Source organism: Meles meles, chromosome X, assembly GCF_922984935.1.
Source record: "Meles meles chromosome X, mMelMel3.1 paternal haplotype, whole genome shotgun sequence".
In the NCBI taxonomy this organism is placed as follows: Eukaryota; Metazoa; Chordata; class Mammalia; order Carnivora; family Mustelidae; genus Meles; species Meles meles.
This window is the reverse complement of record NC_060087.1, coordinates 57,516,175-57,660,353: the sequence shown is the minus strand read 5'-3', so window position 1 is coordinate 57,660,353 and position 144,179 is coordinate 57,516,175. Positions and strand designations below refer to the sequence as shown.

Sequence of the window (144,179 nt, the reverse complement as noted above, 5' to 3'; positions counted from 1 at the left end):
TGCTTTCCTTTGCCTTTGCCCTTACCCCAGGCCAACAAAATCCTGGGGGCCATTGAGTTTTCACCAGCTGAGCTGCTGATCTTCAAGCACTGGTTACTGTCAATCAGAAACAAGTTTAGGGCATAGTCATCAGGATTGTGAGAAATCATTTTAGGAGTTGGAGCTATTTACTAAGGGGAAAGACAGATTCAGGGGAAGATGTTATAGATAAGTGGGAATGAGTTATAGATGAATGGGAATGGGAACTTGGCTTCTAGTCTCAGTTTTACCACTGATGAGTTGTCTGTTGTCATGCAAATCCCCGCCTTCTCTAGGCTTTGAGCTCCCCAACCACAGTGAAGACACGGACTATATGAAATACAAAGTCACTTCCATCTTAGACTTTGAGAAATTCTATGCCAGTAGATTGGTCATAGGGAAGAAGAAACAACTTCTATGAGACTCCAAGGGGTGAAAATGGGACAGCTGGGTGAAAGTTGTAAGGCAGATTCTGGTTCTACATAAATAAGAACTTTCCACTAAGTACAAAACAAAAAGGCATACTTGGCCATAGCTGGAGAGTTTGGACCAAGCCCAAGTGGATGCATAGCAGGAATGGTATAAAAGGGAGGCTATTAGCAGTTAAGCACTGGGCTAGAGCAGTGGTCTCCAACATCTACTTTTATGTGGTCAACTCGTCTCCAAATGAAATCCTCATGAAATCCCCAAAAGGTAAAATATATTTGGTCAAATGAATTACCCTCAACTCTGTCCTCCTTTAACATACCCCACTGACTCTCTGGGAACTCTAGAGTTCCTCAGTATTTGGTTTGAAACAACTGGTTAATAAGGTCCTTAAGTGCCCTTCCTGCCTTGATATTTAAGGCAACGTCAAAGTTTCCAGGTTTGGGTAGAAATGTGTTTTACATGAATCTGCACCATTAGCTGGAACTACAGGAACTTCAGGGCCTCATCTCCAGACAATTTGCCATCTGGAGACAGCAGGGTCGGTGTGTCAATTTATAATATCTAATGCAGAGCTGAAATGACAGAGAAGAAAATCTGCTGAGAAGTCACTAGCCTGATTACCAGCAGTTCTTTTGCTATGCCATCAAAAATAAAAGTCAGTCCTTGCCAGATTCATTGCTTGTGTTAAGCCCCATGCTCAGTTCTGGGACTACAGGGGTCAGTCAGATATACCTCTCATACACTCAAGGTCTGTAGGAGGTATAGGAAAGAAAGGAGTCAAACGAGGAACAATATAAGGTGTTATAATAGAGATGTAGAACTGATGGAAAGGGAGTCTAGAGGATGGCTTAACAGGCCAAGTGTTTTTGTGTGTTTGTGTGTGGGGGTGCTATCAAAGACACTTCCAGTGAATAGTCCAATATGAGAGTTCATTGTATGTATAGGAAATAAGGATTTGCCCCATGGAGCTCAGAAATGTGAGGATGTGGCAGGAGATGAAAGAAAGATAGGTTGTTTAAGTTGTGAAAGATCTTGAATGCCACTGCAAAGAATTTGGACTTTGACCAAGGGTAAGGAACAATCAAAAGTTTTTGAGCATAAACAAATTGTTCTCTTAAAGAGTGAACGCTGGCAGCAGTATGGGAAATGGACTGGAAAGGGAAAGCATGGTGGCTGGGAGACCAGTTAAGAAGCCATAGCAACCTTGCATGCCAGAGGTACTAAGGGCTGAGATGGAGGGCTATCCTATTGTGGGTGGAAGAAAAGAGGCAGGAAGTAGGAAACATCACAAAGAAGTGGATGACAGCAAATGAGAGAGATGGAGGAGTCCAGATGATTTCCATGATTCTTGCTTGACTGGGTGGATGATGATGGTGCCTTAACCAAGAAAGGGAGTACTGTAGGAGAAGGTTTCCAGGAGAATGATGTTGATTGTTGAGTTTGAAGGATTTATGGGATGTTCTGGTGGAAGTGTCCGATAACACTTCCCAGGTCTTTTCCAGACCTATCATTCCTCCTGCAATTCTCATTCCCTTCCTAGCCCCTGGGTATTTATCCCATGCCATCCAGCCCTTGCTCTGATATTCCGGATTGGTCCAGGCTATAAAAATGTCCCACTAGGCTGTGCTTCAGGACATTTGCCTGACCTATGTCTGTAAGTCTTGGCCTGACTTTCTGTTTTGCACTTCTGAAAACAAGTGCTGGGAACCTGGGCTTCCCAGCCCCTTTTGACCCAGGAGGAAGCTGTTACACTCCTCCACAGGTCTGGAAATCCTTCTCCAATCTCAAAGAACATCTTGAAATTGCCCTTTCTACTGACCCTATCTCCACCTCTCCCTCCTTTCACTCTGACTCTGGCAGGGGTCAAGGATGACACAGAATCAGAGTACAAAGGACTTTGGGACCTTCTATTTCAACCTTTTTATTTTTTAGACAAGAAAATTGAGGCCCAGGGAAAAGAAACAACTAAGTCAAAGTCACAGAGAGAGTTAATGTCAGACCTGGGACTAGATCTTAGAATTCTCAACTCACAGTCCAGTATTTTTGCATTGGCTGAATTCATTGTAGGTCATGGTTGTAAGGTTTCCTGTCTCAAATGATAATCAATTCCAGATATCCCCTAAGTAGATCTTTATACTATTCAAAGTTGCTGGATAAGCAGTTTGTCAAATGCTAAATAAGTTTAACTTGCAATTATTCTTCATGAAATAGCAAATGTCAAATGGCCAAGTCTGTCAAGAATTCGTTACAAGAATGATTTGGTCATTTTCAAAAGAAAGAAAGTTAATTGAATCATTATTATTGATTTTCGTTGGCTCAGTATTTCAGTCTCCTGCCCCCCTGAGCTTTGGAAGTGATACCCAACAACAGCTTAAATAAATGCACTTAAATTAATGTATCTGTTTATATTTTTTCCCCTTGAAACCGGTTTCCCTGACCCCTCAGAGCCCGAGGGAGGGGTCTGGGGCAACTGATACACAGAATCTGGTGCTAAGGCCAAGCTTGCAGCCAGGCCAGAGCCAATTGGATTGGGGAATCAGGGTCTTGTTACAGGCCAACTATTAACCACCAGGTCACCTCAGCCACTTCTGCAGGAGCCTGGAGAGAAGCCCTGAATGGCTTCAGGCAACAAAAGGGGCTTTGTTCACTGGGAGCAAGGGGCCTAAGGGAGGATTTGGCACAGAGGTAGTAGAAGCTTAGCTCAGCAGATTCTCACCTCTGCAAGCTGTTGGGAGTTGATGGGTTAAGCAGAAGTGTGGGGTACAAGTGAAAAAGTCATTGAATTTCAGAGCAGCAAGATACCTTGAGGTCATTAGACCAAATTATTCATTTTATAGTTGGGGACACTAAGGCCCAGAGAGGGAATGGGACAGGCCCAAGGTCGTGCAGCTAACAAACAGCAGAGTCAAAACTGGACCTAGAGCTCCTAGTTCCCTAATCAAGTGTCCTCACTTCAGCACCTGTGAGGCCATTTAGAATTGTAGATTTTGTTTGGAAGGAGGGAGCTCCTTTGGGGCTCCAGAACCTATTTCTAGCTCAGGAGTAATTCATGCGTGCATAACATGATACAAGGACTTGGAAGGAGTATGAAGTGTTTTAGGAAGCCCAAGAGCACTTAGTGAGTTTTGGAGTGGGCCCTGAAGGCCTGAACCTCCTTCTGACCTGCTGGTTTGTGTTATGGCTACCTCTGTGTTTTCCAATGCACAGGATGATTTGGAGTGATACATTTTGAATCACGATAGATATAGACTGAATTCAACATTTATTAAGAAATATGTAACTAGGGGCGCCTGGGTGGCTCAGTGGGTTAAGCCGCTGCCTTCGGCTCAGGTCATGATCTCGGGGTCCTGGGATCGAGTCCCACATCGGGCTCTCTGCTCAGCAGGGAGCCTGCTTACCTCTCTCTCTCTCTCTCTGCCTGCCTCTCTATCTACTTGTGATCTCTCTCTGTCAAATAAATAAAAAATAAAAAATAAAAATCTAAAAAAAAAAAAGAAATATGTAACTAGTACTGCAAACACTGATTTCATAGATATTATGGCTTTGAGTAAGGTTATTGTTTAAAATCTGATTGATATAAAGAAAAAATTAAGTATGACTGGCACAGGATGAAGTGAGGGGGAAAAATTGTGAAGTTGATTCACAAATACGTAAAATCTGGGAAACACTATGCTGGTGGATTCTTTGACAGCTATCAAAGGTCCTTCAGCCCATCCTCTTGGGCTTGGGCAGTACTACATAAGTTGAAGCAAGTTGAACATTCCTAATATTCTCCTGTGAAGACAGTACCAAAGGTTTCCTCTGTCAGTGAGACCACCAGGACAAAAGCAATAGCATGTCAGAGAAACCTTCAATTGGCTGATCTTGATATGAAGATGACATATGTAAATCATATTCAATTGTCAACTTTGAGTCAATTTCTTGGCTTTTTCTTTTCCACAATGTCCCTGGTTGGTCCTCTCTTCCATCATATCTGTTCAACTCTGGTGGAACTCGTCAGAATGGCATATGAGAACACAATAGTTTTCATGTGCAGATGGAACATTGAGGGTCAGAGAGGGGAAGGTTCTTAAGATAATTCAGCCATGAGTGGAACAGTCAAGACTGGATCCCAGACCTCCTGACATCCAAATTCGTGCTTCTTCCACTACTGCCCCATATTTCCCTTCCACAGTTCCTTCTCCACTGCATCAGGAACCGCCCCCCACCCCCGACACCGGCTGCCTGACTCCAAATCAGGCAGCCACCTCTGCTGACGTCCTGTCTAGCAAACTCACTTTAGACCTTTAAACTCATCAAGGGCCCAAGAAGCTGGTAACGTTGGCCACCTCCAAGAAGATTGGTTGGGGGACAAGGGTAGAGAGAATTTTTATTTTCCTATCTCTTGAATAAAAATCCCAAGAGTTCTGTTCCTTCCCTGAGCCAGATCTCAGAAATAATAACATTTGTTCAGCATTTTGACCTCTTAACGTACTATCTTGCATTATGCATACAAGAGCTCCATGCAATAAGTTCCATTTTATAGATGGAACTATAAAATGGACACTGGTCCAGAGATAGGGAGCTCCTTATTTGGGCTCACACAGTGAACTGGTAATGAAATTTGGACTAAAATCTAGGTCCTTTGTTTCCCAGTGCCTTGTTGCTTCTGTTGCCACATCCACATAAAGTCATAATTTGTGCCAGATGGTCCTTGGATTGACTTGAGACAGTGTGTTAAGTTTGCCCTTAAATAGTCATTTTCAAGCTTTAACCTAAAGAAATAGGACAAAAACTAGTACTAGCTAAGCTTTGCAGGTGGCAAGTTCTTCTGCCTGGGCCCACCGGCTCTCAGCCACCTGGTGCCCACCCTTCCAGGATTCAGCCCGGTTGACTGAGCTTGGCACAGACATTCTAATGAGGCAACGTGGCAGCAGCAAGTGCATTCATCTGAGGGGGTCACTATTTCAGGGTCTGAGGGGCTTCCTTTTAGCCTCTGCAGCTGGTGTCTCTGAAATGGAGAAGTTTATTCTTCTCCCAGGATGGACAGCTCACAGATCTTGTGTACCCAGAAGTCGCTTTTGCAAAGTAGAAACTGTGCTCTGCAAGAAATGCTGGAATGTTGATGGGGGAGGAGGTGGGGAGTGGAAGAGCAGATGTAGGCTGTATGCTGATCACGGCAGGGTTCCTACTTCAAAATAGGTCCTCTCTCATCTGCTGTCATGGCAATGCAAACAAACACCTCGCCCTGACAACTCTTCTTTTTTTCTAGCAGCCACTACCCAAGAACTCAAGATCTTAAGGTGGGAAGATATTTGGGAAGTCACCAGATCCCCTTTCTGCTTTCAGGTAAAACTGTGCCCAGACTGGCTCCAACTGCTTGAGGAGGTCTTCAGGAGCAAGAGATCAGGTCGCTTCTAAAGTCTCCCTAAGGCGCCTCACACAGGCCCTAAGCATGCCACTTGTTCATTGATGCCTTTCTGTTTCTGTGACCCTCAGCCCTAAATTCCACCTAGAAACCATGCTCAGTAGAGTCCTGAGCTCATCTTGAAAAACTGTACGCAGTGGGAATGGCTGAGGTCAGGCTAGAGCCAGGAGGATGGCCTAAATGACCTCAGCAAAGCTCAGCCAATACCCAGAGTTCAGACTCTGGCAGCAAATTCATTCCTGGCCAGGATCCTTCTTTCTTTTCCTCCCCAAACCATGTATCCCCTCCAGACAACTGTGTCCTCCTCAATGAAAGGGAGTTGCCCAGAACGCCACTAACTTGCCCACACCCAAGTAGGACACCAGCGACAGAAGGCAAATATGTAGTTAGGCTCGAAGAAACTTGTTAGAAAAAGGCTACATAGGGCCACCTGGGTGGCTCAGCGGGTTAAAGCCTCTGCCTTTGGCTCAGGTCATGATCTCAGGGTCCTGAGACCGAGCCCCACATCGGGTTCTCTGCTCAGCGGGGAGCCTGCTTCCCTTCCTCTCTCTGCCTACTTGTGATCTCTGTCAAACAAATAAAATCTTAAAAAAAAGAAAAAGACTATGTATATTCCCTCCATCCTAACTAATCCTCCTAGAAGCCTTTTAGATAAAGCAAGTATTGGGAATATCACAGACATTGAATCTTAAATGACATGTTTCTTTCCTTTATCTTCCACTTACTTATTCCTTTTCCCAACACACCTCCTCTCTCTAATATACATCCTGGTCAAAAGTAGGCACCTGGGAATAAGGGAAGCATATGGATGGGTATACTTGGTGATAGCTCTTTAGGAAAGTCCTCCCTGGCTCCCTGACTAGAGAAAACTCTCCATCTGAGAAATAAAGAAGTTCTGCAAGCTCACTCCCTTCCAAAAGGAAAAACTGGAAGAGGTCAGAAAATGCCCACTGGAGGGAGGCAGAGGATGTATCCAGATTTTTGCATCTAGGCCATTGTTCAGGAACGAGATCAGCCAGGCCATGAGTACCGCTGAGAAGCTCTGCCCCATCGCACGACACTTGTGACCTCCACCTCACACACTTACCGGTATTCTTCCTCCTCTGCAGCAATGGGAAGCACTGCAAAGGAAACAGAGAAGAAGTCAATACGTTGCAGAGACCCATTCAATGTCAGAACTGGAAGGAATCTTTGAAGTCAGCAAGTGCAATCTACTCATTTTACAGAAAGACACACTGAGTCTTACAGAAAAGGAAAATGAAGTACAATGGGAAGCCAAGTAGAGCCTAAAAGCCCAAACTCTTGACTGCCTGATCCATAATACTTTCTTCCACTCCACTGACTCCCCTGGTTCACTTCACTCTCATGGACTGGGGAGTTTGCCTAAGTCAGGAGAGTGGAGACAGTCTGCACAGCTCACAAGGCTGGTCCAAGAACCAACAGTAAGGATTATCAAAGAAATCAGTTAACAGTTGCTTTGCACATACCATCCTTGGTTAGAAACATGGTATGTTGGTGGGAAGAGCAGTATTTAGAATTAGAAAGCTCAAGTTCAGGCCTACCTTATTATGTAACATTGGACATACCTTCTTGAATCTCAGTTTCTGCATCCCTGAGACTACAATGGTAATAATCCCAACCTCATAGGCTTTGTGAGAAATTAGTTTACATGAAAGCACTTTATAAAATAAAACACATTTTAAAGTCATTCATTCAATAAATATTTATAGAGCACCAGTACCCTATAGAGCACTACCCACTATGCTAAAGCTGTAGCAATCATCCAAACAGATAAGGTCCCTGTTCTCATAGAGCAGGGACAAACAATGAATAGGCAAACAAATAAATAAATAAGGAATTTTCAGACATCACTTAGAACCAAGAAGTGAAACTAAAAAAGCAGGATGAGGTAGGAAGTGATAGGGTAAAAAAAGGAGGGGGTGGGTAATAGGAATAATTGCTTTAGAAAAGGTGGACAGAGAGGGTGTGTCAGAAGAGCTGAAAATTTTTTTGTTTTTAGTTTCATCCCAGTTAGTTAACATATTAGTTTTATGTGTACAATACAGTGATTCAACAATGCCATATATCACCTGTGCTCATCTCCACAAGTGCTCTCTTTCATCCCCATCATCACCCCTATCTGCCTCCCCTCTGGTAAGCATCAGTGTGTTCTCTATCTATAAAGAGTCTCTTGGTCTCTCTTTTTTCCCCCTTCACTTATTGTTTTGTCTCTTAAATTCCACATATGAGTAAAATCACATGGTATTTGTCCTTCTCTAACTGACTTATTTCGTTTAGTGTAATACTCTCTGGCTTCATCCATGTCATTGCAAATGACAAAATTTCATTCTTATTTATGGCTAAGTAATATTCGTGTGTGTGTGTGTGTGTGTATACACACACCATATATTCCTTATCCATTCATAAGTCAATAGATACTTGGTCTGCTTTCATAATTTGGCTACTGTTAATAATATTGCTATAAACATAGTGGTGCATGTATCCCTTTGAATTAGTATTTTTGTATTCTTTGGGTAAATACTGAGCAATGTAATTGTTAGATCATAGGGTTATTCTGTTTTTGCTTTTATTGAAACCTCCTTACTGGCTTCCAGAGTGGCTACACCAGTTCACATTCCCACCAACAGTGTGTGAAGTTTCCTTCTTCTCCACATCCTCGCCAACACCTTTTTCTCCACATCCTCTCCAACACCTGTGGTTTCTTGTGTTGTTCATTTGAGCCATTCTGTCAGGTGCGAGGTGATATCTCAGTGTAGTTTTGATTAGCATTTCCCTGATGATAAGTGATGATGAACATCTTTTCATGTGTCTGTTGGCTGTCTGTATGCCTTCTTTGGAGAAATGGCTGTTCATGCCTTCTGCCCATATTTTAATTAGATTATATGTTTTTTGGTTGTTGAGTTTCATAAATACTTTATATCTTTTTGGATACTAACCCTTTATCAGATACATCATTTGCAAATATCTTCTCCCATTCTGTAGGTTGCCTTTTAGTTTTTTTTTTTAAGATTTTATTTATTTATTTGACAGGCAGAGATCACAAGCAGACAGAGAGGCAGGCGGTGGGATGGGGTGGGGGGGAGCAGGCTCACCGCCAAGCAGAGAGCCCAGTGCAGGGCTCCATCCCAGGACCCTGGGATCATGACCTGAGCCGAAGGCAGAGGCTTTAACCCACTGAGCCACCCAGGCACCCCTGCCTTTTAGTTTTGTTGATTGTTTCCTTTGCTGTGCAGAAATGTTTTTTCTTGATGATGTCCCAATAGTTTATTTTTGCTTTTGTTTCTCTTGCCTCAGGAGACATCTACAAAGTTCCTTTGGTCAGTATCAAAGAGGCTACTTCCTGTGCTCTCTTCTAGGATTTTGACAGTTTCAGGTCTCACATTTAGGTCTTTAATCCATTCTGAATTTATTTTTGTATATGGTGTAAGAATGTGGTCCAGTTTCATTCTTTTGCATATTGGTGTGCTGTTCTCCCAAAACCATTTGTTGAAGAGACTGTCTTTTTCCCATTGGATATTCTTTCCTGTTTTGTCAAAGATTAATTGATCATATAGTGGTGGGTTTATTTCTGTGTTTTCTATTTTGTTCTATTGATCTATGTGTCTATTTTTGTGACTATATCGTAATGTTTTGGTTACTGCAGCTTTGTAATATAACTTGAAGTCTGGACTTTTGATGCCTCCAACCGGGCTTTTCTTTTTGAAGATTACTTTGGCTATTTGGGGTCTTTGTGGTTCTATACAAATTTTAGGATTGTTTGTTCTAGTTACATGAAAAATGCTGGTGGTTTTTTGATAGAGATTGCATTAAATGTGTAGACTGCTCTGGGTAGTTTGGACATTTTAACAATATTTGTTCTTCTAATCCATAAGCACAAGATGTCTTTCTATGTCCTTGTGTCATCTTCCATTTCTTTCATCAATGTTTTGTAGTTGTCAGAGTACAGTTATTTACCCCTTTAGTTAGGTTTATTTCTAGGTATCTCATTATGTTGGGTACAACTGTACAAGGGATTTTTTTTTCTTAATTTCTTCCTCTGCTGCCTCATTATTGTTGTATAGAAAGACAACGGATTTCTGTACATTGACTTTATATCCTGTGACTTTACCAAATTCATGTATCAGCTCCTGCAGTTTTTGGGTGGAATCTTTTAGATTTTCTATATAGAGTATCATGCCATGTGCAAATAGTGAAAGTTTTACTTGTTCCTTACTGATATGGATGACTTTCATTTCTTTTTGTTGTCTGACTGCTGTGGTTAGGGCTTCCAGTATTATGTTGAATACGTGTGGGAATGGACATCCTTGTCTTGTTCCGGACCTTAGGGAGAGAACTCTTAGTTTTTGCCCATTAAGGGTGCTGTTAACTGTGGGTTTTTCATAGGTGGCCTTTATTATGTTGAGGTCTGTTCCCTCTAGCCCTAGTTTGTTGAAGGTTTTTATCATGAATGGTTGTTATACTTTGTCAAATGCTTTTCCTGCATCTATTAAAATGACCACATGGTTTTATCCCTTATTTTATTGATGTGATTTGTCACAGTGATTGATTTGCAAATATTGAACCACCCTTGCAACCCAAGGAATAAATCCCACTTAATTGTGATGAATGATTTTTTAAAAATATATTGTTGGGTTTGGTTTGGTAGTATTTTGTTGAGAATTTTTGCAGCCATGTTCATCAGGGATATTGGCCTGTAGTTCTCTTTTTTTAGTGGCGTCTTTATCTGTTTTTAGTATCTTGGTATCAAGGTAATGCTGGCCTCATAGAATGAATTTGGAAATTTTCCTTTTTTTAATTTTCTGGAATAGGTTAAGAAGAATAGGTATTAACACTTCTTTAAATGTTGGTAGAATTGTCCTGTGAAGCTATCTGGTCCTGGACTTTGGTTTCTTGACAGTTTTTTGATGACTTATTCAATTTCTTTGCTGGTTATTGGTCTGCTCAAATTTTCTATTTTTTCCTGTTCCAGTTTTTGTAGTTTATGTTTCCAGGAATTTATCCATTTCTTCTAGTTTTTCCAATTTGTTGGCATGTAGTTTTTCAATAATATTCTCTTAGAAATATTTGTATTTCCATGGTTTTGCTTATTATTTCTTCTCTCTCATTTGTGATTTTATTTATTTGAATCTTTTCTCCTTTTTTTCTTTATAAGTCTGGATAGGCATTTATCAATTTTATTGTTTTTTTTTTCAAAGAACTGACTTCTGTTTTCATTGATCTGTTCTACTGTGGTTTTTTGTTGTTGCTGTTTTTTAGTTTCTGTATCATTTATTTCTGCTGTAGTCTTTTTTATTTCCTTTCTTATGCTGATTTTAGGTTTTGTTTGTTGTTCTTTTTCCAGCTTCTTTAGAAGTATGGTTAGGTTATTTATTTGGGTTTTTTTCTTGCTTCTTGAAGTAGGCCCATATTGCTATATACTTCCCTCTCAGAACTACTTTTGATGCATCCCAAAAGATTTGGACCTTTGTGTTTTCAATTCCATTTTTTCCATATACTTCTATTTCTTCCTTTATTGTTTAGTAGCATGTTATTTAATCTGCATGTATTTGTGGTGTTTCCAGAGATTTTCTTGTCATTGACTTCGAGTTTCATAGCTTTATGGTCAGAAAAGATGTATGGCATGACTTTGATCTTCTTGAACTTTTTGATGATTGTTTTGTGGCCTAATGTGTGATTTGTTTTGGAGAATGATCCATGTGCATTTGTAAAGGATATGCATTCTGTTGTTTTAGGATGGAAAGTTCTGCATATATCTGTTAAATCCATCGGTTCCAGTGTGTCATTCATAGCCATTGTTTTCTTGTTCATTTTCTGTTCAGGTGATCTGTCCATTGATATAAGTGGGGTGTTCAAGGCCCCTATTATTATTGTATTATTACTGATAAGTTCCCTTATGTTTGTTTTTAACTGTTTTATGTATTTTGGTGGTCCTATGGTGGGTGCATAAATGTTTACAATTGTTACAGCTTCTTTTTTTTTAATTTTTTTTTTAAGATTTTTATTTATTTATTTGACAGCGAGAGAGAGAGAGATCACAGGTAGGCAGAGAGGCAGGCAGAGACAGAGGGAAGCAGGCTCCCCGCCGAGCAGAGAGCCCGATGTGGGACTCGATCCCAGGACCCTGAGATCTTGTCAGATTGTCCCCTTTATTATTATACTGAGGATCTGAAATTTGAACGGAGGCTTTCATGATAAGACAAAGCCAGTCATGTGACAATCTTGGTGCAGAATATTCCAGGCAGAGGTTGAAGAGAGAGGCAAGGGATTTTGAGGGGCAGGGTGATAACTGGGACTTTGATTTAAATTGCATTATGAAGCCATTGGAGGGTGTAGAGGAGAATGACAATATCTGATTTTAACTTTAAAAAGATAATTATCTGGCTGCTATGTGGGGAATGCATTGTGGAGCTAGAGTGGAAGCAGGGAGAACTTTTAGGAGGATTTTGCAGTAGTTCAGGAAATGTTGGGATGTTAATTTGAAAGAAGAGATGCAGCCAATCAAAAGCTTATCAGGAAAGGAGTTGTCATAGTTATTTGTCATCTCTCCTATACCCTGAACAATGATTGCCACACCAGGTGCAGACACTTGACTACAATGATTGCTAGTCTTAGGAGATTAGTCTCAGCCCTAGATCACTTTAAAATGGATAAAGTTCAGCTCCACCTTGGTAGACCACAGTATGGTGAATCTTCAACATACAATTGCCACAGAGGACGGGAGGGATGGATGGTGTTCCCCAGTGTTAATTGGCAAGGACCTTGAGGGATGCTAGTATGAGCAAGATAACAAATTATAGAATGAGATAGGTGGAGAAAGAGGGGAAAGACCAATCAAGAGGGACATATACGGAATTCCCCTACAAGCTATGAGACCTATGATTAAGCAAGTCAATATAATTCTCAGTGGTGGACAAAAGGGGAGTAAAAGAAAAGGATAAAGGAGTGGGAGAGAAGGAGGAAGCCGTCCCCTGTGAGGTCCTAAATGTGACCATTCTGAGAAATTAGGAGATGAACTCATAGGTGGAGCAGACTGTTACTCTGCAGTCCTGTTCTATTCACTTTCAATTCCCTCTTCTCCCACCCTATCTCCTAAACCATCATGGGTGTGACAGAATTAAAGATAGTTCAGGTGCTAATTAGGCTTTAATTTTACACAGGAATTTACAGGTTACAAATAAGTGACTTGGTTGTCACACACATTCCACAAGGTAAGTTTTTTTTTATTCTCATGTAACACATGAGGAAAATGAGTCCAGAGAAGTGAAATGACTTATCCACATGTCAGAACCAAGTTTATATTTTAGGCCTATGGAGCTCCCAATTTTATTGTATCCTATTTTTCTCTCCGTGGGGTCCCAGATAACCTAGACTGGACCAGAACTATGAGTTCCACTCTCCTTTGGATCCTGATCTTAGTGGCTGAGAATCTTACAGGGAAAGGTGAGGCATAAACTTCTACATCAGAGTGTTCTGCTACAGAGTGGAGGCTCTTTTTGTTTCCTGTTGTAGAACATATTCCCCGTACTTGGGGCTGTTCTGAACCCGGGAACCTAGCAGTTACAGAGATAGCCACTATGGAAAAGGACCAGGATTAATAGTGACAGTGTTCCAATCACTCACTCATTCATTCATTCATTCCCCACAGGCTTTGTCAGGGCCAGCCCCTATGCTAGGTATTCAGGTATTCAGACAAATTGGGCACATTCCCTGCCCTTGAGCAAATCACAACCAAGTGGGTGGGAGGGGAAGCCACATGCACAAATCATCACAGTTCCATGTAAATGCTATTGGAAAGTATGAAACCTTGTGAATATCAGCAAACGGAGTTCTGGGAATGCAGACGCATTGTCAAGAGGGCCTTCATGAAGGAAGCAACATTTGGAACAGGTGTTAAAAGATGAATAGTTGGGATACCTGTGTGGCTTAGTTGGTTGGGGTTCTGCCTTCGGCTCAGGTCATGATCCCGGGGTCCTGGGATCGAGTCCCATGTGGGGCTCCCTGCTCTGCGGGAAACCTGCTTCTCCCTCTCCCACTCCCCCTGCCTGTGTTCCCTCTCACCGTCTCTGTCAAATAAATTAATAATATCTTTTTTTTAAAAAAAGGTGAATAGTTGTTTATGAGGCAGACAAGAGGGCAAAGAGCACGGCAGGTAGAAAGAAGAGCATAGAAAAGGGCAAGGAGGTATAAAATCATGTGATTTGTGCAAGTGTATAGTCTTGCTGGAGAGCAGAGTAAGAAATGAGTCTGGAACAGTGGGTAGGGACCAGATTATGGACCTTGTAGGTCATGTGAAGGAGCTTGAACCTTATCCAGAGCCCACTGGGGAGCCATTGAAGGGGCTTAAAGAGAAGGGTACCATAGTCAGATTTATATTTCAAAATGTTATTTTATCTGTTGGGTGAAAAATAGATTGGGAATGGGACTGGGGGAGGTTAGACAAAACTAGAGACAGAGAGGCCAGAGCAGATTGCAGCAATGCCTTTGGGATAGAAAAGGAGAGAACCAATATATGAACTATTTACATGGTAAAACCAAGGTCAATGACAGGATATGGAAACACAAAAAAGGAGTCGAAGGTGAATCCAAAGTTTCTGACCTATGCAACTGTGTGAATAACAGGGCTATTAACTGAGGTCAGGAAGGGAGGAAAAGGCATGGTTGGGAGTAGGGGGAAGGGGAATCTTCCTTTTGTAATGAATCACGGTTTTGAAGTTGTTGGATTTGAGGGGTCTGTGGAGAATCTGCCAGAGCTGTCCAGAAGGCACTGTGGTAGACCCACAGATGCAAAGTCCAACAGAAGCAGATGTAGTCTCTGCCCTTCAAGGAGCTTGCAGTCTAGTGGGTAATAAAAAGACAAATCAGGAGTTTTTGAGAGAAACAGGGAATCATGTTGAAAGCGTTAAAAAGAGAGAACACGAGCTAAAAGGGGGATGGGAACAGAAAGCTTGCTGCTGGGTGAGAAGGTGGGAGGTCTGAGTAGGGTGGTTTGGAGAGAAGTTGCAAAGGCAGACCTTGTCCAAACCCAAGGAGTCCTCAGCCATAAGTGGCAGGGATGGACCACACTCTCTCCAGCAACTTCTCTGCTGGGCCTGCAAGTCCTGTAACCAGCCCTTGCCCTGCTATCTGAGGGCAAGCCTGGAGACTATTCAAACCTTATTTGCCTGGTTTCTCTGCTCCCCCTCATCCCCTGGCCAGCCCTTGCCTCAGGCTCAAGCTTGGGGCCAGTCATGAGAGCACATTCTTCACATTCCAGCCTCCCCCAGCCCTATCAGCTAGGTCACACAGAACCCTATTCACAGCCTGCCCCTCCTGGCCTCCAGAGTAGGCCCTCACCACCTCCGCCCAGCCCCAGCTGGTGTTTTGCCAACACAGACTGTGGCCACTGTGGGAAGCAGGGCTTTCTGATTCCTCAAGAGCTGATGTCTCTGCATCTTAAGGTTTCTCTGCTGGGATGGGGTGCAGTGGGTCTGCCCAGTGGTATGTGTCTGAGTATGTATGTATGTCCTATACACTCAGCCAAGTCCCTCTAGGCTAGGGCCAGAATAGGGGATGTGTGGAGCTGGACACGGGGGTGGGTAAGACAAAGGCTGGGTCCTTAGAGGAGCTCAGAGTCCAATATGGAGATATCTGGGTAATGAAGGGCGTTGTGTGGGCAGAGTCTGGAATCATCCTGGCTCCAGGTCCTAAATTGGAGCATTGGTGTCATGATGCCACTTTTAAACCCCATCCTGGAGGCCTGGGGACATGTGCTCCTGTTCAGGGTGTGATGTCTGTTGAGAGAGGGTGCTACAGCCCTCAGGGATGCCAACCTCTTTCCTGGAAAGAGGAAAGGAGACCTAATTTAGAGTAAGACTGACCTACACAGGCATTCTGGGCCTGACCATGTGCCTTTGACCAATTCTTTGCTGGTCCTCCAATTCTTTGTTGCCTATAATGATAGATGAGTCCTTCATAATTCTCATCCTCCCATCACAGGGAGGAGGGCAAGGGACAATCCCAGCTGGGAAAGGGCAATAGAAGACATGATTTCTAGATCTTTGTAGAAGAGAGTCTGGGACAGCCTTGTGAGGAATCCCCAGAGGGTCTACTTCCTTTGTGCCTTCTCTGAGGGTACAAAGTGTCCTATGATTGCTAGAAGTGTGGCCCTAGAAAGCCTGACTGTCCTTTCCTAGCCACCAGAACTATGGTGGTCTCATATCTACTCACTTCACCAACCCCCCAAAAAAGTATCTGACCTGTAGGCTCAGGAATGCTGATTTGTGTATCATTATATAATTCTTCCCATGACAGCAATTCTTGCTGCCTTGAACTGTTTTCACTTTAATTCCTTCCTGCCAGTTGTGGAAGGGCCTCCTTTCCTTCTCTCTCACTCCCCATTTCTCACCTGGTCAGCAGAGCTGTTCCAGGCCCAGCCCTTTGCCTTTGGGACTCTTTCTATCCTTCTGTCCTTCCTTCCTGTCCTTCTGCCTCCACAGCAGGCAAGAGAGAGCCAGGGGGGAGAGTGAGTTCACAGCTGCAACCCCCAGGGGTTCTCTGGATAATCTCAGGAATGTCATATCTCTAAGGCTTGACTTTCCTACCAGCCAACAGAGACCCTTCTTCCTGCCCAGAGATTGAGAGACCTTCCAGGAGAGGGGCCTTGGATGGAGTGAGTGCAGGGAAAGACTGAAGAGGTGGAGACACAGTAGTTCCAGGGTGGAGCAAAGCCTTTTTTACAGACTCTACATCTAGTTCAACAAGGGGTGGGAGTAGGGGTGGGGAGAAGAGAAGAAGGGAGTCACCTAAATAGCCCATTTCCTGAGCCTTGGGGTAGTAATATCAGGTTTCCTACTATCTTTTCACTTCTAGAGGATGTTCCTAAGTCCAGGCTTTCCTCAACCAGGCAAATCTTATTTTTTCAGATGAGGAAACTCAGAGCACAAACCATAGGTCCAGTATCACCTAGAACATCCAATCAACTATCTTTAAATTTAATTCAGATTTACTGAGTTCCTACTGTACGGCAGGCCCTCCCATATATGTAATCATTGTAATCAATTATGAAGTAGAGAATATCCTCCCCATGTGGTACTTGAGGAAACAGGGGCTTAGAGAGGGGAAGTAGAGGCTGACCTGGGCTAGAAGATTAGTGTCCCATTTCCAGGAGCTACTGGATTGTGTCATTATACCATATTCTTCTCCCAAGCTCCAAGGGTGACCCAGCCCAGGGCAGAGAAGAGCCCAGGGAAAGTCAGTCCACACCAATTTGCAGGACGTCAAATCCCATTCCCCAAGTGCAGGGCTTCCTTTTTTCTGCCCCTTGGCAACCCAAACCTTGGAACTGCCAGTTGAAGTGGACTCTAAGGTCCCAGGTTGCAGCAGCAGCAGCATCTTGAGGGGTGGACCAGAGAACTGGGGTCAAGGAACTCCACTCCTCCACCCCTCTGTGAAACCTCAAACCCATATCCCAGCATAGGCCACTTGAGCTGCTGCTCCCTCTTATTGTTCCTAGTAACTTGGAAATGCAGGCCACGCCATGGCTTCCAGAGTTTGCCAAGCCTCCAGCTGTTCTCAGGCCCTGCTGGCTGCTGGGAGGACCAACCTCCAGGGCAGGCTCATTTTCCTGAGCCTGAGCTCCCTGCCCCTTCCCCAGGGAACTTGAGTAGACATCACTGACATTTGGAGAGCAGTTTTGCTTTCCATTTTGTTTGGAAGTTGAAATAACTATATATGAAAAATGATGAGAGTGAAAGAGCTGAAAAGACTCTCAGAGATAAACTGGTCTAACATAGTCACTTTATTGGTGCAGAAACTGAGCAGAGATTACAAAAACATGGTGGATAGAACATGGACTTTGGGCCTGGATTACATGGGTTTAAAATCCCAATAATAGTTGTGTGACCTTGGATTAGTTTTCCTAAGTTTTTTTTCTGTGTTTCAGTAAAATGAGGATGATGCGAATAATTACCTTGTAGTTATTGTGATGATAAATTTAGTTAATATATGTGAAGGGCATGGAACAGTGTCTACCACATAATGTGTTCTCTGTAAATGTTAGCTAATAACTTTCTGTAGTACTTTGGAGGGGAAAAAAACCAATCCTGGCATTGCCAATCTGCAACCATTTCCAGTTAATTCTGTCTTCACAGTCATATTGTCAGATATGTCTTCCACTCCCACCAGCCCCCCACTCATACTCCTTCTGGTGCCAATGAAACTAAAGGTAAAGTAAGAATTAGTGTCCAACACATAAGTCAAAGTCAAAGCTTTGCTTCCCACTCCATTTCACCTCCCCAGTGCCCATCTCCATCTTTCCCAGTTCTCAGAACAAATATTACCCAAACTCTTGATAACTTGATCAAACAGTATCAATTCTGCTGAAATGGAGCAACTGGAAGAGAGGAACCAGGGTTAAGAGTTCAGATCAGGCAAGTTCTGGAGGTCCCTATCTCCATCTCCCATCTGCCCACTTTTAAGATGGTTCTGGCTATGCTGTTGCAGGAAGCTTAGCCATTCCTTTGCCTTGAAGACTAGATGGGAATTGTCAGGCACTGGTGCTAGCTAGACTAAAATTGTTAAGTGAACAGTTTCATACCTTGGCATTTTCTGGACTGAATCAGTCATACCCACCAACAGGGCACTTGAGGATTGTGAGTATGAAAAACTCTCATTTTATATCCACTAGACAGTAAGTTCCATGAGGTTAGAGGCCCACAGCTATTTTGTCAACCCTTGTCTATCTCCTCAGGGTCTGACACAGTGTCTGGCACATAGTAGGCCCTGAATAAATATTGCCTGGTAATGAGTGAAGGAATGAATTCCTCAAGACTGTGCCCAGTTCAAGGAAACTTCCCATTTTCTTCAAGATAACAATAAATAAACATGTCAACAGGCCTTGCCGTCATTATTTCATGTGATCCTCACTTCAACCTTGTGAGGTAAGAGTTATAATTTTCCCCAGTGGACAAATAATAAAAATGGTTAATGCTCACTAACTGGGTGCCAGGTGTTTTATATACGTTAACTCAGTTAAGCCTCATAACAACTTTATGAAGTGGGCACTATTATCACCTCCATTTCACAGAGCAGGAAACTAAAGCTCAAAAGGGCGAAGTGCTTTTCTCAAAGTCACACAGCTCACACAGCTAGCAAGTTGTGGCTCAGAGAGTGAAGGGCTTGACTCCATGTTTTTTTATTTTAGAGACCCTGGTTTTTTCACTGCATCAAGAGCACCCTCAGTAAAGTTGAACTCCCCACCCAAATTTGATCCCTGCTCTCATTTTGACCCCTGCTCCCATGATTGTCCACACCCAATTTCTATATCCAGGGCAAGCCCCCTGGCTCTGTGCCTCCTCTTTCTCAGGTCTCCAAACTTACTCCTCCTTGAAGAAGCCTTCCTACTCTTTTTCTCCATGGATCATATCTTCAGATTCTGATCCAATTGTGCACCTACTATGTGTTGGGCTTGTATACACATTATTTCATTGCCAATTCCACTAAGTCTGATCCACTGAGGAGAGACGGCTTGCCCAAGACCACTCAGCTTAGATATGGCAGAGCTGGGCATTACACCCAAGCTAGTCTGACTCCATGTCCAGTGTTGTTTCCGCACATCTGCTTTCTGTTCTGAGTCAGAAATCTCCTCCCAGAAAGCTTTCTAGATCACCCAGAAACCAACTCAAAACTCTCTTTAAGTCCATGTGTGCCAATAATGTTAGCACACCTCTTCTTTTACTTCAGACTATTGACTTGGGTCTCACAAATACGTGACATATGCCAGCAACTTAGCGATTTACCATTAGCCACACAGGGGCAAACCATAGTATGGATTTTTCACCTATGTCAGGAGCCAGTACCTACCACTCAAGTTGACTAAACTGTGGAACTGCAAAGAGAGATCCCGAGGGTGAAGATACCTTCTATAGGGTATAAGGCCTTGCCCTGCACTTGTTAAGTGGCTTTCCCATGACCCGAGATTATGTCATAATTCTTTTCTTTGAATCCAATAATTGAGAGGTGACTATATGTACAAGTCTCAGATGTACAGGTGTACACCTACCAGACACACACACACACACACACACACACACACTGGTTAAGGGACCCGTGACAGTGTCCTCAGATGAAATGGGTCTTGCACATCTGGCTCTTGGTTTCTGCTCAGGTCATGATCTTGGAGTTGTGAGATTAAACTCCGAGTTGGGCTTCATGCTCAGTGGGGAGTCTGTTTTGGACTCTCTCTCTCTCTCACTCTCTATCTCTCTCCCTTTGTCCCCTTTCTCTCTTTCAAATAAATAAACAAACCTTACAAAAAAGAAACAGCCTATTTGAAGAGGTGGTGAGCTCTACATCACTGGAGGCATGCAACAATATCTGGCCATCCTTTTGGCAAGATGTGCTAGGACTCCTACATGGAATGTGGGACTACCATCCAGAAACATTTAAGAGTTTCTATACATTCATATCCTTTCCTGAATTCTCTACGCTCCTTCCTGCCTCTCCCACAATGAGTACACACTGCATGTGGCAAATTGGTCTTCCTTGGGACAATAAGGACAAAGGCCTGTAAAAGCAGAGACATCCTGGAGGCTGGGAGTACAACAGCTGAATCACCCAGTTCCCATCACACTTTCACCCCATATTCTGCCAGACTGATTCTGCACAAAGACTGGGAAGTTGTGAATTGGCCTAGGGACAGAAAGAGCCCCAGGTGTGAAGAAGCACACATGAGTATGTATGCTCCCGTGAGTGTATGTAGATACATAAATATGAGCAGGCGGAGGGAGTGTGAAAGCACACACCCATATGAACAGGTACCTAAGAATCAGGTGTAAGAACAGCCACATACAAGTCCCATGTACACTCTGGCAGTGCATTCACAGGACAGGGTGCTTAAGAATATGCCCTTGGGTGAATCAGGAGAGCCCTTGTGCACCTATGCACCCATATGCATGACTAAATATGTGAGTATAGTGACTGGGGAAAAATGGTGTCCCTTGTTGGACCATGACTGAACGGCTAAAGTCTCTGAGGCTTCCCAGTTTACAAAGGACTTTTCTGTCCATAATTTGCTTTGCCTCCTGGGTGAGATATGGGTATTACCATGTATGCTTATGTGTACATGTATATGTGATATGTGTGTAAAAGTCCCACCTGGTATTGCCCTTAGATTCTACTGCAGACAAGCTGTGTTTGGATTTTGCCGCAGTGGAAGGAAGGAGATTATGGTCTATTACATAGACCATGTGTGGACCCAGCTGTGTCCTGACTGCCTTCCTTCCCTGTGACCTTGAGCATGTCTCTTTCCATCTTTGGGTCTCATCTGTAGTTTAGAGGGAGGGAAGGGGGAGGAACAGGTCACCTCTGGGGATCTTTCCATCTCTGGTATTTTATGACTATCTGTTCTAAGAGAAAAGAATTGAGATACAGCAGGAAGAATTGACCCTGTCAAAGTCACCTACAGGTAGGTCATGGCTGAGATGGAGCTCCAGTCAGATTCTCCACCTTCAGGCTAGTGCCCTCCAAGAAAAATATGCCCACCTGATACAAAGAGAGTTCCATGAGGGGGATCCAAATGCTCATCATTTTTTATGTGCATTAACACCATGCTAGGTGCTGGGAGGGAGCAAAAGAACACATCAAAGAAGGAGTTCTATGTGGTGTGTGCACGTGTGAGTATGAGTGTGAGGCTGAAGCAGGGACTCATATGCATGTGTGGTTGTGGTAAGAGGCCTCTGATACCTTTCTGGCCCCTGCTGGCCTCTGGGGAAGAAACATCAGATGCATCTGGAACTATTTATTTTGGGTTCATCTCACATCCTTCAAAGGTCTTATCCTCCGGCTGTTTCTAATCCCAGCACAGCTCAAGCAGTCCTGGGCCCTGGCCTGGTGTTTTGCTACCTTCCCAGTATCCCTGGCTTCTGAGGTGGCACCTCTCAGCTCCCAGATGGGTTTCTTCTGGTTCTAAATTCAGGCAGGGTCAGAGTATAGGGTGCTGAAGGGAAGTTGTGGCTAAGGAGCAGATAAGACCTGAGATCTTAACCCTGGAGTCTCCAAATAGAGAATAATCCTTGTTCTTTGCCTCAGTGCCCCCGGTATACAGTTTGGAAATATGCTTCCAACAAGTCATGTGTTGACCACCTACCCCCATGCTAAGCACCTTAAAGACACAACCTCCCCAAATCTGTAAGGCGGGCGCTGATTAGTATCATTTTTTTTTAGATAGGAAAACAGATGCTCAGAGAGGACTTGCTCAAAGGCACAAAGGTAGTGTGTGTGTGTGTGTGTGTGTGTGTGTGTGTGTGTGTGTGTGTATATCAGGGGGGTGGAATTCAAACCTAAGTTTCTCTGCTTCCACCCCCATTCACACCTCTTCAGCTGATGGAGAGCACCATATGGTATGGGAAGATAGAGGGCTCGGTTTCTCCGTTAGGACCACAAGAAGTTTGAATGAGACAATATAAAAGATCCCTCTCAGCTATGGTCAACTCGGCTACACTCGTGCCCATCTCCGCAGTCAGGTTTCCCACAGTCAGGTGACTGCTCACAAAGGAGCCTGGCTCAGAAAGTGAGGGTGGCTCAGCGCAGCCTCTGACCGGGCTTAGAAGCCCAGAAGGCCTGCCTATCTGACTGGGACCTCAAAGCATTAGCATTGGCAAAGTAGCATGCAGGGTGTGGCAGGCTGCCTCTTAACTCTGAGATATAACATCTGCCACAGCCCTGTGTGTGGGCGTGCGTGCACATGTACCTTTGTGCCATGTGCACACTTTTGTACATCTACGTGATTTTGTGTACATGTCTAGGTCTGTGTGTGTCTGCATGCTTGTGCAAGGGAGGGTGTCTCTTTGTGTACCTGTATGCCTGTCTCTGTATGTGTATGCAGGCATATGTGCATGAGTTCATGTAATTGGGGATGTGCACTGTGCGTGAACATGTACGTGTATGCGTTTGTCTTGCTATGCATGTGTGTGCACACTTGAATGGTGTGTCTATGCACATGAGTGTGTAATTATAAACACATACACATGGGTACATCCTGTGTTTGTGGATATGCATGAGTGAGTGTGTGTGTATGTGTGTGTGTGTGTGTGTGTGTGTATGCTATTATCTGGGACAGGGATAGAGGTCTCCAAGCCTTTTGGGGGACTCTCCTGTCCTAAAAATTTCTAAGAGGCTGACATGGGCGGGGAGTGTTAGCTGGGAGTCTGAAAGACTGAGGTAATGACTGCGAAGTGATTTCAATACCTGCCAAGCACCCAGAATGGTTAGCCAGAGTAGAGGACAGTGGTACCAATCAGGTGTCAAATCTCACAGACATTTTTGCTTCTCCCCCACCTTCTCTTTACCATTATCCATCTCCCATCCTCTCCTCCCCACACAGGCTCATTGCCATCACACCCACCTTCCTGGACTTGGCATCATCACTTGGGTCTTTCCACACCAGAGTGGAAGACTGCTGGAGTGCATTTCTTAAGTGTCCATTGAATTATATCCCTACTTTACTGAAATCTTCCTGATCCCTTAAGAGAACAGTCTCTGGACTTTGGAATTTCATAGATGAGAAAGGCAATTTTTAAATAAACAGATAAGGGAACAGACTGCTGCAAACTTTTTATTTGCTCATATTTTAAAATCTCTTGCTCTTGAATCCCACCCCATCAGAAGGACTAATAATCTCTAAACAAAGAACAGTCTTTTGAATTGAGTTAATTTAGCTTTCTAGAAATTGTACATTATTCCCACTTTTCTTCCATTTCACGGCAGATGGGTGAAAACCTCATTTAGGACCCCCCACTAGGTGAAGACCACAGCCTCATGAATCAATTGCAAACCCTACAGGAGGCAGCCCCATTCCCCCTCTCTAACTTCTCTTCCCTCCGAAGAGAAGTTTTTCTGTACTTGAGGGATGCCCGAAACAAGCCCTCCCCTAAACTCCCCACCATCTGACTGCCTCCAGACTCTTGCTCACAAATGTCCCTCTGCCAGGCATGCCTGGAATGCCCTTCCCCGCTTTTTGGACTGACAAAATCTTCCCTTCCTTCAAGCCACAGGCTCAGCCCAAATGTGACCTCTGGTGAAACCTTTCCAAGTCCCTTCTGGTGGAAGTGATTTTTTCTTCCAAGGGTCCCAGCCTTCCCTCAGTCAGGCTAGTTAGTTAAAAGTTTCCCTCCTGAATTAAATTGAGGGAAGCCACACAGTCTCAAGAGAGGTATGGACTTAGGAGTTCAGATCCTAACTCTGTCAGGCATAGCTGAGTGACCTTCCTTAATCTTTTACAGTGTCCCTTCTGCATCTATAAGAACAGGAAAATAATGGTTTTGGTAAAGATTACCACCACAGTTAATGAACTGAAAGTGCCTCTGTCTGATATATAGCAGATACTAAATAAATATCAGTTCCTAGGATCCTGAGAGCAGAAATTATGCCCTACAAATCCCTGTGGGTCCTGTTGTGCTCATGTATTCCTCATGCCCAGGATACAGTAGGCACTCAACAAATATTTACTGACCAGCTATCCAGCATAGTGTCTAGCACTACTGGTTCTTAATAAAGATCTGTCACTTTCCTTACCTCATCTTTGAGGACAGAAGCATTGTCCCTTTTTGTCTTCGTGGAACTCCTATGGTGCCTAACACAGAGCTTGATATATGTTGATGGAAATTAATAATAATAATCATAATAATAGTTACTGTTACTCATATGGATGCTATATGCAAGGCATCATGCTAGGAACTTAACACGCATTATCTCTTTTATTTGCAAACATTTCATATATAAACAATAATACCAACCTCATCACCTTATAGAGATTGGTACCACTACTAGCTTCATTTTAAAGCTGAGGAAACTGAGGCTCAAAGGGGTTAAGAATCTTGCCTTTGTGGCAAGGCCTGGGAAGCAACGGAGGCAGGTTTTATGATAGTCAGCTAGTTGACTTATTTTCATGGGAAAATAGCAGACATTTATAGAGCTGGTTAAAGTGACAGAAGCAAGATTTGAATCAATTCTTTCCAGCTCCAAACGAGTCTCAGAAGCCCAACTGCCTTCCCACTGGGACTCAGTGGTCCCCAGCTGCCTCCTTCTTCTCTGAGCAGCACAGCGGGCTAGGTCTGTGCAATCACTTACCTTCACTTTCCTGAAGCAAGCCCAGAAAACATCCAGCAGAGGCATGGTGGGGTGCAGGGAGCTGGCCTGATGGGCACAGGCGTTTTTCTCTCTAGGGACTAGACTGGAGAGGATGCGTGCCTCCGTGAGAATCAGCCCCAGCCCTGTGCTCCATCTACTGCACCAGTGCACCAGGGAGGAGAGAGGAACAGAGCAGCGGCTGCTGGCCTGAGCTCAGCTTGCCTCCTCTTCAGGCGCCTCCCAAAGGGCCCCAGGGAGGGAAGGTGGGAGGGAAGGAGGGAGAGAGAAGCTAACTAAGGAGGAGGGACCAGGAGGCGGGTCACTGATTCAAACTCTGGCACCGTTAACCAGTTGGCTGGGAGTGGAGAGCAATGCCAGTTGAAATTCCTTGAACATTGCAGTTCCCAAGCTTGGAGGAGTCTGTCCTGCCTGCTGGCTCCCCCGTCACTCTGCCACCTGCACTCTGGCATGCATGCCTTCTTGCCTCCTGTGGAATGACACACCAGCTCTCCTTGGGGGACTCTGTGTACAACCAAAACCACACAGGGGCTGTGGAAAGAGTGCCAGGAAAAGAGCCCAGGGAGGCAAACAATCAACCCAAGCAGGACCCAGGCAACTGTGAAGACAGCTGGCTGAAGCGGAAAAGCTATGAGCCTGGGAAACTTTCTCAGCCATGAGACTCTGGACCTTTGGTCCCTGGGTCATTCTCATTCTCCAACCCCGACTCTCAAGTTAAGAATCGTGAATCACTCTGGCACCCTGGGATGGCACTTTCCTTTTTGGACCTCAGTTTTCCCAGCTGTGCTGTGAGAGGCAGGGTCACAGTTGTCTAAGTCCCAGGTCTTTTGTATGACTCCCATTTGGGGTTAGGTACTGGGCAAGTCTAGAAGAAACTGCATTCTGGACAATAATTACAGCTCCTCTTAGACCTCCTGTGCTGCCCATAAGAAATCAGGTAGTGTTCCAAAGAGAATCTGAGTCCACAAAGGCCATTTCATTGATCTACCTGCCTCAGGCCATCGTAACTCTCTCGTGCCTTGGATCACCCGGGTATATGCCCTTTTCCGAACATCTGAAGAGATGATAGCTTTCCTCCTTCATCTATTTCCATGCTCAGAAACCTAAGCACTCCAGGCTGAACAGATCCAGAAGTTCAGCTTGGAATCTGAACTTGAACCTCCTGGAAACACTGAAGTCAGTTCTTTCAACAAAAATCAAGTTGGCACCAGACAGTTCTAGAGGCTTTACGGGCAGGAAGCATTAAGAAGCAGTGATTCTCCCCTCCCCCAAGCCTCAGCAGGCAGGATGCTGTGGCTGGCAGCCAGAAGGCTCCTAGGAACTCCATGGCAAAGGGCCACGCATGAATCTCTGGGGGCATGTGTCATCACAAGGCCCAGAATAACTTACTCCCCCTGACCTCACTTCCCTTTCAGAGATCCCAGCTGTTCGGGCAAAGGAACAAATCCTGGTACTCTCTGAGGATGCCACTGCTTCTTTGAGGATTTTCTTCATTAGCAGTTTGGTCCAGAGGTTTGTCCCAAGAGTCTGTGAGAATCTTTCCAGCTCTGCTTACAATTTACTCTGTGGCCCTTTGTTTCCCCATTTGTCTCCTGGGGAGGTTACAATAAGTGATCTCTCATCTTCTCTCTAGCTCTGGCCTCTGTGGTGCCTCAGATGTCTGTTCTGTTGGGCCCTGTCAGGATGACAGTCAGCCATAGACAAGACAACTGGCTCCTTCCCGCTCTCTTCCAACTGGACACAGTCTTATAAGGTAAAGCCCCTTGCACGGGATGGGAGAGTAACATGAAGACCCAGAGCAGAGTAGTGTTCCCTCTTCCCCCACAGCCAGGGACCTGAGGATGGAGAACCATGAAACAACTTTTGGAGGAGAGGCTGAATGGCAGGAGAACAGACCTCCAAGGATGGCCACATGACCTCTTGCTCCCTGGAGTCTATCTCCTTCTTTAGATTCAGGCTACTGGGAGGAAGGGGCTTTGGACATTCACTCTAGAGGCAATAGCGCACAAAACAGTGACCTAAGAGGCCAGGAGATTGGTTTCAGTTTTCTGGGCTTCTCACACCAGTTTAGCTTTGAGGATATTAGAAAGCAGTGTTAAGCCCATGAACTCTGGAGGTAGACTGCCTGGATTCAAACTGCAGCTTTGTTACTTTCTAACCAGGTGACCTCGGGCTTGCTATGGCCTTAGTTTTCCCAGTTGTAAAATGGGGAATAATAGCAGCACCTATCTAGTTGGGAGGTTTAAGTTAAATGAGTTAAAGCATTTAGTATAGATTTAGTATCATGCCTGGCAGAAAGTAAATTCTCAATAGGTGTTATTTGTTATTATTGAAGAATCTACGGCTTTGGGACCAGACAGACTTAGATCTGAATGCTGGTTCTGTTATCTTCTAGCAGGGTTCCCTTAGGAAACACACTTCACTTCTCAAAGCCTGGTGCCTCATCCGTGAACTGTGGGTTCACTGTTTACATAAGGGGGCTACTGCCAGGTGTCAGTGAAATAATACCTATTTATACTTAGCACACTCAGTACATAGTAGGTGTTCAATAGCTATTAGTTCCCTGGCTCTCTCTTCCTCTCCTGGATGTTCCTCACTCTCCCCACTTCTGGCAAAGCAGAAGGGAGCATTGATTTGGCATCATCCAGACCTGAGTTCAGATCCATGCCCAGCTACTTTTTGACTGTGTACCCACCTAAGGCAAGTCACTTTGTCTCCACTCTGTTTCCCTGGATGTAACATGAGAATGAGGATAAAAATATTTACTCACCTCCCAGCCTTGGAATGGGGGACATGAAGAACCTGACATGTACTGGGTTCTCTCAGTTAGCACGAATCCTCCCTCCTCTCTTTCTTCCTTCTGCCTCCTACACTCCATAAGGAGTCTGAATCTACGGGCGCCTCCCTTGCCTCACACACAATACCTCCCAAGATCAGTATAGCAGACATGAAGCTTGCTTTCTTTGATGGTGGTTAGGGGATGGTCATTGGGAGGAAGTCAGGGAAGGGGGATGGAATCATAGAAAGTGTAGCATTTAGGGCAGGGAGACAAGCAGGTGGGGGCGGGGAAGCTATCTATCACATTAACATTCCCCAGGCCAGCTGCTCTATTTCCTTACCCAGGAAGTGGCACTGCCTGTGATAGGGTGTCTTGTTTAAGGCCAGAATCACCAGTCCAAGCCAAGAAACCCAGGTGAAGGAGAAGAAAATCTTGGTATGGTTGAGACCTGTGAGTTAGGAAGAATGGGTTCCCTCTCGAGGTAATTGTGTCCATCCTTCTGCCAGATATTGAGCAGATCACAGCTGGAATCACTGGAAGGACAAGGCTGTACCAAATGAAGACAGGAAGTCAGAGACATACTGGAATAGCCATTCTCAAACTTGCTCTCCAGACACTTTTCCACAATTAAAGTTATTAAAGTCCAGAAATTTTATTTATGTGGGCTGTACCTATGGATATCTACCATATTAGAAATTAAAACTGAGACATTTAATGAATATTTATTGATTTATTCATTTAAAATCATACTTAAGGGACGCCTGGATGGCTCTGTCGGTTGAGCATCTGCCTTCGGCTCAGGTCATGACCCCAGGGTCCTGGGATCAAGTCCCACAATGGGGGGGGGTCCTTGCTCAGTGGGGAGTCTGCTTCTCTCTCTGCCTGCCACTCTCCCTGCTTGTGAGCACTCTCTCTCTCTCTGACAAATAAAGAAATTAAATCCTTAAAAAAAATTTTAAAAACATATTTAGAATTTAGACATGTTAACATAAATGACATATTTTAGGACATGTCTGTATTTTACTTCATTTCATTTCAGTTTAACTCCAGTTAGTTAACATTGAGTGTTATGTTAGTTTCAAGTGTACAATACAGTGACTCAACAATTCCATACATCACCATGTGCTCATCACAAATGTGCTGCTTAATCCCAATCACCTACTAAACCTAACCCCCCATCCCCTCCCCTCTGGCAAGGATCAGTTTGTTCTATATAGTTAAGAGTCTGTTTCTTGGTTTGTCTATCTCTCTCTTCTTTTTCCTTTTTGTTCATTTGTTCATTTCTTAAATTCCACATATGAGTGAAATAATTTGGCATTTGTCTTTCTCTGACTGACTTGTTTTGCTTAGCATTATGCTATAGGTCTATCCATGTCCTTATATATAGCAATATTTCATTATTTTTAATGGCTGAATAATATTCCATTGTGTGTGTGTGTATATATATTATATATATATGTATGTGTATATATATATAATTGATGAATTGATGAATGGATAAGGAAGAAGGGACGTATATATATATATATATATATATACACGTATATAGACATGTATATATATACACGTAAAAAGGGGACATATATACATATACTTGTGTATATATATCCCCTTTTTACGTATATGTATACATACATATATATGCACATATATATGTGTGTGTGTGTGTGTATATATATATACGTCCCTTCTTCCTTATCCATTCATCAATTAATGGACATTTGAGCTGCTTCCACATCTTGACTGTTATAAATAATGCTGCTATAAACAGGGGTTTAGGTATCTCTTTGAATTAGTGTTTTTGTATTCTTTGGGTAAACACCCAGGGGTGTGATTGCTTCATCATAGGGTAGTTCTATTTTTCACCTTTTGAGGAACCTCCATACTGTTTTCCAGAGTGGCTACACCACTTTGCATTCCCATTAACAATACAAGAGGGTTCCTCTTTCTCCACATCCTCACCAATACCTGTTGTTTCTTGCATTGTTTGCCCATTCTGACAGGTGTGAGGTGATATCTCATTGTAGTTTTGATTTGCATTTCCCTGATGATGAATGATCTTGAGCATTGTTTCACATGACTTTTGGCCATCTGGATGTCCTCTTTGGGAAATGTCTATTCATTTCTTCTGCCCATTTTAATTGGATTATTTGTTTTCTGGGTGTTGATTTGTATAGGTTCCTTATATATTTCAGATACTAACATTTTATTATTGGATATGCCATTTGCAAGTATCTTCTTTCATTCTGCAGGTTGCCTAAAAGTTCTGATGATTGTTTTCTTTGCTGTGCAATTTATTTTTGCTTTTATTTCCTTCACTCAGGAGACCTATCTAAAAATAAATAAATAAATAATGCTGCTCTGGCTGATGTCTGAAACCTTACTGCCTATGCTCTCTCTAGGATTTTTATGTTTTCAGGTCTCACATTTAGGTCTTTAACCCACATTGAATTTATTTTTATGTATGGTGTAAGAAAGCTATCTAGCTTCATTCTTTTGCAGGTTGCTGTCCAGTTTTCCCAACACCATTTGTTAAAGAGACTGTCTTTTTCCCACTGGATATTCTTTCCTGTTCTGTCAAAGGCTAATTGATCATAGAGTTGTAGGTCTATTTCTGGGTTTTTGAAATTATGTTCTATTGATCTATGTGTCTGTTCTTTTGTGCCAGAACCATACTGTTTTAATTACTACAGCTTTGTAATATGACTTGAAGTCCAGGATTATGTCTCCTGCTCTGCTTTTCTTTTTCAAGATTGCTTTGGGTACTCAGGGTCTTTTGTGGTTCCATAGAAGTTTTAGGATTGTTTGTTCTAGCTCTGTGAAAAATGTTGTTGGTACTTTGATAAGGACTGCATTCAATATGTAGATTGCCTTGGGTATTATAGACATTTTAAACATATTTGTTCCACCAAATCATGAGCATGGAATGCTGTTCCATTTCTTTGTGTCATCTTCAATGTCTTTCATTAGTGTTTTATAATTATCAAAGTACAGATCTTTCAACTCTTTAGTTAGGTTTATTCCCAGCTATCTTATTGTTTTTGGTATAACTGTAAGTGAGATTGAATCCTTAATTTCTCTTTCTGCTTCTTCATTATAGGTGTATGGAAATGCAACAGATTTCTGTACATGATTTTGTATCCTGTGATGTTACTGAATTTGTGTATCAGTTCTAGAAATTTTTTGATGAAGTTTTTTGGGTTTTCTAAATATAGTATCATGTAATCTGCAAATAATGAGTTTCACTTCTTCCTTGTTAATTTGGATGCCTTTTATTTCTTTTTATTGTATGCTTGCTGTGGCTAGAACTTCCAGTACTCTATTGAATAAATGTGGTGAGAGTAGACATCCTTGTTTTGTTTCTGACCTGATGTTAGGTGTGGGTTTTTCATAGATGGCCTTTATTATGTTGTAGTATGTTCCCTCTAAACCTACTTTTTAAAGAGTTTTTATCATGAATGGATGTTGTACTTTATTAAGTGCTTTTTCTGCATATATTGAAGTGATCATATGGTTTTTATCCTTTCTTTCATTAATGTGATGTATCACATTGATTGATTTGCAAATATTGAAGGATGCTTTCAACTTAGGAATAAATCCCACTCAATTTTGGTGAATATTTTTTAATGTGTTCTTGGATGAAGTTGGTGGTATTCTGTTGAGGATTTTTGAATCTATGTTCATCAGAGATATTGGCCTATCTTCCCTATTTTTATGGTGTCTATCTGGTTTTGGCGTCATGGTAATGTTGGCCTCATAGAATGATATTCAAAGTTTCTCCTCCTTTTTTAGTTTTTGGAATAGTTTGAGAAGTATAGGTATTAGCTATTCTCTAAATGTTTGGTAGAATTGGCCTGTGAAGCCATCTGGTCCTGGACTTTGGTTTGTTGGGAGATTTTTGATTATTGATTCAACTTCTTTGCTGGTTATCAGTCTATTCAAGTTTTCTATTTCTTCTGGTTTGGGATTTAGTAGTTATATTTTCTAGGAATTTATCCATTTCTTCCAGGTTGTCCAATTTGTTAGCATATAGTTTTTCATAATATTCTCTTAAAATAATTTGTATTTCCATGGTTTTGTTGTTATTTCTCCTCTTTCATTTATGATTTTCTTTATTAGCATCCTTTCTCTTTTCTTTTTGGTATGTCTGGTTAGAAGTTTATCAATTTTCTTAATTTTTTAAAAAAACCAGCTCCCGGTTTCATTGATCTGTTCAGCTGTTTTGTTTGTTTTTTAGTGTCTGTATCATTTCTGCTCTAATCTTTACTATTTCCTTCCTTCTGCAGGCTGTAGGTTTCATTTGTTGTTGTTTTCTCCTTTAGGTGTAAGGTTAGGGTTTTTATTTGAGATTTTTCTTGCTTCTTGAGGTTCACATGTAATGTTATCTACTTCCCTCTTAGGACCACTTTTGCTGCATCCCAGAGGTTTTGGACAATTGTGTTTTCATTTTCATTTATTTCTATGTTTTTTAAAATTTATTACTATATTTCCTGGTTGACGTATTCATTGTTTAGTAGCATTTTATTTAACCTGTATGTATCTGTGGTCTTTCCATATTTTTTCTTGTGATTAACTCCTAGTTTCATAGCGTTATGGTCAGAAAAGATGCATGGTATGACTTTAGTCTTTTCTGTTTGTTGAGGCCTTCTTTGTGGCCTTATATGTGATCTATATGGGAGAATGTTTCACGTGTACTTGAAAAGAATGTGTATTCTGCTGTTTTAGGATGAAATGAAACAAGATGGGATTGGGAGGGAGACAAACCATAAGTGACTCTTAATCTCACAAAACAAACTGGGGGTTGCTGGGGGGAGGTGGGGTTGGGAGAGGGGAAGGGAGTTATGGACATTGGGGAGGGTATGTGCTATCGTGAGTGCTGTGAAATGTGTAAACCTGGCGATTCACAGACCTGTACCCCTGGGGATAAAAATACATTATATGTTTATTAAAATTTTAAAAGCTGAAAAAAAAATGTTCTGAATATATTTGTTAAGCCCATCTGTTCCAGTGTGTCATCCAAAGCCTTTGCTTCCTTATTGTTTTTCTATTTAAATGATTTGTCCATTGGTTTGAATGGAGTCTTAAAGTCCCCTACAGTTATTGTTCTGTTATCAATTAGTTCTTTTATGTTTCTTATTAATCATTTTTATATATTTGGGTGCTTTCATATTGGGTGCATAAATATTTAGAATTGTTGTATCTTCTTGTTGGATTGTCCCCTTTACTATTTAATATATTGCTCTTCTTTGTCTTTTGTCACCATCTTTGTTTTAAAGTCTAGTTTATCTGAGATAAGTATTGCTACTCTGGTTTTCTTTTGATATCCATTTGCATGATAAATGTTTCACCATCCCCTCACTTTCAATCTTCAGGTTTATTTTTGTCTGAAATGAGTCTCTTGTAGGCTTTTTAAAAAATCTATTCTGCCACCCTATGTCTTTTGATTGGAGCATTTAGTCAATTTATTCATATATTTGTATTTAGTGTCATTTTATTACTTGTTCTGTTGTTGTTTCTAGAGATTTTCTCTGATCCTTTCTTATCTTTCTTTCTTTCATGTTTTGGTGATTTTCTTTAGTGATATATTTGGTTTTCTTTCTCTTTATTCATTGCATGTTTATTAGTGGTTTGTGATATATGGTTATCATTAGCTTAGTATTTTACCTCTTCTGCAAATAGTGGTCTATTAAGTTGATGGTCATTTAAGTTTGAATACATTCTTTATGCCTCTCCTCCCCATGTTTTAGGTATATGTTATTATATTTTATGTTTTTCTGTGAGTTCCTTGACTGATTTTTTACAGAAATATTTATTTTACTGCTTTTGTGTTTCCTGCTTTTATACCTTCTCTTCTTAGCACTTTAAGTGTCCCCTTCACTATTTCTTGCAGGGCTGTTTTAGTGGTAATAAACTCTTTTAGTTTTTGTTTGGGAAACTCTATATCTCTTATTCTAAATGATAGCCTTGCTGGATAGAGTATTCCTGGCTGCAAATTTTTTCTTTTCAGCACTTTGAATATATCATCCCACTCTCTTCTGTGTTGGAAAGTTTCTGCTGAAAAATCCCCTGATAGCTTTCTGGGGTTTCTCTTATAAGTTAATGACTTCTTTTGTCTTGCTGCTTTCAAGACTGTCTTTATCACTGTATTTTGCCAATTTAATGGCAATATGTCTTTATGTGGATCTGCTTTTTGTTAGTTTTCATGGAAATTCTCCATGCCTTCTGGATCTGGATGGCAGATCCCCAAATTAGGGAAGTTTTCAATTATTATTTCCTCAAATAAATTTACTTCCCTCTTTTCTCTCTTTTCTTCTGGGACTCTTATAATATGAATATTACTATAGTTAATGGAGTCACTGAGTTCCCTCAGTCTATTCTTGTGTTCTACAATTCTTTCTCTCTTTTGTTCAACTCCATTGTTTTCTGTTACTGTGTCTTCCAGGTCATTAATTTGTTCCTTTACTTCTTCCCACCTGCTATTCATTCCATGGAGCATGTTTCTAATCTCCTTAATTGCACTCTTTATCTTTGATTCTTTTTAACTCTTTTATTTCTTTGGTGTCTCCACTCTTCTTTTCTCAACCCTTGTGTGTATCCTTATGATTGTTGCTTTATATGTCCATCAGGCATTTTTTATATATCTCTTTCACTTAGATCTCTGGCTGTGGCCTTATCTTGTTCTTTCATTTAGGATAAATTCCTCCATCTTCACATTTTATCTAAGTCTCTGCTTTCTCTGTTTTAGAAAAGCCAGTTGTGTCTCCTTCTCCTGAAAGTATTGGCCTGAGGAGGAAAGGTCATGTAGTGCCCAGGGCTTGATACTTCAGTAAGTGCATCCAGTGTGGCTATGTGTTCTCTGCTGTTGTGGTTTGGATGCTCTATCCAGGCCAAGAAGCTCTCCTTGCCTGCAATGAGCAGTGTTCAGTCCCTGGCCTGAATGTGGTTGAATTTTAACTAGGTGTGCTCAGGTCTGCTTGTGAAATGAGACCTGTGACCATCTCCACTGGAAGTATGTCCTCCAAAACTCTGTTTTGGGGAGATGTGGTATGGATAAGAGTTTGTGTTGGTCTTCTCAGGTTGGGACCACCTCACTGAAACTGAGTCAAGTTTGACCAAGAGGGGGAGACATGCTAGAGGGCAGGGAGGGGTGGAGATTAGTGCAAGCAAGTTAGGCAGCCATTGTCCACACTGAGCTGCTTCCTGCAGGTTGGTCTGTGTTTATACTGAGAGGTGGGGAATGGAACTGTTGCCAGCCAGCTCCTTTGTTCCCGGAGTGGTGTCCTGTGAATGCTGACTCTCACGGACTCCCTCTGAGAAGAGCAAATGCTCTCCCCACTGTGTACCCCAGACAGTCTTCAGATCACTGTTTCTACACTGTCTGCCCTGGTTTAGTTTGCCTGCCTTCTCTCCAAGAGCAGCACAATGATTTCTATCCAAGTCAAGCCCACTGACTTTTAAAGCTCCAGGCTTTAAGCCCCACTAGCTGCAAGAACTTATAAGATTCAGCCACTCTCATTTTTCAAACCAGTGGCTATGAGGAAATGTTCTCTTTGTGGGATCCCTGTGTGCTCCACTTTTTCACTTGCCCTTTTCCACCACCTCCCTCTCCTCTGTAGTATCCAGGATCCATTTTTCCCCTAAAGCACATCTCCACAGTTCCTGCCTTCTTAGGTGTGGCTTCTTCTCTCTCTCTAGTTGTGGAGTTTGTTTTGTCAGTCTTCAGGTTGATTTCTGGGATAATTTAGGATGATTTGTCAGCTATCTAGCTGTATGCATGGGATGAGGCAAGCCTAGGGTCCCCCTACTCCACCACAAACTTCCTCCCTGTCTCTAGAACATGCTTTTAATATAGTTTATAAATAACAACAATATTTTCTACAGATAAAATAAATTTACTGAGAAGAGGGACATGGTTTTGCATTTTTTGATGCTATCTTTAATGTCTGTCTTAATAGAAGAGAACTGCATTCTCATAGATGCTTCTGCATTCAGTCTGCTGTGATATGCTGTTTTGGTTGAAGTATATGAAAAGAATACTTCCTTCCACAGCTATGTAGTTTGAAAAGGGAGACCTCATTGAACCTTGGAAATGGTGTTAGTCATCCATAGGGATTCTGGGGCCACACTTTGAGATCCACTGTTTTATGAGATCTTGATTAGACCTCATTACAGGATCCTAGAATATGTGAGCTGGAGGAGTCTTACAGATCATCCAGTTTGAACCTGTCATTGTTCAGAAATGGAATTTGAGGGCCATATAAGGCAAGAGAGTACCCAATTATACACAGCAAGTCAGTGGCAGAGCTCAGACTTGGACCCAGGTCACCTGTTGCTTAGGAAAGTTCTTTTCCCAACACCTCTGAATAAATATACCTTTACAATTCCAAGGGTAGTACAATGGAGAGTACCCTAGTCTGAGTTATAGAGAGGTTTGGGTTCTAGTACCAGATGTGTCATTGATGCCTCAGTCAGAGCTTTCTAGAGCACTCGAAGATCATAGCATAGATAAGAACATAGCAACAATTATAAAGTAGTGATCCCCCATCACTAGACATATACAAAGGAAAATTTGGCCCAACTAACTTCCCACATTCCTATTGGCCTCAAGAGCCTACTGGAGGTGACTATAAATGGTACTTGCACCAAAGTTCAGGCAGTGTTCCTGTGGCAAAGCCTGATCAGTCACTTTTCCAGGTTGAACTAGGAATGTGATAGGCACCTACTATATATCAAGCAATATACTCAGTGTCTTCTAATGAAAGTCATTGTGATTTCAGATGATAATAATATATATCACTGCACTAGAAAAACACCTACCTCATTTCCTTTTGTTTCAAGTTCTACATGTTTATTTTATGCTCATTTTAATAAATGCCATAGACTCAATGAACCCTCAAATACTGTATTTGTTGGGGGTGGCAATGGTGAGGAATCAGAAAAGTGAACCTGAACAGAACGTGGCATTTATCTCATCTTTTTCCCCCTTGAGAATTCCAAGTATTTGCCAATATTCCAATCAATGATTTTCAGTGTAACAAAGGGAGAGAGCAAAGCCCAATGGAAAGAAAGTTTCTTGGCAATTCATAGGAAGGTAAGGATAGAGTGAAAAGTACAAGTCTAGATTTTCATTTCCAATAATTACTGTACACTGGAAGAGACAAACTGTAGAAATTTGTCTCTTCTAGTAGTACTATAGAAGAGACAAACTGTAACAATCTCCATCCCCAGAAAGGAATATGCTATTATATACAGCTCCTCGAGGCAGAAACTTTCTCCTGAGGGAACATGGTTTTCTAATGCACATGTATTTTCAATGCAAAGCTGTTCACATTGGTGTCTAGCATTGTCAGTAGGACACAGGCTCTTATATCCAGGTCTTTTACTTTTATTCATGTATTCATGTATTCATTTGTTCATTGAGAAGACTTTACTGATAACTACTCTGAGCTATACCTTGAGGTTACAGAGATGATGATTTATAACAATAGCTAACATACACTGAGCACTTTCTGTATACTAGCTCTCTTTTAAGTGCTCTCAAAGCTTCATCTCATTTAGTTTTCACAGCAACCCTACCTAGAAATTACTCTTAAAATTCCCATTTACAGATGAAGAAACTGAGTACCAAAAAGACAAAAAATCTTGTCCAATTTCATACAGTTGGTAAGTGACAGAGCTGAAATTCAAGCAAAACCCATCTGACTACAGAGCTTATATGTTTACACATTACTCTGTACTCAATTATGGTCCCTGCTGTGACAGCAGGCTGATTTATGATCCACAGGAGAGTTAAGACAAGTAGATAAAGAACTCACATTCAAGATAGAGCATGAGGACGTGGAAGTAGAGAGACAAGGAGGCTATATGAAGATCAGCTCAAAAAATAAGAAAGCTTAAGAGAGGATGTGGCATTAAGGTTGAAGAATGGGCAGATTTGGGGAAAATAATGGGATGAGTATTCCAGACAGAGAGAACAGCATAAGCACTTGGGTAGTAGCATCTGATACTTGAGAACTTCTTTATCAAACTTAGTAGGTGCAAATTCCTTGTCATGGGCTCATGGACTCAGTTTGCTGAAGCAAACCTGCATGCCCTGACGGAAGACAAGACCTGGCAGGCAGTATGGAGTAGGTCTTCCTACCCCTCAGTAAGGCAGGCAGAACAGGCTCTCTGAAGAGCTGAGGTGACAGCTGGAAATGGGACATCTAGGAGGGCAGTGGAGGTCTTCAGTCTCATACATCTCAGCAGAAAACATGGCAACTGATAACTAGTCTGGGGGTAGATGATACCAAACACTCTAGGGGGCAACTGGGATGTTACAGCTGGAGGGTGTCTGTCTACACACAGCAGGATTCCAGCAGAGGAAAAGTCTCAGATTTCAGTCTGTGAGGGGACCAGCAAAGGCAAGGCAGGATTCGGCTTTCAAATCATCAAGGATGGAAGTAGGGATCAGAACTTGGGTGGGCAAAGTGGAGATTTTGTCACATTATCAGTAAGAGCCCAGTGACTCAAACTAGGGCACAGGTCCAGGACCAAGCCATAGCAAGACTCTGATGTTGAAGCTGGTAGGTGAGACTAGGGTTGCCCAGTAACAGGATGGCTGCCAAGGATTCTGCTGGGCCTACAGCTGGGATCAAAAGTCTCAACTATAGGAGATGGAGACCAACAGTGGCTGGGTCTCAGGCAATATTTGGATAGTAGACCTCCATAGTGTTAAGTCCAGCCCAGAAGCATCTGCCTCCTTGTGCTTGATATCATTCATTTTGCATAGTGTGACTCAGACCCTAACTTAGTGGCAAGAAGATTTCCCAAGAGGCCCAAACTCATCAAAAGCAAGCCCTCAGCTGGGAAGGTGTGGCCTTCTTGGTGACTTGGTGAACTATGAAACCTGGGACAAACCACTGTGGAGCTTCTGCGCCTCCATTTCCCCATCTACCATCAATCTGTAGGGCTGGAGGAAGAAAAGTTCCTAGAATATATGGAACAAAAAATAAGGCAAAATAAGAGAAATGATAACAATGATGAGGATGGTGAAATAAAATAAATAATAGAACAAGAAAAAAGTATAATCATGAGTTCTAGCAAAATAACGACAATCATGGCTAACGTGCATCAATACTTATTTTGTGCCAGATACCTCTCCAAATACTTTTCATGGATTACTTCATTTAACTCTCACAGTAACTCTAGCTGGTAGGTAGAGATGAGGAAACGGAGGTGGTTAGGAGATGTTTGCCTGAATTCATAAAGTTGGTAAGTGGTAGAACCAGCTTCCCAATCTTGGCAGACTGGCTCCTGAGCCTGTATAAGTAACTCTCAGGCTCATCAGCCTTCCACAAAAAGGGGAATAATAAAAAACAACTCCCAGCCACCCCTGCTAGCCCATCCACTGTTGGTAGGAGTGCCTTCACCAGTGGGTATGGACATAGTCATCCACACTCTTACCCAGTTCCCTGGACCACTGAGGGGATGTTATCTGGCCAGGCCCAGGGGCTTAGCTTATGGCTAATGCCAGAGCTTTCCTTCTTATAAGGCAAATGGCCATTTTCAAGATTGTAGTGTTTACCATTGGTCCTGACCACCAAGTTCAATGTCCCTCTTCTAGTGCCCTAGCCACCAAATCAACAGAGTGCTTTTAGAGCTAAGCTCTGTGCAGCAGTTATGACTCCATGGGAATAGAGAGAGCACTGTCCTGAGAGTCAAGAGAAAGAAGGACATGGTATCTTGTTCTGTGTGAAACAGGGACTAGCTGTGTAGATTTGGGACAAAGCTGCTCCCTTTTGTGGAGTGTGATTTCCCCATTTATAGATTTAATTTATTGATTAAACAAATATTTACTTAGGGGTCATCATATTGCCAAACACTCTTCTAACCACTGGAACTTCAACAGTGAATGAGATGACTATAGTCCCTGTCTTCCTGAAGGTTATCTTCTAGTGGGGAATATAAATAATAAATAAATTAACAAGTACATATGCAATAAAAGTAAGATAAAATGCCAGGTAGTGGTAAGGGCTATAAAATATAGCAAAGGAAGAAGATGAAAAATGAAGGGTTAGAGGAAGTGCTATTTTATCTAGGGTGAGCAGGAAAGCAGGGCCTTCAGACCTGGAGATAATGGCCCTTCCCTCTAAGGGCTATTGATTGTTGAGGTTCAAAATACAAAGTGGTCAAAGACTGTGAAAGTATTTTGGAAATTGTAAAAATGCCCAAATGGAAGGAGTTATTCCTACTGTAATCTTTAGTGACAGGAGGGTCTATTTATTACTTTTTGCTTTTTGTCACAACAGAGAACCCTTCTCTCAGCTCCTATCTCATGGATGTTTCCTTTCCCTCTCCCAGTCCTGTGATTGTTCATTCTAAGATCCTGCTGAAGTTCTCAAGCATATAAAGGACATTTCCCAGGAAAGAAGGCAAAGCAGATACCAGGGGCCTGAGGTGTGCTGCCCATGGGCAAGGGAAGTGGCACTTCTGAAGTCCTACGGCTTCCACCTCAGCAAGGTCAGAGAGCCAGGGTATGAGAAGGGAGGACAGTGGGGAAAGAACCTTTCCCCAGATAGCCAGTGTGACTCCTGGGAGTAGAGTAAGAGAAAAGCTTGGAGGTATGAATGCTCAAGAGATGTCTTGTGATCTCCCTTGCCTTGGATTGCCTGTGAAGAGGTAGGGACCACATGCTGGCAGGGCTCTTAGCAACAACACAGCCCAGCAGTTCTCAAATGGAGGATGTGTAAGTAGAATCAGCAGGGAAGCTGTGGCCAAAGACACAATCACAGTTCCTACCTCCTGGAGATTCTGCTTCAGTAGATTTGGAGTGAGGTCTTGGGACTCTTGAGTTTTGAAAAAAGCTCTTCATATTATGCTGGTCAGCAAGTCTGGTTACGAACTAACACTCTAGTTTAACCTGCCATATAATAGGGATACTGAGGACCAGAGGGTAAAATGTGTCTGCCTGAAGTCACGCAGCAGGTCAAAGCACCAACTGGAGCCTCAATGTCTCTGTGCTAATCCAGGCTTCCTTTCACTGTCCTATTTCGTATCCTCACCTTCCAGCCCATGTCTCACCAACCCCTGCCAAAAGCCCTGGATTCTGTCACATCCTACCAAGGCCAGGGCTCAGGCCAGGGCTCAGTGCATGTGGTGGACTGGTTCTTCCCACGGGTAATGGGAGTCCCCTCAGTAGCCATGAGGAACAGAAGTTCAAGGTTACCGTTGTCTTTCCTCTCTCCTTCCTGCTGCCCTAGGTTCTGGGCCCAGGAGCACTAGTGCTGACCCCTGGTGGCAAGGCCAAGCAATAGATGGAGAGGCTAGCTTTCTCATAAATTTCTCATCAATTCTGGAACTCTCTAGCACTGAGCTCCTCAGCTTTCAGAAGCAGGTAAATCTGGGCCTCATTTGATAAATCAATCAGTCACCAATTTTTTTGAGCATCAGCCATATGGGTTTACCCAAAATAAATAAGGCACAATCCCGCCTTCAAGGAGCTTGCAATCAATCTAGTCTCAGAAACAGAACAGACATTTGTATTCAAGGGAAGAAGCCCTAGGCTTAAAGGCAATAGATGTAATCCCAGCTCAGTCCCTTATAGCTGAGTAATCTTGGACAAATCTTTGCATGTCTCCATGCTTCAGTTTCCCCTTATGAGAAATCTGGATAATAATTTCTGTCCTGTCCACCTGCTAAAAATATTTTTAAAATCAAAAGAAATGGTGGGTGTAAAAGTATCGGAGATCTGTAAAGTACCATGCAAATAGAGGGAGATACTTATCTTTAGCCTGAACAGCTAAGCTGGCAACGGCGTAGGTTAACTGACATAAGGACAGCATTGTACTTTTCAACACATTTATACTTATTTTCACAAAAATGAGACTCTTTATGAAAGCAGCTCGGCTTTAACATCAACCTCTATTAAGTTAAACACTTAAATCAAATGTAAAACTCACATATGATTTTAAAGTATACAAACGGATACAATTCCATTATGCATGAGAATTTTTTTTAAATTGGAAAATACTATGGAAATGTGTCATTACTATTAAGTGTAGATTCCATCACATTTCCTTATAGAATCTTTTAATTTGAAATTAGGCAGTCCAGTATGGCCTAATTGTCTGGCAAGTTAGGTCATTTTGGCATCAAAGATGAGTGCATCTGTCACAGTGGTAGGATGAGATGGGTCACAGTGGTAAGATGATGTGGGTTCCTTGGGCTCAGCTGAGGTCCACAGAGAAGGAGACCAAGCTACAGTAGGTGGGCCATAGTGGGGAGGGGGACTGATTGCTTCCCCACTGAGAAAGAAGACCTCAGGAAGAGAGAAAGTTGATCAGAAAACATCAAAAATATAAGCCATTCAGTCTCCTTCCTTGGCATTTGGAGTATAAAGACCAAGGGGTACAGGGATTAGGATAGGACTATCAGGCTTAAGAGACACCACATGGCCTCCTGTGTCCATGTTTGTGTTCAGACTTGGCTCCATTGGGAAAAAAGAAAATATAGAGGGAAGCATGTGAAATCTCAGGAGCTGAAAGACTTCAGGGACCCCTCATTAATCTCTTATGGTCAGTTGCTTTGCCTGCTCACCAATTTTCCCTCTTCTGTGAAATGTTCTACTCTCCATTTTTTAATGGAACCTGTTTGTTATATTCTTAGATACCCAGTACTACCATTCCCTTCTAAAACATACTTCCTGATAATAGCTTATTGACCCAGAGATGAATCTAGGGATGGCTGGCTTACTTAAGTATGGATTAGCAAATTCTACCCTTTAGCTTTTCAAACTGGAGCTTGGGAAAGGGATTGTCACTCTCTAGTTATACAAGGCACAGAGGCCATGCCATCATGTGAAGAAGGCCAGTCTGCATTTGGAGATAATGAAGATTATGTGTAAAGATAAACTTATTAGTGAGATACAGTGGATTCAAGTCTTGGCAGTGTGCAAAGACTTGATTCCAATTGTTCCTGAGGTCCAGCTGTATCCCTGCCTCTCCTGAGGTTTGGTTGTTCAACCCTTCATTACACTTTTTTTGCCTCTGCTACTTTTAATTGAATTGTTTGGGACAATTTCTAACAAAATAAGTCTTGAAAATTTTCTATCCTTGGTTTTTCTTTTCTTTTCCTTTAAAGATTTTATTTATTTATTTGATAGAGAGAGACACAGTGAGAGAGAGAACACAAGCAGGAGAAGAGGGAGAAGCGGCTTCCTGCCATGCAGGGAGCCCAATGCAGGACACGCGATCCCAGGGATCATGGCCCAAGCCAAAGGCAGACACTCAATGACTGAGCCACTCAGGTGTTCCTATCTTTGGTTTTTCATCTTCAAATCTTTCACAAAGGGCCTTGAGAGAGAAACCAAGGAAACTTACTTTTTATTCATTTTTAAATTTGACATCTCCACTGAATTTGACTATTGATGGCTTCCTCTTTCTTTCTTAACATAGAAGGTAAGAGACCACAAATCATGTCCATCTATTAATCTGAGCAATTGAAATTAGACATGACAAAATGGTCCTTGCAGGATTATATATACCAAGAACAGTGCTTGATGCTTATCTAGGTTTCTAAAGCTATGTAATTTCCATTTGACAATGTATTATTTATGGAATAAATCTGATCATAGATTTTTATCAAAGAAAAAGAAGCCACAGTTCAAGTACTGAACATAATCCATCATAACAAGCAAAATTTTCACACACATAGAACATCCCAGATATCCTAAATATTGTTATAAATAATTCCTAGTCACTTTTTTCAACATCCCAGAAGTTAAGTCAAACAAAAGCAGGGAATAGGTATGTGTGTAAAGTAAAACTTTATGTTTGGTGAATCCTACTGAGAGTAGTTGCCAGGTCCAGATTTTCACAAAATTTTACGACGCCATAATTGTTCTCCAGTTTTATATTTTTTCACCGCAAATTATCAAGCAGAGAATGGGTAATTTATCTCAAGATTTTATATCATAAATTTCTAAAATAATGATTCTGTTTACCAATAAAATATCCATCCTTACTCAAATTAAAACCATCTGGAAGAAATGTTTCATTCCTCTTAACTACTAAGCACATACTTATCCCCATCACACTGTATTGTAAATACTTTATCTTCATGTATGTTCTTAAAACTTTGAATAATCCTTTAGCATCTACGTTTGTATAACACCTATGTCATCACATTTTTGTAAGAATTCCCCAGGGTATTATGTCGTGGAATATTGTTGTTTGTGTCCTAAGTCTTGTGTCAGCACCATCTAAAACATGGAGTAGACACTCTTATAATTCAGTCAGCCGAACAGATGTTTCATAAGTTTTGAGAAACTATGTAGGAACATTTGAAGCAGGGGACAATGTTGGGACCAAGGGACTATTTGCCAGGGGTCCAATTGTAGGTATCATCTCAAAGACTGTTCAGATCCATAGGCAACTCTCTTCATTTGTAACTCTTCCAAACTGGGCCCTTGACTCTCCACTACCTTGTCTCTTAGCAACACCATGTTTTCTGCTATTAAATCATAATTATCTTCAATTTCTCTCCCTCTTTTGACTTTGCTTTTCCTGGATGCACTTCTGGATTCTTTTAGGGCCTCTCTTGTCCCTAAGTCTCAGCCACTGACCCACTTTATGAGTAGCTGTACCCACACTGGGAAAGAGCCAGTCCCAGCAACCATAAATATATTTCATTGATTCCAAGAACCACACATTTTTCACATTTTAGCATTTATTAAGTTGAGATTTATTTCATAAATGATGGTGTGTTATAGTATAATTGGCAGTTTTTTTTCTCTTAATAATATAAAAGTAATGGTAGAAATTTCATTTAAAGTTATCTTAGATTTGAAGTAGCCGTAATTTAAGAAAGTATACAAAGTCATACTGGTAACCTCCACACACAGAAATTTTGTTTACCTGTAGTCCCTTGTTTCTGCCCTGATCTTACCACATTGCTTTATCCTGGCCTATTAAAGCAACATGACAGAGATTCTTCATGCTGCCCTTACGAGTATTTCCTGTTATATTGGCCTATCTTAAGTCCTTCTGTTGAATGTGTATTGAATAAATTCTATGTGTCAAGCATGGTGATAAATGCTAAGGATAGAAATATGAGCAAAAATAGGCATAGTCTTTGCTTTTTTTCATATTCTGATTATCGATCAGATCATGCAGTTGTTCCTCTGGTGTCTAGGTTCCTCAGTCTTTTTTCCTCAGTCTTCTTCTCTTCCATAAGGAAGGAAATATTCTGGGTGATTATTTTGTGCTATGTCCAATGAACCTGTAAAGATATGGCAACAGTTTGGGATGACTGTTTCAAGCTGATCCATCTCTTTCATGGCCTCATCAGTTACTGCTGAGGCTTTCTTCCTAGTGTGTGGATCTAATATGTTGTATCTGTTATTGTCAAACTTCTAAAGGAACTATACCAAGTTCAATGGAATTGCCTCAGAGTTTAGTTTTTCTCTTTATACATAGTCATTATATAGCTCAAGGAAAGTTCCCACTGAGAATGTGTCAGCTGGCACTTGCTAGCTCTAAAGGTAAGCTGTTATTTCTTATCTTGAGTAAAATTATCCTCAGAAGGTTGGTGTTCGGATAGAGATTTCTGAGTGCCCTAACTGTTTTCTTAGTGTTCTCTGATTAAATCTGTAATCACTTCCTCTTGGGACAGCAAGTAGCCAACATGCACTCTCTTGGTGGGGCCTTGCCCATGGTGAGGTTTTGTACGTTTTTCTTTTTTTTTTTTAATTGAAATACAATTGACATAAAACAGTGCATAAGTTTAAGGTATACAATGGTTAGTTTCATACATTTATATATTGTGATATTATTACTATAGTAGCATTAGCTAACACCTTTATCATGTCACACATTTATCATTTCTTCCTGTTAACAACAGTTAAGAATTTGTCTCAGTAGCTTTAGAGTTTATAACATAGTATTGTTGACTATACTCACTTAGTGTGCATAAAGGCTCCAAAACTTATTTATCTACTAGTTGTAATATTTTACCCTTAAGCAACACTTCCAAAAATCCCCCAACCCAAGCCCCTGATAAACCACCATTCTCTTTATGTTTATGAGTTCAGTTTTTAAAGAATCCTCTTAGGATGGCTTTTATCATAAACATGAGATAACAAAAGTTGGTAAAGATGTGAAGAAAAAGGGAAACCTTGTGCACTATTAGTGGGAATGTAAATCAGTGCAACTACTGTGTAAAACAGTATGAAGGTGTCTCAAAAAATTAAAAATGGAAATATCTATGATCCATTACCTCACTTAATGGGTATTTATCCCCCCAAAAATGAAAACACCAAGTAGAAAAGATAAATGCATCCCTATATTTATTGAAGCATTATTTATAATAGTCAAGATATGAAGTTAGCCCGTCATTGATAGGTAAATAGATAAAGGAGTTGTGGCATATACATACAATGGAATATTACTCAGCCATAAAAATGAGACTTTACCATTTGTGACAGCATGGATGGATCTAGAGGATATTATGCTAAGTGAAATAAACCAACAGAGAAACACAAATATGATACAATTCCATTTATATTTGGAATCTAAAAAGCAAACAAAAGAGCAAAGAAATAAATCAAAAAGCAGAAACAAACCTATAAATACAGAGAAAAAAATGTGGTTTCTAGAGCAGAAAGGTGTGGGGAGATAGACAAAAAGTGGTGAAGAGGAGTGGGAGATATGGGCCTCCAGTTACAGAATAAATAAGTCATGAGGATAAAAATTAGAGTGTAGGGAATGTAGTCAGTGATATTATTTTGTTTTTTTTTTAAAGATTTTATTTATTTATTTGAGATAGAGCATGAGCAAGAGAGGGAGAGAGACAAGGAGAGTCCCTACTGATTCCAGAGCCCAATATAGGACTTGGCACGGGGTTTGATCTCAGGACCCCAAAATCATGACTTGAGCTGAAGTCAGGCGCTTAACTGAACCTCCCAGGCATCCCTATGGTCAGTGGTATTATAATAGCATTGTATACTGACAGATGTTAGCTATACTTGTAGATATAGCATAATGTATAAACCTGTTGAATCCCTATGTTGTATACCTGAAACTAATGTAACATTATGTGTCAACAATGCTTCAATTAAACAACAACAAAAGAAAGAACTGGATAGTAGAGAAAATGGTGACTGCTATTGCTTCCTGGGTTGGAAACTGGACAATTAGAGACCAAGGGTAGAAGGAGACTTTCTTTACCCTTTATACTTTCAAAATGCTGTTTCAAATATATACATAACCTGGATGAAATTAAATGAAAAGAAAAACAACTTCAGTTTTTTTCTGGATTCCACATGTAAGTGACATCATAAAATATTTGTCCTTCTCTGTCTGATTTACCTCACTTAGAGTAATGCCTTCAAGGTCCATCCATGTTGTCACAAATTCACAAATGGCAGGATTTCTTTCTTTCTCATAGCTGAATAATATTCTCTATATATTCATCCGTTGAAGAACACTTAAGGCACAAGACTGTTTCCAAGTATTGGCTATTGTAAATAGTGCTGCAATGAACATGGGGGTTGCCGATATCTCTTCGAAGTACTGATTTCAATTTTTTTGGATATGTATCCTGGAGTGAGATTGCTATTCTTATCTTTTTGATACTAGCCATTCTAACAGATGTAAGTTGACATCTTATTGTGTTTTTAATTTGAATTTCTGTGGTTATTAGTGATATTGAGCATCTTTTCCTGTGTCTGTTGGCCATTGATATATCTTCTTTGGGAAAATGTCTATTCAGGTCCTTGGTTCATTTTTTATTGTGATTGTTTTGCTTTTTGGTGTTGAGTTGCATACATTCTTTATGTATCTTGAATATTATCATATATAGCATTTGCAAATATTCTCTCCCACTCAGGAAGTTACATTTTCGTTTTCTTGATGTTTTTTCTCACTATGCAAAAGTTGTTTGTTTTTTTTTATTTTTTTGCAGTCCCAATAATTTATTTTAGCTTTTCTTTATCTTGGATGAAAAGACCTATCTAGAAAATGTTGCTAAGGCTAATGTCAAAAAGATTACTGCCTGTATATTCTGCTAGTTTTATTGTTGCACTCTCGTGTTTAGGTCTTTAATGCATTATGAGTTTATTTTTGTGTGTGGTGTAAGATAATGGTCCGGTTTCATTCTTTTGCATGTACCTGTCTAGTTTTCTCAGCACTTATTTATTTAAGAGATTGTCTTTTCATCATTATGTATTCTAGCCACTTTTGTCATAGATTACTTGACTGTGTAATTGTGGGGTTATTTCAGTGTTCTCTGTTATGTTCCATTGATGTATGTCTGCTTTTGTGCCAATAACATTATTGTTTTTATTACTGTAGCTTTGTAGTATATCTTGAAATCTGGGGTTGTACTACCTCCAGCATTGTACTTTTCTCAATATTGCTTTGGCTATTTGGGTTCTTTTGTAGTTCTACTCAAATTTTAGTAGTTTTTGTTATATTTCTGTGAAAAATGTCACTGGTGTTTTAATAGTGATTGCATTGAGATTTTTATCTGTCATTTTGTTGATGTGGTATACCACATTGATTTGCATATATTGACTAGTCCTTGCATCCCTAAATTAAACCCCACTACACTGTGGTGAATGATCTTGTTAAAGTATTGTTGAATTTGGATTGCTTATATTTTCTTAATGATTTTTTCTTTATGTTCATCAGAGATATTGGCCCTTAGTTTTCTTTTTTATAGTGTCTTTATCTAGATTTGGTATCAGGGTAATGCTGGTTTCATAGAATGTAGTTGGTAGCTTTCCTTTCTATTAAATATTTTGGAATAGTTTGAGGAAAATAGATATTAACCCTCTTTTTAAAAAAGATTTAAGCAATTTCTCCACCCAATGTGGGGCTCAAACCCACATCTCTGAGATGTACTGAATGAGCCAGCTGCACTGAATGAGCCAGCCAGGCACTCTGTAACTCTTCCTTAACTATTTAGTAGAATTCACATGCTATCTTCTCCTGGACTTTTGTTTGTTGGGAGTTTTTTGTTTACTGATTCAATTTTGTTACTAGTAATTGGTAACAAAATGTCTATTTTCTCCTAAATCAATTATGTAAGATTATATATTAATAGAAATATGTTCATTTTTTCTATGCTGTTCAGTTATTTGACATATATTTGAATATAATTTCTTTTTTAAAATATTTTATTTATTTGACAAAGAGAGAGAGACTCCAAGAGAGGGAACACAAGCACAGGGAGTGGGAGAGAGAGAAGCACGCTTCCCGCAGAGCAGGGAGCCAGATGCTGGGCAGGATCCCATGACTCTGGGATCATGACCTGAGCTGAAGGCAGATCCTTAACGACTGAGCGACCCAGGTGCCTTGACATATAATTTCTTATAGTACTTTGTTATAATCATTTGTATTTCATAGTATTGGTTGTTTTTTCTTTCATATTTCATTTATTTGAGCTTTCTCTCCTTTCTTTTTGATGAGTCTATATAAATGTTTATTGATGTGGTTTCCCTTTCCAAGGAATCAGCTTTTGGTTTCATTGATCTTTTCTATTGTTTCATTAGTCTAATTTCATTTATTTCCACTCTGGTCTTTATTATTTCCTACCATCTACTAACTTTGGGCTTTGGTTTATTTTTCTTTTTCTAGTTCATTTAGAGGTAATGTTAGAGTGTTATTTGTGATTTTTCATGTTCCTTGAGATAGTCCTGTATTGATATAAATTATCCTCTTACATCTGCTTTTGCTGTATCCCAAAGATTTTGAACCAGTGTGTTTTTATTTTCATTTGTCTCCATATACATATATTTTTAAATTTCCTCTTTGATTTCTTTATTGAACTATTGGTTGTTTTGTAGCATGTAGTTTAGCCTCCACATGTTTTTGTTTTGTCCAGTGTTTATTCTTACAATTGCTTTTTAAAAAGTTTTTGTTTTGATCCCAGTTAGTTACCATAGTGTTATTATTAGTTTCAGGTTTAGAATATAGTGCTTCAACATTTACCTATGTCACCTGGCACGCATCAAGTATGCTCCTTAATCCCCATCACCTATTTAACCCAAACCCCACCCACTCCCCTCTGATAACCATCAATTTGTTCTCTATATTTAACAGTGTGTTTCTTGGTTTCTATCTCTCTCTCTCCCCCCCCCTTTCCCCCTTTACTCATTTGTTTTGCTTATTAAATTTGACATACAAGTGAAATAATATGGTATTTCATTTTTCCCACTGACTTACGTCATTTAACATTATACTCTCTATCTCCACCCATATCATTTCAAAGAGCAAGATTTCATTCTTTTTTATGGCAGGATAATATTCCATTTTGTATATATACCAAATCTACTTTATCCATTTATCTATCAATAGATAATTGGACAGATTCCATAATTTCGCTATTGTAATTAATGCTGCTATAAACATAGGGGTGCATGTATCTTTTTGAAGTAGTGCTTTTTTGGGGGGGATAAGCACCTCATAGTGCAATTACTGGATCTTACCTAGTCCTATTTTTAATTTTTTGAGGGACTTCCATACTGTTTTCAAGAGTGGCTACACCAGTTTGCATTCCCACCAAAAAGGCAAGAGTTCCTTTTTCACCATATCCGTGCCAATACCTGTTGATTCTTGGTTTTTCTTCTTCTTCTTCTTCTTCTTCTTCTTCTTCTTCTTCTTCTTCTTCTTCTTCTTCTTCTTCTTCTTCTCCTTCTCCTTCTCCTTCTCCTTCTCCTTCTCCTTCTCCTTCTTCTTCTTCTTCTTCTTCTTCTTCTTCTTCTTTCTTTTCTTCTCCTTTTTGCTTTCTCTTTCTTGAAACACTTTTCTTCCATTGAATACTCTGCATTTTCATTATTCTCCTCTTTGCTTCTGGTTCATCCTTCCCCATGTCCTTCGAGGAGACCTCCTTTTCTGCCTATTCCCTAACTACTGCTTTTCTCTAAAGTTCTATCCTAGGATCACTCTACTCTTCCTGTATAATCTCACTTAATTCCAAGGTTTCACCATTTCTTTCCTGATGATTCCCAATATTTGTCTTTAGGTCAGACCTCTCCCTGAGCTTCAGACCCATACATCTAATTGCCTACTCAACACATCTGCCTGAATCTGTCACAGGCACCTCAAATGTAACACATCTAACATTGAACTCGTAATTTTGCCCTTTCCTATATTCCTCACCTTAATGAATAGCTTCCGTATATACTCAGTAACATAAGCCAGAAACCTGGGAATCCTCCAAGCTTTCTCTCTCTCTTATTCTAATATCCAATTACCGTGTTTCATCAGTTCTGTCTGTTAAATATCTCCCTTACTTTGTCATTTATTTTTCCTTTCCTCAGTGTTAAATGGTAAAAGTTATTTGTAGCAAATTAGAAATTAGAAGTGGCCCAATATATGCCACTTCTTATTGACAAAACTGTAACAGTTTGTAATTAGCTATCTGAGTTATTATCATGATTGGTCCGACAAACATACTATACACACTTAACTCTTGAATCTTCTCAGCCTCCCCATCTCTACCATCCTTGACCCAGGCCAGGCCTCAGCTTCTATTTGGGGGCATTCAAAGTACTCTGTAGAAGTATATCAAGCCACCATGAGAAGAGAGGGAGAGCATCAGAAACTAGGGTCCTAGACCCCATTCCTGCTTCAACCAGAGCAGTGCTGATTGATTGATTGATTGATTGATTGATTCCTTGATAGATGTACTGGGTTCCAGGAAAATTTCACTGATATAAAGTGTTCCAACTGCCAAAAGAAAGAGAGAGACAGAGGGAGGAAAGGAAAGAAGTGTGGGAGGGAGGGAGGATGGGGGAATGGAAAAGAAAGAAAATGAAAACCATTGAATTAAATATTTCAATAGCTTCCTAACTGGTCTATTCATCTCTAGTTTCCACCCTTCCCATTTGCTTTCCAACAAATGCTTGAGAATTTTGGTTTATGAAATAATATTTTAAGCATTTTTAAAGATTTATGTATTTGAGAAAAAGTGTGAGAGGGTGGGGCAGAGGAAGAGAGTAGTTTCAAAGAGACTCCACACTGAACACAGCCTGATGCAGGGCTCAATCCCAGGACCCTGAGATCATGACCTGAGCTGAAATCAAGAGTCAACTACTTAACTGAATAAACCATTCAGTTGCCCCTAAACATTTTTAAAACATAAGTACTACATGAATATAGGTTTGTAGTAAAAATTAAAATAATAAAGATGTCTATGACCATAGCCTTTTAGCCTTGGCACCACTGACATTTTGGACTGGATTCTTCTTTGTTGTGGAAATTGTCCCATGCCTTGTAGAATGTTTACCAACATTCTTGGCCTCTGTCCACTAATTTCCCATAGCACTTTCCTACCCATGACTACAAAAAAAAGTGGAGACCTTGTCACATATCCCCTGCGGGCAAAATCTTCCCCTGTTGAGAACCACTGCTAAAGAGTAAAATGTGCATATTCCCCTTCATTTCTGCCAATCCCACTCCCCTCTTCAGAGATAATTATTAGTATCAGACATCTATCATCCCAGATTCTTTCTATGTACTTATATAGCAATGTTATCTTCCAAAATGCAGAGTTGATTATATTACTCTTCTGATCCATTTATCTCAAATGGTCTGTAGGAGAAAATGGAAAATTCTTAGGCATATGAGGCCTTCAGAACCTGGCTTCTTCAGGCTCTGTTCCCGCCATTCCTTCCTTGTGGTAGAGCATCTTGTTGTAAAAGCTAAAAATGCAATATACTCACTTTCCCAGCCTCCTTGCACTGAGAACAAGGGCAGAGGGCTGGAAGAGACATCTGAAGGAGAGCTTCAGTGAAAGGTTTTCCTGCCTAATAAAGGGACACATGAAGAATGAAGTGGTCGTCCTGTTCTTCCCTGGATGTGGTTGCGCTTGCATGTGACATGATAACCATCTTACAATCCAGAAGACATTGAAAAAACAAGGATGATAAAGCAGAAGGATAAGAAAGCCTCTGGCACCTTGTTGACAATATTGAACCACTGAACCTGCCTGGGAACCAACTTCTTTTGGACTTTTTGTCATGTGACATAATAAACTAATTATTGTTCCTGTGTTATGATACTTTTAGTTGAATATCCACTTAGCTGCAATTGAAAGCATCCTAACTAATACACACCATATTCAGCAATTGATAGTTGCCTTAATACACCAGTATATGCCTTTGTGCATGTTAGTTCCTCTGCTTGGAGTGCAGTCACTACCATATCTGCATGACAAATACTCATACTCCAAGTCCCATTTTAAGTGTCACTTTTTTCTCTATGAAGTCTTTCTCACCATCAACTTATACCCAGAACATCCCTCCTACATGAATCTATTTCATCTTGCTCACGTTTTATTATAAAATCTATCACACTAAATTGCTATTTATTAATGTGTCTATCTTTCCCATTAGATGTGAGTTCTTTGAGGGATGAGGCTATATTTGATTCACTTCTGAATGAATGTGCTCATCACAAGGCTTGGCACAGAGAAGGGACTCAGTAAATGCTTACTGAGTGAATTGTTAGATGGATTCATGAATCAATGAGGACACAAATGAACTAACCAAGCCAGCTGGGCAAGTGAGATGGTAATGAGTTTATTCCTCTCAATTCCCTGCTTCAGCCCATGCTGGTTGGGACCTTCAAAAATTAGGAAAGGGGAGGGTTCCATGGGTAGAAAATTTCCTTATATGACCTCAGTCCTTTTATGCTGCTGCTCTGCCACCACTTCCTTGGCCAGAGTAGGGCCCTGTGCTCTTTCTTTATACTACCAGGCTCTGACTTAGAATTAAAGTAGAGAAACAAAGTATGCAGTCAGCCCATTGTCCTAGAGAAAAGTAATCATTTCCAGGGGAAGTGATCCCAAAGCAGTTATCTACCCACTTGTTCTTTGACATGTCTAGGGACATGTTGGAAATAGAGTCTTAGGACCCAACCCATTCTGATTCTTTGAATCAGAATCTGCACTTAACAAGATCCACAGATGATTCCTATGCTTACTTAAGTTTGAGAAGCATTGCAGTCTATCTCTCCATGGAAGTAACATGGTTATTTGTTCAATATAAGCAAGTGGGACTTCTGTTCACCAAGGTCTCTATAAAAAGCCATTCCATAACTTGTTTTCATCACAATCTTAAATGTCTTTTTGACTTGTCTGTTCAAAATGTTCTTTATAGCTCACCTATGGTGGTGGTTTGCCATGCTCCAACTTAGCTCCATTGGGAATTGTCTGATAGCTATAGTACCAGAAGGAGCACACATTTGGTGGAGCACATACTAAGAAATTTTCCAATAAAAAGTGTGTGAGCTTAATTTTATGAGTCTGAATATGTCTTTTATTCTACAGTCATATTTAATGTATAGTTTTGCTAGGTATAGAATTATTGGTATGAAACATTGTCTCTCATAATTACTTCAAGGTATTGCTTCATTGTCTTCTATTTGTTTTTTCATTTTTTTCTTTTCTTCTTTTTTTTTTATTTGTTTATTTACAGCATAACAGTGTTCATTGTTTTGGCATCACACCCAGTGCTCCATGCAGTACATGCCCTCCCTATTACCCACCACCTTGTTCCTCAACCTCCCACCCCCCCCTGCCCCTTCAAAACCCTCTGGTTGTTTTTCAGAGTCCATAGTCTCTCATGGTTCATCTCCCCTTCTAGTTTCCCTCAACTCCCTCTCCTCTCCATCTCCCCATGTCCTCCATGTTATTTGTTATGCTCCACAAATAAGTGAGACCATATGATACTTGACTCTCTCTGCTTGACTTATTTCGCTCAGCATAATTTCTTCCAGTCCCGTCCATGTTGCTACAAAAGTTGGGTATTCATCCTTTCTGATGGAGGCATAATCTCCATTGTGTATATGGACCACATCTTCCTTATCCATTCATCCGTTGAAGGGCATCTTGGTTCTTTCCACAGTTTGGCGACCATGGCCATTGCTGCAATAAACATTGGGGTACAGATGGCCCTTCTTTTCACTACATCTGTATCTTTGGGGTAAATACCCAGCAGTGCAATTGCAGGGTCATAGGGAAGCTCTATTCTTAATTTCTTCAGGAATCTCCACACTGTTCTCCAAAGTGGCTGTACTAACTTGTATTCCCACCAACAGTGTAAGAGGGTTCCCCTTTCTCCACATCCTCTCCAACACACGTTGTTTCCTGTCTTGCTAATTTTGGCCATTCTAACTGGTGTCAGGTGGTATCTCAATGTGGTTTTAATTTGAATCTCCCTGATGGCTAGTGATGATGAACATTTTTTCATGTGTCTGATAGCCATTTGTATGTCTTCATTGGAGAAGTGTCTGTTCATATCTTCTGCCCATTTTTTGATATGATTATCTGTTTTGTGTGTGTTGAGTTTGAGAAGTTCTTTATAGATCCTGGATATCAACCTTTTGTCTGTACTGTCATTTGCAAATGTCTTCTCCCATTCCGTGGTTTGCCTCTTTGTTTTGTTGACTGTTTCCTTTGCTGTGCAGAAGCTTTTGATCTTGATGAAGTCCCAAAAGTTCATTTTTGCTTTTGTTTCCTTGGCCTTTGGAGACATATCTTGAAAGAAGTTGCTGTGGCTGATATCGAAGAGGTTACTGCCTATGTTCTCCTCTAGGATTCTGATAGATTCCTGTCTCACGTTGAGGTCTTCTATCCATTTCGAGTTGATCTTTGTGTACGGTGTAAGAGAATGGTCGAGTTTCATTCTTCTACATATCGCTGTCCAGTTTTCCCAGCACCATTTATTGAAGAGACTGTCTTTTTTCCATTGAATACTTTTTCCTGTTTTGTTGAAGATTATTTCACCATAGAGTTGAAGGTCCATATCTGGGCTCTCCACTCTGTTCCACTGGTCTATGTGTCTGTTTTTAGCCAGTACCATGCTGTCTTGGTGATCACAGCTTTGTAGTAAAGCTTGAAATCGGGTAACGTGATGCCGCCAGTTTTGTTTTTGTTTTTCAACATTTCCTTAGCAATTCGGGGTCTCTTCTGATTCCATACAAATTTTAGGATTATTTGCTCCAGCTCTTTGAAAAATATCGGTGGAATTTTGATCGGAATGGCATTAAAAGTATAGATTGCTCTAGGCAGTATAGACATTTAACAATGTTTATTCTTCCAATCCAAGAGCATGGAACGGTCTTCCATCTTTTTGTGTCTTCTTCAATTTCTTTCATGAGTGTTCTGTAGTTCCTCGAGTACAGGTCCTTTACCTCTTTGGTTAGGTTTATTCCCAGGTATCTTATGGTTCTTGGTGCTATAGTAAATGGAATCGATTCTCTAATTTCCCTTTCTGTATTTTCATTGTTAGTGTATAAGAAAGCCACTGATTTCTGTACATTGACTTTGTATCCTGCCACGTTACTGAATTGCTGTATGAGTTCTAGTAGTTTGGGGGTGGAGTCTTTGGGGTTTTCCATATAAAGAATCATGTCATCTGCGAAGAGAGAGAGTTTGACTTCTTCCTTGCCAATTTGGATACCTTTTATTCCTCTTTGTTGTCTGATTGCCGTTGCTAGCTTTTCTTCTTTTTTTAAGAGACTTTTTTTTTAAAGATTTTATTTATTTATTTGACAGACAGAGATCACAAGTAGGCAGAGAGGTAGGCAGAGAGAGAGAGAGGAGGAAGCAGGCTCCCTGAGAGCAGAGAGCCTGACACAGGGCTCAATCCCAGTACCCTGACCTGACCTGAGCCGAAGGAAGAAGCTTTAACCCACTGAGCCACCCAGGCGCCCCTTTTTATTTTTTTCTTTTCATTGTCTTCTAGAATGCAGAACTTTTTGATATGAATATTAAGGTTATTCTGGTTCTTATTCCTTTGTATGTGACCTGTGGGTGATTTATACTCTGAAAGCTTTTAGGATCTCCTCTTTCTCCTTAATGTTTTGAAATTTTGTCATACTGTGGTTAGGCATGGGGCTTCTTTTCATTCCTTGGGAGGACATTCACTGTACCCTTTAATGTAGGGACTCATGTCCCTTACCTCTGAGAAAATTTTTTAAATCATTTCTCTGATTATTTTTTGACTACACCTTCTCTCCTCTTTTTTATGTGATCCCACTTATTTAAATAATGAGTCTCTTGGATCACTTCCCTTATGTACCTTATCTTTTTTTCCCTCCGATGTTTTCTTTATCTTTACCTATTGTTTTTCCTTTTTGGGGGATTTTTTTGACTTGTCCAGCAATTCCTCCACTGATTTTTTGGAATTTAAAAATACAATTTTAAATTCCAGGAGCTCTCTTTCTTATTAATATGCTTTTCTATTCTAAATGCATTTTTTAAAATGACTTTGAAGAGACAGAGCCTAAGTGCAATTTTATTTCCTGAATTTCTACTGTTTCTTCTAGAATAATCTCTTTGTTTATCTTTCCTGTATATTTACTGTTGGAAATATTGATTATGTGTCTGGGGATCCTTGATTTTCCATTCACATTTTATTATGGGGCATTAAGAATCTCATTAGGAATAAATAAAATCAACAAAGATAATGGAAAGTAAAAAATGACAAACAAACAGAAACAAATAAACCCAATTACATTTCAAAAAAAAAGCATAACCTCAGCAAAAAAGAAAATAAAGAACTACCTAACCTTAAACACAGCATTTTTACTGTATATCCTCAGGCTGTAGACAAAAAAGAAATATAAGCAAATATTAAACTGTAGTTAGTTGTTTGTTTTTTTACAGTGGTATGATTTGTTGTTTCCAAAAATACTTTATATGTGTTCTAGGATTCAGCACATTAGTAAATATATCATGTAAAATGGGAGCCAAAATTTTCACTATTAAAGAAGGGAGTTATAAATATGGAAAGGAAGATGGTTAGAATGAACCATATGGTGTTAAGTTGTAATTGGAAGTAACAGTAGGATTTTTAATAGATGTCTATACATGGATCTATTCTAGCTCCATCTTCTGAAAGCTTCATCTGCATTTATTTCATCATCCATTAAAAATGAAGAAATGCACAAAAGACCTGAATAGCTAATGTAAGCGTAATAAAGAAAAGCAAAGCTGGAGGTATCACAATTCTGGACTGAAGTTATATCACAAAGCTGTAGTGATCAAAACAGTATGGTACTGGCACAAAAATAGATATCTAGATCAATAGAACAGAATTGGAAACCCAGAAATAAACCCACAACTATATGGTCAATTAATCTTAACAAAGCAGGAAAGAATATCCAATGGGAAAAAGAGAGTCTCTGTGGTGTTGGGAAAAACTAGACAGTAAGCAAGGGAATGAAATTTAACCACTTTTTTATATCATACACAAAAATAAATTCAAAATTGATTAAAGATTTAAATGTGAGACCTGAAACCATAAAAATTCTGGAGAAGAGCACAGGGAGTATAACCTCTTTGACCCTGGCCATAGCAACTTCTTTCTAGATATATCCCCTGAGACAAGGGAAACAAAAGCAAAAATAAACTATTGGAACTTCATCAAGACAAAATAACTTCTGAACTACAAAGGAAACAATCCACAAAACTAAAAGGCAACACACAGAATGGGAGAAGATAATTTCAAATGACATATATGATAAAGCATTAGTATCCAAAATATAAAAAGAAATTATAAAACTGAACACCCCCAAAGCAAATAATCCAATTAAAAATGAGTAGAAGACATGAATAGATTTTTTTCCAAAGAATACATACAGATGGCCAACAGACAGATGAAATGATACTCAACATCATCCATTATTAGGAAAATACAAATCAAAGCTACAGTAGCAGTTTTCATTTCACACCTGTCAGAATGGGTAAAATCTGTTGAACAACTGGAAAGACAGAAAGAGAGGTAAACGAAGAAACAGACTCTTAATTATACAGAACAAATTGATGGTTACCAGGGGGGAGGTGGGTAGGGAGATGGATGAAATAGGTGATGGGCATTAAGGAGTGCACTTGTGATGAACACCAGGTACTGTATAGTTGTATGGAAGTGTTGAATCTCTATATTGTACAGCCGAAATTAATATCACACTGTAAGTTAACTACCTGGAATTTTTTTTAATCTAAACTCTAGTTAGTTAACATACAGTGCAATATTGGTTTCAGGAGTGGAGTTCAGTGGTTCATCACTTATATACAACACCCAGTGCTCATCATAACAAGTACCTTCCTTAATACCCATCACCCATCTAGCCCATCCCTCCCACATCCCTCCATAAACTCTCAGATTGTTCTCTGTCATTATGAGTCTCTCTGGTTTGGGGGCACCTGGGTGGCTCAGATGGTTAAGCACCTGCCTTTGGCTCTGATCATGATCTACAACTCCTGGGATGGAGCCCCATGTTGGGCTTCCAACTCAGCAGGAAGTCTGCATCTCCCTCTCCCTCTGCCTCTCCTCCTGCTTGTGCTCTGTCTTTCTCTCTCTCAAATGAATATATAAAATCTTTTGAAAAAGAGTCTCTTATGGTTTGTTTCCCTCCTCCTTTTCCCCCATCCCATATGTTCACATGTTTTGTTTCTTAAATTCTACATATGAGTAAAATCATATGGTATTTATCTTTCTCTGACTGGCTTCTTTCACTTAGCATAACATACCTCTAGCTCCATACACATCATTGCAATTGGAAAGATTTCATTCTTTTTGATGGCTGAGTAATATTCCATTGTATATATAGACCACATCTTTATCCATTCATCAGTTGATGGACATTTGGGCTCTTTCCATGGTTTGACTATCATCGATAATGCTACTATAAATGTCAGAGTGAAGGTATCCCTTTGAATCTGTATTTTTGTATCCTTTGGGTAAATAATAGTAGTGCTATTGCTGGATAGTAGGGTAGTTCTATTTTTAAATTTTTGAGGAACCTCCATATTGTTCTCCAGAGTGGCTCTACCACTTCATGTTCCCACCAACATTGTAAGAGGGTTCCCCTTTCTCCACATCCTCGACAACACCTGTTGTTAATTTTAGCCATTCTGACATGTGGGAGGTGGTATTTCACTGTGGTTTTGATCTGTATTTCCCTGATGATGAGTGATGTTGAACAACTGTTCATGTGTCTGTGAGCCACCTGGATGTCTTCTTTGGAAAAATGTCTATTCTTATCTTCTGCCCATTTCTTAACGTGATTATTTGATTTTGGGGGGTGTTGAATTTAATAAATTCTTTCTATATTTTGGCTACAAACCCTTTATCAGATATGCCATTTGCAAATATCTTCTTCCATTCTATAGACCACCTTTTAGTTCTGTTGTTTCCTTTACTATGCAGAAGACTTCTTACATTGATGGAGTCCCAATAGTTCATTTTTGGTTTTGTTTCCCTTGTCGCTGGAGATGTGTCTAGTAAGAAGTTGCTGAGATCAAAAAGGTTGCTGCATGTGTTCTTCTCCAGGATTTTTATGGTTTCCTTGCTCACATTTAGGTCTTCAATACATTTTGAATGTATTTTTGTGCATGGTATAAGAAGATGGTACAGTTTCATCTGTATGCTACTGTCTAGTTTTCCCAATACCATTTGTTGAAGAGAGTCTTTTTCCCATTGGACATTTTTCCCTGCTTTGTTGAAGATTAGTTGACCATATAGTTGTGGGTCCATTTTTGGATTTTCTATTCTGTTCCATTGATTTATATGTGTCTCTTTTTTTCTGCCAGTGCCATACTGTCTTGATGACTACAGCTTTATAATACAACTTGAGGTCCAGAATCATGATGCCTCCAGCTTTGTTTTTCTTTTTCAGGGTTGCTTTGGCTATTCAGGGTCTTTTGTGGTTCTATCCAAATTTTAGGATTGTTTGTTCTAGCTCTTGAAAAATGCTGATGGTATTTTGGTAGGAATTGCATTAAATATGTAGACTGCTTTGGGCAGTATATACATTTTAACAATACATGTTCTTCCAATTGATGAGCATGGAATGTTTTTCCATTTCTTTGTGTCTTCTTCAATTTCTTTCATAAGCATTCTATAGTTTTCAGAATACAGATCATTGGTCTATTTGGTTAGGTTTATTCCTAGGTATCTTATGGTTTTTGGTACAATTGTAAATGGGATCAATTCCTTGATTCCTTTTTCTGTTACTTCATTATTGGTGTATAGAAATGCAACTGATTTCTGTAAGTTGATTTTATATCCTGTGACTTTGCTGAATTCATATATTTGCTTCTAGCTATTCTTAGGGAGTCTTTTGGGTTTTCTACATAAAGTATCATGTTGTCTGCAAATAGTGAAAGTTTGACTTCTTCCTTGCTGATTAGGATGTCTTTTACTTCTTTTCAATGTCTGATTGCTGAGGCTGAATTCTAGTACTATGTTAAGTATTAATGGTGAGAGTGGACATCTCTGTCTTATTCCTAACTGTAGAGGAAAAGCACCAGTTTTTCCCCATTGAGGATGATATTACCTGTGGATCTTTCATATATGGCCTTTATGATGTTGAAGTATAACTAATCAGAATTTAAATAAAAACTGAAAAAAATGAAGAAATGCCTGGTTTCAGAGCTGAAGCAAAGAAAATACAAAACGAGCCTGAAATATCTTGGAGTGCCAAAAAGCAAGGATATGCTCAAAGAATGTTGGAGACATGTCAAAAGGACACAGGAGCCAGTTTGAAGGGAGCTCCTACTGAGACAATTTGAGTATCAAAATAAATAACAAAAGTAATAAAATATAACCCATAAAATATGTGAGAATTCACAAACCCATGCTGATATAAATTAATGCATAAATGGAGATGGAAACGCTTTTCTTTATAATAGAATGCCAACTAATAAATGTAAGAGAAATGCTGGAATTAGAAAAATTTTATTTGGCAACCACTATAGTAATGATTGTTTTAGGCAAGAATCATCAATGGATGCTGAAACTAGTAGGTAAAAATGTGATATAATACAAAACAGGAGATTTACATAGCCCAAAGTATCTCCCCAGAAGTTAGTTATTATCTACAAAGAGAAATGTAGGAACTTAATAGTGGACAGACTTGGCCAACACCACCTTAAAACAAACATGAAAGTAAACATTACCAGTAATGAGACAGACATTACATACCTGATGATATGATGACCTGAGAAAGATAAAACATTGCCTCTGCAAAATGTTCGATAAGAATGCATAAGCCAAATTTAATCTTGAGGAAACATCAAGAAACTGAAGGTGAGGAATATTCATTTTACAAAATAAATGGCCTCTACGCTCCAAAAATTTTAAGTTCCTGTCAAGAAAGAAAAAGAAAGATGGGGGAAACTCATCCCAATTAAGGGGGCTGGATCAGATCTTGGATCAGAATAAAAACTTTATTTTCATTCTGCTATAAATATATTAGTGAATCAATCAGTATGAACTGAATACAGTTTATAGATTAGATAATAGTATTATATCAATGTTAGTTTGATGGTTTTGGTAATTCTACTGCAGTTATATGAGAATATCTTTGTTCTTGTGGAACTGGCACTGAAGCATTTAAGAGTAAAGTGGAATCATGCCTGTCACTTCCTCTCAAATGGTTTAAAATTATATGTATAGGGGTGCCTGGGTGGCTCAGTGGGTTAAAGCCTCTGCCTTCGGCTCAGGTCATGATCCCAGGGTCCTGGGATTGAGCCCCGCATCAGACTCTCTGCTCAGCAGGGAACCTGCTTCCTCCTCTCTCTCTGCCTGCCTCTCTGCCTACTTGTGATCTCTGTCTGTCAAATAAATAAATAAATAATCTTAAAAAAATTATATATATAAATTTTTAGGTAGATAAATGTAAATGTAGATAGATAGGAGAAGACAAAGCAAATATGGTAAAATGTTAACACTTTGGTGAATATGAGTGACGAGTATACAGGAATTTTTTTAGCATTTTTGTAACTTTTCTGTAAATATGAAGTAATTTAAAAATAAAAATAAAGAAGCATTTTAAAAATCTGGTTAGGAGCTAGTGGGAGGGCCTTGTTGATTGACAAGCTTTCTTTTAGGATGAAGGGGGATGAGCTGGACAATATACTAGGGAACCCCAAATGTCAGAAAATGAAGGCATTTACTTTTTTTGGAGTTTGTCAATTCTTTAGAGAACAATCTTCCAATTTTTTGGAAGTGCTGACTGCTTAGAATGGGAATGAAAAAGTTGTTAGACTGCTTAGCTGACTACTAAGAATGGGAGTGAATAAGTTGTTAGAAGGTAATAGGGTGATAGGACTGAAATCCTAGTACCTGTGTTCTCTGCCTAATATCTGAATCATTTGAGAAATTGACAAAGGAGACAATTGAGACAAAGAAGAAAAGCATACGCACAACAAAATAGCATCTTTATATCCATAAATTTGAACTTTAATATGAGGCTAAATTGGTTTCCTAACACTGAAGCCTAGAGTTAGAGAGTTCACCCACTCAGTTGTCTACAATGCTGAACCATCCATACCAGGCCTCCCCATAAAGGCAGGGCCTGTTCTGCTAAGGTGATTGCATGGTGGAGATCCATTCAGAGTATGCTTTCTCTGTGGGCAGGACCCTCCCTAGAAGGAGAGAGGAAGGGCCTAGACTTACCCGCTTGGTTTCTCCTTCCAAACTCACCAATTAGAGTTATGGGAAGAGACAAGAAATGTTTAAGAAATCCCTTCTCCTGGAAACCAGGAATGGAGAGTTACTCCCTACAGAGAGGGTTCTGCTCTTCTAGAGTATAGAGACTCTCAACACCCATGTCTTCAGCCTCACTTTCCACATGTACCCAGCATCAAAACTAGTTCTTTTTAACAATTACTCTGAAGGTCATCAAGAGAAGATTCTAAAGAATACAGAGAAGGCACAGGCAGAGAAATGCAACAAAAGCACACTAATATGAAGCTGTGCCATGTAGCTCACAGAAGAATCAACAACCAAGAAAGAATGGATTGTCTACAATGTTATATCAGTAAAAGGGTGCAGTAATATGAATTTTGGAGAAAAGCCTCTGGATTGTAATTCTAAACTAGAGCATCAGTAATATATATATAGAAAGGTGATGGCAGAAGCTCAATTGCAAGGGGTCAAAGGGGATTGAACATTTCCCTTCTTGTGTCTTCCTTCATTACCTTACAAAGCACCCTATATATGCCCTGCCTCTCCCACTAAGGATACAGACTTTATTATCTTGGCCATCACACTTTTTAGCTCTCCTTTCAATTGTGGATCAGCAGTGTGATGATGGAGAGAAAGGATGTGGTAAGAGTCTCTTGTGCTAGCAGGCTGGCTCTCATCTCAGTGCTGGTCATTTGTCAGCTTTGTGCAGCCAGAACTTTTCCCAATGAAAAGGGGCACTGAGAAAAACCAAGAACTGAGAAAAACCAAGAACTGTTTTGCCCAGGCAAGAATAGAATTTGTCCCACTCCCAGAGAGTCAAATTTGACTTCACAAGGACCTGCAGTCAACCCACCTGATAGAGGCCATGTAGAAGCAGAATGGCAGAGAGGAACAAACATTAGCTCTGAAATCAGATACGGGTTCAAAACATACCTCTGCTATTTACCACATGAGTGACATTGGATAAATTACTTAACATTTTTGAGCTTTAGTTGCCTCAACTATATAGCAGGGATAGCATTCATTCACACACAAATATTTACTGGGCATCTACCAAGTGACTGAAATTATGAACAACACAGGCACATCCTCCCAGCGCTTATAGTCTAATAGGAAAGCAGACATTGCCAAAATAATCACAACACATATTAAGTGCTAATGGAGTGGACAGAGGCAAGACAGAGGGGAAATGGACTTATTAACTATGTGGAGTTATGAAAATGATGATGGATGAAAATGGGGTAAAGAGAGAACACCAAATGGTGGGAGGGGAATTCAGTGTGCAAAATCTCAGAAATAAAAGAGAATGTAATACTTGGAAGAAAAAATAATATCAACATTGTCTGCAAATAGAGTACAAAGGAGTGAGAAATGAAGCTGAAAGATAAGAATGAGCCAGATCTTAGTGGGCCTTAAGGTAAAGTTAAAGATTTTGAACTTTTTTCTTTAGTGCAGTGGTGAGAGCAAGACAAAAGATTTTTAAAGCAGGGCTACTAAGAGTAATGTCGTCCATAATAGCAGAGTAAGGGACACCAGAAATTATTTCCTCCATGAAATCAGTAAGAATACTAGAATACTAGCAGCAATGATCAGAATTTACTTTTTTTCAGATCTTTGGACATAAACTAGAATTCTTCAGTAGTTAGAGGAGTGTTTATTCCAGAAGACTGACTCTCACTAACAACAACATATTTTGTGGCATTTTAACTTACCCTATTACCAATACCCTTTTCAGCTCCACGTGGCCCACAGTCACAGTGAAATCAGAAGCAAATCAAAGTGAATCACAGTGAAATCAGAAGTCAATCAAAGAGGCAGAACAGAGTAGGAGCTCTATTCTATGAAAGTGTAACATTTTCCTATACTATTGAAATTAAGTAGATATTAATCTAAAGTAGATTGTTTTAAATTAAGTTGTGAATTGTAATCTCCAGGGCAAAAAGTAAGAAAATAATTCAAAAGCATAGTAAAGGAGAGGAAAAGGAAGTTAAAAATTATACACTGAAAATACTAATTTAACATAAAAAGAAAGCAGTAATGGAGGACTAGATAAAAAAGACATAAAATGCACATGGAACAAAGCAAAATTGCAGATGTAAATTCTACCTTATTAATACAAGAAATACACATGGCTTCAACACTTTAATCAAAAGCAGAGATCTGCAGAATGGATAAAGAAACATGATGCAACTATGTGCTGTTTATAACAGACATACTTTACATTCAAAAACACAAATAAGCTGAAAGTAAAACAATCAAAAGATATGCCATGCAAACACTAATCAAGAGACCTGGATTGGCTATATTAATATCAGATAAAATAGATAAGACAAAGGTTGTTAGTAATGATAAAAAAAGATATTTAATAATGATGAAAGAGTCAATCCATCAAGAAGATATCATCATTTTAAACATAGGCATGTTTAAAAATGAAGCCCCAAAATACAAGAAACATAAATTGACAGAATTGAAGAAACAGAAAAACAATATTAATTGGAGACTTTGGTACCCCACTTTTACTTATGTATAGAACAACTAGATAGAAGATCAAGGAAATAGAAGACTTCAACAATACTATGGACAAACTATAACTACTAGAAAACTCCACACGACAAAATCAGAATATTTGTCCCTACTAAATATGAGGCATTTAATAAAATTAGTAATTAATAACAGAAAGACTTTAGGAAATTCACAAATGTGTGTAAATTAAACAACTCAGTTCTAAATAACCAACAGGCCAAAGAATAAATCATAACAGAAATGAGAAAGAAACTTTGATATGCATGAAAACAAAAACATAAAACACAAAACTTGTGAGACGTCTTCTCTGGGCTTTCTTTTAAAAGAAAACTAGTCATGTTCAGGAGCACTTTACCCTCATAAGTTAATCACCTCTCCAAAGCCCCACATCCCAGCACCATCACATCAGGGGTTAGGCTTCAATATGTGCATGTTGGGAAACACAAATATTCAGTTCATAGTATAGGAGTAAGCTAAAGCAATGCTTAGAGGGAAATTTATAGATACAAGCCTATATATATTTTAAAAGAATTCAAATCATTAATCTAAATTTCCACCTTAGGAAGCTAGTAATAGAAAAGCAAACTAACCCCTAGCAACCAGAGGGAAAGAAATAATAAAGGATAGATGGGAAATAAATGAAATGGTGAGCAGAAAAAAATAGAGAAAATCAAAGAAAACAAGAGATGGTGCTTAGAGAACACCAAAAATATTGGCATACATTTGACCAAGCAGAAAAGGGGTGGGGTAGAGAAAACTGAAATTACCAGAATTAGAAATTAAAAGGGGGATATTACCACCAGTTTTAAGGGAAAAGAGGATTATAAGGAAATGCTATAAACAGTTGTATGCCAAAAATAACATATGAAATAGACAAATTTCTAAAAACACACAAAACTACCAAAAACAACTGAAGAAGAAATAGAAAATCTGAACAGGCCTAGAACAAGCAAAGTGACTGTATTAGTAATAATAATAATTAAAAAAAAAACAACGAAAATCCCAGGGCCAAAATGATTTCACTGATTAGTTCTACAAAATATTTATTAAGAAATTAACACCAATCACTAAAATATGTTTCCAGTAAATGAAAGATGTAGGAATACTTCCCAATTCATACTATGAGGACAGTATTACCTTGATACCCAAGCCAGAAAAAGACATTATATGAAAATAAATTACAGATCAATATCTCTTATGAATATAGACATAGAAACCTTCAACACAGCACACTAGCAAACTAACAACATATAAAAAGGATTTTTAAAGGGGCTCCTGGGTGGCTCAGCCAAAGGCTCGCTGCCTTTGGCTCAAGACATGATCTCAGGGTCCTGGGATAGAGTCCCACATCGGGCTCTCTGCTCAGCAGGGAGCCTGCTTCTCTCTCTCTCTCTCTCTCTCTCTCTCTCTCTGCCTGCCTCTCTGTCTAGTTGTGATCTCTCTCTGTCAAATAAATAAATAAATAAAATCTTCTAAAAAATCTTAGAAAAAAAGGATTTTTAAGCATGAATAGGAGGTATTTATGTGAGAAATGCAAGGTTGGTTTACCACATAAAAATCAATCAATGGCACAATGGCAATAGAATAAAGAACAAAAACCTCATAATCATCTTTAAAAATAAAGTATTTGACCTCAACAAATTAGGATTAGAGGGGAGCTTTCTCAATCTGATAAAGGAGATCTCTGAAAATCTTATAGATAACATCATGCTTAAAGGGAAAGACTATTTTCTACCTAAAAGCAGGATAAAAACAAAACAAGATATCTGTGTTTGGCATTTCTTTCTTTCTTTCTTTTCTTTTCTTTTTTTTTTTTTTTAGATTTTATTTACTTATTTGAGAGAGAGACAGAGAGTGAGCAAGGGTGAGTGAGAGAGAGCAGAACACAAGCCAGGGAAGGGGCAGAGGGAGAGGGAGGAGCAAACTCCCCACTGAGTAGGGAGCCTGACATGGGACTCAATCCCAGTACCCTGGGATCCTGATCTGAGCTGAAGGTAGATGCTTAACTGAGTGAGCCAACCAGGTACCCCTGCTTTTGCTATTTCTATTTAACACTGTAATGGCAGTATTAATCAGAGAAATTAAGGAAGAAAAAGAAATGAAAAGTATCCAGTTTGGAAAGGAGTAAAACAATCTCTAGTTGCACAGAACATGATCTTTTACATATAAAACCATAAAAATCTATTTGAGCTAATTAATGAGTTCAGCAAGGTTGTACAAGATCAATACACAAAATCAACTGTATTTCATATAGTAGCAATGTGCAATCTCAAAACTAAATTAAGGAAACAATTCAATTTACATCACTTTTGAAAAAACAAATACTTAGGAATACATTTTATTTTTTTTTTTTTCACCAAAACAATTCTCATGATGCCCAAACTTTCAACGTTTTTATTGAGGTTTAATTGATTGACCTAAATTATATTAGTCTCAAGTTGCAATATAATGATTTGATATTTGTACATATTGTGAAATAAGTCTAGTTAACATAAGTCACAATACAAGCTCACTGAATTTTTTTTTATGTGATGGGAACATTTGAATTTACTCTCAGCAACTTTCACATATGTGTTACTGTATTAATTAACTATAGTCAACAGGCTGTACTCTTCATCCTCAAGACATTTATTTTTTAACTGGATTTTATCTTTCACACATTTGGCCCTCCCCCAAACCCTCAACTCTGGCAACCACCAATCCGTTTGGTGTACCTGTGAGTTTTTATTTTTTATTCCTTACTGAGTTTTTTTAAATTTTAGTTCCTGTATAGTTAACATACGATGTTATATTAGCTCCAGGTATATAATATAGATTTAACAATCCTATGCATTCCTCAGTGCTCATCATGATAAGTGTACTCTATTTTTTTTTAAAGATTCTTTTTATTAGAGAGAGAGAGAGAGAGAGCAAGCACACACATGAGTGGGGGGAGAGGCAGAGGGGGAGAGAGAATCCTCAAGCAGACCCATGCTGAGCACATGACCCATGCTGACCCAGGACTCTGCAATCATGACCTAAGCCAAAATCAAGAGTGGGTCCCTTATCCAACTGAGCCACCCATGCATCCCAGTAAGTATACTCTTTAATCCACCTACTTCACCCATCCCCCCACCCACCTCACCTCTGGTAAACATCAGTTTGTTCTCTAGAGTTAAGAATCTGTTTCTTGGTTTGTCTCTCCTTTTCTATTGCAAGTTTGTTTGTTTCATAAATTCCACGTGAGTGTTAATTATGATATTTGTCTTTCTCTGACTTATTTTGCTTAGAACTATGCTCTCTATCTCCATCCATGTTGTGGAAAATGGCAAGATTTCAATTCTGTATGGCTGCATAATATTCCATTATATATATTATAATATATATAGTACCCTATCTTCTTTATCCATTCATCTATCAGTGGATACTTGGGCTGCTTTCATAATGTGGCCATTGCAAATGATGCTGCTATAAACATAAGCGTTCATGTATCCTTTTGAATTAGTACTTTTATATTTTTTCGGTAAACACCCAGTAGTGCAATTACTGGGTCCTAGGGTAGTTTTGTTTTTTAATTTTTGAGGAACCTCCAAACTGTTCTCCAGAGTAGCTGCACCACCTTTCATTCCCACCAACACTGTAGGAGTGATCTCCTTTCTCCACATCATCACCAACACCTGCTGTTTCTTGTGTTTTTTATTTTAGCCATTCTGACAGATGTGAACTGATAGCTCACTGTGGTTTTGATTTGTATTTCCCTGATGATAAGTAATGTTGAGCATCTTTTCATGTATCTGTTGGCCATCTGTATATCCTCTTTGAAGAAATATCTATTCATGTCTTATGCCCATTTTTAATTGGATTGTTTGTTTTTTGGAGTGTTGTGTTGCATAAGTTCTTTTTTAAAAAAATTTATTTATTTATTTTCAGCGTAACAGTACTCATTGTTTTTGCACCACACCCAGTGCTCCATGCTATACGTGCCCTCTCTATTACCCTCCACCTGGTTCCCCAACCTCCCACCCCCACCCCTTCAAAACCCTCAGGTTGTTTTTCAGAGTCCATAGTCTCTCATGGTTCATCTCCCCTTCCAATTTCCCACAACTCCCTTCTCCTCTCCATCTCCCCATGTCCTCCATGTTCTTTGTTATGCTCCACAAATAAGTGAAACCATATGATACTTGACTCTCTCTGCTTGACTTATTTCGTTCAGCATAATCTCTTCCAGTCCCGTCCATGTTGCTACAAAAGTTGGGTATTCATCCTTTCTGATGGAGGCATAATACTCCATCGTGTATATGGACCACATCTTCCTTATCCATTTGTCCGTTGAAGGGCATCTTGGTTCTTTCCACAGTTTGGCACAAAATGCAATACTGGTTTCTGGAGTAGGATTCAGTGATTCATCACTTAACGTTCAACACCCAGTGCTCATCATAACAAGTGCCCTCCTTAATCCTTATCACCCATCTAGCCGATCTCCCACAGATCTCCCTCTATCAACCCTGAGTTTGTTCTCTATTGTTAAGAATCTCTTATGTCTTCTTTCTCTCTTTTTTTTCCTTTCCCCCTTCTCATAAGAAAACAAGATCCATCTACATTCTGCCTATAAGACACTCATTTGAAACCTAAAGACATCTGCAGACTGAAAGTGAGGGGATGGAGAACAACCTATCATGCTAATGTTAGTCAAAAGAAAGTTGGAGTAGCTATACTTATATCAGACAAACTAGGCTTTAAAAATAAAGAGTGTAACAAGAAATGAAGACAGGAATTATATCATGAGTAAGTAAATCAAGAATATCTAACAATTGTAAATATTTATACCCCCAACATTAGAGCACTCAAATATATAAATCAGTTTATAAGAAACATAAAGAAATGCATTGATAATAATACAATAATAGTAGGAGACAATTAAAATCACTTTTACAGCAACAGAAAGATCATGTAAGCAGAAAATCAATAAGGAAACAATGGCTTTGAATGACAAACTGGACTGGATGTCCATAACAGATATATTCAGAACATTACATCCTAAATCATCAGAATATGCATTCTTCTCAAGTGCACATGAAACATTCTTCAGAATAGATCACATATTGGGTCACAAATCAACCCTCAACAAGTACAAAAAGACTGAGATCATACTATGTACATTTTCAGACCACAACACTATGAAACTGGGAAGTCAACCATAAGAAAAAATTTGGAAAGACCTCAAATACATGGAACTTAAAGAACATCCTAATAAGGAATGAATGGATTAACCAGGAAATTAAAGAAAAATTTTATGAATACATTGAAGCAAATGAAAATGAAAGCACAACAGACCAAAACCTTTGGGATGTAGCAAAAGCAATCCTAAGAGGGAAGTATATTTCAGTACAGGCCACAAGAAGCAAGAAAAATCTCAAATACACAATGTAAACTTACACCTAAAGGAGCTGAAAAAAAAGAACACCAAATAAAGCCTATAGCCAGCAGAAGAAGGGAATAAAGGTTAGAGAAGAAATAAATGATATACAAACAAACAAACAAACAAAAAACTAGAAAGAATTAGTCAAACTAAGAGCTGGTTCTTCAAAAGAAAAAAAAATTGATAAACACCAAGCCAGACTTATCAAAAAGAAAAGAGAAAGGATACAAAAAGATAAAATCATAAATGCAAGAGGAGAGATACAACCAACACCACAGAAATATAAACAATTATAAGAGAATACTATGAAAAATTAACATGCCAACAAATTGGGCAACCTGGAAGAAAAGGAAAATTCCTAGAACCTTATAAAGTACCAAAACTGAAACAGGAAGAAACAGAAGATTTGAGCAGACCCCTCACAGCAAAGAAATTGAATCAGTAATCAAAAATCACAGCAAAGAAATTGAATCAGTAATCAAAAATCTCCTAACAAACCAAAGTCCTGAACGAGATGGCTTCCAGGGGAATTTTGCCAGACATTTAAAGAAGAGTTAATACCTCTACTTCTCAAAATGTTCCAAAATATAGAAATGGAAGGAATACTTCCAAACTCATTCTACAAAGCCAGCATAACTTGATTTCAAAAACAGACAAAGGCTCCACTTAGGGGTCTTATAGGCCAGTATCCCTGATGAACATGGACACAAAAATTGTCAATAAAAAAGTAAATCGAATTCAACAGTACATTAAAAGAATTATTCGCCACGATCAAGTGGGATTTATTCCTGGGCTTCAGGGGTGGTTCAATATTCACAAAACAATTAACACAATACACCACATCAATAAAAGAAAGGCTAAGAACCATTAAATCCTGTCAATAGATGCAGAAAAAGCTTTTGACAAAATACAGCATCCTTTTCTGATAAAAACCTTCAACAAAGTAGGAAGAGAGGGAACATACCTCAATATCATAAAGGCCATATACAAAAGACCCACAATTGATATCACTCTCAATAGGGAAAAACTGAAAGCTTTTCCTTTATGGTCAGGAACAAGACAGGGATGTCCACTCACCAGTTTGATTTAACAAAGTACTAGAAGTCCTAGCCTCAGCAATCAGACAGCAAGAAGAAATAAAAGGCATCCAAACCAATAAAGAGGAAGTCAAACTTTCACTATATACAGATAACATGATATTCTATGTAGAAAACCCAAAAGACTCCAAAAAATTGCTAGAAGTCATACATGAATAATACAATCACAGAATCAATGCACTTCTATACACTAATAATGAAGCAGCAGAAAAGGAAATCAAGGAACCAATCCCATTTGCAATTGCACCAAAACAGTAAGATACTTAGGAATAAATCTAACTAAAGAAGTAAAAGACCTATACCCTGAACACTATAGAACACTTAATAAAGGAATTGAAGAGGATATATATAAATGGAAAAGCATTCTATGTTCATGGATTCAAAGAGCATTGTTAAAATGCCTATACTACCCAAAGCCATCTACATATTTAATGCAATCTCCACCAAAATGCTACCAGCATTTTTCACAGAGCTAGAACCAAAAATGTTAAAATTTGTATGGAACCACAAAAGACCCCGAATAGCCAAAGCAATTCTGAAAAAGAAAAACAAAATGAGAGGCATCAAAACTCTGGATTTCGAGTTATATTACAAAGGATGCCTTTCATTTCTTGATTGTTGTTGGTAGGATTTCCTGTACTCTGCTGAATAAAAGTCATAAAAGTGGACATCCTTATTTCTGAACTTAAGGGAAATCTTCAGTTTTTCCACATTAAAGATGATGTTTGCTGTGGGTTTTTCCACGTATGGGCTTTATTATGTTGAGGTATGTTTCCTCTAAACCTACATTGTTGAGGGGTTTTATCATGAATGGATGTTGTACTTTGTCAAATGCTTTTTGTGTCTATTGAAATGATCATAATGTTCTTATCCTTTCTCTTACTGATATGATGTGTCACAAGGATTGTTTTGTCAGTATTGAACCACTCTTGGGGCACCTGGGTGGCTCAGTGGGTTAAGCCTCTGCCTTCAGCTCAGGTCATGATCCCAGAGTCCTGGGATCGAGCCCCGCATCGGGCTTTCTGCTCTGCAGGGAGCCTGCTTCCCTTACTCTCTCTCTGCCTGCCTCTCTGCCTACTTGTGCTCTCTGTCTGTCAAATAAATAAATAAAATCCTTTTTTTAAAGATTTTATTTATTTATTTGAGAAAGAGAGAGCATGAGAGTAGAGAGGTCAGCAGGAGAAGCAGACTCCCTGCCAAGCAGGGAGCCTGATGTGGGACTCGATCCCGGGGCTCCAGGATCATGACCTGAGCCGAATGCAGTTGCTCAACCAACTGATCCATCCAGGCGCCCAATAAAATCCTTTTAAAAAAAAAAGTATTGAGGGGCGCCTGGGTGGCTCAGTGGATTGGGCCGCTGCCTTCGGCTCAGGTCATGATCTCGGGGTCCTGGGATTAAGCCCCGAGTCGGGCTCTCTGCTCCGCGGGGAGCCTGCTTCCTCCTCTCTCTCTGCCTGCCTCTCTGCCTACTTGTGATCTCTCTGTCAAATAAATAAATAAAATCTTAAAAAAAAAAAAGTATTGAACCACTCTTGAACCCCAGGAATAAATCCCACTTGATCCTAGTGAATGAATTTTTTAATGTATTGTTTGGTTTGCTAGTATTTACTAAGAATTTTTGCATCCATATTCATCAGGGATATTGACCTGTAGGTTCTCTTTTTTAGTGGAGTCTTTATCTGGTTTTGGTATCAGGGTAATGCTGGACTCATAGAATGAATATGGAGGTATTCCTTCCTTTTCTAATTTTTGGAGTACTTTGAGAATAAGCATTAATTCTTCTACCAAACATATTGGCCTGTGAAGCCAATCTGGTCCTGGACTTTTCTTTGGTGGGAGTTTTTGATAACTGCTTCCATTTCTTTGCTGGTTGTCTTTTCAAGTTTTCTATTTCTTCTTGTTTCAGTTTTGGTACTTTTTATGTTTCTAGGAATTTATCCATTTCTTCCAGGTTGTCCAGTATGTTACCATATAGTCTTTCATAATATTCTCTTAGAATTCTGTGGTGTCGTTTGTGATTTCTTCTCTCTCATTTGTGAGTTTATTAATTTGTGATCTTTCTCTTTTCTTTTTGATAAGTCTGACTAAAGGTTTATCAGTTTTATTAAATTTTTCAAAGAACCAGCTCCTGGTTTCACTGATCAGTTCTATTGGTTTTTAAGTTTCTGTATCACAATTTTTTGTTTTAGTCTTTATTATTGTCTTCCTTTTGCTGGCTTTAGGCCTTTTTTGTTGTTCTTTTTCCAGCTCCTGTAGGTGTAAGTTTAGGCTGTTTATTTGAGATTTTTCTTGCTTCTTAAGGTAGGCCTGTAGTGCTGTATACTTCTCTCTTAGGACTGCTTTTGACACATCCCTAAGTTTTGGACCACTGTGTTTTCATTTTCATTTGTTTCTATGTGTTTTCTTGTTGTTGTTGTTGTTGTTGTTGTTGTTGTTTTAACTTCAAGTTTTTATTTGAATTACAGTTAGTTAACATATAACATAATGTTAGTTTCAGGAGTAGAATTTAGTGATTTATTACTTACATACAACACCAAGTGCTCATCACACGTGCCCTTTTTAATACCCGGTACCCATTTAACCTATCTCCCTGCCCACTTCCCTTCCAGCAATCCCCAGTTTGTTCTCTATAGTTAAAAGTCTATGATTATCCTATTTTTATTTCATTTCCTGTTTAAGCCACTCACTTTTTAGTATCATGTTGTTTGACATCCATGTATTTGTGGTCTTTCCAGTTTTTTCCTTGTGGTTGACTTCCAGTTTCATAGTGTTGTGGTGAGAAAGGATGCATGGTATAATTTCAATCTTTTTCTATTTGTTGAGGCCTGATTTGTGACCCAGATATGATCTATTCTGAAGAATATTATATATGTGCTTGAAAAGAATGTGTATTCCGCTGCTTTAGGATGGAATGTTCTGAAGATATCTGTTAAGTCCTTCTGGTCCAGTGTGTCATTCAAAGCTATTCTTTCCTTGTTGATTTTTTTGTTTATATGATCTATTCATTGATGTAACTGGGGAGTTAAGGTCCTATTACTATTGTTTTATTGTCAATGACTTCTTTTATGTTTGTTTTTAATTATTTTATACATTTTTGTGCTCCCGTCTTGGGTACATACATATTTACATTTGTTATATCTTGTTGGATTGTCCCCTTTATTATGACATAGTGCCCTTCTTTGTCTCTTATTACAGTCTTTGTTTTAAAGTCTCATTTTTCTGATCTAAGTATTGCTAGCCCAGGTTTCTTTTGACATCCATTTGCTTGATAAATGATTCCCCATCCCTCACTTTCAACATGCAGGTATATGTGGATCTAAAATGAGTCTCTTGGGGTGCTCAGGTGGCTAAGTTGGTTGAGCATCTAACTCATGGTTTTGGTTCGTGTCATGGTCTCAGTCATGGGATCAAGCCCCATGTTGGGCTCCACACTCAGTGGGCAGCCTGCTTGAGATTCTCTCCCTCTCCCTCTGCCCATCCTCCTGCTTGTGCTATCTCCCTCTCTAAAAATAAATAAATTTTTAAAATAAAATAAAATGAGTCTCTTATAAGAAGAATATAGATAGTCTGTTTTTTCCCCAGTCCATTCAGATTCAGAGTAATTGTTTTAAACACTTATCCATCCATTTTGATAGAGAAAGAGAACACGGAGGGTTGGGACAGAGGGAGAGGGAGTCTTAAGTAGACTATGGACAGAGTGGGGAGCCTGATTCAGGGCTCAATATCATGACCCTGAGACCACAAGCTGAACTGAAACCAAGAGCCAGACGTTTAGCCAACTGCCCCACCCAGGTGCCCCTACATTCAGAGTAATTATTGATAGATATATTTTTAGTACCATTTTATTACTTGTTTTGTCATTGTTTATGGAGATTTTCTCTGATCCTTTCTTGTCTTTGTCCCTCTTTCTTTTCCAATCAAAGAATCCCCTTTAATATTTTTTCTGTGACTGGTTTAGTGGTCACAAATTCCTTTAGTTTTTGTTTGTCTAGGAAACTCTTTATCTCTCCTACTATTCTGAGCGATAGCCTTGCTGGATAGAGTATTCTTGGCTGCAGATTTTTGCATTCAGTATTTTAAATATACTGTGCCATTCCCTTCTGGTTTTCCAAGTTTCTACTTAGAGAGCTGCAGATAGACTTATGGGTCTGTAAGTTAAGAACTTCTTTTGTCTTACTGCTTTTAAGATTTTTTTCTTCATGAATACATTTTGCAAATTTAATTATGTCTTGGTGTTGGCCTACTTTGTTTGATTTCGATGGGAGTGCTCTGTGCCTCTTGAATCTGGATGTCTGTTTCCTTCCCCAGATTAGGAAATTTTCAGCTATTATTTCCTCAAATTTTTGGTTCCCTTTTTCCTCTCTTCTTCTTCTGAGACTCCTATAAAATATATTTTGTTATATTTCATGAAGTCACTGAGTTCCTCAGGTCTATTCTCCTCCTCCTTCATAATTCTTTTTCTCTTTTGTTCAGCTTCATTTTCTTTTCTTTCCTTTTTTTTTTTTAAGAGAGAGACAGAGTATGCACAAATGGTGGGGGAAAGGTGCTGCTGAAGGACAGGAATTGAGAGAGAATCCTAAGCAGGCTCTGTCCCCAGTGTGGAGCCAAGGTGGGGCTTGATATCACATCCTTGAGATCATGACCTGAGCCAAAATCAAGTCAGATGCTTAACTGACTGAGCTGCCCAGGCATCCCCCAGCTTATTTTTTTTAATTTAATTTTAGTTTTTTCAGTGTTCCAAGATTCATTGTTTATGCACTACACCCAGTGCTCCATGCAAAAAGTGCCCTCCTTAACACCCACCACCAGTTTCACCCATCCCCCCACCTCCCTCCCCTCAAAAACCCTCAGTTTGTTTCTCAAAGTCCACAGTCTCTCATGCTTCGTCTCCCCCTCCCAATTCACTTTTGCCCCAATTCACTTTTCCTTTCCTTCTCCTAATGTCCTCCATGGTATTCCTTATGTTCCACAAGTAAGTGAAACCATATGATAATTGACTCTATCTGTTTGACTTATTTTACTCAGCATAATCTCCTCCAGTCCCGTCCATGTTGATACAAAAGTTGGGTATTCATCCTTTCTGATGGAGGTGTAATATTCCATTGTATATGTGAACCATATCTTCTTTATCCATTTGTCTGTTGAAGGGCATCTTGGCTCTCTCTGTTTGGTGATTGTGGCTATTGCTGCTATGAACATTGGGATACATATGGCTCTTCTTTTCACTGCATCTGTATCTTTGGGATAAATACCCAGTAATGCAATTGCAGGGTCATAGGGTAGCTCTATTTTTAATTTCTTAAGGAATCTCCATGCTGTTTTCCAAAGTGCACCCCCAGCTTATTAAGATAGATTATTTATTTGTTTATTTATTTATTGGAGACAGAGAGAGTGCAGGAGGAGGGTCAGATGGAGAGGGAGAGAGAAACTTAAGCAGATTCTATGCTGATCCAGAGCCCAATGTGGGGCCTAATCTCACGACCCCAAGATCATGACCTGTGCCAAAACTAAGAATTAGACATGCAACTGACTGTGCCACCCAGGTGCCCCATATATTTTTGTCTTCTACATCACTAATTAATTCCCTTGCCTTTTCCAGCCTACCGTGCATTTCATCAGGGGTGTTTCCAATCTTGTTTATTGCAGTCTTCATGTCTGATTCTTTTTTATCCCTTTTATCTCTATTAAGGGTCTCCCTGCTTTCCTTTATTCTTTTTTAAAGCTCAGTGAGTATCCTTATGAGTGTTGATTTAAATCATCCATCAGGTGTGTTACTTATATCTGTTTTGCATAGATCTCTGGCCAAGGCCTTGTTCTTTCATTTGGGATAAATTCCTCCATCTTGGCCTTTTGTCTAAGTCTCTGACTTTTTTTTCTGTGTTAGGAAAGCCAGTTATATTTCCTGCTCATGCCGTGTCTGTTGCATGCACTTTGCTTGGTGTGTTGTGGCTGCTCTATCCTTCATGCCAGTTGCTAGTAGAGGCTGTCCTTGCCTTCAGTGCGCAGTGTTTGGTCCTTGGTCTGAATGTGGCAAGTTTTAATCATGTGTGCTCTGGTATGCTTATGAAAGGGGACCCTATACTTCTGCTAGTAGAACTGAGGCCCTGCAGAACTCTCTGGTCAAGAGATATGGTGTGGGCAGAGGTTTGTGCTGGTCTTCTGGGTGAGGGGCCCACAGCACTGGGACTGAGATTAGCATTCCTAAGAAGGGAGATTCCACCAAACAGCAGGGGTTTGGGGCCTAGTGTTTCCAAGTTAGGCATCCAGTGTGTGCAATGTGCTGCTTCCAGAAGGTGGCTCTGTGTTTATGCTGAGGGGTGGAGGAGGGAAATGGTGCCAGCCAGTTCCATTGTTTTACAAGAGGTGTCTGGGTGAAAGCTGCCTCTCAGGGACAGGCTCCAAGTAGAGCAAATAATCTCACCACTGTGTGCCCCAGGCATTAGATCACTGTTTCCGTGCTGTCTGCCCCTGGGTTGTTTGCCTTATCTCTAGGAGCAGGGCAGTCCCACCAGGCACTATCTCCGCCAAGTCTGCTGACCTTTAAAACTCTTGGCTTAAAGCCCTGCTGGTTGCAAGAACTCACAAAATTCAGTCCCTCTGTTTTCCCAGCCAAAGGCTTTGGGGGAAACGTTCTCCTTTTATTTTCCCTGTGTGCTCCTCTATCCTTTTCTGTGACCATAGCTCACCCCCTCTGTAGCACCTACATGGAAAATGGATGGTGATCCATTTTCCCCTAAACCATGTCCACAGGTCTTAAGTTCCTTGATGTGGCCTCTTTTCTCCCTTTGGTTGTGGAGTTTATTCTGTCAGTCTTCAGGTAAATTTGTGGGGTATTTAGGATGATTTGATAGTTATCTATTCATGTTCATGGGACAGTCTCGTGCCCTCCTACTCCAGTTCAAGGAGTACTTGCAAGGATACTAGTCTTGCGTAATAGACTACGTAAGCCATGAGTTGTGCTCTCATTTCAAGTGCTACTAATTATAGAGTTGTTGAATGGGCTATGCCACTTCCTGTGTGCTCTGGTTAGGTTCCCTGGTTAGATGTATTCAGTGGTAAGTAGGGCTATGAATTAGAGTTCCTGCCCTGGCATAGCATAAGCACCTCTGAAGACAAAAGCTCTTGGTTGTCTTAAGTCAAACTAACCTGTACCCCTACCCCCTGACTGAACAATGTCATTGTCTTTCCTCTGAAAACTATTGGCTTTGCCTACCTCTAGACTCAAGTGCTGCTGAGCCACACAGCCTCCAGGAGTTGTCTCCAGCTTTTCTGGTCTGATGAGACCAGAAGACACTTCACAGTAAGTGAGGCTGTCTCAGCTCCCTTACCTGCCTGGGGGTAGGGGCACTCTAGGCTACTCTCAACTTCTCAGTCTCTTGATTGGAAGAGGCAAGGAGCTACCCTCAGCTTTGGCTATGAATTAATCTCCCTGCCCAGTACTGGCTTGGCTCAGGGGGTCTTTCAGTTCAAGTACCACTGGGCCAGCACAGTTTCCAGGAATTTTTGTCAGACCTTCTGGTCAGATGGGGCTGGAAGACCCTCCATAGTGGATGGAGCTGTGCCTCTGCATAGGCAACATGGGTTCTACAGCATATCTCATTTGGGGATCTGAATCAGGCACACCCGCACCCCATCAAGTTCACTAGTCAGGGTGTGCCTCCAACTTGGTTCTGTAAGTGAGCAAAACTGCTAGGTGGGGTTATTATACAGGTATTGTAGATAAGAGTCTGGTTCAGCCAAGATCCATGTGCTGGTTGTTGCACCAGACTCCGAGTGGTTGAGCCCATAAATCTCCCTATAATCCCCAGGGTGTGAGATCAGAGCAGGGGCTCCTGCAGAGCAACCCACAATGATGGAGGGGCTGCTTGTCCCCTGGGGCTATCTTGTCACACTGGAGGAACTAGAAGCTTAGGGGAGACCTCTCCACATGGTGTTGTGCTGGCCTGAGGGAGGAGCAATGTCATCAAAATGTAGGTATTTCTTTTGCCCGTCTACCTGTGTTGGTCTCTGTGGTACAGGGGGATGCTTCAGTCTCACCCATATGCTCTACAATTCTCTCAGTGGTGTCTTGTTCTTGAATAGTTGTTAGTTGTTGTTCTTGTGAGGGGGGGAGCAAAGTTAGGAGCAACCTATGCCGCCAACTTGATGATATCACTACCTTGATATTTGAAATACCTTGGCATTTTTGAATCCTCAGTATCTAGCATAATATAATGCTCAGTCTGTTAAGTATGTGAACATTTAATCACCCATGCATCTAATCACTCATTCTTCCCTTTCACCTGACAAGAGGTTTCTCCACTTTCTCCAAGGCTAAATCTACCAACTCTATTCAGAATCACAGTTCTTTTCATCTCCTTTAGGTAGTTACTCCCCTAATAAACTCTTTTACTTGGAGCCTATCACTATTTCACACGAGCTTCTTCCTTTTCCACTGTTACATATGCACCTATCCACTGACAAAACATTGGTGGTTTTCTTCTTTTTCTTTTCTTTCTTTTTTTCTTGGCATTAGGTTATGGCCCTTTCAGCTACTCTACTGTGTTATGTTATATAAAGAGCAGTGGACTGGAAATGAAAACTGTTTTATTCTGGCTCCTTTTAACAGTGTTGGGTAAGTAGCCTTCCCTCTCTGGCCCTCAGCTTCTCATTTTGTAAAATGAGAAAATAGAATTAATTATCTCTAAAATTCCTTTCATCTCCAATGTTCTGTGCCTGATATGACTCTACAAATAAGAAACCAATACTCAGTACCTTCATTTCCCGGTAACAGGAAACATCAAAAAATTTTTTTTTTAGATTTTATTTATTTGACAGAGAGAGAGAGATTACAAGTAGGCAGAGAGGCAGGCAGAGAGAGAGAGAAGGAAGCAGACTCCCCGCTGAGCAGAGAGCCCGACACGGGACTTGATCCCAAGACCCTGAGATCATGACCTGAGCTGAAGGCAGCGGCCTAACCCACTGAGCCACCCAGGTGTCCCAACATCAAAAAAAATTTTAAAGAATGGCATTTGTATCCAGCTATCTATTGCCACTATAATGCTGTATACCAAACCACTCAAAATTCAATAGATTAAAACAATAAGCACTTATCTAGTCCTTGAGTCTGCAGACTGGCAACTTAGGTTGGGTACAGCTGCAAAGTTCTTCTAGTCTTAGAGGGCTCACTCATTTGTCTGACAGTCATTTGGTAGTGGGCTAATCTAGAATAGCTATGGCTAGGATGACTAGGCTATGTTCCATATGTCCAGCAGGTGAACTCAGGCAGGTTCTCTCAAGATACGGCCATGAAATGAGAGACAAATAAAAAACACACAGAGCCTCGGGTATTCTGGATCAGAAATTGCACACCATTACTTTTGCCAGATTTTATCAGGCAAAACAAGCTATGAAGACCACCTAGAAAGAAGGGGTAGAGAACAGGTTCTGCATTTTATTGAGCAGAACTCCAAAGTCACATGGTGAAGGGCAGGGATTCAGAGAGGGGTAAAACACTGGGACACTAGTGCAATCAATTTACTATATTCTTCTAGCCAAATATATTTTCTCAATTCTTACTTCTCATCATGCCTCCACGCTCAGCATGTAGTATCTATTTATTGCTTACTTTTCTTTTAACTAACTCAACATGTTTCTTGAACACCTTCTTTGTGCAAGGCACTCATTCTTAGGTTGTTGGAGTATAAAACTTTCTGTAAGGGTAGCAGAGCACAGCAGGAAGAGCATAGGCTTCTGAATAAAGACGAGAGCTGTGTTCATGTTCCACCTTTGCTGCTTACCAAATCCACACTGCTTCCTCCTCTAAAAACGAAGGAAACTACCTCAAAAGGTTCATGTAAGATAAAGGTAGCATGTAGAAATGCACAGCACATAAATAAGATTCATTCCCTCCTCCTCATCTTTGATTCTTATTCAGTCCTGCCCTTTAGCAGCTATACCCGTCAACAAGACTGAAACAGTACATTCTCTCAACATGCATCACATCTGCAGACTCAAATTTACATTTCTAGCATGATTTTTTACTATACTTAAGACTCATATTTCCGGTTGTTTTTAGGATATGGCCACTTTGATAGCCAAACTCAACATCTCCCCAACTATTCTCAGGAAGACACCATTCTTCCAGACCCATGGTTAGAAATATATTGGCACTCCTTTCTTCTCTCTGCCCTACTTGCAATCCAACTTTTCGATATGTCCTCATTTATTCCTTTATAAGGAACTTCCTTTGAGATATTCCCCTGCTCGAGAACTTTTGAAAACATCCTATTTCCTACCACAGTACTCACTATTCCTACCACAACTACTCACAATTTCCTACTTTTCAATACCTACCCTCAATAACTTGATCTCATCTTATCCACCTTTATTTCCCAAAGTTAGTTGAATTCATTTCAGTATGCAAGATATCATTAGAAAAGGATCAATATTTACATGAAGATCAACTCTGCAATTGTGTTCTTGAGACTGGCTTTATCACCCAAGGCATACTACCTCACTTATCTGAGCCTACTTCCTTAGCTAGAAGCTTAGAAGTTTTATCTGCCTTGTAAAGTGAAATATATAAAGGCAGCTAGAAAATTTTCACAAAGCATTCTGATATGTACAGGACAGTGACACACTTGCACATGTGTAGATAGATGGCTTTAGACTTGGCTGCTACCTCTCATCTTTCTTCTTAAATATTCCCTACCATCTGGAATGCCCCCCCCCTCCTCTTGGAGGATACAAATTCTCCCAATATTTCAAAGACTTTCTCCTATACTCACTGACCATTCTAAGGTTTTATGTGGTACCAAAAATAAGAATCACAATGCATTTCAACTTTGAGTGTGCACGGATGGTGAGGAATTGGGTTTCTCCAAGTAGATCATAAACTGAAGGCAGAAACCACTACTGTCCCCAGCAGATGGGTGAAAACCCAGTTTCCCACCATATTATTAAGCTACCTGATTGATGTGGCTTAGTTTAAGTGGGTAGGTATGATTTTAATTTGGCAAGGAACTAATATAGAAGACTATGGAGTCATAAAACCTGAGTTTGAACCCAGGCCGCACCACTCACTGAGACTCTGGACAATTTATTTAACCTCCCCAAATTCCCAGGTTTCAAAACTTTGAAATAAGGTTAGTAACAAAATGTTAAAAGGCTGCTGTGATTAGAAGAGATACTGTTATAAAGTAGCTAACATAATACCTGGTGTATATTACTTGCTCAGTAAATGTGATTTAAAATTACTGCCTGTCCAATCCTACACAGCATTTGGTACTGTCTGATGACAATATATTACATCTGAAAACAGTATGTAGCAAACATCTCTGTGTCTTTCAGTTCAAGAATAGACACGTACAAAATCTTTTCCAGTGTTTTTATTTGCACGTTTAACATTCACAAATCATCTTACAGAATTATTCTTTCCATAGGTTCATTATTTACAGGGAAGATCAGGATTAAAATGGAGTATTGAAGAGAACCAAGAAATTACCAGCAGTGATGGCACAGAGCACAAAGGCTCTGAAATAAACAGAACAGAGTGAATAAGAGCAGCATGTGGTTACTTCCTACCAGGTGGAACCACTGACTTCATTAAAGCAAAGTCCTTACTCTGTTATTTACCCCACCTAGTTTAACCCAATTAAAAAAGGATTTTATTCTCACACTCCTGCTCTCTGAGGTTTTAGAAATATAACTGGTATTATAAGTGACTAGATGCATACCCTGACTATAAGCACCTAAATAAACAGGTTAAATTTTGATGCACTAATCTTCCCTCTGGGAGAATTAAAATGAAAGAGGCAGAAGTTGGTTGACTCTTAAGACTTTGGGAAAAAGAAGAGGAGCATGCGTGCATGCATGTGTCGGGTGGGGGATAGGAGACAAAAGGGGCTGAAGGTGGGGGAAGGCAGGAAACCTAACTCTTCCAATATACAACTGCTCTTGTGTTTTTCTCAGATGCTAATATAGTGTTCTATTACTGGGGGGGGGGGGGAATGAGAGTTATCTATCTCCATTCAGTTGTAGGGTGTAATGGCTAATGACTGGGAGCATACCCATACCCTAGGAAAAGGGTATATTCATTTCATGTACATAACAATGCAATTCAAAACTGTGTCCTACTATGTTCCCATTTAGTGTTTTCCTATTTTGAATCAATTTACTGTGTGACCTTGGGCAATTTACTTAATCTTTCTGTGACTCAATTTTCTACTTGTAAAATGAGAATTGTAGCACTTTTTGTTACGGAGTATTTCTGTGACTCAATTTTCTACTTGTAAAATGAGAATTGTAGCACTTTTTGTTACGGAGTAGAGGAGATACATAAAAAGCACTTAAGAAGTGCCTGGCCAAATCAATAGAGACAGAAAGCAGATTGGTGGCTGCCAAAGGCTGGGGAGAAAGGGAAAAGAAGTGATGCTACTGGATACAGGATTTTACTGGGAGGTGATGAAAATGTTCTAAAATGAGCTAGTGGTGATAACACACAATTACGTGAATATACTGAAAAAATCACTTAATTGTACATCACTTTAAAAGGGTGAATCTTATGGTAAAGTATATCTCAACAAAGCTGTTATAAAAATTCTTAAAAAAATAGAATATTGCCTGGCACAGTGTAAGTGCCCAATAAATATTAGCCATTATTAGTAGTAATATTATTGTTATTATTATTACTTAGCCATACTATGGCCTGAGTAAATTCCTAGAAATTACTTATTTTCAATAAAAGCCCACAAAATCTAGAAAAGTATTTCTAATTTACATACATGAATTAACATTCACAGCTTTATCTCTATCCAAACTGTCTCAGAAATTAACAGTCTAATTAAGAATAACAATTTCAGTATTTTACTCTGGAATAAAACAGCTCATGCAACAGATGTCTGATCATATCATTATAGCATGTAGATAAATTCCAATGACTTGATGTCACCCAAGGATTTGAAATGACAGGAGATTTTCATTTTCATCTTCAGGGAGTCCAGGTACAGTAAGTAGTTAGATTATAAGAAGTATACAATTAAATCTTTAACTACAGGCTTGCTAGCCTTCTAATCGCATCTGGGAGATACTTTATAAAAAGACAAATATAGTAAACAGTAAAATGCTGACTGGTCCTATGTCCTGTGACAAGCCCACCTTGCCCAACAACAGAAAAACCCATCACAATAAAAAGATCCTATTCAACTCATGTAATAAGACTCCCAAGAGGCAAAAGACTTGACAATTAATGGTTGACATTTAAGACTACACTGCACATTCAAATACGTTTACATCAGTTGAGTTTTTATAATCTGCAGAGCAATTATATCCAGTCTTCACCTTCCTATTGCTAAAGAATGTTACAACAGAGGCTCAGTCTCAGAAGTAGGAGCAGCAAGTGACAACCCATGACAGTGATGCGCCACATTCAGCAAGGATTTGGTAATTTGGTAATTGGTAATGATGCTCACACACTTGAGTTTCATCGAAAGCATGAAACTTTCCAATTCCTAGAACAGGGTTTCCTTTGTTAAAATCCCTTTCTCAGGGGAACCCTCCTACACTGTTGGTGGGAATGCAAGCTGGTGCAACCACTCTGGAAAACAGCATGGAGGTTCCTCAAAATGTTGAAAATAAAACTACCCTATGACCCAGCAATTGCACTACTGGGTATTTACCCTAAAGATACAAACATAGTGATCCAAAGGGGCACGTGTACCCGAATGTTTATAGCAGCAATGTCTACAATAGCCAAACTATGGAAAGAACCTAGATGTCCATCAACAGATGAATGGATAAAGAAGATGTGGTATATATACACAATGGAATACTATGCAGCCATCAAAAGAAATGAAATCTTGCCATTTGCGACGACGTGGATGGAACTAGAGGGCATCATGCTTAGTGAAATAAGTCAATCAGAGAAAGACAACTATCATATGATCTCCCTGATATGAGGACATGGAGAAGCAACATGGGGGGTTAGTACGATAGGAGAAGAATAAATGAAACAAGATGGGATTGGGAGGGAGACAAACCATAAATGACTCTTAATCTCACAAAACAAACTGGGGGTTGCGGGGGGGAGGTGGGGTTGGGAGAGGGGGAGGGGGTTATGGACATTGGGGAGGTATGTGCTATCGTGAGTGCTGTGAAGTGTGTAAACCTGGCGATTCACAGACCTGTACCCCTGGGGATAAAAATACATTATATGTTTATAAAAAAAAAAAATTGGAAGGGGAGGCGAACCATAAGAGACTATGAACTCTGAAAAACAACCTGAGGGTTTTGAAGGGTCAGGGGTGGGAGGTTGGGGGAAATAGGTGGTGGGTAATAGGGAGGGCACGTTTTGCATGGAGCACTGGGTGTTGTGCAAAAACAATGAATACTGTTATGCTGAAAAAAAAAAATCCCTTTCTCTTCTAGTCTTTCTTTCTATAATTAGCCATGTGCCTTTGCAGCAAACCAGGGAAAGCTGTGTTACGTTTACAACTTCCATATAATCAGGTCTTCTGCCACAGAGAGCAATGCACTTTTTTTTGCATATATTAAGAAAATAATCATTTATACCATAAAACTGACCATTCATTTTCAGAAAGATCATCTCCATTTTACCCATCTTCATTTAAATCAAATGAAACCATGCCTTAAATCACCCAAGAGCAAGAGATTAACACACAGAACAAACTGCCTTAACGCCCAATATAACCCCCTACCCCCTCTCCCCACCCACACAACTGCCACCCCTGTTGTAACCTTAAAAATTTCTGACCAAAATATTTAGCCTAAGTAAAATTCGGTAGGCAATTATCTTTTGAGAAACATGATCATTTCTTTAATTTTACATTATAACCACTGGGACAGATTATGAAATAACTTTGGAAAAGAGAAGATTTTAGTAAAGGCTGGGAAATTTCAGATGATGGAAATGGATGATAACTTAAGGACCAATTTCAAAATCAAAACCAGTTTCAAAATATTGTCTTTACCAATTCAAGACTGAAAAATTGGCTTTGTGCTCACCAGGTTTATTTTAAAATTTAGAAGAGAAACTGAAATGAATATAAATATATAATAATCAAAACCCCTGGAGAAGGCTGGGATTGAGAGGACCAACTTTTTAATGCTCAGTAATTTAGTGATAACTCCAAGAACCCATTTGTCCTAGTAGTGTTCTTGGTTAATCTGGGAATGGACAAAATATGTTTTTAAAATTATATATCTATGTGTAGATAGTCTTTAGATAAAAAATGAATAAATATTTAGATTCCATGATAAAGAAAAACCATGGAATAAATTCCTATCTTTGTAAGTAACTGTATATACAATGAATGGTTTTTGCCTGACTCCTAATCTTTTGTCTATTAAGAGTTCTTCAATGTGCAATTTATAGATGGCAGTAGTTCATATTACCCTCAAGGAACCCTGTTTAGCTTTGAATCAGCCTTTCCAGACACTCTACTTCCTGAAGAGCCTTCACACTTGCGTGTATAAATAGCTGAGAATACAAGTAGGTGCACATGTGCAAAAAAAAAGTGCTTATCTAAAGAAGAGCTAAGCAGCTTTACAAACAAAGTTTACAACCAAGAAAATAAATTGCTATTCCCCAACCCAAGAAGCACATCTAATGAAAAAACTGCTAAGCCCACTACGAAGAGGTAGCAGCTGTAAACCCATGGCATCCAACATCATGCTCTACGCATCTAGCTGTTCTGTGAACCAGCCATCAGAACACTAAATCCCTCCATGTGCACGGGGTTAAATGCAGGCTTCTGATTTAGCTTTACTTTCTAGTTAAAGTCCAGACTACATAGAATAACAAGGACTTCCTTAGAGCTATGCTGTGTCCAAAATGCCTCATTCTACCCTGAAGAAGAAACAAGTGCCCAAATGATAATATGCATTAAGGACCTACCAATCTAAATTTTTGAGTTCTCCCACTTGGATAAGTTCAAGCACTGGTCCACCAAGAGCTTCAATGATAGGAAAATTACATATTGACTACTAACAGCTTGCGTATTCAAAGCTAGGGAGCAAGATTAAAAACTAGAGTGTCAATGAGGTGCTGTTAATAAGCATGGTGGAAAGGGAACCATACAGAATGACTAAAGAAGCTGATTCTTTACCTGTCCCTCGCTTTTTTAGAAAGCAACAAGTGCAGAATTTTCTCCGGTCAAAATCTGAATACTGGTTAATGCATGTTTTCTCCTCTACAATTATGAAGCCCCTTCCTAACCTCTGTCATTGCCTTTTTAAGCCTAAGAAAGGAATAAGACAAAATGGATAGACTACCCATTCCTATTTATGAAAAGAGAGGCATATTCTAATAGTCATAAGGCAATGTGTTTAAGAGCTGCACCTGAACTGGTATTCTCAAAACTGAAAATACAGCAGTTAATTCCACTCAACTTGCAGGATGTATCCATGTGCTTCCCAAATCACTGGCTGTCACTTGAATGGACCACAGTGACCCTATCATGCCTTAAGGCAGCACTATACTGCATATACTACATATTTTAAAGAAATAACATCAAGAGGCAAAGGACAGCCTTTCAAACATCAGTTCCTTATAAGCAGTGATGGTGCTTTATGGCTCCCTTTTAATATCCTCACATACCAAATACCTCCAAAATTACACAAAAGAGGGCCAGAGGGAAAGTTCCATGGTGAATTGCATCTTTCAGATGAGCTTTCAATTCACTGGTTTTTAATTTCCATTTCCTGATTTACTGAGGAGTGAATGTGAGAATCATCCAACTGATGACAAAATAGAACAGGAAAACAGGATAAATGGCCAGGGCTTTGCGGTTTGGAGGCTGGCTATCGGCAAGAAAAGCTGTAGAGGCTAAACAAAACAAACAAAACAAAATGGAATCTTTAATATAATAAGACTGTCACAACCACTAACATTTACTATACTTTAATGTACTTGGCATAGTCTGGAACACAGAATTACACAAAAAGTTCAGTTATATTTGTGACCTTTGGGGAAAAATGCATTCTGCGGCATAGTTTTCCAGACAGTTGAGAGCTACTTGTTTCCAATACTAAACTCTGAAAGTTGTCAACCATTTCACATGAAAATTTTTCTAAAAGGGGCTTCCTAACCTTTTCTGAGAAGTTACTGATCTGTGATGAATACACTGAGAAAAATGTCTAAGGCGAGTTGCTCCTATGGCAAATGGCCCCATACTGCTGTGCTTCTTGAGTAATTGTTCTCATTATTCAGTTATTGGCTCTTTTAGATGTTATCCCTCTTGTCCACCCAGGAAATGAGACTCAACCTTTCACACATCTGATTACCCTTTGCAGGCAATCTTTCCTGAACAACCATCACATAACCTCCCATTGCAGGCAGAACTGCCCACTTATGTCCTCTGTGTCCCCACCATACCCTGCACAGATTTCCATCTCCCACCTGGGACACCTATTGCCCTTAAGTGTTTACATGTCTGGCTGCTCCACTATGTTATGAACTCTGAGAATAGAGACCGTGCCTAGCACAATGCCTGACACATAGTTTGTGCTCAAGAACTATCTGCTGAATTAGAAAATGGAATGCTTATAGGAGCCTCTCTCTCTTCTAAGATTCTACTTCCTGAACAGCTATAAGCCTGGACACCGGATATTTACAACTACAAGTATGCTAAGCTATCAGACTCTAAGTGAGGGAATGAGGGGGTTCTCCCATGAGTAAAGCACTCAAGCTTAACACACAGTCTTCATAATATTAATTCTGGCATTCTCAGACTATATTTTTGGACTACTTCTTGGATTTTAACCATGTTCCAGAGCAAATGTATGTTAATGCACTTAAAAATATTAGGCAGTCTGTCTATCCCATGCAGTAAGAAGCCAGTGAACAGTTCTAGTTGAAGGTAGAATTTTAAGAGAATTTTAGGAATGCGATAACAATGAGCACATGGCATTCACTGCCACCACTACGGGCTCTTCCTAATCTTTGGCAGAATTTTCTATTCTAATCAGAATCTAATCAGAATTAGATTCTAATCTAAGCAGAAAAGTACTACATGATGATACACATAACAACCTATACTGGGAGGTGGTATAACTGGGAGGTGACAGGTGTGTCACCTGCTTGGGTTTGAAACTTAATTCCCCTATTCACTAGTTATGTGTCATAGGGCAAGTTGTTTAACCTCACTGGGTCTGTTCCTCATATGTAAAAATGGGACTAATAATACTACTTTTTATGAGTTGTGAGGATTAAGTGAGATAATACATATAAAGCACCCACAACAGTGCTTAGCCTAGAATAAGCAATCTGTAAATGCTGGCTACTATTCTTATCATGATTAGTTTGTTAGGAAAAGTCCCAAGTCATTTCTTAAGTAACCTACGCCTCCTATATGCTAGGATCTGAGCTAGGTCTAGTGTAATCTCCTTTCCTGACCCTGTCACTTATTTAAGAATAAAAAAGAAAGGATATGACCCTCCACATCTCACAAGTCCAGATATCCAATTCTGATAAGATGGACAGCATCCCTATCATTGCCTACTTGGAGAAGAGGGTTCTGTGGATGATACTGGCAAGAATCCTATCACTCTCATATGACTCAGGAGTTACACTGCACCTCGTCTGGTCATTATCTCTAACTCATATTTTTGTCTGCTTTGCTACTGTAGAGATAAGTACATTCTTACCTACTATAGACCAGGCAAACATCACGATAACCACAAAAAAACGGACCATGAAGTTTATAGGTCCTGGCTCGGCCAAAAGCACCAACCGGCAAACCAGCATTGCCACCGTCAAGGGAAGTATACAGTAACCCAGTACACAGAGGCTCTGAAAAAAAGATCTAAAAATAACATACATCTTTAAAGATCATAAATATAGTTGATCTGTATCATGATACAGCTTATTACACAGATTTCTATATATCGTAGATTGTTACCTTCCTTCAAATATGTAATACCTATACCCTAACATTGATTCTATAAGGAGGCTTCTGTATTAAGCATATGCTTTAATTTTTCTCTCCCTCTACTCTTTCTCCCTTCCTTTCAAACTCCTTGAGAGTCAACCATCTAGGGTCCCAGATGATCTACTCTAATTCCTAGAGACTTCCTTCTCCCACTGAACCTCTAAGACAGTGTGGTTCTTAATCTTTTCTAGTTTAAAGACCTAGTTGAGAATTTGTTAGAAGCTATGGACCATCTCCTCCACAAAATGGACATAATCTTCTAACACAAAAAAAGTCTCCACATGATTTCAGGAGCTGGAGAGAGCATATGAAGCTTATATAAGACCCTAGATAATTTAAGGTAAGTTAAACTAGGTGATCTCTGTTCGGTGGGTTTAAGAGAATTTCTCTTTAGCCCTCATTTATTTTCATTTTTCTTTAAAAAAATACCTAACTAGCCAGACTTCCTTAAAAGTCTGAGATATGCTACCTGGCAAGGCAAAAAGTACATTTTAATAATACTCACATGTTTCCTCCAAGAAGTTTTGAGTTGAGGGTGATAGTAACTGCACCAAACCAGACAATGACAAACACTTCTGCAAACTGGGGTCCTCCATCCCTTTCACTATCTATAGAGCTTCTTTGAAGCATTCTGTGAGAAGGAAATGGCATGAGAATTGCTTCATCTTTTATTTACAGCAATAAAGTTAAAGCAAACTTTGAATCAGGGAGCTATCCTAAACCTCACCTGAAGATCTATAATATATAGGTTGTACGAAAGCAAGATGTCAGAAATATTTGGCAAGGCTCTCTTATTTCCAATTCCAAATGCCTCAGGACTGCACGGGTCACCACATCTGGTCTTGCTGGGATGTGTAAATGGATTACTGAAGACGTTTTTGGTTAAAGCAGAGGTTATAAACTGAAGGGTCAAATGTGGCTCACAGACATGGAGTTATCCGTCTGTACAAGACTTAAAATGGGTTTAAATTCAAGTGACAATATTTTAAAATTGGCAGGTTTCACTTAAAAATATGTATTTCTGGGGGCGCCTGTGTGGCTCAGTGTGTTAAGCCGCTGCCTTCGGCTCAGGTCATGATCTCAGGGCCCTGGGATCGAGTCCCACATCAGGCTCTCTGCTCAGCAGGGAGCCTGCCTCCCTCTCTCTCTTTCTGCCTGCCTCTCTGCCTACTTGTGATCTCTCTCTGTCAAATAAATAAATAAAATCTTTAAAAAAAATATGTATTTCTGGATTTTCTTGAAAAATCTGAAGAATTTCTAACAGTGGGCCTACATTCCTACATGGCAACAACTAGGAGCAGTTGACTGACATAGCAGCAGGTCCCTTCACAAGGGGCTTCAGGTCACCAAATCATGTACACATTCAGGTTACTTCTCTACCCCTTAGATACATTTGCATTTGTAATCCTTCAGTTAAGGCTTTAGTTCTGACACTTATTTATTATTTTTTAAGATTTTATTTATATGAGAGAGAACAGAGCAAAAGAGAAAAAAATGAGCTGGGGTTGGGCAGAGGGAGAGGGAGAAACAGGCTACCTGTTGAGCAAGGAGCAGGACCGGGGACTAGATGCCAGGAACCAGGGATCATAAGCTGAGCCCAAGGCAGACACTTAACTGATTGAGGCACCCAGGCACCCCTAGTTCTGACATTTCAGAATGGAAAGAGTCTATAAACCTATCTAGTTGATTTTTTTGAATCAAAACACAGATTATTACTAAAAGACTTTACTTTAAAATGGAGTAGTTGAATAGGCACTGATATATCATCTCTTTGTCTAAGAATTTTACAGACATAAACTTTTGAATTGTGGACTAGAACACTTGGACTGAATGTTATTTTTTTCCAGAAAAATAATAAGTAACACCAAACTCACAACCTCTTTTAGTAAGTCTTGCCCTGCTATGCTGCTTGCCAGGGCAGGCTTCTGTATTCTGTACCTGTACGTACTCATTCTGAGTCCTAACAATCCGATGCACTGATCACTTGTCTGGAATCTCTACTGCTTTGGGAACAGGAAGGGAGAACATTAATGGGCCTCGAAGGCAGGAGATCCAGAAAGTGACCCAAGATTTGTCATTAGGTATGTTAACTAGAGTACATCACTGGATGTCTTGAGACTCCAGTTTTCCTCTCTGCACATAAACTGGGTTAAACTAAATAATCTCTAATGTTAATCTTTTAAAACTAAAAAAAGTATATGCTCTTTTAAAACTAAAAAAAGTATATGCTCAGTCATTCTAATATAAACCTGTCCATCAAGGCATTGGAATATTGCCCTTGATGTGGTTATTAAAGGCATAAGAAACAGCACTCTACATTACTACCTAAATTACCACACGTTTAATTCACATTAAAAAATGGGCTGAGAGGGGTGCCTGGGTGGCTCAGTGGGTTAAGCATCTGCCTTCAGCTCAGGTCATGATCTCAGGGTCCTGGGATCGAGCCCCACATCAGGTTTTCTGCTCAGCAGGGAGCCTGCTTCCCTCTCTCTCTCTCTCTCTCTCTCTCTATCTCTCTCTGCCTGCCTCTCTGCTTACTTGTGATCTGTCAAATAAATAAATAAAATCTTTAAAAAAAATGGGCGGAGAAGCCATTAACAAATTTGTTCAATTTAGAATCATAAAAAGTCAAGCCTAGAAGGGATCCTCAGCCATCTCCTTTTATAGATATGGAAAAGGAGACCCAGGGGGTTAGCTGGGAAGAGATGTAAAATAATCACAGAGGAAGACAATGGGCAGTCAAGGAAACCTGAGGTTGAATCCCAAATCTACCACTGATTGTGTAATCTCAGTTCAGTCCCCAGTCTCTTTGAACCTAAGCTTGTTTGTCAAAATAAGAAAATAATATTCTTGGGGTCCCTGAGTGGCTCAGTGGGTTAAAGCCTCTGCCTTCGGTTCAGGTCATGCTCTCAGGGTCCTGGGATCGAGCCCCGCATCTGGCTCCCTGCTCACCAGGAAGCCTGCTTCCTCCTCTCTCTCTGCCTGCCTCACTGCCTACTTGTGATTCTGTCTGTCAAATAAATAAAAATCTTAAAAAGAAAGAAAAGAAAGTAATATTCTTGCTATGAGGATAAAATAAAGAGAAGGTATTTAAAAGTTTTCTGTAAACTGGAAAAAAATCATTATACACATTTTGGTTCTAAGTAGTCCAAAATTGCTCTGGTGATAGCACAGTCAGGATGAGAACTCAGAAGTGAATCATAATGCAGTATTTTTTCCACACTACCAATGGTTATATTCCCCTCTCCAATGGAACTATGCTCTCCTGTCTTCTCCCTTTACGTGCAAAGTGTATGGAAAGCCTAACACTTTGAAGTATGATCTTGCTTTGAACTTGACCACTTCTACTCTTCCTAATTTATTCTCATTCTCATTCATATTATTAAGATTTAAGAAGAATTAGGTTTACAAATAAATAGTTTAATTACAAATAGTTTAAGTACAAATATTTAATTCACTTAGTTTACTGATGGGGGGGTGCATGAGAGTAAACAAATGTCATTTCAAGAGAAATGGCTAAAACAGGCTAAGAAGTTATTGGTAAACCGAGAGAAGCGTAATTTTCAGATCTTTGATTCTATCACTCTTTGAATTGATCTGGAAAACTACTTGACTTTTTAGATTGAAATCATAAGGAGTACAATATATCATAGAAATCCTAAATAAAATATTCAAAATTCCCCTCAATTTTGAAACTCCACATAAGAAAGTATAGTCTATCTCAAATTGCAGAGGAAGGAAATGTAAGTACTTACAATGCAAGTGTCACACAAAGGATCAAAGGGCCCCACAGATCCCCTACAAGAGAAGAAAAAAACAGAAGACTGTTAAGAAACAACTATGTAGTATTTTCTATCTTTATTCCAATTATCTACCCCTCCCACTCTTAGAATTCAGACATCAAGGCTCTTTCTGTCTGCCCAAGTCTACCCAACCTCTCCTACCCCTCTACCTGCCTTCCCTGCTCCCTGATTCTGAATGCCCTTCTTCATATATCCTTTAAATTTTGTTGACTTCATAGACCACAAATCACCCCTCTTCCACCTACTAAGCCACATTCCGACATGCTATAAAGACCAATGGGCCAGAAGTCAAAAGACTTAGGTGCCCTAGCCTCAGAAAGAGCCAAGTCACTCCATCAAACTGAGACTACATAGACAAGGGAAGTATAATCAGGTTCACCTCAAGAATATGAAAAATGAAGCTGAGAAGGAAGTGACTTCCCCAGTATATATAATAGTTAGGTATGGAAGTAGGACCAGAACCTCAGTCTTCTGAGTCCTACTCCAAAGTTCTTTCCACTCTGCCACACTGCTTCCCTTTCATAATCATTACACTGAACTAGTATGGAACTGCTATTTGTATAGGTGAGAAAACAGGTCTGTATTTGTAATTTCATAAAGTCAAACCTTAGCAAATAACACAAAACTTTTAGAAAAGTATAAAAGGCTCAGCCAACATCAGGTCTAAGCACAGTGGTTCTCAATTAAAGGCTGTTAGGTAAATTCATCAGCCAACAGTTCAGTAACATACAGCTTACAGCAAAATTACCTTCCCCAATGAAATTGAAAAAAGATACATATACCATTTCTAACTTTCACCTCTTATGTACATAACTTTAAAGAAGTATGCATATGTACATACTTACATTTTTTCCCCACATTATATAAGTAATTTTGACACCACTGTGGAAAGTTTGGAAAAGGTATAAAGAAAAATCATAATCCTACCACTTTGATAAAATACTGTTTTTCTTATTAAATTTTTGAACTTATCAACTAAAAAAAATGAATTCAAGTACAACTGACACTAATACACTTTTTAAAAAATACACTTAAGTTCTTTTTAATTCATAAAACATCTGTAATAGTTAAAACTATTCTTATTTTAGTAGAATATATATATATTCTACTAAATAAGTAAGAATTATTTAGTAGAATATATATATATATATTCTACTAATAAGAAAAAATATATCTCTCTCACAAAATTTGCCATTTTAGTCACTTCTAAGTGTACAAGCTTTGGGTACATTCACTGTTTTACAAACCTTGTATCATCCATCTCCAGAACTTTTTCATCCAACCCTATTTCCCACTTAACCTCCAGCAATCATCATTTTACTTTGTATCAATTCAACTACTCTAGGAACCTACTATAAGTGAAAAAAAAATTTCCTTTTGTGACTGGCTTATTTTACTTAGCACAATGTCTTCACAGCTCATCCATGTTGTAGCATGATCAGAGTTTTACTCCTTTTTAAAACTGAGTAATAGTCCATTAGTACATGGTATATGTTATGGTGTGTATACCACGACTTACCTGACTATCCATTCACCTTTTGGCTATTGTGAATAAGGCTGCTATGAACACGGGTGTACAAATATCTGCTTGAGTTCCTGTTTTCAATTTTTGGGTATATACCTAGAAGTGGAATAGCTGGATCATACAGTAATTCTATGCTTAATTTTCTGAGTCATCATGCCATTTTGCACAGCAGCTGCACCATTTTACATTCCTACTAGCAATGCAAAAGGGTTCTAATTTCTCCACATCCTCACCAATAACTGTTATTTCTGTTTCTTTGATAATGGCCATCCTATTGGGTGTGAAGTGATACGGCATTGTGGGTTTTTTTAAGTCATATAAATATAAATACAAATTTGGGCCATGACTGACTTACCCTTTGTGCCAGCCTATCTGTCTATCCCCACAAGGTATGCAAATGGACTTTAACACATGACATAGCTAACAAAACCAAAAGACAACTGACAGAATGGAAGAAGATATTTGGAAATGAAATATCAGATAAACGGCTAGTATCCAAAAATCTACAAAGAACTTAACAAACTCAACACCCAAAGAACAAATAACCTAATCAAGAAATGGGCAGAGTACATGAATAGGCATTTCTGCAAAGAAGACATCCAGATGGCCACCAACAGACACATGAAAAAGTGCTCCACATCACTCGGCATCAGGGAAATACAAATCAAAACCATAATGAGATACCACCTCATACCAGTAAGAATGGCTAAAATTAACAAGTGAGTAAACGACAGATGCTGGAGAGGATGTGGAGAAAGGGAACTCTCCTATATTGTTGGTGAGAATGCAAGCTGGTGCAACCACTCTGGAAAACAGCATGGAGGTTCCTCAAAAAGTTAAAAATAGAGCTACCCTCTGACCCAGTAATCGCACTACTGGGTATTTACCCTAAAAATACAAATGTAGTGCTTTCAAAGGGGCATGTGCACACGAATGTTTATAGCAGCAATGTCCACAATAGCCATTTATGGAAAGAACCTAGATGTCCATCAACAGATGAATGGATAAAGATGTGGTACATATACATAATGGAATACTATGCAGCCATCAAAAGAAATGAAATCTTGCCATTTGCAACAATGTGGATGGAATTAAAGGGTATTATGCTGAGCGAAGTAAGTCAATCAGAGTGAGGAATTTGAGAGGCAGAATGGGGGGGCTTTGGGGTTAGGGAAGGGAAAATGAAACAAGATGGGATCAGGAAGGAGACAAACCGTAAGAGACTCTAAATCTCAGGAAAGAAACTGAGGGTTGCTGGGGGGCGGAGGGTATGGAGGGTGGCTGGATTATGGACATTAGGAAGGGTATGTGATTTGGTGAGTGCTGTGAAGTGTGCAAGCCTGATGATTCAAAGACCTGTTCCCCTGGGGCAAATAATACACTATATTTTAATAAAAATAATTAATAAAACAAAAACAAACAAAAAATATATACTGTCTATATTTATTGATGAAGATGATACATTAGGAAAAATCTTCCAATATCTGAAATTCAATTCTAAACGTTTAAATTCTTCCAAAATGTTCATTTCCATATTCTTTTATATATTTTTCATTCTGCAAAATGCCAATTTTCTTATCACAGAAATGTAACCACATAAAGTATTTGCTAAGGTACAGTGAAAAACAGCAAATCCTCAAAAAACTATATACTTACAATCTCTCAAGAGAGTATTACTTTTCCTTGGGTACAAAACATGCATGAATTTTTTCCCAACAGCTTTTAGATCACGCATCTGAAAGATATAAACAACTTCTTGTAGTGTCATGACCAAGTTACAAAGCAGCCCCTTCACTTAATTTGCTCAAATTTATTTTAACTTCCTGGGTTCACTGAATTTGGGAACTACAATTCCAGTTTAACACCTTCAAAAAGGTGTGTATTTCTACTAACTTTTTTCCTTTATTTGACTTAAATTCAATTAATTAACATATAATGCATAATCGGTTTCAGAGATAGAGGTCAGTGATTCATCAGTCTTATATACTACCCAGTGCTCTATTAACTTTTTCATTACCTCCTTAAGCCAATATTTAACTCTTTACCACATCCACCTGTTCTGTTTTGATTTTTAAAGCTCTGTAAAGGAGAAATATAGCTATACCAATATGTTACTTAAAGAAACTAAAATAATGTAACTATTAAAATCTACTCTGCAACACAGGGCATCTGATTTTCAGTTCATAACTGATGAAGTCCTAAGGGACAATTAACCTGTTCCCTAACTACCATATTATACAGAATAAAACAAATTAATTTCCAACATTCCCAATTTAACTAGTAAATGAATCCTAGAAGCAAGATTTTTAAAAATCAAGACAGCTGAGGAGCAACTGGGTGGCTCAGGTAATGATCTTACAGTCCTGGGATCAAGCCCCCTGTTGGGCTCCCTGCTCAGCAAGGAGTCTGCTTCTCCTTCTCACTCTCCCCCTCCCCCACCCTGTTCAATCTCCTCTCTCTCTCTCTTTCAAATAAATAAGTAAATAAAACTTTTAAAAAATCAAGACATTTGAGGAAGAGTACAGTAATACAAATATAACCTGTCAAAATATAGTTGAGATAATTCTGTCCTAATTTTTTCAGCTAGAAATTTCTTCATGTAATTAACAGTTCTTTATAAATACATTTTTAACAGTTGTTTAGTATTCCATCCCGTAGATATAACATAATTTACTTAACTGAAATCCCTTCTGTTGTTCAATTTACCCTTATTATAAGGAATGCTGTAATAAACATCTTTGTATATTAATATTCTTCTGTATTTTGAAAAATATTTTTAAAAAAATTCCATATACTCTATGTGGAGCAGAATTACCAGCTTAAAAATATTCGAACATTGTAAGATTCTTAATACTCATTATAGTCAAACTGCTCTCCAAAAAGGCTGTACCCCTTATTCTCTAGGGGAAAATCTTAAATTTCAATAAATAAGATATACTGAAAATCAGTGAGCCAAACAAAAAAAAAGTCCTATAGTTATTTAGTCCCATGATACTGAACAGAAGTTCTCTCAGCTAGGCTAACTTACAATGGTATTCTGAACAGATTCATTTAATGTGGAGCTGTCAAATTCCCGAATATGCGATCTCATAGGAATGGTGATTTCTCCTTCCACAGGGATGTCTTGTGAGATTGATATATCAGAAAGGCCTGCAAACTGAGAAGAGTTTGGGAAAAAAATTAAAGTCTGTAATCAACTGCAGCATTTTTCAAAGACATCATTTCCTAGTGAGTAGGGACTATGTCTTTTCATGGGGTGTTACACAGTTTTTAAAGTAAGGTATTAGTTTACCAGACATTACACAATGTGGCCAACTAAAATTCTCAAATGGTTTTTTCTTTTAACTTAAAGAAAGAGATGGCATATGATGGAAAAAATCATGAAGTAAATGGCATAGACACTTTCTTGCCCTCAAATATTTGCTTTCTTTCAAGCATAAAACCTTCACATGGCACAAGCTAGCAAGATTGCAAAGCTATCTGAAAGCAACCTTTTGGCAATCACATCTTCACACAGCCACAATTCTGTAGCTCTTTCACTCTGTGGTAGGCACTGGTGGCCTCTGCTGGCTAGAAAGGAGTGTGAAGTGAAGCCTAAGGGGAACCTGGGAAGAACAAGGAAATACCAAAATAAATTCTGATCTCTACTCTTTCTATCAGGTTACCTAGCAAACCAGGTCGAGTAACATTTCCAAAGTGAATTACGAGATTGTAAGCTTATAAACTCTTATGTTCAAATGTCAAATTTTATCAATATAAAAAAAACTCAGAAATCTTCAAGTCCCTAGGAAAATAAAAGCAATCCCTTCTCACATGGATTTTGGCCCAACAGGTACAATATTTAAAGGGTAGCAGTTGCAGGTAAATGAAGTGCAAGGCAGTACACTGAAATTTTAGGAAGAATAAAGTTGCTCAAAGAACTTATGAAAAATAACTCCTCAAACACACTTTTAATAAGAAATGCAAATTAAAGCTACTTGTAATAAACATTTTCCCTATTAAGACTGGCAAAAATCCAACAGTTTGACAACATACTCTGGGAGTGAAGTATTTACACACATCTGGTGGGAATGCAAAATAATACTACAGTCTACTGAAGATGAATCTGGCAATATCTAGCAAATTTATACATGGATCACCCATTGACTAAGCAATGCGACTTTTAGGAGTCTAAAGACAAGGGGAAAAAACACATATACACAAAGCTACTTATTATAACACTACTTATAAAAGCAAAAACCTGAGAATAACCCATATGTCCATCAACAGAGGACTACTTGAATAACGTATGGGATATGGACATGACAGAGTTCTATGTAGCTGTAAAAGAAATGGGAGTACCTTCAAAGTGCTATTTATGGAGTGTTAAATAAAAAAGGAGTGTGGAGAAAAGTTTGTAAAATATGCTACCATTTACTAAGAAAGGAGAAAATACATATACACACTCACACCTGAACGTTATTTTTAAGATTTTATTTATTTAACAGAGAAAGACCATGAGGAGCAGAGGGAGAGGAAGAAGCAGACTCCCCGCAGAGCAAGGAGCCTGATGTGGGACTCGATCACCAGACCCTGGGATCATGACCGGAGCCAAAGGCAGATGCTTCACCAACGGAGCCACCCAGGCATCCTGAATGTTATCTTTTAAATGTAAGAACTGTGTAAAAAATTAATCATGCAGTGTGATGTAAGTCATATGAATTTTTAAAAAGAGGTCTCCTATTAAGGAAAGGGAGAAAAAAGATAGAGGAGACAGGGAAAGAGGCTAGGCTTTTTCAAATACAAGTTGTTCCATGTATATGACTTGAAATCATATAAATAGTTCACATAATTATGAAATAAATTAAAACTTAAAAGAAGTCCTTAAAACTGAAAGAAAAATAAAACAAATGAACAAATGAACAAATAAATAAATAAAACAAATATGATGAATTAAATATTCACAACCACACAGAAAGCCACTATTTCAAGTGGCTTTAAAACACTGTAATTTGACTTGTGACTAGGATGTAGAAAGCTGGAAAGAATACTGTCCCAACCACCCTGCCAACATAGTGAGAAAAAGTTAGATGAACTACAAAATCACCACTTTACTTGAACCCATCAAAGAGTTGAGGTTGTAGGCAACCAAGCAGCCTGCATAAAATCTAAGGAAAGAAAGGTGCTTCCAGAGGGGAGGAGTCAAGACGGCAGAGAAGTAACAGGCTGAGATGACATCAGGTAGAAGGAGATCAGCTAGATAGCTTATCAAATCATTCCGAACACCTACAAATCCAAGAGGAGATCGAAGAGAAGAAGAGCAACAATTCTAGAAACAGAACATCGACCACTTTCTGAAAGGTAGGACCAGCCGAGAAGTGAATCCAAAGCTACGGGAAAATAGACTGCGGGGGAGGGGCTGGCTCCCGGCAAGCGGCGGAGCAACGGAGCACAAAATCAGGACTTTTAAAAGTCTGCTCCACTGAGGGACATCGCTTTAGAGGCTAAACCGGGGTGAAGCCCACGTGGGGACAGTGTAGCCTCAGGTCCCACATGGTCACAGAAGGATCAGGGGTGTCTGAGTGTCTCAGAGCTCGCAGGTATTAGAGTGGGGAAGCCAGCTACAGAGACAGAGCCAAGGAGTGAGCTCTCAACTCAGGGTTACCTTGAACCATAATCCATGGCACAGGCCACTGCTCTCTGAGTGGGGTCCCCACAAGAACCAGCGAGACCCCCCCCGGAAGAGCTCAGGGATCTGCGGTTCAGAGACCCCAGGCGGAGCTGTGTGCCAGAGACAGAGACGCTTGGTCACAGGCTGGGTGAGCTCGGAGCACAGCCGGAGGCCAGGGAGACGGGAGTGACTGAGCGCTTTTCTCTGAGGATGCCCTGAGGAGTGGGGTCCCGAGCTCTAGGCTCCTCCGGGCCGGAGACTGGGAGGCCATCATTTTCATTCCTCTCCCCCCGGAAGTCTATGGAAAGCATTCAGGGAACAAAAGCTCCAAAAAGTGAACCCAAGCAGATTACTTACCCTGGCCCCTGGTAAGGGGGGTACAATTCTGCCTCGGGCAAAGACACTTGAGAATCACTACAATGGCCCCTCCCCCAGAGCATAACAAATAACATGGAGGACATAGGGAGATGGAGAGGAGAAAGGAGTTGAGGTAAATTGGAAGGGGAGGTGAACCATGAGATACTATGGACTCTGAAAAACAACCTGAGGGTTTTAAAGGGGTGGGGGTTGGGAGGTTGGGGGAGCCAGGTGGTGGGTATTAAGGAGGGCACATATTGCATGGAGCACTGGGTGTGGTGCAAAAACAATGCGTAAACAAAAAAGCATAACAATTCTGTTACGCTGACAAGAAAAAAAAAAAAGACACATAGATCAATGGAACAGAATAGAGAGCCCAGAAATAGACCCTCAACTCTACAGTCAACTAATCTTCGACAAAGCAGGAAAGAATGTCCAGTGCAAAAGAGACAGTCTTTTCAACAAATGGTGTTGGGAAAATTGGGCAGCCACATGCAGAAAAATGAAATTGGACCATTTCCTTACACCACACATGAAAATAGACTCAAAATGAATGAAGGACCTCAATGTGAGAAAGGAAGCCATCAAAATCCTTGAGGAGAACACAGGCAGCAACCTCTCTGACCTCAGCCGCAGCAACTTCTTCCTAGGAACATCATCAAAGGCAAGGGAAGCAAGGGCAAAAATGAACTATTGGGACTTCATCAAGATCAAAAGGATCAAAATCTCTTGCAAAGCAAAGGAAACAGTTAACAAAACCAAAAGACAACTGACAGAATGGGAGAAGATATTTGCAAATGTTCTATCACATAAAGGGCTAGTATCCAAAATCTATAAAGAGCTTAGCAAACTCAGCACGGAAAGAACAAATAATCCAATCAAGAAAAGGGTAGAGGACATGAACAGACATTGCTGCAAAGAAGACATCCAGATGGCCAACAAACATATGAAAAAGTGCTCCACATCACTCGGCATCAGGGAAATACAAATCAAAACCACAGTGAGATACCACCTCACACCAGTCAGAATGGCTAAAATTAACCAGTCAGGAAACGACAGATGCTGGCAAGGATGTGGAGAAGGGGCAACCCTCCTCCACTGTTGGTGGGAATGCAAGCTGGTGCAACCATTCTGGAAAACAGCATGGAGGTTCCTCAAAAAGTTGAAAATAGAGCTACCTTATGACCCAGCAATTGCACTACTGGGTATATACCCTAAAGATACAAACGTAGTGATCCGAAGGGGCACGTGCACCCGAATGTTTATAGCAGCAATGTCCACAATATAGCCAAACTATGGAAAGAACCTAGATGTCCATCAACAGATGAATGGATAAAGAAGATGTTGTATACATACACAGCGGAATACTATGCAGCCATCAAAAGAATTGAAATCTTGCCATTTGCGACAATGTGGATGGAACTAGAAGGTATTATGCTTAGCGAAATAAGTCAATAAGAGGGGCGCCTGGGTGGCTCAGTGGGTTAAGCCGCTGCCTTCGGCTCAGGTCATGATCTCAGGGTCCTGGGATCGAGTCCCGCATCAGGCTCTCTGCTCAGCAGCGAGCCTGCTTCCCTCTCTCTCTCTCTGCCTGCCTCTCTGTCTGCTTGTGATCTCTCTCTGTCAAGTAAATAAATAAAATCTTTAAAAAAAAAAAAAGAGAAAGACAACTATCATATGACCTCCCTGATATGAGGAAGTGGAGATGCAATGTGGGAGGTTTGGGGGGTAAGAAAAGAATAAATGAAACAAGATGGGATCAGGAGGGAGACAAACCATAAGAGACTCTTAATGTCACAAAACAAAATGAGGGTTGCCGGGGGGGAGGGGGGTAGGGAGAGGGTGGTGGCGTTATGGACATTGGGGAGGGTATGTGCTATGGTGAGTGCTGTGAAGTGTGTAAACCTGGCATTTCACAGACCTGTACCCCTGGGGCTAATAATACATTATATGTTCATAAAAACAATAAAAAAATTTAAATTAAAAAAAAAAAAAGAAAGGTGCTTCCCGGAAAACATGGGACATGGGCACTACTTTGCACACTGTAGCACAACACAGAGAATGACACTGGACATCACACAGATGTTTTAAGAATTCTGGTAAAAGTTAAAATGAACTGCTAAAGGCCAAGCATGGACTTGTACAAGGGCACAGAGGCCCTGGAAGCTTCAGACACAAGGGAATTTCACACCCACCTGAAGAGTCTTCTCCACAGACTTCCACTCAGTTTTAGGTTTTGGAGAAGGGAGCAGCTGCCAATTCTGAGAAAAGCAAAGACCCCTGCTTGGACCCTTCTGCCCTACAGAACAAGAGCCTTAGAGCTACTGGGGGAACTCTGCTGTCTCCAGGGAACAGGTGAAGACCCACTTCGACTGGGGAAAGGGAAAAGACAAATCTCTCTACTCCTGGGGGAGGGATAGGAAAACAGCCTGAGGCCAGACCACTACAGTCGCCTTCAACTGGGGGAGAAACAGAATCACCAACAAAGTCCCACTCAGGAGACACAGGGATACAGGGACCACCTAAGACAGAGGCTGGACCAAGACAGCAAAGAATCCCCCCTCCCAGGCTAACAAGTAGGGAATCAAAACAAACAGCAGTCTACTGCTAGGGGAGGAGCTAGAGGTTGGAGGAAGAACCACTATCTCATGCAAGGGCAAAGGGAAAATATAGAAAGATTAGAATAGAACAGGAACATTAGGTAAAACACTGGGATGATCTAGCACCCACCCCAAGCACCATGTAACAGAAGAAGAATTTGAAGCTGGTGACACATTGAAGGTTCCCATAGCAAGGACAAAACCCAAGCACAGTTCACCGCCTGACCAGACTGATCTAATCCCCACAGTAAAAACTTAGCAGAAAAGATGTGCCACTTCAGGCAGTCTCTACTCTTCTTCTATACATGATGGCCAGCATTCAATAAAAAAAAATTACCCCCCACAATGAAGAAACCACCCACTATGATGAGACACAGCAATCAATAAAACCAGACTCTGAGATGACCCTGTTAGAATCATCAGAGTAAAATTAAGAGGACTATGATTAATATGTTAAAGGCTCTAGTAGAAAAGGCATATGCACAAATGATGATGAATTTCTGCGAAGAGTTGGAAACTATAAAAGTCAAATGGTAATCCCAGAAATAAATGAACATAGTAACAGATGAAGAATGCCTCTGACAGCTTTATTTGCAGATTCAACGCAGCCAGAGAAAAAAGTCAGTGACAGGTCAGTCAAAATTATCCAGACTATAACAAAAAGAGAAATTTTTATGGAGAAAAAATATACCAAATCATTGTTGTATACCTGAAACTTACACAGTGTTATTATGTCAATTATATCTCAATAAAACTAGAAAAACAAACAACACCGAAAACAGAATAAGCATCTAAGAGCTGTGGGTCAATATTAAATGATCTAATTTATATAATTATATTAATTATATATAATAATAATATATATTATATATACAATATAGATAATTAATTATAGATAATTAATATAATTATATATATATAAATAATTGGAATCCCAGAATAAGAGAGAGAAAATGTGTCTGAAGAAATATTTGGAAAGATAATGACTGAATATTTCCCAAAAATAATGACACACATCAAATGACAGATCCAAGCCCAGGGAATACTACTCAAGATAAATACCTAAAGACAAAACAAAACCAAAAATCCACAAACTTGGACACAATCAAACTACTGAAAACCAAAAATAAAGAAAATCCCGAAGGCAGCCAGAGGAAAAAAGACACTGCATTCAGAGGAACAAAGATAAATAAGAGACATTTCACCAAAAACTACCCAAGCTAGAAAAAAATGCAATCACCTTTAGAATGCTACAAAAAAACCGTCAACCCAGAATTCCGAACCCAGGAAAAACAGGTATCAAAACGAAGACAAAGTATCTTTTTTCAGACAAGCAAAAGCTGAGACACACACTACAAGAAATGTTAAAGAAAGATCGTCAGGAATGTGATATCAGAAGGAAACTTGGATTTACACAGGAAAAGAAGATCTCCAGAAATGGTTAAAATGAAGATAAATATAAAAAATATTTTTTTCTTGTTTTAAATTATTCTAAAGGATGATTGCCTAGAGGAAGGGCCACAAAACTTTTTCTGTAAAGGGCCTCAGAAGTAAGTGTTTCAGGCTCTGAGAGCTATGTAGATTGTGTGGCAACTACTCAACTCTGCTGCTGTAGCATGAAAGCAGCCCAAGATGAAACATAAACAATTAATAAAACCTTATTTATAAAAATAGGTAGTGGGCCAGATTTTAAATCATAAAAATATAACATTTAGGAGATAACTGGAAATTTGAACACTGATATTTGATATTAGGGAATTACTAACTTTTTGGATGTACTAATGGCACTGTGGTTATGTTCTTTAAAAACAGACTCCTTTTCTTCTAGATAAACATGTTGAATATTTACTAAAGTAATGATGCCTGATATGTACTTCAAAATAGTAATAGAAGGGAAATGGAGAGGGCTACAGAAGAAAGAAGACTGGCCATAAATTAAGTATTGAAGGTTAGGACATGAGGGTATATTTTACCATTGTACTTTTGTCTATCTCTGAAACTTTTCTTAGTAAATAGTTAAAAAGTAAACACTGCTAATTTTAGGAGCCATCTTAGTTCTTTTTTATTCTTGCCCCTCCTCCAACTGAAATGAACCTGAATACAATCCAGCCCCTATATCTTATTAGAGTTTACAGGAAATATGTAGATAGAGGAACATAGTAAAAATACCATGAGGATACAATCAGCCAAATACAGAAAGTGGAGAGGTCTACAAGACAAATGACTGAATTTAAAAAAATAAATTACATTAAAAACAGGAGAACATTTATATATTAAGAGAGACTTATTATCCAAATGCAATTTGTTGACTTTGTTTGGATCCGGATTTGGGCAAACTATAAAAACACATGTTTTTAGAAAATTGTGAGATGATGAGCAGAGATTAGATGATACTGAGAAATTATGAGTTTTGTTATTGTGATAACAAAGAAAACGTCCTTCCCTGTTAGAGAAACACACTGACGTATTTACAGGTGAAGTGATATGTCTGGGATTTGCTTTTAAACACTCAGAAAAGGGGTGCCTGAGTAGTTCAGTCATTAAGCGTCTGCCTTCAGCTCAGGTCGTAATCCCAGGGTCCTAGGATGGAGGCCAGCATCAGGCTCCCTGCTCAGTGGCAAGGCTGTTTCTCGCTCTTCCTCTCCCCTGGCTTGTGTTCCCTCTCTTATTATCTCTCTGTCAAATAAATAAACACTCAGAAAAGATCATGAAAGACAATAAAAGACCATTAAGGATTGAATGAAACTAAGGAAAAATAACAACTCAAGGAAATGTAAGACCCTGCATAAGATCCTGGAACATTAGTAGAAAATCTGGTATAATTCAAATAAGATCTGTGATTTAGTTAATAATATTGTGCGAATGTTAATTTACTGATTCCAATCACTGTGTACTATGGTTATGTACAATGTTAACACTGGAGGAAATGGGATCAGGGCTATCTAGAAACTCTCTGTTGCAATTTTTCTGTATGTATAAAATTAGTTAAAAATAAACAGGTTAGAAATCATACTCTAAAGAAAAAGGAAACTTTGTGCATTGTTGGTGGGAATGCAAGCTGGTACAGCCACAATGGAAAACAGTATGGATGTTCCTCAGAAAGTTAAAAATAGAATTACCATAGGATCCAGGAATTCCACTACTGGGTATTTACTCAAAAAACAAAAACACTAATTTGAGAACTATGTTTACTGCAGCATTTATTTACAATAGCCTAGATATGGAAGCACACCAACTGTCCTTTGATAGATGAATGGATAAAGATGTGGTGTCTACGTACAATGGAATATCATTCAGCCATAAAAAAGAATGAGATCTTGCCATTTGCAGCAAAATGGATGGATCTAGAGGATAAGTAATGCTAAATAAAATAAGTCAGAGAAAGACAAGTACCGAATGATTTCACTCATACACGGAATTTAGGAAACAAAAAAAAATGAACAAGGTGGGGGGGGACCAAAAAACCAGACAGACTCCTAAACATAGAGAACAAACTCGTGGTTGCAAGATGGGGGGTGGTTGGAGGGATGGGTGAAAACGATAAAGGGGATTAAGAGTTCATTTATTGTGATGAGCACTGAAATGTGTATAGAATTGCTGAATCATTTTATTGTACACCTGAAACTATTATAACATTGTACATTAGTTATACTTGAACTTAAAAAATAAATTAAAAAAAAAGATTAAACAAAAAAAAATCATACTCCAGAAAAAAAAATATGTTGGGGAAATGAAATAAAAATAGCAGAATTTTGGGGCGCCTGGGTGGCTCAGTGGGTTAAAGCCTCTGCCTTCGGCTCAGGTCATGATCCCAGGGTCCAGGGATCGAGCCCCACATCGGGCTCTCTGCTCCGCAGGGAGCCTGCTTCCTCCTCTTTCTGCCTGCCCCTCTGCCTAGTTGTGATTTCTCTCTGTCAAATTAATAAAATATTAAAAAATAGCAGAATTTTGAAAGGTACCACTCTTTATTTTATTTACATACTTAAAAGCTTCTGTAATAGGATTTTTAAGTACATCTCTTTCTTGTTTTTTGCTATTCTCTCAAATTACTCTCCTTCTCCTTCTCTTCCCTGATCAAACTGCTCTGCACTCACCCACTCCCTTAATCCTTTGTAATTTGGCACTTCGCCTTCCCACTTTACTTTCCCCACAGATCTGTAACAGCGACCTCATAACCAAGAAGTACAAGAATCCTTCCACCCTCTGAATATTCTTCAGTACTTAATATGTCAATCACCCTTTGAAGCTGTATTCTCTCACTACTATGACACTGACCTTTCAGGCTCCAGGACTGGTGTTCTGAGTTTTCATGCTGTCTGCAACTGCAGCCTTCTATACTGTCATGCAGTATAGAAGTAGAAGTACTGCATGACAGTATAGAAGGAATGAGCTTCAAAGCCTAATTCGGCTCTGCCCTCACTTGGAGATGACACCATCATAAGATTTAGGTAAGACCAGCATTTCACCTAGCCCGTGGTCAGCCCTCGACATATGATATTTGAAGAGTATTGGTTAAGTGTGCTGCGGGAAGCCATCCAGCTCTATCACCAACTACCTATGTGACACTGAGCAGGTTTCTTGACCTCTCCATACCTCAGTTCCTCATCTATAAAACTGAGAGAATAGTATCATCATCACAGGGTTGTTGTGGGAAGAAATGTATTACTATACATAAAGCACGTAGTAGGAGGCTCACAGCGGGGCTAGATACATGTTAGCGCTAGCTCAAGATGCCCAGGGGGTTAATTCCAGTTCTATCACTTGTATAATGAAGAATTTGGCTAGCCTTTGTCTCCTGTTCCTGGAAGGTAGCCTCTAAACCCTTGGAATTTCCTAAATGATAGTGTTAATTTTGTTACTAATGGTGGGCCCTAACACTTTAGCTAACAGGTGAGTCATGGTAGGCCCCTAGACACTTTATGCTAATGAGATGACTCAGCATGAGGGCAAACCATTCCAGACAGAAAAAACACAAGTTTAGAGGGTTGAACCTTTGACTCCAGTGACATAAACCTGGCCTCTGGGGAGGGGAGGAGTCAATCATCTAGTCAATCATGCCTACAGAAAGAAACACTAATAAAGACTCTCAATACATGAGTGCACTTCCCTGATTGGCAATATTCTGCCTATTGCCACAGATTGATGTATCAGGGGGTACAAGGTCCTGACTCCACAGGGAGAAGACAAGGAAGCTTTGTGTTAGGGACCCTCCTAGGCCTCACCGTATTCATCTCCCCCTTTTGCTGGTTTGGATTGTATCCTTTGCTATAATGAAACTATAATTTTAAGCATAGTGCTATCCTGAATTCTATGAACAATTCTAGTGAAGTATGGAGCTCTAGGGGATCATGGGAACCCCTGAATTTGCAGCCAGTAGGTCAGAAGTAAGGGTGGTCCTGGGAACATCCAAACCTGTGGATGGTGTCTGAAGTGAGGGCAGTCTTGTGGAAGACTGTGCCCTTATCCTGAGAACTTGGGCCTAACTCCAGGTAATTGCTTTTGTAAGTCACTGCAGTCATTATAGTGCCATGTGGTTCCTATCATATCCCTCATCCCAACATTTCCTCAGTAACTCTTTTCAGGAGAATTAGTGATACGGTTCAGCGAACTGAGCCAGGATCTGTGGACTTCAAGCCCCACATATAACAGGACTTCTATGCCCTCAGCTAGTGGACCTTGCTCTCTGATTAGCCTCTCAGTGCAGATGAAAGGTGACTTGAAGCCAATGTCCCTTCCCTTCTCCCTGTGCAGGTAGGCTCTTGCACATATATGCACATGTGTGCACAGAAACCCATGTGTACACTTCACTGTCTGGCTTGGACCAATGAGGGGACAGATAGAGGCAGGGCCAAAAAGATATAGTAAAAGCAGGGACTGCAGCCTTAAGAGAGCAGCTGGGTCCAGATGGGTTATACTACCAACCAAAATCCTAGAGAAAAGAGTCAATAAGTGGGGCGGGAGGCATCAAGTAGAAACCAGCTCAGACCAAGAGGCTTGGCTTCAAGAAGTGGGGAGGGGTGACTGCTGGTGTGCTATCCAGTCAGTCCCTTTACCTGAGACCAACATCCTTCCAGACCTCAGGCTAAAGCCATTATTACAGCTCTTTTTCCTGCTCTCCAAACAGACGAACAATAGATATGCATTACCAAAGACAATCTTCTCAACTCTATGCAAACGACTCCTAATTAAACCTAGTCCTGACTTCTGAGCCCTGAAGTTCAGTTTTAGACAAACTGCCTATTGGATGGCCTGACAATATCTCGAACTAAACACGTATGTCCAAAAGTGAATTAGTGAACTTTTAGGGTCCTCATACTCCTCTTATGTATTTCTGTGCAGGGGCAACAGTATGCTCCCATTTGTCTATAGCCTTGCTTTTCAAAATGTGGTACTGGGAGCAGTAGCAGCAGCGGTATCACCTGGGAGCTTGTCAGAAATGCAGAATCTTAGGTCTCATTTCAGATCTACCAAATCAGAATCTGCAACTTCACAAGATTCCCCAGATGACTGCTAGGCACATTATAGTTCAAAAAGCTCTGATCCAAGACACAGCCTCCCTAGCACTCCAAACCCTCAAGGAGCCTGCCTGTCTCCAGTCCTCATGACTCCACCACTGCTATAGTACAGGTAGCAATCACTTGTTCTAGAACCACTGATTTCGCTGGTCTAGATTCCAAACATTCCTCATGGTAACTCTCCCTCAATTATGTTGTCAAATTCATGATTTTAAACCCTTCCCTCCTCAAAAATTCCCACTGGTTCCTCATTGCCTATTAAACCTCCAAGCTTACTAGTCAAGAAGAAGAAATAACACTTATTGTATGACCATTACATGCCAGGCACTCTACTAAGTATTTTTCATGTCTTAATTCATTTAATCCACCTAACAACCCTATGAGCTATTATTACTGTATCTTCATCCTACAGATGGGAAAACTGAGGCATGGAAGGGTTAAATGACAGAGCTGAGAATCAAACTTAGATAATCTGACCCCAGTGCACAAATTCTTAACCACTGTTTCATAGTGCCTCCCTTATTCAGTAGCCTTATTTTTTTAAGGCTTACCTCCTAAGACTTCCCTGTACTTTAGAGCCAAAGTGATCTACCTGTTGTTCTATAAATATGTTAACTCTTCCCAACTTCTGTACCCTCACCTTGAGAGGTTGTGTAGTCTTAATGGAAATAATCTGGGGTTCAGAAGCAGACATAGTTTCAAATTTTAGGCCTGGCCATTAACTAGTTCTAAGACCCTAGGGAAATCATCAAACCTCTCTGAGTCTCCTGTCCTCATCTGCAAGTAAAACACAGTTTAGGGGCGCCTGGGTGGTTCAGTGGGTTAAAGCCTCTGCCTTCGGCTCAGGTCATGATCCCAGAGTCCTAGGATCGAGCCCCGCATCAGGCTCTCTGCTCTGCAGGGAGCCTGCTTCCTCCTCTCTCTCTTCCTTGCCTCTCTGCCTAGGTGTGATTTCTCTCTGTCAAATAAATTAAAAAAAAAATATTTAAAACACAGTTTAAAAACCACCTAAGTGAAATGGTTGCTGTGAAGTTTAGAAAAAATGCTGAGGATGTCTAGTACAATCCTGGCACACAGCAGGTGCTCGATCATTGATAGCTCTTACACTCACCTGAAATTTCAAATCCTACCCACCCTTTGACGCCCTCTCAAATATAACTTCTACTGCGTAGCTTGCTTTGTCACCCTAAGTGGACATAATAGTAACTCCCTTTAAATTTTGTTAATATTTTATGTGTAACTCTTTCTGATTTACTACCTTATTTTACCATTGTACATTTGTCATAGTAGACTGTAGGCACCATAAGGGCAAGCCATTTGTATGTCCTAAAACAGCTAGCATAATGCACTGCATTGTGGGAGTTTAATAAACATTACTGAATAGAATTGTATTGGATATTGAGTAATGAATGACCAGAACCACTAAAATTAATTGGGGGAAAACTTCATAAAAGAAGAGGTAGAACAGGAACTAAAAACAGCTAAGCACTTGTAACTATGTTACTATACACTGTGTGTATAATACCTCATTAGTAATCTCATTAATTCTGTGATGAGTTATCATCCCATTTTCCAAATGAGCAAATGGGTTGAGAATGACTTCCTCAAGGTCACAATTGTTCCATGAGAACTTGGACCCACTCACTCTCTTTCATTGCTGTATCCCCAGTGCCTAAAGGAGTGCCTGGAACATAGATGCTCAATAAATATTTGTTGAGTGAATGAAGAGATGAAAAAATAGTGCTAGTAAGTAGAACCAGGACTAGAAGAAATTTCACCTGATTCCCAGTTCAGTCCTCTGCTCTTAATTTGCCAATTTAAAAGAGGAAAAGATGTACCATTTATTAAACAACTGCTAAGAAACTGAACACCATTTGGGAAGAGGGATCTTAGAGCAGAACATTGAATAATTACACTCCTCGCTTCATGACACTGTGTTTGACACTTTAAATTATATCATTTCACCTTCCTAAAAACTCTTTTCGGCAGGTATTTTTATATCCATTTTATGGATGAAGAAACACTCCCCATGAAATGATTTGCCCTCTCATAAGAGGCAGAGCAGGTGATTCTAGCCCAGGTAATTTTAACTGCAAAACCTGTGTCCTTAAGTAATACTTGCCCAGGCTTTGGGCTTGTACTTGCAATGGAATTCGTACCCCCTGTAGAGACAGGAGCAAGATAGTATCATGAAGAACACTGTGAGGAGCTGCAACACGGAGAACAGGGATTAAATCAAGACTACTAAGGTCATTGAACAAATCAATAATCAAGTTATAATGTCCTATGGGAAGCAGTCTCATTAATCCAAGAATGCTGTTACTCCAACAACAACTAGTGACAGAACTTGATAACATGAAGGGCAGCAGAAAAAAAGGTAATTAAGAAATCACCTAAAGCTTGGCATTTACACAATGTACGGGAGGAGGACAAGCCCTGAGAGTATGGGACAAGAAAGTGAATAGGAGTTTCACAAGAAGGCGTGGAAGGAACGAGGAGGGTAAAGCGCTTAGCCCTAAGAGCAGGTGCAATGTTGAGACTGGTTCTGGCATAGGGTATAGGACCGGCCTACCGGGAGGAAGGAGTTCCGGCCCTCTCCGGCCAGGAAGCCCATCATCCGACTTCCTAAAGAACACTCTGCCTCACCCTCAGTCCCTTTGGCCTCAGAACCCAAGCTCACCAGGGGCCTGGGCGATGTTGTCCCCGGGTCTCCTGAAGACTCGGCCGCTTTCGCCATCTTAGCCCTCCTTCTCCCGGATCTCTCCCACAGGCCTTTGCGGAACATGAGACGTGTAGGCTACGGCTGATCAGCGCGTCATCGCGCGGCGGTCGCGTCACCGAAAAGCGCCTCACAGTGGCTGCCGGTACGGTGACGTTGCTGTCTCCGTCCTCCAGGTGTCCGGAAGAGGGGCGAGTTGTCGCGCCTCGCTTCGCTTCTTAGGGACCACAGGTCCCGTTAGGCGTGCCCCCCTTTTCATACTCAACCCAGATCCTGGGATTGCTCCACCGCTGCGTTTTCTTTTAATGCACCGCACCCGCGCACCCGTTTCTCGCTCTCAGGGCGGGTCCGCAGAGCTAGCACTTCACGGAAAAACCTGTGCCTCCACGGGCTGCAGAACAATTTCGCGGTTTCGTGCTCCTGAATAAAGCGATCAACTCCTCCTGACCAGCCGCTTCCTCCGCCATAGCTCCTGCTTGTCTGATTCTTTGCGCATTCCCCTCATCCTCCCACTCCCCCCGCTACCAGCCTTTTTTCCACTTCTCGGTTTTTATAAACTATACAAGATTACTTTTCTTTCTCCCTCACCCCCTTTGAGGAGGGGCGAAGCTAGCTTCTCTGTATACGTTGGCCAAAATGTTAATGTTACTACAACTTCTAAAATTGCTAAGTGATTTGGAGCAAGTACTAAAAATGTTTAATGTCTAAAAGAGGATGATTATTGTAGGAATAACAAAACAAAACCAAGAACAAACAAAAAACAAAAATTTGGCATTTCCCAATGTCTTTTCCCTACCAAACTCTGGGTCTTTCTCACTCCACTTTACCTCGGCCCCAGGTTAAAATGCGATCAGGCAATACAGTCATTTTTTTTTTAAGATTTTATTTATTTATTTGACAGAGAGAGAGAGATCACAAGTAGGCAGAGAGGCAGGCAGAGAGACAGTAGGAAGTAGGCTCCCTGCCAAGCAGAGAGCCCGATGCGGGGCTGGATCCCAGGACCATGAGACCATGACCTGAGCTGAAGGCAGAGGCTTAACCCACTGAGCCACTCAGGTGCCCCCAATACGGTCATTTTTTTTTTAAGATTTTACCCATTTATTTGACAGATAGAGATCACAAGTAGTCAGAGAGGCAGGCGGGGAGAGAGAGAGAGCAAGGAAGCAGGCTCCCCGCGGAGGAGAGAGCCTGATGCCGGCCGGGCTCGATCCTAGGACCCTGGGATCATAACCTGAGCCAAAGGCAGAGGCTTTAACCCACTGAGCCACCCAGGTGCCCCAAATCATGGATATTTTCAAAAGACCAGTTTACATTTGATTTTTTTATCCATAAAATTACATTCACACCCTTAGCATGTGTCCAAATTGTAATTTTGTACCAAAGAAATATTTTGATAATTTATTTTTAATACTTGTATATTTGTCCATATTATTCAAGTTGATTCATACTTTCCCCAAAATATTTCTATGAAAATATCCAAATATATAGAAAAGTTGAAAGAATAGTACAGTGAGCCCCCATATACACACTACCTAGATTTCTACAATTCGCACTTTGCTATTTCTGCCTCATTACATCTCTATCTAACTGCCCATCCAACAACACTTCCACAGGCGTACGACAGGAAGTGAGATATAGCACAGCATAGACAAGTGCTTATTGGTTCAACCTGGCAGAGTGGAGGGCTGAGAGGATGTGAGACAGGGCATGAGTGGAAGATGCCTAGTCTAAACACAAGATGATGGACATCTGAAAAATAGTGGTGGCGGCAGTAGGAATAATGCCAAGGGAGAATTTTGCTTTCACTTTCCTTTTTTCTTTATTTTTATATTTGCATTTGTAAAAAGAGGCAACTTAGTGAATCGAATAAGAACGCAAACTCTGGAACCAGAACACTTGCGTAGGAAGCTCAACTCCATCATTTACTTATTTACTTTTTACTTGACTTTTGTCAAGTTACTAAACCTCTCCGTGCCTCAGACTCAGCATCTGTAAAATGGAGACAAGAACAATAGCTGCCTTATAGAGTCTTAAGGACTATGAGTTAAATGGTAGTTATTTTTTAAAGATTTTATTTATTTACTTGAGAGAGAAAGAGAGAGAGCATGAGAAGAGAGAGGGTCAGAGGGAGAAGCAGACTCCCTGCTGAGCAGGGAGCCAGATGAGGGACTCAATCCGGGGACTCCAGGATCATGACCTGAGCTGAAGGCAGTCGCTTAACCAACTGAGTCACCCAGGCACCCTAAACAGTAGTTTTTAATACTTAAAATAGAAATACATGTTTGTTGTAAAGAATCAAACTACATAAGTATATAAAACACAAAGTGTCCTGTATCTGTTAGGATGCTTTTGTTTTCAAGTGAAAGAAAATCAAGTTGCAGACAGTGAGGCATTGGACATGGATGGAATATTGAGATAGGAAGTCTTGAGCTCAGGCACTTGGAAGGTGACTCAAAACTATTTTGTCAGCAATGTCAGGTCAACGGGTTAAAGGGAACTGAAGAGTGGAATGCAAAGCAGGTAAAGTGAGTAGTGTGTGTTAGTATCTAGCTAGCCAAGGAAGAGTACTCCTCCCCTTACCTCCCTTGGTTATTCATTCTGCCTCTTTTTCTGATCCTTCACTATCTTGCTTATTAGCAGCAATGTCCTCCTCTTTTGTAGCTAGGAAGAAGAAGGACATGGAACTGCTGTGAGAGAATTTCTTGGCTCAGTGGACAAAAAGAACTAAAAATGTAGAATGTCTGGTCAATGTTTGTTCTGAATAAGTTCATCTGAAAAGTGTACTTTTCAAAAGTGAACAAAACCTTTGCAATTAGAATTTCATTAAAATTACACACAGAGCAAAGAGAAATGTGTCTGCTGGACCACACATTTCTTTTTCCCACCCTTTACCAACATCTCTTTTTCAAAAATGGAGGTTGTAAATAAGGAAAGGAGGAGGAAGGATGGGAAAGGAAAGAACAATTTAAGGAGTATGGAACAGCTTTGCTTCCCTTTCTTTAAGTAACCTGCAATATGAAAACACCATTTGGAGGGCAAGAACGCATCCTTTTTATGGCTATGTAACATTCCACTACATATATCTCAATGAGCACTTAGGTCACTTCAATATCTTGGCTACTAAATAATGCTGCAATAAGCATAGAGGTGCATATATCTTTTCAAATTAGCATTTTCATTTTCTTCTGGTAAATACCCAGTAGTGCAATAACTGGATCGTATGGTATTTCTATGTTTAATTTACTGAGGAACTTCCACAAGTCTTAGCAGAGTGGCTGCACTAATTTACATTTCTACCAACAGTGCATGAAGATTCCTTCTTCTCCATATCCTTGCCAACACTTGTTTCTTGTCTTTTTGATATTAGCCATTCTGACAGGTGTGAGGTAATATCTCATTATGGTTTTAATTTGCATTTCTCTGATGAATAATGATATGAAACATCTTTTCATATATCTCTTGGCTAACTCTATGTCCTTTTTACAAAAATGTTTATTCAAGTGTCTGCCATTTTTAAATCAGATTATTTGTGAGGTTTTTTAGTGTTGAGTTGAATAAATTTTTATATATTTTGAATATTAAGCCTTTATTGAATTCATCATTTGCAAATATCCTCTCCCATTCAGTAGGTTGCATTTTTGTTTTGTTGGTTTCCTTTGCTGTGAAAAGCTTTTTATTTTGATTTATTCCCAACAGTCTATTTTTGGTTTTGTTTTCCTTAGGAAACATGCTTAGAAAAATGTGGCTATAGCTGATGTCAGAGACATTACTTCCTGTATTCTCTTCTAGGACTTTTATGGCTTCGCGTCTCACATTTAGGTTTTAAATGACTTGTAGTTTATTTGTATGTATGGTGTAAGTAAGTGGTCCAGTTTAATTCTTTGCGTGTCATTTGCATGTCGTTTGCATACATGCCATTGGCATTTGCATGTCATTTGCATGTCCACTTTTCCTATTGGATATTTTTGCCTCCTTTGTTGCAGATTGAAAATCTAAGCATGCGTTTATTTCTGGGCTCTCTAGTCTGTTCCATTGATCTATGTGTCTATTTTTGTGCCAGTACAATACTGTTTTGATTACCATAGCTTTGTAGTACAACTTGAAATCTAGAGCTACAATAGCTCCAAATTTGTTCTTCTTTTCAAGATTGCTTTGTGGTTCCATACAAATTTTAGGATTATTTGTGGGGTGCCTAGGTGGCTCAGTGAGTTAAGCCTCTGACTTTGGCTCAGGTCATGATCCCAGGGTCCTGGGATCAAGCACCACATCAAGCTCTCTGCTCAGCAGGGAGCCTGCTCCCCCCATCCTTTCTCTGCCTGCCTCTCTGCTTAGTTATGATTTCTGTCTGTCCAAAAAAAATCTTAAAAAACAAATTTTAGGATTATTTATTCTAGTTCTGTAAAAGATATAGTTGGTATTTTGGTAGGGATTGCATTAAATCTGTAGATTGCCTTGGGTAGTACATTTTTTAAATGTACGTAGGACATTTTTTAAAATTATTTATTTATTTATTTATTTGACACAGAGAGAGAGAGAGAGAGATCACAAGTAGGCAGAGAGGCAGGTGGTGGGGGGGAGCAGGCTCCCTGCTGAGCAGGGAGCCCAATGCGGGGCTCTATCTCAAGACCCTGGGATCATGACCTGAGCAGAAAGCAGAGGCTTTACCCATTGATCTACCCAGGTGCCCCCCTGGACATTTTAACAATAGTAATTCTTCCAATCCATGAGCATAGAGTTCTTTTCATTTGTTTGTGTCATCTTCAATTTCATTCATGGATGCTTTATAGTTTTTAGAGTATAGGTCTTTCACCTCCCTGATTAGGTTTATTCCTAGTTATTTTCTTCTGTTTGGTGCATTATGAGAGGCATTGTTTTAATTTCCTTTTCTACTACTTCATTATTAAGTGCATGGAGATGCTATCAATTTCTGGGTATTAATTTTGTATCCTGCAACTTTACTGAATTTATTTATTACTTTTAATAAGTTTTTGGTGAAATATTTAGGGTTTTCTATTTGTTGTATCATGTCATCTGCAAATAATGACAGTTTCCTTAGCCATATGGATGACATTTCTTTTTCTTGTCTAATTACTGTGTCTGGGACTTCCAGTACTATGTTCAATAAGATTGCTGGGAGTGAATATCCCTGTCTTTTTCCTGATCTTAGAGGAAAATGTCTCAGTTTTTCACCATTGAATATGGTGTTAATTGTGTGTTTTTCCTAGGTGACCATTATTATATTGAGGTATTTTCCCTCTAAACCCACTTTATTGAGTTTTTTTCCCCCATGAACAGATGTTGAATTTTGTCAAATACTTTTTCTGCATTTATTGAGATGATCAAATGATTTTTATCCTTTGTTTTGTTGATGTGATGATCATAATGATTGATTTGCAGGTATTGAATGATCCTTGCATCTTTAGAATAAATTCCATTTGTGATTTTTTGGTTTTGGTATCAGGGTAATGCTGACCTTGCAGAATGTATTTGGAGATTTCCTTCCCTTTCTCTGTTTTGGAATAATCTGAGAATAAGTATTAACTTTTTTTTATTAACATATAATGCATTATTTGTTTCAAGGGTACAGGTCTGTGAATCATCAGTCTTATACAATTCACAGCACTCACCATAGCACATACCCTCCCCAATGTCCATCACTCAACCACCCTACCCCTCCCCTCCATCCCCCAGCAACCCTCAGTTTGTTTCCTGAAATTAGAGTCTCTTATCGTATGTCTCCCTCCCTGGTCCCATCTTGTTTCATTTTTATCTCCTCCCTACCCCCCACGACCCCCCTGCCCTGCCTCTCAAATTCCTCATATCAGAGAGATCATATGATAATTGTCTTTCTCTGATTGGCTTATTTCACTTAGCATAATACCCTCTAGTTCCATCCATATCATTGCAAATAGCAAGATTTGGGGGTTTTTTGATGGCTGCCTAGTATGCCATTGTATATGCAGTATTAACTCTTTTTTAAATGTTTGGGAGCATTCACCTGTAAGTCCGTCTGGTCCTGGACTTTTAAGTTTTTGCTTGTGTTTTTATTACTGATTCAGTTTAGTTATTACTAATTGGTCTGTTCAGATTTTATATTTCTTCTGGATTCATGTTTCTAGGAATTTGTCCATTTATTATAGGTTGTCCAATATACTGGACAATAGTTTTTTGTAGTATTTTTTATAATTTTTCATTTTTCTGTAGTGTCTGTTTTTACTTCTTCTCTTACTTTTCTGATTTTATTTATTTGGGTCCTTTCTCTTTTTTTTTCTTGATGAATCTACCTAAAGATTGATCAATTTTATCTATCTTTTTAAAGAAGCAACTCCTGGTTTCATTGATTTTTTTTCTATTGTTTTTTTGGACTCTATGTGATTTATTTCTGCTCTGATTTTTATTATTTATTTCCTTCTACTCTCCTTGGGCCGTTTTTGTTCTTTTTCTAGTTCCTTTTGGCGGAAAATAAGATTGTTTATTTGAGACTTTTCTTGTTTCTTGAGGTAGACCTGAATCTCTATTTATTTTCCTCTTAGAACTGATTTCATCCCATTCCAAAGATTTAGAACATTTGCATTTTCATTTCATTTTTCTCCATGTATTTCTTTTTTAATTTCTTCTTTAATTTCTCCATTGACATGTTGGTTTTTTTTAATTAACGTGTTGCTTAACATCCACGTGTTTGTGTTTTTTCCAGTTTTTTCTTGTGATTGATTTATGGTTTGTCTCCCTCCCAATCCCATCGTGTTTCATTTATTCTTCTCCTACCCCCTAACCCCCCATGTTGCATCTCCACTTTCTCAAATCAGGGAGATCATATGATAGTTGTCTTTCTCCGATTGACTTATTTCACTAAGCATAATACCCTCTAGTTCCATCCACGTCATTGCAAATGGCAAGATTTCATTTCTTTTGATGGCTGCATAGTATTCCATTGTGTATATATACCACATCTTCTTTATCCATTCATCTGTTGATGGACATCTAGGTTCTTTCCATAGTTTGGCTATTGTAGACATTGCTGCTATAAACATTCGGGTACACGTGCCCCTTCGGATCACTACGTTTGTATCTTTAGGGTATATACCCAGTAGTGCAATTGCTGGGCTGTAGGGTAGCTCTATTCTCAACATTTTGAGGAACCTCCATGCTGTTTTCCAGAGTGGTTGCACCAACTTGCATTCCCACCAACAGTGTAGGAGGGTTCCCCTTTCTCCAAATCCTCGCCAGCATCTGTCATTTCCTGACTGGTTAATTTTAGCCATTCTGACTGGTGTGAGGTGATATCTCATTGTGGTTTTGATTTATATTTCCCTGATGCAGAGTGATGTGTAACACTTTTTCATGGGTCTGTTGGCCATCTGGATGTTTTCTTTGCAGAAATGTCTGTTCATGTCCTCTGCCCATTTCTTGATTGGATTGTTTGTTCTTTGGGTGTTGAGTTTGCTAAGTTCCTTATAGATTTTGGATACTAGCCCTTTATCTGATATGTCGTTTGCAAATATCTTCTCCCATTCTGTCAGTTGTCTTTTGGTTTTGTTAACTGTTTCCTTTGCTGTGCAAAAGCTTTTGATCTTGATGAAATCCCATAGTTCATTTTTGCCCTTGCTTCCCTTGCCTTTGCCGATGTTCCGAGGAAGATGTTGCTGCGGCTGAGGTCGAAGAGGTTGCTGCCTGCATTCTCCTCAAGGATTTTGATGGATTCCTTTCTCACATTGAGGTCCTTCATCCATTTTGAGTCTATTTTCGTGTGTGGTGTAAGGAAGTGGTCCAATTTCATTTTTCTGCATGTGGTTGTCCAATTTTCCCAGCAGTAAATGGTATTTTTAAAATATCAAATTTTACCTGTTCATTGCTAGTATTTATATTGAATTTTTATCCTGCCATCTTGCTAAACTCATTTAGTAGTTTTAGGAGATTTTTATAGATTTATGGAGATTTATGGGAGAACCATCATGTCATCTGTGAATAAGGACAATTTTATTTCTTCCTTTCCAATCTAGATTTCTCATTTCTTTTACTTGTCCTTTTTTTTTCTGGATTTAATAACTGACCTTTTCTGGTATGACTTTAAATTTTTTTTCCCATTTTATTTATTTTTTCAGCGTAACAGTATTCATTGTTTTTGCACAACACCCAGTGCTCCATGCAAAACGTGCCCTCCCTATTACCCACCACCTGTTCCCCCAACCTCCCACCCCTGACTCTTCAAAACCCTCAGGTTGTTTTTCAGGTTGTTTTTCAGAGTCCATAGTCTCTTATGATTCACCTCCCCTTCCAAATTTTTTTTTTAATAAACATATAATGTATTTTTATCCCCAGGGGTACAGGTCTGTGAATCGCCAGGTTTACACACTTCACAGCACTCATGATAGCTCATACCCTCCCCAATGTCCATAACCCCCTCCCCCTCTCCCAATCCCACCTCCCCCCAGCAACCCCCAGTTTGTTTTGTGAGATTAAGAGTCATTTATGGTTTGTCTCCCTCCCAATCCCATCTTGTTTCATTTATTCTTCTCCTATCCCCCTAACCCCCCATGTTGCTTCTCCATGTCCTCATATCAGGGAGATCATATGATAGTTGTCTTTCTCCGATTGACTTATTTCACTAAGCATGATACGCTCTAGTTCCATCCACGTCGTCGACCTCAGCCGTAGCAACATCTTCCTAGGAACAACGGCAAAGGCAAGGGAAGCAAGGGCAAAAATGAACTATTGGGATTTCATCAAGATCAAAAGCTTTTGCACAGCAAAGAAAACAGTTAACAAAACCAAAAGACAACTGACAGAATGGGAGAAGATATTTGCAAACGACATATCAGATAAAGGGCTAGTATCCAAAATCTATAAGGAACTTAGCAAACTCAACACCCAAAGAACAAACAATCTAATCAAGAAATGGGCAGAGGACATGAACAGACATTTCTGCAAAGAATACATCCAGATGGCCAACAGACACATGAAAAAGTGCTCCATGTCACTCTGCATCAGGGAAATACAAATCAAAACAACAATGAGATATCACCTCACACCAGTCAGAATGGCTAAAATCAACAGGTCAGGAAATGACAGATGCTGGCGAGGATTTGGAGAAAGGGGAACCCTCCTACACTGTTGGTGGAAATGCAAGCTGGTGCAACCACTCTGGAAGACAGCATGGAGGTTCCTCAAAATGTTGAAAATAGAACTACCCTATGACCCAGCAATTGCACTACTGGGTATTTACCCTAAAGATACAAACGTAGTGATCCGAAGGGGCACGTGTACCCGAATGTTTATAGCAGCAATGTCTACAATAGCCAAACTATGGAAAGAACCTAGATGTCCATCAACAGATGAATGGATAAAGAAGATGTGGTATATATACACAATGGAATACTATGCAGCCATCAAAAGAAATGAAATACTTGTCCTTTTGTACATGATAGGACTTCCAGTATGACACAGAAAGGAAGTGGTGAGAGAGTACATCTTGCTTTGCTCTTAAACTAATTAAATATGACATTAGAGTAGATTTTTCACCAATGCTTTTTATTAGATTATGAAAGTTCCAGTCTATTTCTGGTTTGCTGAAAGTTTTTATTGGAAACGGGTGTTGAGTTTTGTTCGATACTTCTTCTATATTGATTGCAGAAAATGCATACCATATGACATGATCATATGGCTTTTCTTTTTTTTTTTTTTTAAATACTCTTTTTTTTTTAATTTTATTTATTTGACAGAGAGAAATCACAAGTAGGCAGAGAGGCAGGCAGGGAGAGAGGAGGAAGCAGGCTCCCTGCGGAGCAGAGAGCCCGATGCGGGGCTCGATCCCAGGACCCTGGGATCATGACCTGAGCCGAAGGCAGAGGCTTAACCCACTGAGCCACCCAGGCGCCCCTCATATGGCTTTTCTTACTTAGTTTGTTAAAATGGTGAATTACATTGATTGATTTCTCAAATGTTGAATCAGTCTTGCTATCCTAAGATGAAATCTCTTAGTGTTATTGTATTATCCATTTTATATATCGTTGGACTTAATGTTAGTGTCCTGTGAAGATTTTGTTGAACAAAGGATTTCGATCTGCAGTTTTCTTTTAACATCATTGCTTTAGTATTAAAGGAATGTTGGGCTCATAAAATGAGATAGGGAGTGTGCAATATCCTATTTACTGTAAGAAAGTGTTCAGAATTTGTATAATTTCTTTGTCAATATTTGGTAGAATTCATCAGTGAAACTATTTGGGCCTGAATTTTCTTTTTTGGAAGTTGTTTTTAAACATTTTTTTAAAGATTCTTATTTATTTAATTGAGAGAGAACTCGTACCAGTGAGAGAGAGAGAGAGAACAGAAGCAGAGGAAGAGAGAGAAGTAGCAGGAAGCCTGATGTGGGGCTCCATCCCAGGACAGGGGAATCATGTCCTGAGCTGAAGGTGGGCACTTAACCTATTGAGCCACCCAGGTGTCCCAAGATTTCTTTTCTTTTTTTTCTTTCTTTTTCTTTTCTTTCTTTCTTTCTTTTTTTTTTTTTTTTTTTTTTTTGGTGGCTGATAGAAGTTTTTTGTTGTTGTTTGTTTTGTCTTCTTTTTTTAAAGATTTTATTTATTTATTTGACAGACAGAGATCACAAGTAGGCAGAGGCAGGCAGAGAGAGGGGGGAAGCAGGCTCCCTGCTGAGCAGAGAGCCCGATGCGGGGCTCCATCCCAGGACCCTGAGATCATGACCTGAGCTGAAGGCAGAGGCTTTAACCCACTGAGCCACCCAGGTGCCCCTTGTCTTTTTATTTTTCATTTTTTTATTATCTTTTTACGTAAATTCAATTTCTTTAATAGACACAGGACTACAGAACTATGTAGGCTATTTCTTCTTGAGTGATTTATTTTTATTTTTATTATTATTATTTTTTAAAGATTTTATTTATTTATTTTGACAGAGAGAGAGATCACAAGTAGGCAGAGAGGCAGGCAGAGAGAGGAGGAGGAAGCAGGCTCCCTGCGGAGCAGATAGCCCGATGCGGGGCTCCATCCCAGGACCCCGAGATCATGACCTGAGCCGAAGGCAGGGGCTTAATCCACTGAGCCACCCAGGCGCCACTTCTTGAGTGATTTTTGATGGTTGATCTCTTCTAATGAATTGGTCCCTTTTATCTAAGTTGTTAAATTATCAGCATAGGGTTCTTTGTAGTAATTTTCTTATTATCTTTTTAATGTCTTTGCAATCAGTAGAGATCTTTTTCATTTCTGATTTTAGTAATTTGTGTCTTTTTTTCCTTATTCAGATTTGCTGGAGGTTTATCAATTGTATTGATCTTTTGAAAGAACCATCTATTGGTTTTATTTATTTCCAGTATTATTTTTCCAGTTTTGACTTCATTCATTTCTTCCCCAATTTATGTTATTTTCTTCCTTCTGCTTGCTTTAGGTTCAATCTCTTCTGTTCTTTTTTCTCCAATTTTATAATTTAGACACTTAAGTTACCCACTTAAGGCCTTTTTTTCCTTTCTAATATAAGAATTTAATACTATAGTTTTCTAAGCACTGTGATAGCTGCATCCTACAAAAATGGCATGTTTTATTTTCATTTTCATTTAGTTCAAAATATTTTAAATTTCCCCAATTCTTTCTTTTGATGTGCCAGATATTTAGAAGTGTGTTGTTTAATTTATAAATTTATAAATATTTAAGAATTTCTTAAGATATTTTGTTATTAATCTCTTATTTAATTATATTATAATTTGAGAACTTATTTTGCATGATTTATATCCTTTTAAAATTTAATGTTTGTTCTATGACTTAGAATATGGTCTATGTTGGTGATTGTTTCAAGTGTACTTGGAAAGAATGTCTGTTCTGCTGTTGTTGAATGGAGTGCTCTATAAATATTTGTTAGGTCAAGTCAACTGATTGTGTTGTTCATGTAATCTATGTTTAACATTTTCTGCCTACTTGTTCTATCAATTACTAAGAAAGGAGTGTTGAAGTTTCCAATTTTACTTGTGAATTTATCTGTCACTCCTTTCAGATTAATCAGTTTTTGCCTCATATGTTTTGAAGATGCATGCACACTTAGGATTTTTTTTAAAGATTTTATTTATTTATTTGACAGAGAGAGAGATCACAAGTAGGCAGAGAGGCAGGCAGAGAGAGAGGAGGAAGCAGGCTCCCTGTGGAGCAGAGAGCCCGATGCGGGGCTCGATCCCAGGACCCTGAGATCATGACCTGAGCCAAAGGCAGAGACTTTAACCACTGAGCCACCCAGGTGCCCCCACACTTAGGATTTTTAGGTCTTCTGGAGAACTGACACTTTCACCATTATGTAATATCTTTCTTTATTTCTGATTGTATTCCTGGTTCTAAAGTCTAGTTTTTCTGAGGTTAGTAGAGTTACTCCATCTTTCTTTTGGTTAGTGTTTGCATGGTATTTTTTGCTATCTTACTTTTAATAGAATAGATTTTTATATTTAAAGTAACTTTCTTTTACTGTTGCTAGGACTTCTAGTACTATGTTGAACAACAGTGGCAAGAGTGAGCATCCTTGTCGTGTTCCTGATCTCAGAGGGAAGGCTGTCAGCTTTTCCCCATTGAGAATGATATCCGCTGTGGTTTTTCATAGATAGATATTATGAAGTTGAAGAATGCTCCCTCTATCCCTATACTTTGAAGCGTTATAATCAGGAACGGATGCTGTATCTTGTCAAATGCTCCTTCTGTATCAATTGAGAGGATCATGTGGTTCTTCTCTCTTCTCTTATTGATTTCTTCTATCACATTGATTGCATTGCAAATGTTGAACCACCTTTGGGGCACCTGGGTGGCTGGGGGGGGGGGTTAAAGCCTCTGCCTTCGGCTCAGGTCATGATCCCAGAGTCCTGGGACCGAGCCCCACCTCGGGCTCTCTGCTCCGCAGGGAGCCTGCTTCCTCCTCTCTCTCTGCCTGCCTCTCTGCCTAGTTGTGGTTTCTCTCTGTCAAATAAATATTAAAAAAAAAAAGAAGTGGATGCATGGCCTATTGTCTGGTGTGTTCCTTGCAGTGAGAGAATAGGTATGTGCCTTCTTTCTTAAAAAAAAAAAATGTTGAACCACCTTTGCATCCCAGGGATAAATCCCACCTGGTCATGGTGGATAACCTTTTTAATGTACTCTTGGATCCTATTAGCTAGGATCTTGTTGAGAATCTTGGCATCCATATTCATCAGGGATATTGGCCTGAAGTTCTCCCGTTGGATGGGGTCTTTGCCTGGATTGGAGATCAGGGTAAAGCTGGATTCTTAGAAAGAATCTGGAAGTTTTCCTTCTGTTTCTATTTTTTGAAACAGCTTCAGGAGAATAGGTATTATGTCTTCTTTGACTGTTTGGTAGAATTCCCCAGGGAGTCCGTCAGGTCCTGGGCTCTTGTTTTTTGGGAGGTTTTTGATAACTGCTTCAATCTTGTCACTAGATATTGGTCTGTTCAGGTTTGTCAATTTCTTCCTGTTTCTGTCTTGGAAGTTTATAGGTTTCCAGGAATGCATCCATTTCATCTAGGTTACTTAACTTATTGGCATAAAACTGTTGATACTAATTTCTGATGATTGTTTATATTTCCTTGGTCTTACTCGTGATCTCTCCCCTTTCATTCATAATTTTATCAATTTGGCTCCTCTCTCTTTTCTTTTGGATTAGTTTGGCCAGTGGTTTATTGATCTTATTGATTCTTTCAAAGAACCAGCTTCTAGTTTTGTTGATGTGTTCTACTGTATCTCTAGTTTCTATCTCATTGATCTCTGCTCTAATCTTGATTAAGATCCTAGCTAACAGGATCCAACAGTACATTAAAAAGATTATCCACCATGACCAGGTGCGACTTGTCCCTGGGATGCAAGGGTGGTTGAACATTTGCAAATCAATCAATGTGATAGAAGAAATCAATAAGAGAAGAGAGAAGAACCACATGGTCCTCTCAATTGATACAGAAAAAGCATTTGACAAGATACAGCATCTGTTCCTGATTAAAACGCTTCAGAGTATAGGCATAGAGGGAACATTCCTCAACCTCATAATATCTATCTATGAAAAACCACAGCGGATATCATTCTCAATGGGGAAAAGCTGACAGCCTTCCCTCTGAGATCAGGAACACAACAAGGATGCTCACTCTTGCCACTGTTGTTCAACACAGTACCAGAAGTCCTAGCAACAGCAATCAGACAACAAAAAGAAATAAAAGTTATTCAAATTGGCAAAGAAGTCAAACTCTCTGTCTTCACAGATGACATACTTTATATGGAAAACCCAGAAGACTCCACCCCCAAACTACTGGAACTCATACAGCAATTCAGTAACGTGGCAGGATACAAAGTCAATGTACAGAAATCAGTGACTTTCTTATACACTAACAATGAAAATACAGAAGGGGAAATAGAGAATCGATTCCATTTACTATAGCACCAAGGACCATAAGATACCTGGGAATAAACCTAACCAAAGAGGTAAAGGATCTGTACTCGAGGAACTACAGAACACTCATGAAAGAAATTGAAGAAAACACAAAAGATGGAAGACAATTCCATGCTTATGTATCAGAACAATAAACATTGTTAAAATGTCTATATTGCCCAGAGCAATCTATACTTTCAATGCCATCCTGATCAAAATTCCACTGACATTTTTCAAAGAGCTGGAACAAACAATCCTAAAATTTGTATGGAACCCAAAGAGACCCCAAATTACTAAGGAAATGTTGAAAAAGAAAAACAAAACTGTGGGCATCATGTTACCTGGTTTCAAGCTTTACTACAAAGCTGTGATCACCAAGACAGCATGGTAGTTGCACAAAAACAGACACATAGACCAGTGGAACAGAGTAGAGAGCCCAGATATGGACCCTCAACTCTATGGTCAAATAATCTTTGACAAAACAGGAAAAATATACAATGGAAAAAAAGTCTCTTCAATAAATGATGTGGGGAAAATTGGACAGCTACCTATAGAAGAATGAAACTCAACCATTCTCTTATACCATACACAAAGATAAACTCGAAATAGATAAAAGACCTCAACATGAGGCAGGAATCTATTAAAATCCTAGAGCAGAACATAGGCAGTAACCTTTTCGACATCGGCCACAGAAAATTCTTTCAAGACATGTCTCCAAAGGCTAAGGAAACAAAAGCGAAAATGAAATTTTGGGACTTCATCAAGATCTAAAGCTTCTGCACAGCAAAGGAAACAGTCAACAAAACAAAGAGGCAACCCACGGAATGGGAGAAGATATTCACAAATGACAGTACAGACAAAGGTTGATATCCATGATCTATAAAGAACTCCTCAAACTCAATACACACAAAACAGATAATCATGTCAAAAAGTGGGCAGAAGACATGAACAAACACTTCTCCAAAGAAGACATAATAAATGGCTAACAGACACATGAAAAAATGTTCATCATCATTAGCCATTGGGGAGAGTCAAGTCAAAACCACATTGAGATGCCATCTCACACCAGTTAGAATGGCCAAAATTAACAAGAAAATAATCAACAAGTGTTGGAGAGGATGTGAGGAAAGGGGTATTTCTACTATGTTCATTGTCAAAAAAGTTCTAATGGTACAGAATTAAGTGATGTTTCTTGAGTTTTTGGTTTTGAGTGGGTTTTTTTTGGAGTTTTTTTGCCTTAATTTTATTTTTAATAAGATATACTTATAATAAGAACCCAAACTATTTAGGAGGGTGCAAGATGAAAGCCCCCCAACCATTGTATTTCTGCTCCCTCACATCAGGCACTTAAAATTACTTGTGAATACGTGTATATGTGTATGCATGTATATATATATATATATATATATATATATATATATATATACACATACATATATATATACACACACACACAGTCCCAGTTTTATTTAGATACAACTTAAAAATATTGTAAATTATAATATATAATACAAAACACAAAATTTGTCATACTCTAGATACTAACGTAAAACTAGTTTTCAACTAGTTTGATTCACTTACATACCTTGGGTGAATTTTTGTACTAAATTGTTCTTTATGTCTGCATAATCTCCTACTGCATGAATGTATATCATTTATATACCTAGTTCCATAATGGCTATATCAGAGGTTTCCTGTTTGGGTACTACAAAAAAATGCTGTAGTAAACATACTTGTCCACATCTTTGCATTCTTTCATGATGAAATATATAGCACAAATTCCTAAAAATAAAACCATTGGGTCAAGGAGAATATGCATTTAAATTTTGATATATGTTGCCAAATTGCCTTCCAAAGTGTTTACACCAGTTTACATTTCCATAATCAGTCTATGATGGTTGCTGTTTTTCCTCCTCATCATCAGTTTTTAGAAAACTTTTAAATCTTGTCCAATTTGATGAAAATAATATCACCAGCACATAGGCAATCTAGCATAGAAATTAAGAATGAAATCCTGGGGTCCCAGCAGCTAGATTTGATTCCCTGCTCAAACACTTCGAAGCTGTGTGACTTAGGTTGAATTACTTCATCTTTTTAAGTTTCAGTTTCCTCATCTAGAGAATGGGAATGATATTCCTAGGGACCTTGGACACAGTAAAAGTTTGTATTTATTTACCTTTCAGTATTTAACATTATTAACTTAAAATTCAATGTCTTTTTTAAGGATAGAAAGTAGAGTAACTTAGTGGTCTAATTAAGCTTTTTGAAGGTTGAAATGTGAATTCACCCACAATTCATTTTTAGTAAAGTTCTGAAACCAGTTTCCTTCCTGTGGTAATGTTGGTTTAACAATGAGAAAGAGAAAGTGTGATTGACATGTACTGGCTCCTTGCCACCTTGCCAGAGCATTGTCACTGTACTGTTTCCTTCTTTAGACAACTATGTTGATGTTCATGGTGTGATGTTTCCATTTATAAAGTTACTAGTATAAAATTACTGCAAATTTGTGGGAAAAGGGCCAATTTATATTGCTCTTGAATTATTAAAATGCTTTATTTTATAACTTAATATTTTACTATATAAATACATATCCATTGCAGTCGGTGATATGTTAATCTTTACATTTGTCTACTACTTGTTTTACTGATAAAAAAAAGGAAGAGATTTAAAATTTAGAAAGAACTGTATGTTTTATCTTGTGTTGTTTTATTGTAAGAGAAACTAAAATAACTTGCTAGCCTCAATTTTCTGAAGGCTTCCTCATGTCTTATCACCCTCAGAGCCAGAAACCTGTTGGAAAATACCTTAGTTGTTTTATTTTTCTCAAGTTATTCTAGTAATTCTGTTAAAAAGTAGGTAATGTGCTATGTGATATGAGTAAAAATGACTGCATATAAAATGTTAAACAAATGCCACTGTTATTGAATCACATTTATTTAATTTTTAGCTTAGAGTATAAGATGTCAGAAAGTCTAACTGTTGCCAAATAAGGAGTAGAAAATTTCACTCATGTTATTATTCGAAACCACTGTTGTTTGAGGAATATCATGTCTAAACTAGTTTTTAATAGATAAAACCCTATGTCAATGACTGGATGACAGGACTGTGGACCCCCTCCAACAAAATCATTTGATTTTGTGATTGGTACTTGTTTAAAATTGAGATTTCCCAAGTACTTACCTAGGTCTCCTCTACCCCCATTTGTTTTTATTCTTTTTAACTTTCAGGCCTCAGTCCATATCATGTGACCTCAACCCATAATGGAATCCATATTATACTGTCAGACTCTGGGAGAGGGATTCAGGAAAGTCTTCATTTTCAACAACCACCCTGGGTTTTGTTGAAATTTCAACAAATCACCCTGGGTGATTCTTATATGACTCAAAGTTCAAGAAAAATTAGTTGAACAACATGACTTAGGTTCCACTCTATGGTAAGAGACTTTAAAAATTGTTGGAAAGTTTCTGGTCCCTCAGTACATCACATTACCTTCTATTTTTAAAAGATTTTATTCATTTATTTGACAGAGAGAGGGAGAGCACAAGTAGGCAGAGCAGCAGGCAGAGAGAGAGGGGGAAGCAGGCTCCCTGCTGAGCAGAGAGCCTGATGTGGGGCTTGATCCCAAGCCCCTGAGATCATGACCCAAGCAGAGGGCAGAGGCTTAACCCACTGAGCCACCCAGGTGCCCCATCATCACACTACCTTCTAAGATGTTAAAAAATGGGGTAGGCCAGTAGGCTTTACTGAAATGGTATTGATATTTTTCCGGGAGGTTTTTAAAAAATATTTGTCTATTTTAGAGAGAGAGAGCACGCATGTGTGTGAGTAGGGAGGGGCAGAAGGAGAATCTGAATCAATCTTCGCACTAAGCTGGTCTTGCTCTCATGACAGCAAGATCATGACAATTAGATCATGACCTGAGAGGAAACCAAGAGTCAGATGCTTAACAGAATGAGCCACCCAGGTGACCCTTTCTGGGATTTTAAATTTAAACAGCCATGCCTTCATCACCCTTAGAATATCTCTCAGAATTGAAATAGGCTCAGTTTGGATTTTCATTTTTTTGGAACTATGGTTAGTTAAGAATCAAAATGGACACAGAAAATGATCACAAGGAGACTATCCTCAGATCTTTACCAATAGACAGGTTTGATGTAGTCCTACTGATATGAAAGTGTGTTGAAAATGCTAAATTCTAGGAACAAAGAATTTTGGTGGATGGTAAATCACATGGATTAAATAGATTACAATTTTAAAGCCATAAATTGATTTTATTTTCACCAAGAAACATCATAAGGGGAGACTTGAGGAGGGAAGTTAAGTGGAGAGTTGGACATCTGGATAACTATGGAAAAAGATTTTCCTTTCCTTCTACCATTTGCCACTTATAACTACTAAAATATTGGCCTATGCTAAGGAAAGCAACTAGGCCAATTCTTGTCAAAATAGCGAGGGAATGGGTCAGCGCCAAGGCTGGGACTTGGGAATGGTGCCAACAATAGTATAGGATTTAGGCTAGGCTAGAACTGGGAGCAAGGCTAGCCACATGCTGGGGCTGGGAAGCTGATATGCACTTTGTCTTATGTTCCAGGCAGTTCAAGTCTGGAAAATCTAGAAGGCTGGGCATATGTAACGTGGGAGACAGATTTGTCAGCTTCTGCCTTCAAAGAATTCACCATAAAAACTTCGTTAATATTAAACCTAGGATAATTTCAAATTATTTGCTGCAATGACCAACAAATGACCGTGAATTATTTTTTCCATGTGACAGTACTAAGTACACACAGTCACATAAACAGGAGGGAATGGAGATTAGGTATTGATTTATTAGACTGGAAGGCATTATAAGGCAATGGCAAAAAATGGCTTCAGATTCAGACATGGATTTAAATCTCTGGTACATCATTTAATTTCTTGGCCAAGTAGCTTAACTCCTATGAGTTTTAATTTCCTCATATGTAAAATGAAGGTAACAATAGAACATTTCTCACGGAGTTGTCATGCAAAGTAAATGAGAACACTTATGGAAAGTGCCTGGCATAAGAGAAGTGATCAGCCTGTGCTGCGCCCTAGCCCTCGAATTCTTACTCCTACTTCCCTTCTAGTTTCTCTTCTTGTTACTGACACAACCCAGTTACTTTCTGTTATCTCTTCTGTGTTTTTGTGAATGAAGGACTATAATATTTTAGGACAAACACATTTGTGATTTTTTATAAGAAACAGAAGGGTTATAAAATATTACTTTATATCTTTAGGATAAAACTCTCTTAAAACACATCTCATAAGTTACTAAAGCTTAAAATGTCATTTGGAAAATTACTTTTTTTTCCAGGTTCCCAGAGCATTAAAAAAAAAACCACCTCCTTTTATTTATATTTTTTCACATGTGGATAAGAAGAAATGATTAGCAAATGATTAATGAGCATTGTATTGAAATATTTTAATGAAGTCAGCTGTGGTCCCAGATGGAAGAGTTGAAGCAGAAGTTGGCATATTAAGTTAATATTGGATATTCATTTGATTTTTCTCAGGGAGGTATACTGCCTTTCCTATAAATCTATGACATATGGTTTCTTTATTTTCCCACTCCTTATATCTTTCAAACTGTGAAAGCAATTTTAAATTTATAAGAGGCTGATCTGTTTCATTGAGTTAAAAGTATATGGCTCTGATTCCAACATGAAGGACAGACAGACAGACACATCAAATTGATACGCTCCTATCCTGGAGGATCTGAACTGAACAGTGTGGAGACTTATAGCTGTCTTGCAACTCTACCATAGAAGGATCCACTAAAATGATTAACTCCTGGGGATTTCAGGTTCTGGTTCTTAAAACCTGAAAGGAAGTCTTGGCCTTGTTATGCTGCAGACTCTGAGTGTCCTGAAAGTTAAGAAAGCACATTTAAAGAAAGCATACCAGACCACAAATCAGGATATAGTTTCTGTATTAGTTGAAGTGTAAATTTCTCGGAGCGTGTTTTTGTTTCTGTTTTCCTATAATGATAATGAACAGGGATCAAGTTGTGTTGTTATATAAATAGCAATGTTTTTCTAGGTCTATCATTGTAAGCAATCTGACTCTGCCTCTGAGGCTGTCCATCGACCAAGAACAATGAAAAAAGCTTTGGGCTCAACCAACATTTATTGAGGAGTTAGTATATGCCAGATATTTCCATATATATTATCTATAGTTAATCCTTAGAAAAACTTTTGAAGAAGATATTATTCCAAGGAGAGTTTACATGACTTACTCAAGGTCACAGGTGGAGCTGGATCATATTCCAGTTCTGTATTACCAGTATTTTTCCAGCTCTGTGTTCTTCCCACAGCATCACAGCTAAAATGAGAGATTACTTAGGAGAGAGATACTGTCCTGTATTAAGACTGTAGAGGTGAAGTTACCTTTACATACAAGAAATAGGGGAAATGGGATTTGTCTCTCCAATGATTTTTTTTCAAAGATTTTATTTATTTTATTTAATAGACAGGGATCACGAGTAGGCAGAGAGGCAGGCAGAGAGAGAGAGGAGGAAGCAGGCTCCCCGCTGAGCAGAGAGCCCGATGCGGGGCTCGATCCCAGGACCCTGGGATCATGACCTGAGCCAAAGGCAGAGGCTTTAACCCACTGAGCCACCCAGGTGCCCCCCCAAAGACTTTTTAAAAACTTTATTTTTAGATCAATTTTAAGGCGACAGCAAAATTGAGAAGGAGGTACAGAGGTTTCCCATATACCCTCCATCCTTCACATGCATAGCTTCCCTTGTTATTAACATCTCTTATCAGAGTGGCACATCTATTACATTTAATGAACCTACATTGACACATCATGATTACCCAAAGTCCACAGTTTACATTAGTGTTCACTTTTGGTACAAATATATAATGATATGTATCCACCATCATAGCATCATACACAGTATTTTCACTGCCCTAAAAATTCTGCTTTACTCCATCTATTCATTTCTTTCCCTCCTTTACATACCCTCCAGCACAACCTGTCTTTTTAGTGTCTTCACAGTTTTGCCTTTTCCAGAATATCATAATGTTGGCATCATACAGTAGGTAGGCTTTTCAGATTGGTTTATTTCCCTAATAGGCATTTAAGTTTCCTCCATGTCTTTTCTTATCTTGATGGCTCCTTTCTTTTTTTTTTATGATTTTATTTATTTATTTGAGAGAGAGAGAGAGTGAGAGAGAGAGAGTATGAGAGGGGAGAGGGTCAGAGGGAGAAACAGACTTCTCACTGAGCAGGCAGCCCAATGTGGGACTCGATCCCAGGATTCCAGGATCATGACCTGAGCCAAAGGCAGTTGGTTAACCAACTGAGCCACCCAGGCGCCCTTGATGGCTCCTTTCTTATTAGCACCAAATGATATTATATTGTACGGATGTACCATAGCATATTTATACATTTAACTACAAAAAGACATCGTAGTTCCTTCCATACCTTGGTGATCATGAATAAAGTTGAAAGGGGACCAATTTCAAAATCCTCAACTTTCTTTAGTCCTACTTCCTTAAAAAAACTATTTGCCTTCTCTCACCTTCTCTTTGCCTTTCCTCCTTCTCTTTCCAAGTCTCTAAAAATGAAAGCATACCTTTCAAAGGTCAAAAATCTTACTAAGGTACAATGACTCAGGGTGTAAAAACCCTTGGTGCTAAGCAAAGTGCAATTTCAAAAATCGCTGCCCCAAAATTTTCTTTAAGTCAAGGTCCTGTGCTACCCCTTTCCCATCCATCTCACTAAGAGCTACATTTCCAATAAAGTTTATGTTTTACATTTAATAATAATAAATACCATAGGATTTCACTCATATATGGCATTTAAGAAACAAAACAACCAAGTAAAAGGGGAAAAAAAGAGAGAGAGGCAAACCAAGAAACGGTCTCTTAATTATAGAGAAGAAACTGTTGGTTACCAGAGGGGAGGTGGGTGGGGGGTTGGCTTAAATAGGTGATGGGAATCAAGGAGGACACTTGCTGTGATGGGCACGGGTGATGTACAGAAATGCTGAATCACCATACTGTACACCTGAAACTAATATTATACTGTATGTTAACTAACTGGAATTTACACAAAAGCTTAAAAAAAGAAAAACCTCTGAATGACCACACTTAGACTTACCCAGTCAAATAGGATCATTTATTGACTCAAATCTTTGATCCATGGAACAAGATAACTTAGGGATAGCAGCATAATCCTATTACATAGTTCATGTTGATAGGATGTTTTATGACATTGACGTTGGATCTCAGGTTACCCTACTTGTGTAATGGCTATTTGAGGTGTGTTGTTACAAAGTTTATGAGATCTGAGAAAAAGTAATGATCACAATGTATAAGAATTTTATGTGGTTTTTATCTATTGTGTATGCATAACAATTGTGATTGTAACTGAATCTAGGAGACTTTTTATACTTGCAGGCTATGATCACAAAGAAATAAAAATAGTTCAATTTCTATTTACGGACAAATCTTTGTTGCAGAGAAATTCAGTATGGTGATCAATAGGAGACTTTCAAGTATAAAAATATATTATGATGGAATACAATTCTGTGGGGAGAATGCAATGTATATTCGATTTCAAGGAGAGGAAAGGAACAATGCAAATTTTCTGAAGGTTAAAAGAAAGTTTACACTTTTATGTTTAATGTTGATAGTGGGCATCAAATTGCTCTGGTATTTAGAATCCAGTGAAAATCTTTAAAGCATAACATAAAGCTTTTATTCTAAGTTGTCAATATGTATAGTATACTGGATATTTTACCTTTTGCAACTATTTAAACTTGATGACAAATTTCGTTGTCAACCTAAAAATATGTGAGGGAGTACATAGCTTCTCAAAATTCTTCTAGGGGTTATGTGAATAAAGGTTTGAAGATCCCAATCTTATAATGCTGTTGCGAGGGTGAAGTATACAGTGTGCAAAGCATCTAGGATAATGCTCAATTAATGCAGCTATTATTTGAGGACTGAATTCTAATTTTAATCCTCTTTCTTCTCTGGTATTTGATCCAGGGCATTTTGATCCAGGCACTTTGGCCTCATTGTCTAGATAAAGGATAAAACAGATGGCTGTAAAAACACTGAGTATAGGAAGTTAGACAAGCAAGAGTGTACCTAACATCAATAATGTCAGTGGTAATATTCATAGTGATGAAAACAGGTAGAGACTCTATAAGTCAAGACATATAGCAGATATGCAATAAATGCTTGTCAAATTAATGAATGAATGCTATACAGAACCGTGCTAGAATGAAAGACCATATGCCTGTTTATTGGGCACCTTCCGTAGTACCTGCAATAGTGTTTTAAATTAAAAGCCCAATTTGGACATTTTCTCATAAATATAAAACAAGTAGGCAATAAAATCCTTCCCTGGGATGTGGCTACTTATTAATTTTCTGAAGGCATTTCTTCATTGGACTCTTTACCATACTGCAGTATAGTGTAGTGTGTAAGAGCAGTGGGTTCTAGAGAACCAGCCAGGTTAGGCTCAAGTTCCAACACTGCCACTTAACTAGCTGTGTGTCTTTGGGCAAGTCATTTAACTTCTCTTCAAGTGGGGTATCTTTACATGGGTATAATAAGGATACCAATCTCATAGGGTTATTTTGAGTATTAGTGAAATGGGCTTATAGAATTACAGGTTGTGTGGAAAGTGGAGGAATGTTGCCTCGAAATATGTCCATGTCCTAATCCCTGGAACCTGTGAATATATTACTTTATGTGACCAAAAAGAAAAAAAATCACAGATGTGATTAAGTTAAGGATCTTGAGATGGGGAGATTATCCTAAGTTATTTGGTGGTTTCTTACAGGTGAAAGAGGGCAGGAGAGTCAGTGTCAGAGCAATGCAGTGGGAGGAAGACTTGATTAGGCATTACTGGCTTTGAAGATGAGGGAAGGGGGCTATGAGTCAAGGGATGTGGATAGCTTTTAGAAGCTGGAAAAGGCAAGGAAGTGGATTCTCACCCTTGATCCTCCAGAAAAGAACACAGCCCTCTGACATCTTAGTTTTGACTCAGTGAGGTCCATTTCTGATTTCTGACTTCCAGAACTCTAAGACAATAAAATTCATGTTGTTTTAAGTCACCAAGTTTGTGGTGCCTTTTTTTTTTTATAGCAGAAATATGACCTCCATACAGGTGGGTTAGCCATTATTACTCTATTTACAGTCTCCTTCAGTTCTGGCCTTTCTTGGCTTTCTTCACAGGGCAATGTAATCTAAACACTTCTCCAAAATAAAAATGGATCCTTTTGCCCACGTACACATGATTTTCCAACGCAAAGCTGCTCTTAATCTCAAGGCATCCAACTGTAAGAGTAGCCACAGTTCTCCCACCTTGACAATGAACAAGAGGTCTCTCAACTAAGCCGCAAGACAATTTATAACATCCTCTTCTTAGGTTTTCCACTTACACACGGAAAATCACGTGCTTTAATGAACAACCTCTGTGATGAGTGGAATCACAAAAACCATGCTCTGAGGTCCTTTTCGGAAAAAAGTGAACTCCTAATTATGGCCTCCCTTCCTTTGGCAGGGAGTTCTGAGACTAATATTGCGATCCTCAGGTAGGGGCCAACCCTTGAGGTTGTTCAGGTCGAGGGCCCAGGAGAATTAGAACACTAGGATAGGGAGAAATGGGCAATGGGAGGGGTAAGGAAGTTGTTCTCATAGAGGGAGGCTGGAAAGAGTGTAAGGGAAAGCAAAAACAAAAACACAGCCAAGTAATGGGAGGTGAGAGATGGCCTCCCGCAACCGACGCCTTCGGGGTTCTCTCGCTGGTTTTGGAAACTTTCCCTCTTTAGGCTCCAGGGCGGTGCACCTGCCCTCTTGGCTGGGCCCAAGGAGCGAGCCTGGGGCAGGCTGGGAAAGTCTTGCCTGGAGAGCCTCCGCCCTGGCGGGGTGGTAGGGAGATTGCAGGGAGGAGTCACCGGGCGAGAAAAGGAAAGACTACATCTCCCAGGCCGCCACGCTTTCCAGCTGGAGTCCTAGGGCTCCGACTGCTCCCCAGTTTCCGTAGGGAAGCGCCAGGCTACCGCAGCTATTGCGCGTAGCGATATCGCCCTCCCCTTCCCTCTCGGGTGTCTAGGGAGGAAGGCTACGTTTCAATTACCGCCAGGGCTTAACCCCTCCGACGCCTAACAGGAAAGCAGGCCAGCTCCCTTGGACCAGGAAGAACTCTCAGGAGCAAGAACACTTTGGTAACGCAATCCCAGGGTGCGTGGAAGACAGTAGAAGAAGGAGCCCGAGTGTTGGGGATCGGCGCAAAGGTTCGCTAGGGCGGGGCGGGAGCTCTGGCTTTAAGAAGGGGGAGGGGATAGTGCAATCAGGGTTGCCCGCGGTGTTCAGCAAAGGAAATCTTCAGTTAGCTCGGGAACTAGGAGCGGGGAGAGGAAGCTTCCAGTCCCAGTGTCCACCCCCGCCTCCACCCTGGGCGGGCCAAAGTGTCACGTTTGCATTTGCTCAGGAAGGATCCCACTGGTCTCCGGAGGCAGGCTGGACTGCCTGTCAGAGGAGGCAATGCCTTGGGGGCATGCTGCTTGCTAGGCAGAACCCCTCCAGGATCAGACTGCATTAGTTAGGTCTCTGTGTCACCTGAAGAATTGCCGACTGCCCGCTTCCGGTGGAGACCAGCCAGTTCTACCCAGGAATCTCAAAGGAACAGGTATCTGTCCTCCAAAGGGAGGGAGGCTATGAGTTTCCCAGGCGGGTCTCACACTCAGTTCCCCCCATCTCCTTCCCCCTACGGTCCCGCTGATGCTCTTGGTCTTTGTGTCTTTCCTCGCTCCTTTCAGCCCTCGCCATCAGAACCATGGGGCATCCCCCGCTGGAGTTCAGCGACTGCTACCTGGACAGCCCCGATTTCCGCGAGCGGCTCAAGTGTTACGAGCAGGAGCTGGAGAGAACCAATAAATTCATTAAGGACGTGATCAAAGATGGCAACGCGCTTATCAGCGCAATGAGAAGTAAGTGGAAGGCTTCAGTGGATGAGCTGTTTCCCCGAGCTAGTGGCTCTGGCCTTTAAGCTCTTCCACACCACAGGGAGAAGGGAGGTTTCAGAGTGCTTTCTAATTCAGTTCTCTGAGGCGAGTGGGTTTCCAAACACTTCGGAAGTGGGGTCAGTGGAAGGTGGTGGCTGTAATTAGAAGGCCTTGACCTTACAAGACTTGATCAGTACCTGTGCCAGGGACCTTCTTGCTCTGCAACTATCATTACTTGGCGGATTGTTGTTCTGAAGGGACAATTTACCTGTACTGTTGGACATGTTTGGTACTCATGTGTACTATATATCTCTCTCTCTATCTATATATTTGGGTAAGGGTAAGGAGACTTTCAAGCTGACCAAGGAACTGCCCTAGCACCTTCTAAATAAGAGAGATTGGAAGCTGGCAGAACAAGTAATGGTTTTGTCCTGGCCTATGGTTGCTAACGAATGAGGGTTGGGGTAGTAAAAGAAAATTCCCTGTATCAACCTGTTTTCTAAGGAAAGTTCTTTCGCCCCAGAGATTTTTTTTCTTTTAAGGTACTGAGCTATGGGGGTGTCTGGATGGCTCAGTTGGCTCAGGTTGTGATCCTGTGGTCCTGGGATAGAGCCCCGCATTGGATTCCCTGCTCAGTGGGAAGCCTGCTTCTCCCTCTCCCAGTCCTCCTGCTTGTGTTCCCTCTCTCACTGCGTGTCTCTCTCTCTCTCTGTGAAATAAATAAATAAAATCTTAAAAAAAAGTTACCACAAACACAAATTTAAAAAGAAAATAAGGGGGAGGGAGACAGGGAGAAGGTGGTGGGGTTATGGACATTGGGGAGGGTATGGGGTATGGATGGTGAGTGCTGTGAAGTGTGTAAACCGGGCGATTCACAGACCTGTACCCCTGGGGCTAATAATACATTATATGTTAATTTAAAAAAAATATAAAAAAAAGAAGATAAGGCACTGAGCTATGGTTTTGGTCAGAGTCAGTCTAAGCTCAGAATTTTGGATGGCCTCTGGTGCCACTGAATTCTGCTTGGGGGTGAAACAAAGACCTGCCTAGTACCTAGCACAAGGAGCCCAGTTCCCAGAGAGCATACTTCAGGGCTAGTCTTAAGGGCCACTAGTCTGAAGGAACCTCATCTAGCTTGGCTTTGCCAGTGGTCACAGGTGACAGCTGTGGGACCCTACCCCTCCTTCCCCACTGCGTGGAGTTTTTATTTCTGCTAGTTGGCAGAAGGCTTGGAGTAAGAGAAAGAATAATAAACATTCCCAACAAGAGTGCAGGCGAGCCAGCCCTTTGCGCCAAAGTATATATACCCAGAAGAATGGAGGCTAGCGTTTGGGTGGAGTGGTAACTTTTTCTCTTCTTGGCTGCAAAATGGTTTCAAAAAAGAAAGTCACTGCTCAGAGTCACTGGTAAAAGTGTCCTGTCGGCTTATGACTTTGTTCTGAATGCATTTATCCCTGAAAAACTATGTCTAAGTCCTGTGTGAGGTCCTTCTTAAGGCAGATGGAGCCAATGAAGAGTGGGGAGAAAGCCTTGGTATTTTTGTGCAGCTCTCTTGATTTGCTCCTGGCAGGCCTGTGCTTTCACTGCCAGTGTTGTCTGCCCACTTTGGTCAGAATATATAAGTTGCCCACATTCCTGCTGGTCATTTGATGGAGTCTGATTATTTAATTTTTTTTTGTCGTATTCTGGGCCAAATAAGAGTACACTCTTGGCAGCACCTGAAAGATGGGGTACTGGAAATGCTGGTCCTTAGAGGCATATAGGCTGGGCTTTGGGGTGTGTTGTCACTTAATAAAATTCACTGAGGGATTAAAGATATGCAGGTTATAACACAAAACTAGTTAGACAGATTGAGGGTTCATTGAAAGGAAATGGGGGAGAATGTTTGGATTTTTTTTTAAATTTACTTATTTTGATAAACTGCTTGGTATATGTAGCTCCTCATAAACTCCAGAAAGGGGTGTGAAGTGTATGGTAAGCTGAAACTGTACTAAAAAGTGACCAGCTACAGAGAGATTAAGATTTTTAAGGGACAATAAACAGTTCAATAACACATTTGAGGAAAAGTAGATTTTTGTATGCTAAGGGCAAATAGTGGTTCTGACTCTTTCCTTCTCTGAAACGGAGACTGGTAAGAATCAGCAGTTATTAAGGCCTAAACCTTTGCAGATGGGTAGAAGATCCAAGAAAATATTTTGGCCCATTGGGATTCTTGATATTCAGGGTGGTTTTCTGTTTCCAAATATACACAGAAAGCCAAAATAGGGCAGGGAGGAAATAAAACCCAGCAGCTAACCCACACTCCATTTCTTTCCTTTAAGTTGCATGATTCTAAAAACATGATTAGGTAGAAGCAAAGGCGGGATGTTTCCCACTGTCTTGACCACAGTAATGTTTATCCTCCCCCTCCACTTCCTTACACTGTGCTAGCTTTTTGAGAATGAGTGGGGAAGCAAAACAAAGGTATGCTTTTCTTTGTGTGAAGGAAACAGACAAAAGAGAAGGCTGGAACTGGAGTTAGAAGACGTGGCTTTTCCATCTTGGGATAAGATGGCATAGATTGCTGACTTTATCTGTTAAATGGGAGTGATTATACCCACCTCACAGGGTTGTTGTGAGACTCAAAGGAGTTAATGGATTATGAAAGTGCTTTGTAAATGGAAACAGTCAAACATAGAAAGTTGTTGATAATGCGTCTTTAGGTTAATAATGTATCTGATGGTGAGTGTGTGTTTTTCAGTAGGTTTCTGAAGGGCAATGAATAAGCAGAAGTCGTTGGAAACATATTTTCTGCTGTCATCTTATTGGAAAATGTCACTCCCTACACTGGCATGTCTCAGCAATTAGTTTTGTCTTCACGTGTGGGAATTCATTTTGGCATTTGGAGCCTGGCATGAAAGGCTGATTGTCAGAAAGAATGATTGACACCTTTCCCTGTAACTTACTCCATTGACTAGAAAATCAAATGGCTAGTGTTTCTAGGAACCAATGAAACTTGGTGCATTGTGTTGCAAAAACTAGGTGCAGTTTTTTTTTAAAGTTGTTAGCCTAGGTGGAACTGGATTTCTACGTTTATCCTGTTTGTGTCTGATTTTGTACAGAGCTCCAGATAAGGTTTAAGTCAATTTTGTGTGATGATTTATTCATTAAACATGGGTCCCTTTTGAACATTTAGGTTTACGTACATCTGTGCTCAGAGGTAAATGATGTTATGAACAATACTCAACATGTCTCTCTCTTGGGGAAGTGGTTGATTTTCCCCTCCTTTAAATGCAATCTATTTATAATTGTTGGAGTACAAGATGATGGTTATAACTTAAACTAATGGAAAATAAAAATACCGTGACTCTGAAAGGTGAACATATTGCTTGCTTTTCTGTTTGTCCTTTGGTTTTCTATTGGCAGTTTTTGTCCCTGATGTTGTTTGAATATTTTCTAAGCAC

General features: G+C 39.6%; 2 protein-coding genes across 8 annotated transcripts in view; one reads left to right on the top strand and one right to left on the bottom strand.

Moving 5' to 3' along the window:
• Positions 1 to 28,236: 28,236 nt before the first annotated feature.
• On the bottom strand, positions 28,237 to 114,429 carry YIPF6 (Yip1 domain family member 6). 3 transcript variants are annotated; one of them, XR_006816865.1, is made up of 8 exons: positions 114,318 to 114,429; positions 99,544 to 99,672; positions 98,172 to 98,250; positions 94,943 to 94,985; positions 91,693 to 91,818; positions 90,904 to 91,061; positions 61,753 to 61,915; positions 28,237 to 28,323 (listed from the first exon to the last, which is right to left on the bottom strand). XR_006816865.1 is itself a non-coding variant. In XM_045995414.1 (7 exons), the coding sequence occupies exons 1-7, from the start codon at positions 114,420 to 114,422 to the stop codon at positions 61,908 to 61,910; spliced, it is 648 nt and encodes a 215-aa protein (XP_045851370.1). In that variant the 5' UTR covers positions 114,423 to 114,429; the 3' UTR covers positions 61,635 to 61,907. The 3 variants fall into 3 exon arrangements, 2 of the variants coding, with proteins under 2 accessions (XP_045851370.1, XP_045851369.1); XM_045995414.1 differs by lacking the exon at positions 28,237 to 28,323 and having other exon boundaries at positions 61,635 to 61,915; XM_045995413.1 differs by lacking the exons at positions 28,237 to 28,323; positions 61,753 to 61,915 and adding an exon at positions 87,549 to 89,083.
• A 25,319-nt stretch (positions 114,430 to 139,748) lies between these two features.
• The window catches only part of OPHN1 (oligophrenin 1), a 612,383-nt gene continuing 607,952 nt past the window's right edge, over positions 139,749 to 144,179 (top strand). For 2 of the 5 annotated variants that reach the window (XM_045995233.1, XM_045995228.1), the window contains exons 1-2: positions 139,749 to 140,025; positions 140,551 to 140,721. In XM_045995233.1, coding sequence (XP_045851189.1) covers positions 140,568 to 140,721 — 154 coding nt within the window. In that variant the 5' untranslated portion in view covers positions 139,749 to 140,025; positions 140,551 to 140,567. Of the gene's footprint in view, positions 140,026 to 140,059; positions 140,421 to 140,550; positions 140,722 to 144,179 lie in introns of those variants that run through there. The other 3 variants (XM_045995231.1, XM_045995230.1, XM_045995229.1) reach the window with 3 other exon arrangements.

Bases quoted from the DNA above. Each gene is read 5' to 3' on its own strand.
- YIPF6 (XM_045995413.1), bottom strand. From the start codon at position 114,422: ATGTTCCGCAAAGGCCTGTGGGAGAGATCCGGGAGAAGGAGGGCTAAG. The intron at 99,673-114,317 runs GTGAGCTTGGGT...AACTCTTCTCAG, and splicing joins CAACATCGCCCAGGCCCCTG to TTTGCAGGCCTTTCTGATAT. The intron at 89,084-90,903 runs GTAAGAATGTAC...TGTTTTGTTTAG, and splicing joins GTTTGCCTGGTCTATAGTAG to CCTCTACAGCTTTTCTTGCC.